The 144179-nt window shown below is 36.6% G+C and overlaps 6 protein-coding genes and 1 pseudogene across 7 annotated transcripts in view; 3 read left to right on the top strand and 4 right to left on the bottom strand.

Moving 5' to 3' along the window:
* The window catches only part of LOC129275061 (carbonyl reductase [NADPH] 1-like), a 6520-nt gene extending 4674 nt beyond the window's left edge, over window positions 1-1846 (top strand). For both annotated transcript variants that reach the window (XM_054911837.2, XM_064108748.1), the window contains exons 5-6: window positions 188-332; window positions 885-1846. In XM_054911837.2, coding sequence (XP_054767812.2) covers window positions 188-332; window positions 885-1094 — 355 coding nt within the window. In that variant the 3' untranslated portion in view covers window positions 1095-1846. The remainder of the gene's footprint in view (window positions 1-187; window positions 333-884) is intronic.
* Window positions 1847-17129: 15283 nt separating this feature from the next.
* On the top strand, window positions 17130-28349 carry LOC129274565 (carbonyl reductase [NADPH] 1-like). Its single transcript, XM_054911353.2, has 6 exons — window positions 17130-17261; window positions 20676-20942; window positions 21712-21818; window positions 22849-22974; window positions 23332-23476; window positions 24073-28349. Exons 1-6 carry the CDS (start codon window positions 17241-17243, stop codon window positions 24280-24282), a joined length of 876 nt encoding a protein of 291 aa, XP_054767328.2. The 5' UTR covers window positions 17130-17240; the 3' UTR covers window positions 24283-28349.
* Window positions 28350-33446: 5097 nt separating this feature from the next.
* Window positions 33447-36821, top strand: LOC129274569 (protein dimmed-like). Its single transcript, XM_054911357.2, has 3 exons — window positions 33447-34589; window positions 35436-35653; window positions 36224-36821. Exons 1-3 carry the CDS (start codon window positions 33986-33988, stop codon window positions 36362-36364), a joined length of 963 nt encoding a protein of 320 aa, XP_054767332.2. The 5' UTR covers window positions 33447-33985; the 3' UTR covers window positions 36365-36821.
* Window positions 36822-38902: 2081 nt separating this feature from the next.
* LOC129274085 (unconventional myosin-Id-like) lies at window positions 38903-100239 on the bottom strand. The gene is made up of 20 exons (XM_064108951.1): window positions 100145-100239; window positions 88091-88299; window positions 81036-81129; window positions 74290-74455; window positions 61379-61528; window positions 57744-57866; window positions 57172-57381; window positions 56404-56546; window positions 55670-55895; window positions 55011-55141; window positions 53873-54002; window positions 52980-53057; window positions 51472-51638; window positions 49723-49930; window positions 49023-49246; window positions 48405-48549; window positions 47127-47228; window positions 45681-45797; window positions 45143-45291; window positions 38903-43273 (listed from the first exon to the last, which is right to left on the bottom strand). The coding sequence occupies exons 1-20, from the start codon at window positions 100237-100239 to the stop codon at window positions 43111-43113; spliced, it is 3030 nt and encodes a 1009-aa protein (XP_063965021.1). The 3' UTR covers window positions 38903-43110.
* Window positions 100240-102589: 2350 nt separating this feature from the next.
* On the bottom strand, window positions 102590-111716 carry LOC129274570 (uncharacterized). The gene is made up of 8 exons (XM_064108552.1): window positions 111460-111716; window positions 109867-109936; window positions 108588-109053; window positions 106798-106914; window positions 106369-106431; window positions 105624-105773; window positions 104499-104630; window positions 102590-103702 (listed from the first exon to the last, which is right to left on the bottom strand). Exons 3-8 carry the CDS (start codon window positions 108960-108962, stop codon window positions 103523-103525), a joined length of 1017 nt encoding a protein of 338 aa, XP_063964622.1. The 5' UTR covers window positions 108963-109053; window positions 109867-109936; window positions 111460-111716; the 3' UTR covers window positions 102590-103522.
* Window positions 111717-120079: 8363 nt separating this feature from the next.
* On the bottom strand, window positions 120080-121369 carry LOC129274088 (beta-1,3-galactosyltransferase 5-like; annotated as a pseudogene).
* A 4356-nt stretch (window positions 121370-125725) lies between these two features.
* LOC129274087 (G-protein coupled receptor 54-like) lies at window positions 125726-130446 on the bottom strand. The gene is made up of 2 exons (XM_064108804.1): window positions 130314-130446; window positions 125726-126823 (listed from the first exon to the last, which is right to left on the bottom strand). The coding sequence occupies exons 1-2, from the start codon at window positions 130411-130413 to the stop codon at window positions 126195-126197; spliced, it is 729 nt and encodes a 242-aa protein (XP_063964874.1). The 5' UTR covers window positions 130414-130446; the 3' UTR covers window positions 125726-126194.
* Window positions 130447-144179: the final 13733 nt, after the last annotated feature.

The raw sequence follows: 144179 nt of genomic DNA on the forward strand, positions 1-144179 counted from the left end.
AACAAGCTTTTTTTTAATTGTTCTAAAAAATGCATCTGCATTTATTGTAACTATTTATCATATTTCAGAATAAGTTATATGTTTTGCATTTGCTTTATTTTTGGAAACTAAAATAGAATAATAAATGAATGCAAAAAGAGAGCGATTATCTTCAAATCCCCCCTCCTCTTCTTCTTGCTTTTGTCAGGGCTACCAAGATTGGAGACCATGTCCAGAAGGGTTGGCCAGATTGGGCCTATGGGCCCAGTAAACTTGGAGTAGTAGCCCTCACCAAAATACAGGGTGAAAATGTTAGCAAGGATTCAAGCAAAAAGGATGTTCTCATTAACTGTGTAAGTACCTGTGCACTTTTAGAGCTGATTATAATAATGATATTGCAGCAAAACTGCAGATTATATTTATTGATGAAAAGCATACTATTTGCAGTTAATTTATTTGCAGCAAAATAAGGCATGTGCCCTTGGCCTTAGAATTGGCCTCAGGCAATCTCATATTGTATTGTTGTGTTCCTCAAGGCCAGCTTTGAAGTCAATTATGTGGCCTTGGTCCTATCCGTGGTCCTGGATGTCTATTCCTTGGCCTTGGCCTCAGGGTGTGTTCGTGGAGTCTGGGCAGGGGTGAGGCCAGGAAACGTTGCAGAAATGAGAATGAAATCTGAATCCTAGGCCCCAGAGACCATAGGTTTGTGGCATGGGTAATTCAGTCCCTGGCCTTGTCTTTGGCTGCAGGCAGTCTGGCCTCAGCCTTGGCCTATATTTTCTAGTCTTCTACCTAACACTGATATCTTTGTTTTTAAACGTTGGAAGTTTAGAGCCGATCATTGAAAATGGAAAGTATCCACTATGTTTCCTATTTCATATCAATTTCTACTTCTGTTTTAACAGTGCTGCCCTGGCTACGTTGCTACCGGCATGACGACACATCACACAGGTGAAAACGCAAAGCATAGGCTCACTCCGGATCAGGGGGCAGATACCCCGGTCTACCTGTCCCTCCTACCAGCCGGCACCACCGACATTCAAGGAAAGTTTCTGTATAAGAGAGAGATTAAAGATTTCTTCACAGTTGATATCAGACCAATTACATATATGTAATTTGTTAATTCAGTGTCACATTTACGATCCAACTACTCTTTTGACAATAGAAGAACTCATATGATTTGAAAACTGTAATACAACCTTTATTCTTTATTGTCTTATAAAATCTTGATTTTAATATGTTTAATTGTAACTTTGATGAGACTGATAATTATGAACACTGTGATGCCAAAGATGATGATGATGATAATGAGGATGTTGGTGATGATGATGATGGTGGTAGTGATGATGATGGTGGTGGTAGTGATGATGATGATGTTGAGGAGAAGGAGGAGGATGATGATGATGACAATGATGATGGTGACGATTATGATGATTATGATTTGCCCTATAATCTCTGTCTTTCATATAAATAATTTTTGTATAAATGTATATGTAGTAATTCTGGTAGAAAATGATAATTGTTCTTTGATGAGCACAAAGATCAGGGCATTTTGCCTATAAACGGGTATTCTGCTTTTAAACAGGTATTTTTTTTACAAGGGATAATGAATATTTGCCCATCTCTGTTAATCAGTTTCAGGAAACACCTTTGTTTTTGGTTAGTTATTATTCTCTCATTTGCTGTATTATGTACTTTGTCAGAACTTTGTATAACTCATATCGATTGATTTTAATGCGGATACTTTCAAAGACTATTTTTTCACTTCAACTGGCTGATTTTTTTCTTGATACTTTTTATTAGCATTGAAGAAAATACTTAAATAGTTTTCTGACAGAGAGAAATAAAATACTAATTTATATCAGCATTTACCGTGTGGATTATGCAATGTGTTTCCGGGGGTGGATCCAGGATTTTCAAAGGGGGGGGGGGGGACGTGTTTTGGAGGAAAATTTTGACAAGCAAAAAATTAATACAAAAATAAATACAATAACAAAGGTTTTTAACCAAAAATTAAGGATATTTCATACCTGAAAAAAATTGACAAGCAAAAAAAAAAGGGTCTTCACTTTCAAAAGAGGAGGCACACCTCTGTTTTAATGGCATTTTTACATTACAAATTTTAATTTTGCTTCTCAAAGGGGGGGGGGGAGGCACGGACTGTCTGTGCCCATCCCCCCCCCCCCCCCCGGATCCGCCAATGTGTGTTTCTTATTTTATGAATGGAATTACAAAATACAGGAAAAATATTGAAATGTCTAAATCAATTTAAAAAAAAGATTATGCTGGAGAGCATGAAAATAAGAGGAAGAACCAGAAGACAGGAGGAGAGAGAGACAGAGAGGGACAATGGGAAGGAGAAGAAGAAGAAAAGAAAGAAGGCGGAAATGGAGATGAAAATGAGCAAGAGGATGATATATATATAATATATATTTATATATATAGATAGATATATATATATGATATATATATATATGGAGGGAGAGAGAGACCAGCAAAAAGTTAAGAGTGATAAGGGGGTGAGAGAGAGAGACAGGGGGAGGGGGAGGGACGGGGATTCAATTCAAACCAAAAGCTGACAAGTATACACTTTATTTGAAAAAAAAAATGATGCAGCAAGAATAATTTTTCAATTCAATTCAATTTATTTTCATTCTTCAACATAATACAAATAATTACATGATAAATCAATTCAATTCAAATAAAAGCATGAACAAAATTCAACATTGAATAAATAATATACATATTCAATAAGTGATTCAAATATATTTAAATCAATATAATCAATATAATTAAATATAATTAAATCAATATAATCATATATCATGAGAAGAATGGAGGGGTCCACTGAAAAGCAAAGCTTGTAAAATGTGAACCCCTCAAAAAGTTAGGATAGAAAAAATATTGAAATATATGTAAAGGAATACATGAAGATAACGAAAGGGGCAAACAAATCTTATATACAGGATTGTGAAATTCAGAGACAAAAGACAATAACACAACACAACACAGGACGGTACATGAGGGTGGACAATAGTGCGATGACAACTGCCTAGAATATAGAAAGAAAAATAGAGATAGGGAGAGGGATGCAAAGCTAATCTGCTGCATATATATTATGTCTACACATACATACACATGTACATTTATATACACACATATATATATATATATACATACATATACACACGCACCCATACACACACACATACATACGGACATGCACACATACACATATACAATATAAAAAGTAGAATATAATGTATAGACAAGCTATAACTTTTGTATGTCTAATTGGAAAAAATATGTCATGTTCTGTATAAACATAGATAATAGACTGGCAATAAGGCAAAATTTTAATTTAGAATAATAAACATAATTCATTAAGACTTTAGGAGCATAAGTTTTAGTTTGTTTTTAAAGGACAGTAAAGAACGGGCGTCTTTAATCTCATCGTCAAGGGAATTCCAAAATCTTGGACCTGTATATAAGTAAGTATTTTGTGCTAGAAGCGTTCTGAGAAGAGGTAAGTGATATTCATTTGACTGCCTGGTGGGATAGTTATGGAGGGATTGGTTTCGGGGAAACATGGAATCAAATATGCGTGGCAACGAATTATTTTTATATTTAAACATGAATTGACCTAATTGAAACAAATATAAATTTTTTATTTTCATGATTTTATGTTTCAGAAACAATGGATCTGTATGAGAACGAAATGGTGCATTACATATAATTCGGAGTTTTTTCTTTTGTAAAATTAATATTTTGTCCAATAAAGAATTGTGGGTATTACCCCAAGCTAATATTCCATAATTAAGGTAAGGTAAAATCAAAGAGGAGTATAACATGAGTAATGTGACGGAAGGAAAAGAGTGTTTTAACTTATTAATTACACCAATATTACGAGATAATATTTTGCTCACATTAAGAACGTGGGGTTTCCAAGAAAGTTTATTATCAACTATAATTCCTAAAAATTTAATTTGGGAAACACATTGTAAAGGTGTATCATCAAAGATGATGTCAGAAGGTAAAGATTCAATAGAATTACTAAATATCATATATTTGGTTTTGTTTAAATTAAGAGATAGTTTATTGGCACGTATCCATTGAGTCAAATTTAGCAATTCCAAATTCATAATCTGAACTAGGGTGTGAGGGTTTTTGTGAGCAAAAAATACATTGGAATCATCTGCAAAAAGAATAAACGAAAGAATGTCAGATGATCTGTGAAAATCGTTAATGTAAATAATGAATAAAAGAGGCCCTAATATACTACCTTGTGGGACACCACAATTAATGTCATGTTGATCAGAGATGTGATTATTTAAATAAACATATTGTTTTCTTTCTTTAAGGTAATTCCTGAACCACTCCAAGGCAATTCCACGTATTCCATAATGATAAAGTTTGTAAAGTAAAATGTCATGGTTAATAGTGTCGAATGCCTTGGAGAAGTCCAGGAATATACCAATTAGATGCGAATGATCATCCAAAGAATGGGCTACTTTATGCACAAAATTTAAAAGAGCGTGGATAGTGCTATGTTTTTGTCTAAAACCAAATTGAAAGTTAGTAAATATATCATTGACTTTAAGAAATTTAGTTGTTCTAATAAAAATTAATCTTTCTAAAATTTTAGAAAGAGAAGAGAGTAAAGATATAGGACGGTAATTACCAGCATCAAGCTCGTCTCCCTTTTTAAATAAGGGAATAACTTTCGCAATTTTCATTTGCTTAGGAAAAATACCACTTAAAATAGATTTATTTAATATATGTGTCAAGGGCTCAACAATAGACGAAATGGTACCTTTTAATATAAAATTACTTATGTCATCATGACCAGCACTGTGTTTATTATTTAAGGAGGAAACAATATCGGTCACTTCATAAATAGTAGTCGGATAGAAGAAAATGGAATTGGCATTAGGTTGTCCCAAGAATTTAGAAAAATGCTTATTAGATTGTGGATTTTTTTTGTGCCAGATTTTCCCCTATGGTAGAAAAGTATGAATTTAAAACATTGGCGATTTCTGTGGGATCTTCAATATTCCGATTATTAAATCTTATTTTAGTAATATTTGATTTCTTTTTTGAAATATTCAGGGCTTGCTTAATAACTTTCCATGTGTTTTTCATGTCATGTTTATATTGTTCTAATTGAATTGAGTAATATTTCTTTTTTTCTGCACGCAAGATTTTTATTAATGTATTTTTATAAGAAGTATACTTAATTTTTGAATGTTCATTCTTTTTTATTTTGAATTTATAGTACAGTCGGTTTTTTTTTATTAATTGAGCGCAAGAGGGAGTTAGAAATCCATGGAAGTCTGGGCGATGTTTTATAATTAACTCGATTATCATTCTTTTTAGGAATATGATCATCTAGATGTTTTTTAAATATACTTAAAAAATTGCCTAAGGATAGATCGACATCGTCAGTGTTATAAACACTAGACCAATCAACTCTATCTAAACTGACACCAAGACTAGCTAAGTTTTCTGGGGTGGCCCTACGTCTTGCTGGTAAGGGATATATTTTATTTAAGGAACAATTAAGATTAAAAAATGACATAATTGGATAATGATCAGTAATATCAGAAAGGACTATTAAGGATTCTGGGGGTGGTAATGAGTTACACAGAATATTGTCAAGGAGAGTGGCTGAGTGATTGCTAACACGCGTAGGTTTAGAAATTAATGGCAAGAACGAGGCTGAGTAGAGTGTTTCAAGAAAGTCATGTGAGAAATTGTTACTAGCATGTTTTAATAGATCGATATTAAAATCGCCCATTACAAATACATCTTTGTTAATAAAATTAACATTACTCAGAATAGATGTTATAAATTGAAAGAAATCATAATTATTTGAGTTTGGGGGTCTATAAATAATTCCAACTATTATATTTTTGCTATGAGGAATAGAAATTTCAACAAATAATGACTCAATAAATTCATTCATAAAATTAAGTTCGTTTAGGGCAGTGAATTCAAAATTATTGGAAAGATAAAGTGCTACGCCCCCACCCGACTTTTTTGATCTGTTATTAACAATTAAATCATATCCATTTAATGCATAAGGTAAATTTGTGTCAGTTGTAAGCCAAGTTTCGGTCAAGCCAATAACTGAAAAAGAATGTTTATTATGGTTGTCTAAAAGAATCTGAAGGTCTTCAAAATGTTTACTTATGCTTCTGATATTCATATGCAGTAAGGAAAATGAGTTTTTAGAAAAAAATTTTGTTACTTCTTTTAATTGTAATTGGGTTATATATTTCGAGGAGGGAATTGGAAGTGAACATTGATTAGAATCATTGGCATAATTTAACTCCTCAGATGATAGATTAAAGTTATCTGCAAAATTATTATCATATGAGGCTGAAGAGGTAATAAAGTCACTGGATTCTCTATCAGATGAATCATTATCATAAAATTTGAAAGATGAGTTATTTGTATCAGCCATTTAAAAATTTTCAAAGAAGAAGGGAAAGTGGAATAAAATATATAATTAAAAAGGTAGATGGACATACATGTATATCGTGTTTGTGGTGGTGATAATTGGTGACACGGGCCCCAGGTATCTGTAGACCATTTGTATCCTGACTGTTTCCGAAATGACAGGCCAATATTTTCAAATTAGAAATAAAAATCCAATTTTTAATCAAGTCAAAAACTAATCACATCCTCAACCCTAATCGTTGAAAAGGTTAATGCATCGATTTGACCATGCAACACTTTTTTTCCCAAGTTGACTCGTATTTTATTTATTTTTGTGATTAATTCATTGAACAGTTTGGTTTTAAACCATAACTCTTTTGGACATTGATTGTTTTTATATATAGTTAATTGATCTGATTCATAAATCATGCCTCAGTCCTTCACATGTGAAACCCTGACACAAGTCATGCATAAATACACCCCAATCCCTCTCCCCGTCCCTTATTCCCCTGAAAACCCACGCCACGCCCACACAGGGCGCCGCCCACTTTTACTTTCTCACGGAGATTATGGTAAGCACCTTGGATAAGCTCCTTATGGTAATTGATCTAAGATTATTGTTATTTCAAAATATTATATCGCACATGAAAAGCAGAAGAGTAACAAGTTTGAAATATTTAATGCACATTTGGAAAAGGAGCTATCCAATTTTATGGACAAATTAAATGAAAAAGATGCTTTTCTTGCAATGTATATTTGCAATTTTTGAGGTATTTTAGCGTACCATACATGCTACGGGAGTGTTTTGATTTGGTAGGCACTTATGATCCAAGTTTGAAAGGAGACTCGTAAAATGACGTCACTCTCGCCGATGAATATTCATTAGATCGTGGTCGTGCGTGTTCAATACACACTGCGTGCAGGCATGCAGATAGTTATATGCGAGGAACTTTGGCTCCAGAGACAAGTTGTCAAATAACGTGTGTGTGTGTGCGTGTGTGTATCATCGGCTGGTAGTATTCCATGCTGTCTAAGACTTCAAACGCGTCGGAGAGAGTGCATGGCAATTCGGTAAAACGAAGTTTCCGATATAAAGAGATAATAAAATAACACTATGTACAGTACGTTGAGAGGCAAATGTCAGATCAGGGGAGGCAGGAGTACAATCAGGTTTTTTTTAAAGGGAAGAATAGTGTAGAATAAAAGGTATTATATATATTATAGCCAAATGATCTAGGTGAGGGAAGTGAACAATGATGTTTTAAAAAAAAGAATGAATATACCTTAATTACCTGAATATTATGGTGAAGCCAATTTAAAAGGAGGTGAGACAAGTTTCAATGGAGGTTTTAAAACATAATAAACTGTATTATGGTGAAGCCAATTTAAAAGGAGGTGAGGCAAGTTTTAATGGAGGTTTTTAAAAAGAATAAACTGTATTATGGTGAAGCCAATTTAAAAGGAGGTGAGGCAAGTTTCAATGGAGGTTTTTAAAAAGAATAAACTGTATTATATGGTGAAGCCAATTTAAAAGGAGGTGAGGCAAGTTTCAATTGAGGTTTTTAAAAAGAATAAACTGTACTACAAATTTAAAAGGAGGTGAGGCAAGTTTCAATGGAGGTTTTTAAAAAAGAATAAACTGTACTACAAATTATGGTGAAGCCAATTCAAAAGGAGGTGAGGCAAGTTTCAATGGAGGTTTTAAAAAAAGAATAAACTGTACTACAAATTATGGTGAAGCCAATTTAAAAGGAGGTGAGGCAAGTTTCAATGGAGGTTTTTAAAAAGAATAAGATCTGTACTACAAATTATGGTGAAGCCAATTTAAAAGGAGGTGAGGCAAGTTTCAATGGAGGTTTTAAAAAAAAACTGTACTACAAATTTAAAAGGAGGTGAGGCAAGTTTCAATGGAGGTTTATAAATAGAATAAACTGTACTACAAATTATGGTGAAGCCAATTTAAAAGGAGGTGAGGCAAGTTTCAATGGAGGTTTTTAAAAAGAATAAACTGTATTACAAGTTATGGTGAAGGCAATTTAAAAGGAGGCGAGGCAAGTTTCAATGGAGGTTTTTAAAAAGAATAAGATCTGTACTACAAATTATGGTGATCGAAGCCAATTTAAAAGGAGGTGAGGCAAGTTTCAATGGAGGTTTTAAAAAAAAACTGTACTACAAATTTAAAAGGAGGTGAGGCAAGTTTCAATGGAGGTTTATAAATAGAATAAACTGTACTACAATTGGTGAAGCCAATTTAAAAGGAGGTGAGGCAAGTTTCAATGGAGGTTTTTAAAAAGAATAAACTGTATTACAAGTTATGGTGAAGGCAATTTAAAAGGAGGCGAGGCAAGTTTCAATGGAGGTTTTTAAAAGAATAAACTGTACCACAAATTATGGTGAAGCCAATTTAAAAGGTGGTGAGGCAAGTCCGTTTTTAAAAAGAATAAACTATACTACAAATTATGGTGAAGCCATTTTAAAAGGAGGTGAGGCAAGTTTTAATGGAGATTTTTAAAAAGAATAAACTGTACTACAAATTTGAAAGGAGGTGAAGCAAGTTTCAATTGAGGTTTTTAAAAAGAATAAACTGTACTACAAATTTGAAAGGAGGTGAGGCAAGTTTCAATGGAGGTTTTTAAAAAGAATAAACTGTACTACAAATTTAAAAGGAGGCGAGGCAAGTTTCAATGGAGGTTTTTAAAAAGAATAAACTGTACCACAAATTATGGTGAAGCCAATTTAAAAGGAGGTGAGGCAAGTTTTAATGGAGGTTTTTTAAAAGAATAAGATCTGTACTACAAATTATGGTGAAGCCAATTTAAAAGGAGGTGAGGCAAGTTTCAATGGAGGTTTAAAAAAAAAATAAACTGTACTACAAATTTAAAAGGAGGCAAGGCAAGTTTTAATGGAGGTTTTCAAAAAGAATAAACTGTCCTACAAATTATGGTGAAGCCAACTTGAGAGGTGAGGCAAGTGTAAAGTGATGTTTTAATAAGAATGGATATTCAAATTCAATTCAATTCAAATTTATTTTTCATTCTTCAACATAATATAAATAAGTACAAGATAAATTGATTCAATTTAAACAAAAGCATTAACAAGATTCAACATTGAATAACATTATGTTGAAGCAAACTTGAAAGGAGGTGAGGCAAGTGTACAACGATGTTTTAACGAAAAAGGTATTGTAAAGCCAACTTGAGAGGAGGTGAGGCAAGTGTAAAATGATGTTTTAACAAAGAATGAATATTATGGTGAAGCCAACTTGAGAGGAGGTGAGGCAATTCTACAATGATTTTTTTTAAAGAATGATAAGTGTAGAATATAATTCGAATGATGAAGCCAACTTGAGAGGAGGTGCATGAGGCAAGTCTACAATGAGGTTTCTAAAAACAATGAATAGTGAAGAAATAGATTGCAATTGCTTTTAATAATCCACAAAATTGTGTAGTTATTTATTTCATGCAAATTGCTATAAATTGATTATGCTCATTTGTGCATAATTAGTATACTATACCTATTCCTCTAACTCCCTAAATAAAGCTCCAAATGTTCTAATTTTTGGTTTAGAAACTCTTTGTGGTCTTCTTTGATAATGTATTTCTTGGGTTTTTTTACCTTTGTATTGCATTGTTTGTTTTCAACGATGCTGGGACTCTCGTAACAGCATAAAATAAATCAGTTTAGTTCAACAAAACTAAAAACAATTAGGCATTTATGAATTTTGGTTGAAAACGCATATTCAATTGACGTGGTACACAAATATCACAATTTTGAGCCATTTTTGTCTGATATGCACTTACAAATTGTTTGGTAATTTTCAGAACCCAGTACCCGGGCTTCGCAAAACTGGTCTCAAAACATGCAAAAGACTTTTTTTAATCGCAGAGCTGAGAGCCCCCCCCCCCCCCCGGCGTAAATAGGTTAAGTATGCATTAATTTTGAACTTTTCCATTCCCCAAATATGTAATATCCCCTCCCCAAAAATGCAATTATCACTGAAATGGAATATACCTAATATATTTTTCAATAAGCCAGGTTATGCAAAATAATCATGTCATCCTTTGTCAACAAGAAATCTGTACATGTCCTCTGGAAAAAAATAATACCTCGGCCGCCTATTAAATTCTAAGTTTTGATTTTGTAAGTATTTTACTTAGCAATTTGGCTGGCTTAACAAAATGCTTAAACTTGTATGCAGATCAGATCTCAGAATTTACCTTATCCAAATTGAAGTAAATACTAATACCCATTGTGATGTTATAAATTTTGAGCCAAATAGTGCCAAATGTGTGAATGTATTTCTGTGCGTATCATTTTTGTATATGTAGACTTAAGTCTAGTAGATGGCTGACTTACATTTAAGCAAAATATTTAGCACAAAAAAAATGCAATTGAATACCAAATATGGATAAGTATTTTACTTTTGCAAAATACTGAGTAAAATATACTTAAAATTGTGGCTTTAAGAGTAGCATTGAATACCGGCCCTGTTCCTCATCATCATTATCATCCCACTACCACACCAGTTTCTGCAGCATAAACTTTAACTTTCATAGGTTGAGTCCATTTCAAAGCCAACACTCTCACTTTAACTTTCTTTTTTCTCTTATAACATGACGTCCACACACTGCCAATCACATCATTACAACACCAACTGTCAGAGGACAACAGAACTGCAGTTACCATAGCATTTTACCCCCAAAACACCACTCAATTTTGAATTGATCCAAATGAAATATGACTGTGTTGCACAAAGAAAAGCTATGTAGTCATAGTAGATTTTATTGACTTGTACATTTATAAGGCTATACATATATTTTGAGTAATTGTTGTGTTGTCTTCAGTGATAGTTGGTACCCACTGTGCTTATGGCCAACTTTGGTAAAGGCATACATTGAATAAACTTTTATGTACTGAAAATTATGACAGAATATATTCTAAAAAAATAACATTACAAATGCATGACAGGTAATACAACATATTTCAACATGAACTATTTGCCAACATGACAATAAATACTAACCTTTAAAAAATAATAGAAGCTGGTGTTGGATGGAAAAGAATATCTATGTCATACAGCTTGAAAGACATTACATATGTATGCACTTAATGGTATCTACATGATCATTAAGTTCTTCTACACAGCTTGATATAATGTTGATTTATCCAGTTTGGCAAGTATACTGTTGTGGTTGAGGCAAGGTTAATGGTTTTTCTGAATACTGAACCCCATTTTGTGTAACAAAATGAAATCTATCAGAGTTACATGACAAAGTACAATAGAAGAAAATACCAACAGCTAGGCAAGCTTTTTTACATAAATATTTTTTTCATATAATCTTTGATATTTTTTCTCAACAAAACAAAATGTGGCCAGCTACCCAAATATCAACAATAAGTTGCCAGGGAAGGTTCGTAGAAAATAACCAAAATAGTAATACAGTTTTCTAAACGCATATTTAGAATATTGGTTTATCCGAAAAAGTTTTTTTTTCTTCATACTGTCAAAATGTGAGGTTGTAAAAGTTGAAGACAAAATACAAGACTTTGATATCCGTGTTTTGCTCACTGCTAAGTAGTTGAACTATATTACATATTACATACATACACATCGCATGCTTAAGTGAACCCCAAATCTTGTTCTCTTATTTGTTGAAGCTCTCACCAAACTTCTTCTGCATTCAATCAATACTATATAGCGAGGGATATTATTGATCAATATAAACAAGATCAATCATTTTACAGCTTAGGATGTGATTGTTCAAGATCAATGAGAATCAATGAGAAAATAAATGTATTTATTGTTGGTATTGGGGTGGCTGGACACATATAGCAATATATTCTCGCTGTTAGAAAAAACAAGTGACAATTACATTAGTTAATAGCAAGTATTATAAAACCAGGACATGATCATGGAAAGCAACTGCAGTTTGAGTATATAAAAATATACGCTATAATACAGTTTAAAATACGTTTATTTTCAGTACTGGCAGGACTAGGATCATGATAAAAGATACTAAAAGTTGGCAAGTACTGTGTGATAACGGCATGCATTCTGATCAAGTTTTTGCACAAACATCTACAAAGACTGTTGAGTGGGCAGCAAAAATGGTCGCAAATTATGTTAACAAGTGGAATGCCTCTGGCGGTCTCACCTGCATCACGCGATTCAATATAGCAGCAGTGCTGACTTTGAAAACTACTATAACTCGCGCAAGATGTTCAGTGATACTTGGTTACTCTTATGTCCACGTTTTATGAACTAGACCAATACACTTACAGAGATATAATGGTAATTCAACAAATACCCCCAAGGTGACCAAAGTTCATTGACCTTACATGACCTTTGACCTTGATCATGTGACCTGAAACTCGCACAGGATGTTCAGTGATACTTGATTACTCTTATGTCAAAGTTTCACGAGTCTGATCCATAAACTTTCAAAGTAATGATGGTAATTCAACATATACCCCCATTATGGCCAAAGTTCATTGACCTTTGACCTTGGTCATGTGACCTACAATGCGCACAGGATGTTCAGTGATACTTGATTACTATTATGTCCAAGTTTCATGAATCAGATCCATAAACTTTCAAAGTTATGATGGTAATTCAACAGATACCCCCAATTCGGCCAAAGTTCATTGACCCTAAATGACCTTTGACCTTGGTCATGTGATGTGAAACTCATGCAGGATGTTCAGTGATACTTGATTAACCTTATGTCCAAGTTTCATGAACTAGGTCCATATATTTTCTAAGTTATGATGACATTTCAAAAACTTAACCTTAGGTTAAGATTTTGATGTTGATTCCCCCAACATGGTCTAAGTTCATTGACCCTAAATGACCTTTGACCTTAGTCATGTGACATGAAACTCAGGCAGGATGTTCAGTAATACTTGATTAACCTTATGGCCAAGTTTCATGAACTAGGTCCATATACTTTCTAAGTTATGCTGTCATTTCAAAAACTTAACCTTCGGTTAAGATTTGGTGTTGACGCCGCCGCCGCCGTCGCCGCCGCCGTCGCCGTCGGAAAAGCGGCGCCTATAGTCTCACTCTGCTATGCAGGTGAGACAAAAATGATATGAGACATTCTAAAAATACTGAATAAAACACAAAGGTCATATAATCTTGCATCAAATAGTTATCAAAGAAATTGATCAGTCTCAATGCCGATTAATGCTAACAAACAATGTATCATTATTTACACAGGTGATTCTTCCATGATTTAACATTAGCAAAGTATCGTAGAAACCCTAAGTTGAATGGATACAATTAGCCGTTGATGTTTTATGACTAACTAGATGGATTCTCAACTACATGCAGTCAAATTTATGGCACTGCCTATGCTAGACCAAGAATATATTATATATTTACATTTTTAACATGACCTTGCTGACAATAGAAATTTGACTAAAAATCTTTACTCACCCAAGAGGTAATTTTCAAATTGATCCTTTCAAAGAATTCAGGAGATAAAAAAGTTATCAGTCAGAGTGCAGGTCCCTATGCTAATGAGCAAATTGGCCAGATTCATCCTAATCCTCTCGTGGCTTGTGTTTTGGTCTTCATCAAGCTCATTAAATATGCAAAACCTATGTACTCACAAATATCAGTTGGATGAAAGAATATGCTTTTTGAGGACATGACTGTTATACCATGCACTTTGACCTCATGGGCTATAACATTTCACCAGTCATATGCACAGATAAGCCATATTGGAAGTAGAACCCTCGATGATTCTATACGACATGGGAATTGCTAGGAGATATTTTGGGTATACATGTATATTGATGTCTGTGACCTATGAACTTGAACTACTTCTATTTACTGAGATTATCTGCCTTAAATGTGCATTCACGAACCAAGCTTGAATTTCATCCTATTGACAACTGTACACTTAATGTGAAAATGAACTATTTGAATTTATATAACGATTGCATATCTGTAATCTTGCAATATAATCAGATCCTTACCTAAACTTTGAATTTGAAGTTGATCCCACACATGATTCTTTACTGAGTTACGGCAAGAACAGGATATATTATGTATTTGATGAGTCATTGACTTTTAACCCCAAAATCTGATCAGTTTATTATTTTTAAAAACCTCCATTGAAACTTGCCTCACCTCCTTTTAAATTGGCTTCACCATAATTTGTACTACAGTTTATTATTTTTAAAAACCTCCATTAAAACTTGCCTCACCTCCTTTTAAATTGGCTTCATCATAATTGTACTACAGTTTATTCTTTTTAAAAACCTCCATTGAAACTTGCCTCACTTCCTTTTAAATAATTGGCTTCACCGAAATACAGTTTATTCTTTTTAAAAACCTCCATTGAAACTTGCATCACCTCCTTTTAAATTGGCTTCACCATAATTTGTAGTACAGTTTATTCTTTTTAAAAACCTCCATTGAAACTTGCCTCACCTCCTTTTAAATTTGTAGTACAGTTTATTCTTTTTAAAAACCTCCATTGAAACTTGCCTCACCTCCTTTTAAATTGGCTTCACCATAATACAGTTTATTCTTTTTAAAAACCTCCATTGAAACTTGCCTCACCTCCTTTTATTTTGAATTGGCTTCACCATAATTTGTAATACAGTTTATTCTTTTTAAAAACTTCCATTGAAACTTGCCTCACCTCCTTTTAAATTGGCTTCACCATATAATACAGTTTATTCTTTTTAAAAACCTCCATTAAAACTTGCCTCACCTCCTTTTAAATTGGCTTCACCATAATTTGTAGTACAGTTTATTCTTTTTAAAAACCTCTATTAAAACTTGCGTCGCCTCCTTTTAAATTTGTAGTACAGTTTATTCTTTTTTAAAAACCTCCATTGAAACTTGCCTCACCTCCTTTTATTTTAAATTGGCTTCACCATAATTTGTAATACAGCTAGTTTATTCTTTTTAAAAACCTCCATTGAAACTTGCCTCACCTCCTTTTAAATTGGCTTCACCATAATTTGTAGTACAGTTTATTCTTTTTAAAAACCTTCATTAAAACTTGCCTCACCTCCTTTTAAAATTGTAGTACAGTTTATTCTTTTTAAAAACCTCCATTGAAACTTGCCTCACCCCCTTTTATTTTGAATTGGCTTCACCATAATTTGTAATACAGTTTATTCTTTTTAAAAACTTCCATTGAAACTTGCCTCACCTCCTTTTAAATTGGCTTCACCATAATACAGTTTATTCTTTTTAAAAACCTCCATTGAAACTTGCCTCACCTCTTTTTAAATTGGCTTCACCACAATTCTTAGTACAGTTTATTCTTTTTAAAAACCTCCATTAAATCTTGCCTCACCTCCTTTTAAATTGGCTTCACCATAATTCTTTTTAAAAACCTCTATTAAAACTTGCGTCGCCTCCTTTTAAATTTGTAGTACAGTTTATTCTTTTTTAAAAACCTCCATTGAAACTTGCCTCACGTCCTTTTAAATTGGCTTCACCCTATACAGTTTATTCTTTTTAAAAACCTCCATTGAAACTTGCCTCACGTCCTTTTAAATTGGCTTCACCCTATACAGTTTATTCTTTTTAAAAACCTCCATTGAAACTTGCCTCACCTCCTTTTAAATTGGCTTCACCATAATACAGTTTATTCTTTTTAAAAACCTCCATTGAAACTTGCCTCACCTCCTTTTAAATTAGCTTCACCACACTTCTTAGTACAGTTTATTCTTTTTAAAAACCTCCATTGAAACTTGCCTCACCTCCTTTTGAATTGGCTTCACCATAATTTGTAGTACAGTTTATTCTTTTTGAAAACCTCCATTGAAACTTGCCTTGCCTCCTTTTAAATTTGTAGTACAGTTTATTAAAAAAAAAAACCTCCATTGAAACTTGCCTCACCTCCTTTTAAATTGGCTTCACCATAATTTGTAGTACAGATCTTATTCTTTTTAAAAACCTCCATTGAAACTTGATCACCTCCTTTTAAATTGGCTTCACCATAATTTGTAGTACACTTTATTCTTTTTTTAAAACCTCCATTGAAACTTGCCTCACCTCCTTTTGAATTGGCTTCACCATAATTTGTAGTACAGTTTATTCTTTTTTAAAAACCTCCATTGAAACTTGCCTCGCCTCCTTTTAAATTTGTAGTACAGTTTATTCTTTTTAAAAACCTCAATTGAAACTTGCCTCACCTCCTTTTAAATTGGCTTCACCATAATTTGTAGTACGTACAGTTTATTCTGTTTTAAAACCTCCATTGAAACTTGTCTCACCTCCTTTTAAATTGGCTTCACCATAATATTCAGGTAATTAAGGTATATTCATTCTTTTTTTTAAAACATCATTGTTCACTTCCCTCACCTAGATCATTTGGCTATAATATATATAATACCTTTTATTCTACACTATTCTTCCCTTTAAAAAAAACCTGATTGTACTCCTGCCTCCCCTGATCTGACATTTGCCTCTCAACGTACTGTACATAGTGTTATATATCGGAAACTTCGTTTTACCGAATTGCCATGCACTCTCTCCGACGCGTCTTAGCTAGACAGCATGGAATACTACCAGCCGATGGTACACACACGCACACACACACACGTTATTTGACAACTTGTCTCTGGAGCCAAAGTTCCTCGCATATAACTATCTGCATGCCTGCACGCAGTGTGTATTGAACACGCACGACCACGATCTAATGAATATTCATCGGCGAGAGTGACGTCATTTTACGAGTCTCCTTTCAAACTTGGATCATAAGTGCCTACCTTTTGATTTCGATTTGTGATTTTGTGCACCGTCATCGTGGGCCGCGCCGATCGAGACTGGCCTGTGTTAACTGAACAAAATGTCTCCAAAAGTAGCTGTTGTAAGTAAACTTGTTATTGTATGATATCGTGTGATGCCGAATTTGAATTGTTAAGGTTTATTATGCGAGGCGATTAATATTACAAACCTCACTAAAACTTAAGTTTAGTAAAAACCACTCACACGTATTGCGAGGTTAGTATTAGTATAATATTAATATAACCTCGCACCACGAACCGCGTTTGGCAATGGATTTCTAACTAGTGGGTCTCGCGTGCTGGGATCTCACTTCTTGGGTCCACAACACACGACTTCTATGGCTTGATTTTTCTGTGCGCGGCAACATGTAATGAACCCTTGGGTGAGTAAAACCTACCTCGGGCGAAGTTCGTGCAGGCTCCTCATCTAACGTTAGACAGCTGGCAGCCGTCTGTTTCGAGGAGTTTTTTTATTTTTTTTATTTTTTTTTATTTCTCCTCGTACACAGACGGCTCGCTATCGTGCAGCCACCATTAGGGGACTTGCAATACAAAATCCCCCCGTCGGGGCTCTTCAATTTTTGTCTTTAATGAATCCATTACGTCTTACCCCCGTTTGGGAACGGACCGCAGTTCGGATTGCAAACTGCGGTATTTCACCCCATTTTGCGTTTGAAAATCTAAAACATCATTTCCAAGCCCTGGGGGTCGTTTCATAAAGCTGTTCGTAAGTTAAGAGCGACTTTAACAACGACTGGTGATCATCGCCAATTGTACCATTTACCGCAAGACATGATCACCAGTCGCTCTTAACTTACGAACAGCTTTATGAAACACCCGCCTGATCAACCCCGCTTGGCCAGGTAATCCCCACAGGCCAGATTATGAGCGTTGAGCCAAGGACGAAATGATAACAACAGCTGTGCTATTAGTATTACGTAAGTCTTCTCTGCCTGTAGAAGGACCTTCGGAATTAAATTATTGTATTCGATATTTAATCACGTTTTCAAAGGCATATTGTATTCAGAAATTCAATGCTAGCCCATTTTCAATTTCGAACAAAGAAAATCAACCTCGAAATAAGGAAAGTAAGTGAATAAAAAATGGCGACATGTTTTCCCGGACCGCATTCGGGCTGTTGTGTTATCTTCGGACCGAGGTCAAGAAACAGGTGTTTTGATACTTAAATTGCATGCCTGGGGCAGTAGGGTTTTCGTACTTGGAGAAGAGGGGTATAGTGTTATCAAACGGAGCTCTTTCGTCATGCAAACTTTTGAAAATTAATGCGACCGAAATGCAAATTACTAATACTAATTTAATTAGTATTGGGTCATTCCATCTGGATTCACCCAGTGGTTGCACCCGACCGTCTCAGAATTCGTTGTAAATTGGTACACATAAAATTCACCATGGCCCACGCACAAAACAAAAAAATTAGTCCAATTGGTCCGTCGGTTCTCGCGCTACGGCCCGCCCTTTTCTCCTTGTTTTGACAAAAATGGGCGTGACCCTCAACTTTCAATGGCCACTGCGTCGTAACGTGTTGACCAATTTTCATGAAACAGGTACCATTTATTAGAAAATTCAGAGAGGAATCCAAAACATGCATCAAATAATGTATTGGAGCGATTTATAAGGTCATGATCTTTGACCTTTACTTTGACCTTGAGTTTGACCCCCGGACAAATAATTTTTAAACTTGATTTTCGTGTATGTTAATCATTTGTATGATATTGACAAAATATGTTAAAACCAATGATGATATTTAATGTCTTCACCTTTTAAAACTCTTCCAAAGATACAATGAAATTTCACTCTACTCCTACATACTGATATTCATGTTAGTAAAGTGATAACCATTTACATGATTTCTTCCAATCTTAAGTTACAGTATGCATGCACATGAAAAGAAATTAAGCTCATCAGTTCACAAATGAAACATTAAACATTTATGCTCATGAATAGGTATCTGTTTAGGCAATTTGATGTTCAGCAATATATGTCATATATATACATATATATATATATATATTCTTGTTAGTAAATAGGCATATACTCAACAACTTGATGATAAAAGTAAACACTTTACTAACAAGAATATATATATATATATATGTATATATATGACATATATTGCTGAACATCAAATTGCCTAAACAGATACCTATTCATGAGCATAAATGTTTAATGTTTCATTTGTGAACTGATGATCGAGCTTAATTTCTTTTCATGTGCATGCATACTGTAACTTAAGATTGGAAGAAATCATGTAAATGGTTAACACTTTACTAACATGAATATCAGTATGTAGGACTAGAGTGAAATTTCATGGTATCTTTGGAAGAGTTTTAAAAGGTGAAGAAATAAAATATCATCATTGATTTTAACATATTTTGTCAATATCATACTAATAATTAACATACATGAAAATCAAGTTAAAAAATTATTTGTCCGGGGGTCAAACTCAAGGTCAAAGTAAAGGTCAAAGGTCACGACCTTATAAATTGCTCCAATACATTATTTGATGCATGTTTTGGATTCCTCTCTGAATTTCCTAATAAATGGTACCTGTTTCATGAAAATTGGTCAACACGTTACGACGCAGTGGCCATTGAAAGTTGAGGGTCACGCCCATTTTTGTCAAAACAAGGAGAAAAGGGTGGGCCGTAGCGCGAGAACCGACGGACCAATTGGACTAATTTTTTTTGTTTTGTGCATGGGCCATGATGAATTTTATGTGTACCAATTTACAAGGAATTCCGAGAGGGTCGGGTGCAAAATTGCACATTCATTGGGTGAATTGGCATGGAATGACCCTATTCCCTCTTGGCATTGATTGCCAAAAAACGGGGAAAAAATCAAGTTAAAAGGAACAAAAACAGTGACTTACCTCGGCTGTCGCGCAACTTCACTCTCCTGTTTTATCCGAACTTAAGTGCATAAACATATGGCCATTGAGTCCCCTGTACAGATCGCGCTAGAACTTCGGTCTCTGTATTATTTTGGTGAGTGAAGCCAACGGAGTTCAGCTGAACAACCAATATAACAGAGACCGAAGCTTTTGGTCTAGCTCCACTCCACTTCACTGCCGCTACACTAGGTGGAGCGTAGTGTAGCGGTAGTGAAGTGGCCGGAGTGAAGCCTGCACGGACTTCGCCCGAGGTAAGTAAAACTATGGATCCTACTAGTAGGATCCATGGTAAAACTAATTTAAGTAATTAAGTGAATATTTACACAGTATTGCAAATTGCAATCAATCGAAACATATGCCCATTTGGGAATGTAACCTATTGTGGTTTTTAAACCATTTTAACTCATTTTTTAAAATCATGAATATGCAAGATAATGTAAATTTGTAAGGTAGGTATAAATTAAGACTCTATTTTCTGTTTTACTTGTGTTTATTTTATTAAACAAGCTTTGTAAATCATTAGGTTTAATTTCAATCAGTAGATCTAGAATTTATTGTGTTTTTTGTTTTTCCATTCTGGCAACAGGTAACTGGAAGCAACTCTGGAGTTGGCCTTGCCATTGTCCGAGCTTTCTGCAAGAATTTTGGTGAGAATGGAGCTGTTTATTTGACGGCTAGGAACGAGGAGCGAGGGATGCAGGCCGTAGAAGTCTTGAAGAAGGAAAGTCTTAATCCTAGATTCCATCTTCTTGATGTGGATGATGTTTGCAGTATGGAGAAGCTTCGAGATGATATCAAAACTAAACACGGTGGTGTGGACATCCTGGTCAACAATGCAGGAATCGCCTATAAGGTTTGTATCTGGGAGCCATGACTGTACACATGATTGGTGAAATGTTCTTGTGCTAAATGAATTAGTCCTAAATAATTCCTCTGCAATGAAAAGCAGGCCTTGGCCACCAGCCATTCATAGATATGTTTGTAAGTAACTAACAGCTTTAGGATTTAGGAAACCATTACGCTTTTCACACTGCATTTCCTTAACCCCATATGCCCCGGACTATCCTTAACCCCATAGGCCTACTATCTTTTTTTTGTTTCACACTGTCTCTCTTAACCCCATACTATTTTCTTAGCCGGGGTTAATGCCTTGAACCTGGAATATCGCACAGCTCATGAATATTGATGATTTTGCCACACAGAGCGTAATTAACGTGCAATTTTGACTTCAGTGATTGGCTAATGCTTAGCTTCACTTTTCCTTAGCCTGCTTTAATTTCACACTGCATCTCCTAGCAACGCAATTGTGGTGATAGCACGGCAAAAACTCTGCATTTTTGCAGGGCCAGATAGTACTGTACTATTTACTGTGCTAGCCCACTTTGCTAAAATGTAGTGTGAAACCGAAGTGGGCTTGATACTTGATGGAGTAATCCCTTTGGCAGCTCATACAGGAAGCTATACAGGGATGATGAATAAAGTGGCTAAGCTTAACCCCGTGAGGGGGGGGGGGTCTTAGAACCACCAATTTCCAGGGGTTAAGGAAAATATGTGCAGTGTGAAAAGCATAATTGTGTGTCATATATCTAAACAGTTTTTATCTTGTCCGTTACTTTGTGCAGGATGATAAACCTATGGCGGAGCAAGCTGTTGGGTCTATCAAAACCAACTACCATGGTGTCCTTTTGATGACTAATACATTCCTCCCTATCATCAGAGATGGTGGAAGGTAAGATTAGAACAATTTTTATTTATTTATTTAAAACGGTTTAATTCAACAAGGGTGTCTATAGCGGCTGAAAAGCCGAATTGCATTACCCTTTACAATCATTTACATAAAAAATACAATCAATATCAAACAAAGAACAACTGAATTTACACAAACTCTACATCTTAAATACACTTATATCACGATATAAATTAAATTAAATTCCTCTTGAGATTCAGTTCAGTTTAAAAAGAGCCCACTTTGGTTATAAGAATGCTTTCTTGCTATGATTTATTATGAGACAACATTCTTTCTTAGTGTGAATGATATACATTAAGTCTGTGTACTGTTTTGGGGGACTAGATTTACTTTTTGATTTTGAAGATTTTTTTTGGGATAAAGATGTGTTGAATTGCAATATTACTTTTCATTTCATGGTGTTTTATCAGTTGTTTGCAAAATTAAAGTAGGAATAAGACTTCAGATGGTTATTTAATTTTAACTCACAGACGGAAAGTAAATCAAACTTCCCTCTATAGGCTTGTAAATTGGAATCATCCTATTCTCAGTGGTGTTTATCCACTTGGTCTATAAGCAGATGGTCTAATTATTTGATTGTCTCACACCATTATGGTTAAACCCACTTGGTCTACTCTCAATTTGGTTTGATTACCATTTGTTCTAATACTTGGTTTGTTATTGTAATGCTATCTAATATCCAGATAATCTCTTTTGCACTTTTTTTACTATTGTTTTATACTTTGTCAAATTAAATTTGGTTCATCAATCTAATCATATGGAATATAGGATATTACATGTGTAGATGAAATGGGTTTTAATAGCATAATTGGAAATTAGAGAAAATGGTAAATTATGGGATAAATAGGAATGAGACCAAATGGTCAGTAGGTGATGTGGTTATAGATGAACTAGGATTAGACTATGTGAAAAGCGACAAAAACTTGTACACAAAGTGGAAGTAGACCTAGTGGCAATTTCTCCTTTCTGTTCGGACCATCAGGTTAACAGTTTTTTTGCACGTTTTTTTTAGGATTGTCCACCTAGCCAGCTTGGTTGCTGCCAGGACCTTCTACAACATCAGCGAAGAACTCCAACAGCGCTTTCGTGACGTTTCGACCGAAGAGGGCGTGACAGGCCTCATGAATGAATTCATTGAGTGAGTAGGCAATTATTGCATTTATGTTATTAGTTGATTTTTAGGGTTCCCGTGAGGGTATTTTACAATGGCATTCTGTTGCAGCTGTCATTCGGGAAGTGCATTCTTTGGTTGATAATTCGGAAATGGGTCTAAGACAAGAACATATGCATATTTGCATAATGTTTTTTTCAGCACTTCAATACACAAGTCCCCTGTCAGGACATTTAGGCTTCAAGTGCAGACCACATTCCTCAAGCTGAAGGATTTGCACATCAAACTACCATGGTAGTATGTCTTCTAAATTCAAACACTTCTGTCATGCACAAAAAACATTTAAAATAGTGTTTGTATTTTCATTAAATTTTTTTTTTGCAGGGCAATGAAAGAGGGAGAGCCATGGACGAAGGGCTGGCTGGATTTTTCTTACGGAACCAGCAAACTTGGAGTGGTGGCCCTCACCAAGGTGCAGGGTGAGATGGTGAGGAAGGATGCAAGCAAGAAAGATGTTCTCATCAATTGTGTAAGTAGCTCTTGCTCTGTGAATGAAATGTGACTAAGGTAGCTTAGTCTGCAGGCACAGACCCTGATCAAAATTTTCATCTTCACATAAGACTGGCCCAAACACAACTTGCTGTTGAGGGACCTTCTGCACACAAAATCAGTGGTAAGGACGTAGGCTGCATATTCAGACCACTTTCTTCCAGCGATGAAGGGTTTGCAGTTCTACCTTAAAGGCACCTTATCAACAGTTTGTTCAACACCTCTTAGCAGGTGTCAGAATTCTGCTATGAATTATCATTTCAGAGCAGCCTTTCCCCATGTACCCCCCCATCGTATTTTTCTGTGATAAAATGTAAAGATAAGTAGTAAAAATAATTCTTGCATGAACGCCAAGGCTCTGACTTGTGCCGAAACTGCAGCTAGTATGTGTCCTGCTTCATAATACTTTGGTCGTAATTGGTCGTACAGTATACATTGAGGGGAAATCCTGTATGTGTATGGTCATTTATCCTGGATAATTAGATATTTTTTCCCCTGTTCTGGGGAATGTTTTATGATCATTGTCAATATCATCACAACATAATCTTTTTCCTTTGTGTCTTATTCTTTTGACAGTGTTGTCCTGGCTACGTAGTGACAAACATGACAGCTGACCACACCGGTGACGATGCCAATAGTAGGATCACCCCAGACCAGGGGGCAGACACTCCTGTCTACCTGTCCCTCCTCCCGGCCGGGACCGCAGACATCCAGGGTAGGTTTGTTTCCAAGAGAACTGTCAAGAATTTCTTTGAGGATGACATCAGACCAGTCACATTCAACTAATCCGTTTTTGTTGCCTCCTTATTCTACTAGGTCTTTCTCAAAAATGTTTGTTATATCTATTAGATAGACAACTTAGATAGTGTTATACATGTAAAGACATTTTTGCAGCATATGATGCAGGCCCAATTGTGTTACTTTGTAAATTTGGAATATTCTGTTTGGTATATTTAGCTTGAAAGTGACACTGTCAACTTTTAAAACATCACACATACACTGGCTGAAAGTGACCGAGTTAAGATACTGAAAACATGCTCAGTTCTTTGAAATGAAAGAAAAGTCTTATAAAAAGGGCTGACTTTGCAAAATCTAACATTTCTAAGTAACATTTACTTCTTGCTTTTTGGTGTGAATTTAAGTAAAATCTTACAGGAAGTCTGGTTAAAAACTCTCTGAAAATCAGCAGGGGAGTAGACACGGATTCACCCATGTTCCAAATGTTGGTTTTAGAATCATCATAATTTGTGCCACTCAAAAACTTGCATAGTTGTGGTTTCATCAACTCAGAACTCCTACGTCACAATTAGAGTACTGGTATACTTATATTTTGATCAACCGCACATATTTACTTTTTATAGCTTAATGAATTTTGGATAGTGCAATATACAGGGTAGGCCTATATTGAAGTTTGTAGACTCAGATTACGCATAACTGGCCTGTATTACAGAAATGAACAAAATTTTGTAACTGTTGTTTGATATTAGGTATCCATGCAATTAATATATTATACTACATCATATTTTATTTTATTATCCTAATATCCTCACAAAGGATTTAGATTTTTTATATTGAAATATGCCTTATACATAAATATTTTCATCTTTTAGTTAAGAGTTAATCTGCTCAATATTTTTGGTGTTATCATCAGGGGTGTGAGAGTTCAGATTTTTATCTGATTTCAGATTTTTTTCGTTTTGATTTTCAGCTTATTTTTGGCTCTCCTCTGTACAAAAAGTATGGGAGCTCTTTCTATTTCAGAATTTTTCTACAAGTTTCAGCTTTTTTCAGATCTTTTTATTTGGGACCACTCACACCCCTGTATCATGGAACCTTTTTTAATAATTAATGAAATGCAATATACTTATCATTGCTGAAATACAGTAGAGAGAGAGTTTGGCTGACCCGGTTTCTATGGATTACCAATATGGTGCATAATGATTAGCTAGGCAAGCCCAATTCAAAAGGAAATTGCGCCATGTTGGTAACCCATTGAAACCGGGTTGGCCGAACTCTTTATATTAAAAAGGGGAATCCAGCCTTGGTCATAAAATGTTGTGTTGGAAAGGAGAAAAATAAATATAACAGAATGGTGAAAGTTTGAAAGAAATCGGACAAGCAATACGAAAGTTACAGGTGCTTTAAAATTGAGATCCCTAATACTATGTAGATTTCAAATTGGCAACTGGGTAAGTAAATTATGACAAGGGGCAAGGACAACTTTCCCATAGGCCATGTACTTTATTATCAGGGATTTGTGGTTTTCTCCTAAGTAACCATTCCCCTGGGACCGTAATCTAAATATAACCCAAGTAATATATTGTTTTATATCCTCATAAAAGAAAAATATAATTTGAAGTAAAACTTTTTGAAAAAAATGACATTTTAGCCATTTTATGTATTTGAGTACATGGATGAGTAGTCCTTGCCTTACATCACTATGACATCACATATGTGGCCAATTTGAAGTCTCCATGGGTATAGTGATTACCTATATTTACAACTTTTAAAAACTCAAAACTGTCTTATTGTTTGTCCGATATTGTTCAAACTTTCACCTATCAACTTGTGTGATTTTTCTTTGTCCTCTACCAACAAGTTTTTCTTTGGGTTGGATTCCCCTTTAATGGCTCTGCTGAAATAACAATCATTGCGCCCTCTCTTGACTAGATAATAGTAAAAAATGTAAGAATAAGATTATATTTTTATCTAGTTCAATTTGAGATGTCTGGAATTGTCATATTTTTTTCAATATGAGATAGTTGCTCTAAAAAGTATACTACCTTTTTATGGGGACAAATTACATAAATAACCAGTTCTGATATACTTTGATTGAGTAGCAAGATTAGGTTAATTGACTCAATATAATCAAATCATTGAGTGTGATAGATCAATGATTGCTGAGAATACCATCAACTCAGATCATACAATCAGGGTATGCATGCTGAATGCATATTTTAAAAAGAGTGCCAATTTCCACTGTTCCAATAAGCGCACATTTTGACCGGTACCTCTGGGACTGCTGAAAGCACCCATTAGCCACTGGAAAGGTGCTTTTGTTGTTAGGCAAAAAAAATATTTTAAAAAGGTGGTCACATGATGAGATCTGGCCAATCAGATGATTAGGATCCATACCACCATTTCATGATATATTATAAAGCGAATCATGCTTGATTATTTTTTTGGCAAAGCTATCGCCCCATTGAGATTAAAGGTGTGCAATATACCCATGCTGTAGTGTAAATAATAACTTGTTCCGTTTATATTTTGTGTGAGTCTATAGTTTTTACTTCATCTCTCGTATTTGTCAATTGTTATTCACTTATGTATTGCTAAGTTGTTAAAGATAAATTCCAGTTTTGGTAACGATCTCAAAATGACTTTTTACAGAATCTAATATAATGACCACCCAAGTGTCTGTTTGTATGAATAAAAAATATGTGCCAAAGGATTCTGGAAGAAATTGTGTAATTGCTGAGAAATAAGCAAAATAAGCGCGAATTCGGTCACTTCCGTCGGGTCTTTATTCCAGTAATAATAATACACTGTCCCACGTGTGCCTATCTGTGTTGGTGATCTTCAGTGTGAACATTTTTCAGCGTAGATTTCAAGATTTCACAAAGTTCAGTTTATGTAACTGTACCAGATCTAGATCCTCGATGATATACTGACAATTAAGCCTGGTTTTACAGACTTTCTCATGAAATCAGTGTTTACTGCAACTACTGGCATTTCTCTTTAAGTTGAGGTAGTCATTCAAACTGAAGTTGTAAAGTGCTGCATGTGTAAAATACATGACCAAAATGATAATTTGTGTTTCTGTATAAATGTTACAACAACTTGCCATGGTAGAAAATATGCCATGAACTCAACTATGCAATACTTACGTTTTTAATAATTCTAGATACCTCTACTTGTATTCCGCATGAACTGCCTTCATAGAAGCTGGTAATATTTTTAGCTTCATTATAGGTTTTATATTTTGAAATTAGCTGAGTTTTACTAAAGGGAGATACGACCTTGGTGTTTGACTACATGTAGTCCTGTTGTGTTTTTGCATTCACATTACAATAATACTACTTATTATAGCGCCTATTATTTTATCAGAAGTTTCTAAAGCGCACTTCATTGATGCAGTATAATAACCCTCACTAGGTTATTCTCACATAAGACTCCACTATTCCTGTTTTTACAGTCATATCCTAAAAGCAAGTTTTATTCCACTTTTGGTGACCAGTTTGAAGTGAATTTTTACTGGGTCCAGCTAAAAAAAAAATTGTTTTTTTAAAGATCAAGATGATTATGAATCTAATGTTGGTGCAAGGTCTACAAGTCAAAAACTGAAGCAAAAAGAAATTAGATTTTTGATGATCCTAGATGAACCAAAATAGATATTATTTTCAGGCTATACATAGTTATTAGTGACATACACATGCTGTCCTATTAAAGTCATGTTACCTTTGTGAGGATCCGATTATGAATGATATCGTAAATTTGATAGTTATACACCATTGAATATATCTGCTCAATTATCGATTCTCTTTCTGATATATAAAAGTTAAATGATAAATATGTTAATTCTGTAATTTCTAGATCTATGAATTTGTGATCATCATAAATATGAAAGCAATATTTGACAATAAAAGTCAAGTAATATAAGTCCATTAAGTTGGTTTAAACCAGCATCTTGTTAAAGCTAGAATGTACTTTTAAGTATATTCACAAATAGATTAATATATTTTTTTAATATTTGTATAAAATTTATATTATGAAACACAAGCAATGTACCAGTAGTTTGTTACGGAGAGTGCTTGCACCTGAGAATAAATTAGTCCATAGTACTGTCAATGTGATGGATTGGTGTGTGTTTTACACTTTAATGACTATGATTTTTTGGGGGGAGGTATCAGTTTTGGTAACTGATTGATTGATTAATTTATTGATAGATTGATATTTTAATTGCATATTCATTGCCAGCCGATTTGATTCATGTATTGATCGATTGATTGATGGATGGTTGTTGGGTAAGTTGACTGATAAGTTGTTTGATTGATTGATTGATTTATTTATTGTTTGATTTATGTATTTATTGTTTGGTTGATTGATCGATTATTTATTCATTTATTTATTTGTTTATTTATTTATTTATTCACTTATAGTTTCATTAATTTATTAACTGATTGATTGTTTGGTTGATTGATTGATGATTGATCGATGATTGATTGATGATTGATTGTTATTTTTATTGATTGATCAATAGAATTATTGACTAATAGAATGATTGACTAATAGAATGATTGACTAATTGATTGATTGACTATTTGGTCGATTGACTGATTGATTGTTTTTTCGTTTATTGATTGATTATTTGATTGATTGATTGAATGATTAAGTGATTGCTTGATGGATGGTCGATTGGTTTATAGTTGTTTGATTTGTTAATTGATAAACTAATTGATCACCTAATGTTTGGTCGCTTGATAAGTTGTTTATTTTTGTTTTACTCATTTTAACATCGATTGATTGAATTTTGGAATTGCTGAATTGGTTTATTGATTGAACGAATGTGGCGATTGGTGTATTGGAAGATGAGATATAAGAGGGATTTGAAAATTAATTGATTATTTGATTCGTGTACAAAATAATTGATGGTCTGATGGGTGGATGGGTTGAATAAGAAAAAAAATATTGAAAAGTTGATTTGTCAATTTTGATTAAATTTGTTGTTCATGATTTTAAGGTTATGAATCTTCCGCATCTAATATAATGGAAATGTGTGTTAATAGAGGGTTCGGATCCGTATTAAAAAATGACACTTTTTTATAAAAATGTGCAAGGAGTTCACGAATTTGATAAAAAATATATATTTGGGGACCAAAATTGCTCCCCTTTCCCGAATTGATGGATGTTTACCTTTATACGTTGCTTAGCATGTTTAAATGGAAACACAATCCTTTAAAAAACGTTCCTTTTAGAAAAAAAAATGGTTTAACAAAAAATTCAAATTTATGATTTTCCTTTATTCTAAGGCTATGACTTTAATGAATGCCTTTTTCAGTTCAGACAGGAAATCTGCCCCAATTCGGTGTTTAAAGATGGTTCGGAGCAGTCTAAATTAATATAATTTTCACAATTTGCTACTTTCGAATCAAAGTGGCAAGTGGATAGCTCACGATTGTAGTAAAAATATCATATTTTCAAAATGTTTTTTCTTTTGTTTTTATTTGATTCGTATTAATGTTTTCTTTTCTAAGATTGTGGATATATCCGCCCATGTGGGGGCGTTAAGGGGTGGTTTAAATAAGTTTTAATGTTAAAACAATCGCCAATTATGGCCTATGAAATAAGGGGTTACATGGAACTCACAATTATAGTACAAATATCAAGTTTATTGCTTTTCCTGGTTTTTCATCCGGTGTGCCTAATTAAGTGTTACGATGGATTTAGGGACAGTTTAGTAGGTTCAATTTTGAGAATTCACAAATGACAAGAGTTAATTAATGATTAATGTTCTTCATTTGATTCCAATTAATGACTGTTCTTCATGATTCCAATGACTACTTTCTCATTTAGAATGGTTGCCACCAACCCCCATTTGAAGTTTAGAGAGGTCTTGGAGCAGTCTATATAACATAAAAAATGACACTTGGGCCAAGAAATGTTAGAGTTCGCTACTTGTTTACCCCCCTTTTTTGTTTATAAAATCGTAATTGTTCTATAATAATACGTTTTTAAAAAGATTTGACAAGCGATGTTGTTGTTAAAGAGTAAAGTATGATCAAAAGTCATGCTTAAGAACCTCAATAGTAGGTCTAACCCCAGCGATGGGCTGCTTTTTTGTTTCAAATCCATTAACTTTTCGCACGTAAACGTTGCTAACCGTCTATTTGTATTAGCCCTTCACGGCGCGCGAAGGGGGCGGGGAAAACAATTGTAAGATTATTCTTCAGAGGGGGTGTGTTTACTTTAAGTCTAGAGTGTTGTCCCTGATTTATGAAAAGGAAATGAAATGAAAGTTCATTTCTTTTATTAAGATTATCTCGTTCTGTACAAAGTTCTTAACAAGCACCTGATGTTGATTGCATTGGTGGCAACAAGTGCGTATCGAAAACACCTTTGTAAAATCCCAATAATCACAAAATAATACAATGAATGAAAACAAAATATTACTCGGGGATGGTGCTACAAGTGGGGGGGGGGGGCAGAAAATGATTAGCCCTATGATTTTTTTGTTCAAATTGCAAAAAAAGGGAAAAGAAACAAGAGCAATGAAAAAAAATAAAGAAAGAAGCGTTACCGATGTTACAATAGTATACAGAAGAAAATGGCGTCATTGAGCAAATGCATACAACCAAATAATGATTCCCTGATTTGCCAAAAATAGTTACATCAAATGACATCAACATGTTTCGTTACTATTGAACACAGTGTTTTGTGAATCAAAGTATGAAGCTCTGATCGCAGGAGTTTTTTGACAAAAGAAAAAAATACATTCAACATAAATTATGTTGACCAAACCACGAATGAAAATAAGCATTGTCATTTTACAAAAGAAACATTTTGGAAACATTTTTTCGGAAACATTTTATCCCCAATTTCTCTTAGAACTCAATAAGTTTCATGGAAAACAGTTGAGATTTAACCATGAATAAATGGAATTAATGTGATAACAGAATTATAGTATTAGCTTTCCTTTAATTCTAAAAATAAATCTGTCATCTGCTATCATTGTAATCATAGGATAATTAAAAAACGGCAATGCGTCTATAATGAGAATTTTCTACAGAAAAAAAAGTTAGAGTGTCCGTTTGATTAGCTAATTGCGTAAAGCCAATTGAACAAAATAAAGGAGAAAGTTATTGAGATAACTCTTAAGGCCACAAAAAAAGAGGTTAATTTGTGATAGAATGAATCAACTAGAAAAAAAGTAATTTCGTGCCTCGTCGTCCTCCATCGTAAGGAACTGAGTAACTGACGAATAAAAATCCCGCCAAATGTTAGCAAAGTCATCGGGAGCAAGTCCGAATTGCAACATAAAGCAAAAAGGAAGGAATTAAACAATGCTGATTGTTTACAGAACGTGCTAATATTGACAAGGAAGGTATAAGGATTATAGGTATGCACCAAGTAAATTTATTCTCGCGATACCACAATCTGGAATTGTTTTTTGAGGAATGGGAGAGACAAAGCTCGCGTGGATGAAGCAATTAGCACGAGTGTGTAACAGGTGGGTGGTTGGTCGCGTGTCAGATAGGACGAGAGCGAGTGAGAGAAAGTGAAGAAAATGAGGGGGGGGGGGTAAGGGGAGGGATTATGCTGGGGGAGGGAGGGCGGGGGAGGGGTTGAGGAGAAACAGTGATGTATGTGAGCCCTTTTTTCTATTAAAAAAATATTATTATCATTATCTATTCATTTGTTATATTATTAATTTAGATTTTCTGGGGTTGGATGGGGTGGGGGGGGGGGGGTTAAAACCCTACACAAGACCCAACCGCGTCACCCCAAACAAAGAAACTGAAAAACAATATACACAGGAGAAATGAGATGGTGTCTCTCGGAGAACAGAATAGGATTAATTTACAAAACAAAATTATGAAATATCGGGTAAAGGGCCCATATGGCTGAGATTTATCATTTTTTTCTTTTAACAAAAATTAAATTTGGCATCAGTATGCTCACACTCGACTCATCGGTCGAGTAAATATATTATAAAAAGAAAGAAATGGAAAATATGGGACAAGACATGAAGATACAGGGACGCAGAGAGCGAGAAAAAAAAAAGATTTGGGGGATTTTAAGAAGAAGAAGTAGAAGAAGAAGAAGGAGAAGAAGGAGAGGAGAAGAAGAAGGAGAAGAATAAGAAGAAGAAAAGGAGGAGAAGAGGAAGAAGAAAAGGAAGAAGAAGAACAAGAACAAGAACAAGAAGGAGAAGGAGAAGAAGAAGGAGAAGAACAAAAAGAACAAGAACAAGAAGAAGAATAAGAAGAACAAGAAAAAGAAGAACAAGAAGACGAAAAGGAAAAAAGAGGAGAAGACAGAGGAGAAGAAGAAGACGGAGAAGAAGAAGATGATGATGAAAAAAGAGACGAAGACGAAAAAATTAAGACACTACAGAATACTAACAGAAGAAAATCAAAAAGAAGAAGAATATAAATGAGAATATCTACTTTAATAAACTGATTTATAAAGAGGATGAGTTGAATATTTTCCACGACACCCCAACTTTGAACTGTTTAAAAGAAGAAAAAAAAATGTCTCCGTTGGAAGACGTGTGTGTTTACGTGTGTTTGGATGCAATGAAAAGCAGGGAAGGATTAAAAAGAAAAGTTAGAATAGGCGCTAAAAGGGTGTCTCTTACTTATCTTTACAAATACCAGAACTACTTCAATATCTAAAGGGTACTCCAGTTGAAGCATTTAAGTGGCAATCGTTTAAATAAAAATGACCAGCTTTTAAACGCCAATGGCCACGCGAGTCAAGTGTTTAAGCTCTGTCAATCCACTTGTTGGGCAAACAACAAAAGTGAGAGTATTTTCCGATCAAATATACTAATGTAGACCAACCTCTTGGCTTTACACCCAAGAATTTCCTTAATTATACAATGTATCAATATAATGTGGAAGGCGTTTATTGGGGGAAGGGTACTCGGTGATATTCTGATGTCCAGGAACTTTTGTATTGATCTTTTGAGAAAAAAAATTGCAGTCCCTCAAAAATATGGTTTATATTTCATTCTGAACAAAATGCAGTTTAAATTTTGTCACACAATTAGTGTAATGTTGTGTGCTGTTGGATCCCATGTCTCGGAACGTTAAATTTGTTTACCACAAGGAGAAACACCGCAAAAAATTGCCTGGCAGCTAGACTATATTTTGGTTGAAAGGGCGTGGCCAAAAGTGTTCTCTTTTTCATTCAGAGACTTTAAAAAGCGAAAGTTACTATCAAATTTTGAAATGACTAAAAGTTTGTGATCTCTAAAAGGACAACCTTGTTTTATGGACATCAATCGCATTTAAGCCCTTTTTTCGTCGTCTATGTTTAACCATTGGGGTTCATTAAAGTTGCCTTAAATATCAGGAGCCTTCATTCTTATCAACTTGATCGGATGTGTTCCACTTTCATGACTGTGGACACCTTTAGTATTGAGGGAAAATAAAGGATTCTAAAATTAAAAAATAATTGTCTGGAATTCAGTCTTCTTGTTTTTCACAACTGTAGCTACTGTTCGTCATAACTTATACCATTCACAATCTGAAGTGAGAAAGCGACCTAATATTCTAATTTCTCTTCAATTTATTACCAATGATGCTTGCCATTTCTAGAAATATTTTAGTCGCTGTTGTGTTTTGAGAAGTCAAGTGCGAAACGCATTTTTTCCTTCGTTTTTTTGTGATTGAAGTGGTGACTCTGATAAAACATAAAAGTTCACCTTTAAATGAAATGAAACTGTGAATGAAAATATATATAAACATATATTTTAGCTGATACCATGCAAGAACACATCATGGAAAATACTTTCAGCTCTTTGACAATGGATACAATATCCTCAGGCGATAGCAATGATAGCAGCTTCGCATCACCATCGACATCGCCACCTACATACGCCGAGCTCACACCCGCGGTCAATTACGGTTACGACCACTGCATTATCAATTACGATCACGACAAAGTTGTCGACACCATCACGTGCAATAACGGCAACATAGCATACGACGGCGGTATCGGTCATTATCAATATGATGACGTTCCACTGAGCACCACGCACCTTCTCGACATCCTATCGACGGCGGACGTCGACGATGACGGCGATATCAGAACTGACAACGGCGAGGAGATCGACGAGGGCAGCGAACTGGCGGCATATCTCTTTCAGAACTCGGAATGGGTAACGAATAACCCGACTTTAAATAATCCAAATAATCACAACAATCACCAGTATTGTACGACATTGAATGACACACCACAATTTCAGAGTTGTTGCCAGAATGGTCCATCAGGCTATTCGTCGTTCAGTAACGGCTACTCTCATTCGGACACCCAGACCTTGCCAAATGTTCCGTATTTCGGACATAACGACAATCAATATCCACAAGGTGAGTTCTAAATTGATTAAATATGTATGACTATCATTGGAAAGGATGGGTGTCCATCCTGTTGTATAGTATTTCATTTGAGATATTACAGAAATATACATGTATTAATATAAAAATCGGACTTGGCACTGCTTACATCGATTCTTTTAAGGGGGATCATCCATAATTTTAGAGGGTATAATAGGGTACATCTTCTATGTTGACCAAACCTTTGAACAGAAACACATGTCAAAGTTTCTAATCTTTGACAAAAAGACATTCAACAACTTAAAGGTGCCTCTCCTTACAAAAAGGAGGGGGCGGGGGCGGGGATGTCGACCCTGCCGTGGATTTTTTTTCAAGAGAGATTTTATAGAAAAAGATAATATTTTAAAGTGATATTTTCTCTCAAACATCCAGGTCGGTTTTACAGATGGGGGGGGGGGGGGCTGTGATTGTGTGTTCTGTCAAATGAAAAATATATGTATAATTCAATTGAGAAAAAAAGAGTAAGCATAACGGCGTATTGCCTTCTATTAAAATATTATCTTGGCAACGCACTTCAATATTTTTTCTTTGTTAGGGGAACCATCCCTCAGTCCTTGTATCTTCTATAGAGATCTTAACGTTCAAACAGAAATATAAGATTAATTGCCGATACACTATTGAACATGAATGGCCAGCTATTTTTCATCTTATGTCACGTTTACATAAACATAAGCCTACTTCGTCAACGAAAATTTGGTCCCTACAACGATAATAAGTTGAGATTTTAAACACGTGTCTTATTTATTCTTTCGTCATTTATATTTTCAGCAATCTAGTGAAAGTATTTTCCCCGAATTTTATGTATTCTTTATTTTGCAGTTTCCACCGAAACGAACGGAACGTATCCAAATCAGGCTCAGTCAAACAGCGAGCACCATCCACCTTTTCAAACACACATACTGCCGAAAACCAGAGGAAAGACAACCACGAAACCTCGACGTCGCGTCGTCACCGTCGCTCAGCGGAAAGCCGCCAACGTCCGAGAAAGACGGCGGATGTTTGGTCTTAACGACGCTTTTGATAAGCTACGTAAAGAGGTGAGGTGACAAAGTCTCTATGTTGCCTTAGCATGTGGCGGCGAAGAATGATAATTATATTACGTGGTTGGGATGGAGACTCAAATTTTTACCCCAAAATTATTTGAAAAAAAAAAATCCTTGCATTATATTTTCAAGATTATAGGATATGGGTCCGATGTGCGGACACCGTGAAGCAGGAAAAAGCATTATCTTTTGCTATGGATTTTCTAAAAACTCGTACATTAAACAGCAAAGATAAATGTAAATATTTGTGCTTTGTGATATTTTATTAAATGTATGAAATATGGATCACAATGTTAATGTAATTGACACCTTGTCTGGAAAAAAACCCGTTCGGACAATACAACAACCGGGTAACTTTTTTCATTGAACGTTACTCTTATTGACTGCCAAGTAATTGAGAGAGTATATGAGTAATACCAGTCTTTTCAAACTTTCATACAGCCCCAATCACCACATTTTTTGTCTTTTGAGATGTAGGCCCTGGTTAATGTACATGTATTAAAGTGATATTTGGTAATAAATTCAATTCAATTAAATAATTTATTTCTTTACCACCGATTCCAGGTGCCGAAGTTCAAACACGAGAAGCGACTGTCTCGAATCGAGACGCTACGACTGGCTATTCTCTACATCGGGTTCCTCGACGACATCGTCACAGGAAAGAGCGTCAACCATGAAAGCGAAGTTGACAATGTCAGTGGTTAATTTGTGGTGATTAAGAGGGGGGGGGGGGGTGGTATCAAGATACACTATACAAAGTGTCAACTTTGTCTGCTGAAGCAAAATGAAAATTTCTTTACCGATGATAGAAAAAAACAACAGCGAGGTTTAACCTTAAAACTGTTTTGTGAATCCATCTTTCATCATGTATAGGTAAGGAGATCCAGGAATTACCAAGGGGGAGGTGTGACCTTAAAACTGTGTGGGTGTGTGCCTTTTTTTGCTTCAAGTCCCTTGAATATGAATTGATGTCATCGGTCCCCTGGATTCTTACCTATCGGTTCAATGTAATGTGATTATTGGTCTTTCTGTTATTGTATTCAGTATTGTCAGGAATCTGATTGTAATTTTTTACATAGATTACATTTTTGCTCACTGCTTGTGTCTTTAAGATATATGTTTCAGTATTAAATCATGACAGATAAATTATTAAAAGAAACTGAAATTTATTGCATTTACCTTTTAACTGATTGACGAGAGTATTAACGCAAAAACATTGAGTCGTGTGGGAGGAGTATGCATATGCAGCGTTTGTCATTTCAACAAAACATACAAAAATGCCCCCCCCCAAAAAAAAAAAAAATGAACATTTGTTGTCTGTTTCCTGATCTGAAAACTTTTTCAATTTTATTGGCACTTTTACTATGGTAACCATTGGACAAAACGTCAGACAATCCCTTTTAACAAAACGCTCTATAGTAAGAGAGGAAGAGGGAGAAGAAGGGAAGAAAGAAAAGTGGTAAGAGAGCAAGGGAGAGAAGCGGAGTGTCAACATTTTTTTCTCTTTGAGAAGGGGGCAAATTCCATTTAAAGGTTCGTCTATTTTCAAGATCATGTAAAAAGTTGCAAAGCTCTTAAATTATCAAGGCTTGAGCAGTTCATCAAGTGATGCCAACAAGGAGAAAAGAGGGGTCGGAGATACAAAGAGTTTTAATATTTCATGAAAATTGCTGAATATTAAATGTTTATTTTATCTTTCTCTTTGTCCCACTTTCTGTCTTTGATCCAGATGTCTTCCTTCTCTTTTTTTACCACTACAATCGTCTTATAAAATCTCACCACACTCTCTTTATCTGTCTGTCTCTCTCCTTCCCCTCCCCCCTTTTCATAAATTGCTCACCGCTTATCCTCCTGTCTCTTAAAGGCAACTTTTTCATAATCTTTGTGCTGTCGACTCTCTCCATCCTCTCATTTCTTAACAGAAACTCCCAATGAATTTAAAATTATTCATTTTATTCATTATAAAATCAAGAGATCAACAGGCATACATAAAATCTTGTTGAAGTTTGAATCTGATCAAAAAGAATCAGAATATCAGAATATATAATTACGAGTACTGTGTAGCTAATAAAAATGCGTAGTTATATATATATATTTATTAATTTTACAATAAAACTAATTGTGTACATCTATAACAAAATAGGCTATCATGTTAATCCAATATATTCATCTAAAATCTACAATAAAAGTTTTGATAACCTTATCAACATGCAAGTTTATCAAAGATAATAATTGACCAGCAATATAAGTCATTTTCATAAAATTACTATGAATGATAAATGAATTCTAGTATTTGATTAATTAATCTCATTGATTACTTCTTTAAAATATTGAAATAAATCCTTTTATTCATCACCTTTTTAAAGAGCACAAAGAATCTAAGTAACCAAGAGGTCCTAGTTTTTAAAATGAAGACACATTTATGCCTTATGATCATATATCAACCATTACAGTGACTCTCAAAGAGGGTGTTTAGCAGTAAGTCCTCTGGGTTCTTTCTTACAAGCGTACATCACTTTAAAGTAAGGTAAAGCAAACAAATATAACATTTACATAACCATATTTTCACAAACTACAAAAAACTATTTGCACTGTTTAGTACTACTGCGAATGATACATTTGACACACTTTTTTGTGAGCTACAACTCAGGTTACACAATACAAAGCTAAGATAAAAGGTTTATAAATTAATACAGAAAAGTTGAGTAGGGGTTTTGCATCATTGGCAAGAAAAATCGTAAAGCTAAGGAATTGCTAGGAAAAAACTTTGACCAACACTTAGCGTTTCAGTAATAGTGAGTTAATAAACTATTTGGATGGCCAAATGGTTGTCCTTATAAAGAGATATAGACAGTAGCGTACCCAGGATTTTTTTAAGGGGGGGGGGGGGGGTTCAAATGAATGAAATGTTGACAACCCCCCCCCCAAAAAAAAAGGTCTTTGCCACCAATTTTAGTTCGTTTCCTACCCCCAAAAAAAGTGACAAGCAAGCAACAACAACAAAAATTCTTCACCACAAATTTTACGGAATTTCGTACCTCAAAAAAAAAAAAATCTTTTTTTTTTTTTTTGGGGGGGGGGGTTTGGTTTGAACCCCTGTAACCCCCCAGCGTATGCTACTGGATGAAGACTTTCGATAGGATTACAGAGCAAATCTGATAATCAATTGCAATTACTGTACGGGTTCTCTCCCACTGAGCCACAATGCCTAGTGATGTTGATTTTCTATAGCTGAGAGCGGGTGGATCAATCGCAACTCTTTGTAACAAAGGCCCCAGTGATATTACCTGTATACCAAAAATCATCTTGACCTCGACTCGGCTGGACGACTCAGTCAATGATACGACGTCAGTAAACAGAAATATTTCTAGCATTGGCCATCTACCAAAAGATTAACCATCAATTTAAACATTACACATCCCTATCTCTAAATAACCTCCATAATAAAAAAAACATATAAGTAGTCTAAAACTTTTCAGAGAAATTTGACAACAGAATAGCATGTATTAATTGTATTATTAGTGGAATCATACCTGTACCCATTAGGCTGTGCAAACCACTGCACAAATTTCACATATAAACTTTTGTTTGACACGCTCAATACTGGCCCAAAGTATTGTATATAAACTCAAAAGAGAGGCTAGGAAGAGAGGTAATGCTAACATGATGACTACCCAATTCTGTATTTCCCATAGAATTTGTACATGGACTATCTAGCTCCAGTAGCAATGGCTTAACTGCAGTATTATGGACCATGCAAAGAAAAAAAAAATTGTACCACAGAATATGTATGATTTCGGTTTTCTTATTAGTCTTGGAATAATTTGAGTACATGTATCACAATGTTTATGTCAGAAATGAACGCAAAAACCACTATATATAAAATGAAAACTTAGATATAAAAAGAAACTCACAGAGAGATGAAAATAAATAGATTCAGGGTAGATAAGAAGCACAAAATATAATTGTACAATAAATTTGAAACTATCGTTGCATGCAGAAATATCATGCCAAACTCAATGTATGTAAAGTCTGCAACTTCACACACAATTCAGATATTTTCAAAAGAGCTTGGTCTATAAACTTATGATGATACCAGATGATACAAGTTACATATATGTAAGTAAAATTCAAAGGTAACAATTTGAACAAACATTATCTTTCATTTTAGGCTCCAGGGCCCCGTCTTACAAAGAGTAACATTTGATCCGACCGATCTCAAATATATGGAAATCCATCATTGTCAATTTTTTTCTTTAGGAAATTTGTTCAATGTCGATTGAAAACAAAGAGAAGCAGAGCTGCCAAGTTGTATTTTGCATTTTCAGTATTCTTATCCCCCCAAATCAGTATTTTGACCAAAAAAAATCAGTATTTTTACCGTGTGAGATAAATATTTTGTATTTTTCCCCAAAAAAGTGTATTTCATAATAAAATGCTTGGCGCACTCGCCCATCACGGCGCTCAAGCTGCATGCAAGCTAAATGTGCACTGCTCTTGCAGATAAAAACAAAAAAAAAACATTGAAACCTGTGTATATCTCAACCTGGTTTTTACAAAATAATTGAAAAAAAAACAAGTTACCTGAAATTACATTGATCTAATAACCATATTTGTGTACGTTTTATGAAATAGAGACATATAGAGATGATTTTTCTCAATAAATTTCGATTTTTTTTTTTTTTTTTTTTTTTTTAAATACAAAAAACGTATTTTTAAAAGAAAAAACGTACTAAATACGGAAAAATCGTACTACTTGGCAGCTCTGGAGAAGCATATTGATTTGTCAAGAAAGCAGTGAATGTATGAATATACGTCATTTCTAGAAAACATTTTGAACAAACGTGTATGTTAGATGTTGATATTGCTGGCTTTCCATAGTTGCGATTGATCGGATCAATCGCAACTCTTTGTAAGACGGGACTCTGGTCAAAAGTCAAAGCAGTGTCTTTCCAACAGGCAACCCGCAAGCGGCCTTTCATCACCAATCCTCACATTGCATCATAGACAAAATGATGAGGAATGCAAGAAAGCCGCTATGAAAAGACGCATAGTGCCTTTATTGCAGTTTTCCTGTCAGAAGACGTCACAGATTTTGACAAGATGCCTTTAATAATTTAGCACACATTGAAGAAAGAATATTCTATAATCATAACATTTCAAAATAAAATCTCTTTTATCCTATTACAATGCAAGGTTCCAAAATTGAAGAAAGACTAGTATAATTAGCAAAAAAATAGACACCAAATGCATTAATTAGTTTTAAAAAATTAATTAGTTTTACAACATATCACATGAATGATTTGCATAGACAATTAGGTATAGTTTGTTGGTCCAAACACATCAATTTGTGCAATGATTGAAATTTGATTGGAAATGTATGTGTATTTCGCTGAACGTGCATACATGTACATCATTCATAGCATATGAAATGACAAAATTAAGCAAGGTGTTCAACTGTTTTCACATGCATGTAATGTGATTGGGGGAGAAATAGCAAAAGAAAATGTACTTGTAATTACTGTGGTAGATATCATTGACACGTGTATTGCACTTCATAAGCTTTACTAACTCTACATGCAGAAGGCAGTCGTTAATTTTCAACGTTGATTAAAAGACAAATAGAACAAATCATAGGGAGCACTTGTAAGAATTACACGCACAAGGTAATTCTGGTACAGTCCCAACATGCCCAAGGCGTAGCCAAGGGCGTCTCGACTGTTTCAGTGTTAACAAATGTGTGAAGTTATTCTAATGCTCTAGCACAATGATGTGTATAAAACTAATGTTCTAAAAGATAGCGATGAAGATCCTTCATATTTGATAAGCCTTACAAATATGATCACAGTCATAAGGACTAGCCAATTTTAATAGCCATTGCAAAATTCTCCTGTTAGCTACAAAATTCTTATCAAATAGAATCCCTCAGTTACATGTATACATAATCCTTGTACAGTCACCAATCTTTACTAACACACAGGTTTTTGGAATGTCTGTTTAAGTACATCTTATTCATAAATAATTCCATGTCCATGGTATATGAAAGAGTTGTTTTCATGTCCAAATATGGAAAAAAAATATTATCATCTTTTATGTACAATGTAAAGACACACCTCTCAGTTGCTTCAACGGAACACTATTATCAATATTCCGCTTAATATACTGGAACAAGTTATTAAAGAACTTTTTCATATTAAATCATTGCATGATTACATATACACACTCCATACCCTGAGGAGCATTCCAACAAGAGTTTCAAACTAAAATGCTAATTAAAATACATTAGCTTTTGCATCCTACCAAGTACCCACCAGGGTGGAGAGTGTCAGCGGACGTTAGGCCATGGTGGGACTCGAACACATGACCCTCTGATTACAACGCAAGAGTCAGAACCACTACACCATGGTGCTTCCAAAATTGATAAGGCATGGAGTAGTAAAAGATTCACATAGCTACCATTCAACTGAATGATATGATATATTAAGAAAAAAAAATAGAAACACATGTAAATGTATTAATTCATCCCTTATTGGGAAGTTAATTCTACAAATTGATTACAATGAGAGCAAAAAAAAAATAGAGAGTTAAAAATAACTCTAGGTTGTTCCAAGGGAGTAGGCCAACAGGGCAATGCTTCGTTGAATGCTACATTGATCCAGTAAAACGGCAATGTTTCGTTGCAGAATCAGTTTTCATCTTTCATTTCATAACAGATTCATTTGGTTGCATTTCCTTATACACAAGCTTGGCTGCATAACGCACTAGATACTAAAAGGCCATCAGGATTTCAGAATAAAAGCCCTGCACTTTGAAGATGGTTTGGGCCACAAAATAGACCAGGGAATAGGTTTCATGGAATATTTCATCAATGACATTCACCGACTTGCTTGTTACCAGCCAATCAGATGCAAGGATTCGCAGTAGCTTATATCATTTGTCCAAGAAAAAAACGCTTCATGGAAAGCTTTGTCAATGACTTTCACTAACTAATTTGTTATCAGCCAATAAGCTGCAAAGATGCGCAGTAGCTTATAATATCTCTCTGTGAAAGTCACTGGCAAAACCTACTCAGAAAACGCCGCCAGCTCATAGTGTACAAAAAGTGTTTGACGATTCTCCAAAGACTGCTCACACCTAACATGTACCCAAACAGTAGTCAGAACTCTGGAAAGAGATTCATCTGATGGGTAAGACTCAAATAAAACAAATTTTCATCTTTTCACGATCAAATTGGTTTTGACCTTGGTCAGCTTTCGCCTGCTTGTTTCTGCAGGCTGCTTCAGACTAGCGCTGACTTGCCGTAGATAGGGTAGCATCGGTATTGCGGCAGTCGGAGAGTAGTCAGAACTGTTTTATGGGATTACTTTTCGGACAAGTTGGTAAGCTTTGGGGCAGGTTACCTGGGCTGGATCAGTATGACAAAGCCTTAAAGGTCTAGGTCAGCAGTACTCTCAGCTCTCAATGCTGGGCCATTGTAGGATGAAGTCATGATGATCTCTTTGGAAGACTGGTTCATCAACACCAGTCGGTTGGACGCGGATCTTCCGCTGCTTCTTTCCCAGCTGGCACTGCAGGTTGTTGCTGACGATGGTCCGGATCTCTCGTTTACGAGTGCTGGAAAGGGAGGTTATGGAAAGAATGGAAGACATAGACTATTATTAACCGTATCATACATCTGAGCAGGGCAACTTTAATATATTATTGCTTGCTTAAGACTGGGATCGAATGGTCGGTCAATAAGTTTCCAATTGTTTATCCACGGACCCAATTTATTGCCCGCTCACGAAAGTCAATGAGAAAATGCGTGAAAATGTAGCGGGCAATAAGGCAGAGCTAACATACATTTATTCTACGCGTCTGTATATGCGTCCTATTGAACCGCGCAATGCTACACGTCATAATGTTTTTCAAGTTGAGACAACGCTGGATACTGCCAAGGCCAGGGATGCGTCATTTCAATTAAGTCACAATGGTAAAGTTCAAAGGCCCAGTATGACAAAAAGGGTTCCCATTTTTTTAATTTAAAATATGTAAATTTTCATGATTTTTGCTCTAGATGTCTGATTTGGACAATAATAAGAATATTGACCGGCTTTTCTTTTAGGGAACATGAAATATATTTGACTTGAAATATTGCACTTAAAATATATTGCCCTCGTCTAACAACACGGGCCAATATGAGTCTATTTTGGGCAATATATTTTATGTTCCACTCAGGCCATTCAATATTACATAATTATCAGGGATGGATCAAGGATTTACCCCAGGAGAGGGAGCAAATATTTCTGACAAGCAAGCTCCCCCCCCGCAAAAAAAAAATCCTCACAGAGAGGGGGTGAGGGCAAGTAATCCCCCCCCCTGATATGCCCCAGATTGTTTAAAGCCAACAAATCTGTCTTATATGGTTAATACATGTAAATTCACTTGATCTAATCACAGTTGGTCTTTCCAGAATTTCAATACTGATACTGTCAGAAGAATAATTTTTATTTCTTACCGTATCAGCGGTAACATGCCATTATCTCCTCCCACAATTTGTCCGGGCTTTGTTTTATAGAATTGGGGTTGTGGTTTCAATTGGGTATTATGTCAGGCTTAGGATTAGGTTTAGGGTAGGGTATAGTGTTTAATCCAGGGTTAAAGTTAGTAATTCGAGTAGTGTGTGGAATCTATAGCTGAGCAATTGTCGCTGGAGCAAATAAATGTCATGGAACCATTTTAGCATCTCTCTCAAACAGGGCAATTCCTTCAAGTATCTACCTGCACAGTTTGATCCCCTATTATGTAGGACCTTTCTGAATTGATTGATATATGTTTTCTAGTTCATTTGAAAGGTTGTAATGGTCTCAAATTAAATAGACTTGACAGGTGCACGAGGGAAGGAAGAAAGGATGAAATTGAAGTTGGACCTACAAATAGTTTGATTATTTCATGGGATTGTCCTACAATGAATTTTACTGTGTGAGAGTAACGAACAAAATTTTGACATTTTTAGTTCACTCACCAAAATCTGATACATGGATTTACAGTTTACCGGACCTTAGTTTTCTGGGCTTTTTGGAATAGTTTAGGGGCAAATCAGACCTAAGCCTCAATGTTTCTATGGACTTGCTCCTTCATACTTAAATGATTTAGTCACTGTGTATAAGCCAACACATAATTTACGTTCACAAAGCATGAATTTATTAGTCGTACCTCAAATATCAACAAAATCTTATGGCGAACGTTCATTTGCTCATGCAGCCCCTGTTTTATGGAACAAACTCCCAAAATCCCTGAAAAAGATTGATTCAGTCAATAAATTCAAAACAGGTCTTAAAACATACTTATTTAAATTGTACCTAGCTTCAACAAAATGAACTCATCAACACTTCTCTTCCTCTCCTTTGTTTTCTCAAGCACATTGAGACTATTTGTTATGTGTTGTGCGCTATACAAAAACTGACCATTATTATTATTATTATTATTTTTCCCTGTACTCACCCCACCCACGTATCTTCCAGGATTCCAACAAGCTCAGGCACTCGGTTCTCTCTGGCATCATTGGTAAGGCACACGACGATGTCATTGTCACCTGATAGATGGACTATGATCAGCTGATCTCTACCGGGGGTCACGCTCACACCCGTTACCTTGAGCGAAATGAAGAATTACGAAAACATACAGCAAAACATTCTTAAAACAAAGGAAGAATAATTACTTCATTTCTTAAAAAAAAATGGTTTTAAAAGTTGTCAACTTTTAATCGTCTTCTTGATTTTCATTGGCATATTGTATTACACAATTCCTACATGTAGTAGTATGTCTACTGTAATTTCAATGATTTTATGTACATAACCATTTATCTCTTTATGTGCCTTGTTGCACATCAGCCCACGCTGAAATAGGTTTACCTTTACCACCACCACCACCATCACCACCACCACTAGCACCACACCCCCTACTCACACTCTTCAAGAATAACTTAATTTTTTAAAAAATATAATCATCAATTTAGGTACGACAAAGCTATATTTTGTACCTCTGAAACTGGAGTTCCTGGTCTCATGAGTTTAAAGTTCTTCTTGGGATCCAGTTTGTAGATGAACTGATCGGTGACGACGAGCGCCCTCTCTGCAAACTTATTATGCTTGTTAACCTATGTTACCAAAGTCAAGAATATAAGACAATAATACAACGAGAGTCCAATCACAAAATAATCTTTTAACCAGGATATGCAGATTAATATGGTATAACAAGAAATTTTAATCAATTCATGTGTTCCATTATAAATTTACATACACCAACAACATTCATTATCACATACTTTTCCTGGTGGGTATTTCATAAAGCTGTTCGTAAATTATGAGATATTTTTCTAATGACTGTTGACCCTTTATTGGGAACTATATAGAAGCCAATGGAAATAAGGGCCCCGTCTCACAAAGAGTTATGATTGATCTATTCAATCTCAATTGTATGGAAATCCATCCATACCATCATTTCATTCCACAGGAAATTTGCATAATCTCCTTAGTAAACAAAGAGAATCACACTGAATCTTCAAGAGAATGAGTGCATGAATAAACATCGTATCTGGAAAATATTTTGAAAAAATTAGCATTTTAGATGTTGACGTTGCTGACCGTCCATAGTTGTGATTGATTGGATCAATCGCAACTCTTTGTAAGACGGGGCACTGGTGTGTATTATTTACCACAAGAAAGGATCACCGGTCATTCGTGAAGTCACTTGTAACTTACAAACAGCTTTACGAAGCACCCACCAGGTTTATATTCACTTGATCTACAAGTAGTTGTTGTTGTTTTAGCTTATACGGCGTGTATCATTCAGTAGTCTACTTCTCAGATAGTCTTATAGCCGTAAGCTCTTATTCTGAACTCTGGGTCCCGTAACACAAAGGTTAGCGATTAATCGTACGCTTGATTTTCACGATTGATGGAACATTGTAGTCAATGGAATCAATCATAGAAAATGTTCTACGATCATTGCTAAGCTTTGTGTTATGGGCTCCTGGTTTAATTAAACTATAGATAGCCAATTGTGACATCTATAAATAAGTACAAGTTTAATTTGTCAGCGCATTTGGCACTCAAATAACTCATAACTGGGAATAAATACTGAGATGATTCTCTCCAGCATTAAAACATGAGGAAAGGACTAATTAATTACAGGTAGGAAAAATATAGAGTTAATAATTTCATTTTTTTAATTTTTGGCTTCCCATAATATTGTAACAGAGTTAAATTGGATTTGAGAATACAGAGCAAATGCCCACATGGTCCAATGTCCACTTTGCCAATCCCTTTGAACGTTGCCAAAAGAAAAAATAATCACAAAATAACAACTCAAGGGCTTGAGCATGCCTCACATATCGGTAGAATGCACCCGACTGAAGAAATAAATCCTTCCAAGTAATGACCACCACAAATTGAATTTATGTATATGATCTTGGGAATATAAATACCTTGAGTATTCTTGATGAGAAGAGAACATTGTTGAACCTGTCTTTGGTTTTGAGTTGTCCTATCATCGCTACATATACAGATGATTGGAAATTCTCATCCATCTGGGAAAGATTAAATGAGAAATAAAATTCAAAACATTCTTATCTCAAATTTAACAGTTTATAATTATCTCAAGTACTGCTAATTCAGTCTTAGTTACAATCATTTGCAGGTCTGTCAGGAATGCCGAGAGCTGTAATAGCCAAGTGAACAGTTATCAATCAACATTAATCATTTTACTGTCTTTGCTATTACTTTCTTGTTATTTTGCTTATTTAATTTTCTCTTATAAATTGAAAACTGCATACAGAATTATACAAGGTATTGTTTACTTAACAAGTATTCTCTTTTATTATTACTGTTATTACTATTGATATAATCATTTCAGTGATTTCAATTTTTTACTTCTCTTTAACCCTAAAATGGCCGGGGGGGGGGGGGGGGGGTTGAATCAACCCCCCCCTCAACATTTTCTGCGATCATTCCGCCGTGCGAAATTTTTTGACCGCGCCACTCGCAGAGTTTATACTTTTAAGTCTCGCGCATCTTTTGAGACCAAATTTACGACGCCCGGGTACGCGGTTCCGAAATTACGCAACATTTTGTAAGTGCATGTCAGACCAAAAATTGTTCAAAAAACGTGATTTTGTGTACAAAGTCAATGCAAATCGAGCTTTCTCATCTTATTCATAAAGATATGATTATTTTTACTTTAAACAGATGAAAGCAATTGATTTTAGCATAATTATGCTTCAAAAAGGTTGTGCAATAAATCTGGTGAAAAAAACAAAGAAAAACAAAAGGTTGAAAAACAAGGAAATACATAAGAAATTCATAAAACAATAAAATACATAAGAAATTGATTTCCAAACCGAAGTTTTTTTCAATTGCCATTGTTAAAAATGCTACAAAGAATATTTTAACCAAAAATTAGCATTCTAGGAGCTTTATTTAGTGAATTAGAGCAAAAAGTATGATTTATGCATAAATTAGCATAATTAATTCATATAAAATAAAATCTCATTATTTTGGAAAATTTTACCATACAGCCTTGTAGATTACATCGCACACTACCAGCGTGCAAATTTTTGCGGCGCTAGCGCGATCGGCGGCCGAGATCTCAGGGGGGTTGAATCAACCCCCCCCCCCCCCCGGCCACAGAACAGCCAAAAAAGCCCGGCCTAGTTAGGGTTGAACCCCCTCCCCCCAAACCCAGAAAACCCAAAATACAAACTTACAGAGGAGAGATAATCTCCCTTCCACCTCCTTTGGTGACCCCAGTTTGACCTTCGACCTGCCAAGGCCGACTGTGCAGCTGACTTTAACCTGACCTCCGGCCATTCTTCTCTGGGGATGTTCCTTAGGATCTGAGCAGCTATCCATCTAATCAATCACAACAAACATATGCTACAAAATGAATGATGATACATTTGCAAGTGTTCATACATGTACAGTGTAGGTGTTCATTTGATGTATTGGTGCTGTATACATAAAAAGTTGAATATTATGATTTTTATTCATTTTGGAAGAACAGTTGATACACGAATAGCAATTCCACCTTTCCAGAGCACTATCAAATCTTGATTCACATTCTTAAAAGGAAAAAGATTAAAACCTTTTATTTGATATATCATATAATAAATGAAAAAAAATAATGAGGGACATCACTGACTCGCCCATTTGCTTACCCAATGTGTTCTGCAATTAATTTTAAGAAAAATCTTCATAAATGTCATAAATTTCTTATCACATCTGATTTCAATAAAATTGTTAGTAAAGGTTGTGCTTGTTGGATTTTTCTTGTTTTATTCAAATTCAACTTTTGGTGGGGGAGGACTAGGCGTTTGATGACTTGCCTCCTATGTGACTTCTGTAGCAACTTGGAAAGGGGTCTCATCCACCTGTGGGGCTCTGGCCATTCCAGACTCCTCCCATAATCCCTCTTCTGCTTGACCCGACCAAACGTAGCCTTGACCTTGTTCATGTAGGACCTCCTGACGTAGCGCTTGTAAGCACTCATGATCAGGTAGATGGCTCGCATCTTCTTGACTCGCCACCTGGCTAGGGTGCCTCTCCAAAGCTTTCAGGAAAAAGTAAGATGACAATAATATTAAACATAGAGGTCCAACCTCGTATAATGTACGTTTGAAACCCCTAACATCTTAACCCCCCCCCCAAAAAAAAAAAAAAAACAAGTGAAAGCATCTGTTCTTGGATTCTTCACGAGCTGGACCAAAATTGGTGGATTGCATTTGACATTTTTTTGGAACTAAGAAAGAAATCTAAATGCAACTATTTTTCTTTGTTTAAAAACAAATAGGACCATATTCTGAAGTACAGTAGGCTACAGCCTTACTCTGTGCTAAAATGATGGGAAGCTGAAAATGTCAAAAATTAATTTAGTTATTATAAGACAATTATGAATAATTTGTGAAAAAAAAACTGTACCAAGATTTGTGTCACATATGGCTACATGTATCTATAGTTAGCCATTACTTTGGACCAGAATTCAAATGAAACCTGAGCTCAGAAAACAGGCCATAATGGCTGGAATACCTTCTGCAGGAATGTGGCTAGAGCTGGAAGTAACCTGGTCCTGGCCTCCTCGAGCTGGACTATAGTCCTTGGGGTTCTGATGAAAATCTTTGTCTTGCCGTACTTGACATCATGGTCCAGCTGGAGTTCATTGACCAGGGTCTCGACCCCGAGCTTGTCATCTCCCCCTCGGAAGTTAGGCCAGGTGTAGCCTGATAACATCTTATACCTATAAAAGCCAATGAAGATGAGAAAATAATTTTTCAAAAAAACTGAGGTCTTATAAAATCTTACATGGCACAAAAATGGTCTATAGGATCCTCCCCATCAAAGGGATAGTTTCACTTTGTGAGCAGCTGATTGAATAATTCTCAAACTAAGACGAATCATATGTATGAGTGCTTGTATTTGTCCTAAAAAACGCTGAAACAGACCAAAATACAGGATGAAAAACTTTAATTCAGACACAAGTAGCTATTGATTAGGCTGATTTTGATAAACATGCATGCCCAGTTTTCTCAAATTCAAAAAGAATAGTGAGAATATGTATGGTCACATGATGCTATTTAAACCAATCAGTGCACAGGATTTAATTCATGTAGAATATAATATTCCATAAATTTCTCCAAGGGTCAATTAAGATCGAGTAGTTATTAAATATTCCATGACAATGAAATGTACATTTCTATCATCCCCTATATCAATCTTGTCTCAAAGCCATCCCCCCCACATTCCCATTTTAAGCCAAGCTGCAAAATGATAATAAGAGTGAAAAAAGGTGTTTGTTTACAGGGGTTTATTTTCAATATGTCTTATGCCAATTGTCCAATTGCCAACTCGTCTACTTTCATTTGGTCTTCCATTTCATCTATGACCATTTTGGCTTATAACCAGTTGGTCCACTAGCCAGTCCATATACCATTTGGTCTAATTGGACCAAGTGTTAATTGTGGAAAATGAATGAAAATAAAATGGATATTAGACAAAAAGTTGATGGACAGAATGGCATTAGACAAAATGAAGGTAGACCATGTGGTGAAAGGAAGAGTTGGCAGTAGACGAATTGGCAATACACCGTTTACAGGTATACCTGTGGCAGAGTATATTCATTGGCATCACCTCAAACTCATTATTTCCTGTTTTTATGATCATTGCTTTATCTATTCTCCCCTCCCATCTCCTCTGATAAAACAATTTCCACAGCTTTCATCATTGCCAACAACAAATATATATTTCTTCGCAGAAATGAGATTACACCTCTCCATAGTCGTAAACAATATAATTTTATAATTGTTCATGTATTGAGAATTGATCTTTTTAGTTAATATAGTTCTCTGACAAATAAGATGTACATGTGTACTCATCAATGTCTTGACAAACCCCTTTCACTTCCAAAGGGATGTTTTGTATAATCATTTTTATGAAGAAAAGAGTTTTTACATCCATAGATTTCCATAGTTGAGATTGACCAGGGCCCTTACAAAGAGTTACGAAATCACAACTATGGAAAGCCAGCCATGTCAACATCTAAAATACATGTTTGTTCAAAATATTTTGTAGATTTATTGGTTTCTTGACAATTCAGTATGCTTCTCTTTGTTTTCAAAGGACATTGTGAAAATTTCCTATTCAAAGAAAGAATTTTGACATTGTTGGATTTCCATATAGTTTACAATGTAGGTTGATCGGATCAATCGTAACTCCTTGTAAGATAGGGCCCAGATCAATCACAACTGTGTAGGACAGGCTCTGGTATATCGGTTCACCAACCTGAGAAGAAATCGTTGGTAGTGCTGTCTGGAAGCGAAGCCTGCCCTCCTCACACGGACGTTCTCCAACAGTCCCAGATACCTGACTTGATGTAGACACCGTACATCCTCAAAGAGTAGGGGTGATTTCTCCTCGTTGGGTTTGATGCACCTCACGTAGTATGGCTCCTATAACATCATGGAGAAAGACAATTCAATTCAATTCAAAATTTATTTCCATCAATCAATCATAAAAATACAGGTATATACAAATAAGATAAAAACATGGGATTGGGAGCCCCTGGCAGTGTTCATTTAAAAAACTTGTGGGTGGGGCACCACCATGATACAATTAAATACAAATAAATATAAGACATACATAAAGAGTGAACAACAAATAACATTGAAATACAATTAAAAACAGAGAGAAAAAGAAACAATGGCCTAATGTAGGGGAAATAAACAAACAAGCTAGAAGTAATAATTTTAAATCATAGTGACCTACAGTGTGCTATTGGCAGGAGATTTTATACTGAGAGAAAAAATTAACTTTCAGAAGTTTTTAAAACTTATTTAGAGTTTTACTTTGTTTAATATCATTATTCAAATCATTCCACAGACATTTTATTTATTAGCCAACTGTGTATCCAGAGGCATCAAATCCCCCATTTTCGGAAAGAGATTTCCTGATTTGGGTCCATTTTCACAAAATGTCCTGCTCTCCAGTTTGAGTTTGAGTTTCTCTCACTCTTTTTGTATTTCCCTTCCTTTTCTCCTGATCCCGGCAAATAAGAATCTGTATCATTGTATTTTACTTCATTTATTTTTCTTGAAGGCCCTGTCAGACCGTTCCGTGCAAGCCTTACGGGTGAGTTGCGGGTAACTATTTTTGCTATCCGCAGGTTGGCCGCATTGATGGTATCACGCACGTAACTCACACGCAGAAGCGCATGCAAGTCTGATTTGCACGCAGAAAAGTTTTGAACATGCTCAAAACATTTTTGCGGGTGAGTTGCGGGCAATCGCCCACAAGGCTTGCATGGAACATTGTGACAAGGCCTTAAGGCTTAAATAGAGAACTGATGTAACCTTAAAGTGGACTCTAGCTACGAGGAATTTTGTGTGTTTTGTTATGATGTGGTCTATGTTTTCACTCGGTGAAATTGATAACAGTGAACTCTTCAAATCGTCTCTCAAAACTCACTTATTTCAGCAGATGTGTAGTAATCAGCTTAATTGGATGATCCTGCGCGTATGAATGCTTTTTAACAGAAATATGGCACAAGACAAATGCTGTGGATCATCATCAACGTCTATGTGCACATTGAGCCAGTCTCCCATTTGCTAGGGGGCCTCAGTGGGAGAATCTCCGATGGACTGTTGGGAGTCTGGACTAATCAAGCATTTTACAATTTAAATTATATTACCCAGCAATAGAAAAAAAAAAGATGAGAGAGGAAGCCAACTCAAACTTGCCCCCCTCCCTAACCTGCCCCACTGGTCAACTGATAACGGTAATCACTCACTCACCTTTGAGGCCAGGTTTTTAACTAGTTCTATCATGGAGTTCTTGAAGACTGTACCAGCGGTGGGCGGTCGCTTCGTTACCTACACAAAACAATGAATATAACACCTTTCAACATGATATGAAGTATGGAGATGTATTGGGGAGTACAAAGAAAATGAGGGAGAGAGGGAAATATATTGAGATTGAAAAAAGATGTGATGAGATAAGGAAAGAAAATAATTGGAAGAGAAGGGAAGGGAAGGAAAGGGAAGAGGCTAGAAAAGAAGAAAGTTTGGTTGTTACACAACATTCATAACAGACCAACTGCCTGCTAGTAATTGTCACTTGCTCCGTCTAAGTTTATTTTATTAGACCATCACATGGTGTGCATGGATAAAGTAGTACAAATATCAAAATTTACAGGCGATTCCAAGCTATTGAGAGTCTCCCTGTAGGAATAAAAAAAAATCAATTCCAAATTGGAGTAATAAACTCAAACCAATCTTGCATATTCTGTAATGTAAACTTGATTTGGACTTTAGTCATGAAGCACAAAGCTTACATTAATGCAGACTTTTGATTAGTATTTTTTTATGTAATCCTAATGGTACTGTAAGCCTATGTGTATATTATTTTGTAAACCCGATGTGAAAGGAATTTCCTACAAAGGACCATAAATATATTCAATTCAGTTCAATTTAATTCAAGTCACATTATTCTGGACCTCAAATACGATAACTTTACTTTATCTAACTTTCCTACCTAATGCAGAATGCAATTTGTTATAAAACTGGGTGGTAGTCATGTCACAGAGTGTGGTGGGATTGAGATTTGTTTTGCATTCTATTCAAATTATTTCACATTTAAAATGAGTATGATTATCTTGTATGAAGTATTGAGGATTAATCAAACTTACTGCAGTGACTTTCTGCTGACCTTCAGGCCACATTGATGAGATTGTTGCGTTCTGACTGGAGAAGAGAAGACGTTTGAAATCCTGGAAGAGGGTGTCCTTGTTCTTGTCCATGAAACCAGTCACATCATATCTGCACAGGGTGAGAAAGACAATACAAGGCCCAGTTTACACAAAATAAAAGATACACGTTACTTTCACGGGACTGAGGGTAAATTGCCACTTGGTCTACCACCACTCGGCCCATGTCCCGTTTTGACTCATTCAAGATGGTCTAATCCTAGTGCTTCTACAACAAACTAATCCGACTTAGTCTTAAATCTTATTGCCCTCCCCTGCACACATTCACGATGCACCCACCTCTGACACTTTCAAGAAGAGACTGAACATGCATCTCTTTCAGACACAGCAGCGATAGCTATGCTTATAATTTGTCTTCTTTTGTCATTCTGTAGACAATTTGTTTGTTTATGTGTTATGTGTTTCTATTTAAATGAATAATTGTAAATAATGCAATATTTTATAATGTATTGGTACTTATTTTCATGTAATTTTATATTTCATTTTGTATAATAGCACTTTGAAACGTTTGTCTAATTTCCATTTTGGGCTGTACTGATTTTGTCGAAAATCCACTGGGTCTAAACGCCACTTTGAAACTTTTATAATTAAATGGACTGCTCAAATTCTTATCAAAGTGTGAAAAATGAAATTTGACGATCTGTGCATTTAGATTAAAAGACAGTTCACCTACGTGAGTACTAGACCATGCAAGGGATAGACCAAACGGTAATTGGTATTAGAGGTGTTGTAGCTCAGTGGATAAGTCTCAGGACTTTGAATCACAAAGTCCGGGGTTCAAATCCCACCGCAGCACTCGCATCCTTTGGCAAGGCGTTTATCTACATTTGCCACTCTTCACCCAGGTGTTGTAAATGGGTACCCGGTAGGAAGGAATTCCTTGAATGCTCGAGCGTTCGATCAGGATAGCAGTGCCAAAGCCGGGGTAATAGTATGCAGCGCTTAGAAACGTTTGTATTAAGCGCTATATAAAGGTTGCATATTATCATTATTATTAGACTACAGTACCTAACAAGTAGGACAATCAGCTTGAAGAACAAGAGAATATGAACAGACTTACGTGACATCACCAGCATAGTGCTTGATCATGAAGTTCTTCCCGTGTTCAAGGCTCTTCTCTCCTGGCTGGAGAGCTCTACTTGTGAAGTGAGGATGGGAGGAGAGTTTCTTGTTCATAGCATCCAAAAAGATCTAACAAGGAAGAACAAATATGATAAGGAAAAGAGAGAAATACTGTACATGTACATGAGTAATCTGTACACACGACGATGCCAGCGGGGGGAAGGGGGGAAAGAGAGAACTACGCTCCTATGATTTTTCAACTAGTAAAAAGAGGGGACGAATGGGGAGGGGGGAAAAGTGAAAAAAACAGAAAATGGGAGGATAAAACGAGTGGGAAAAGGGGGAGAAAAAGGAGTGAGAAAAGAAGAAAAAGGGAAAAAAAGAGGAAACAAGGACAAAAAGGAAGGAAGAAAGAAGAGTAGTAAAGCAGAAGCCTAGTTGCATAACTCTTTACTACCCCTATTATGCAACTAAAACAATGATGTTAGGTGTTCTTATCCCCTTCCCATAAAAAAACCCTGGTTCCACCCCAGACTGCATATATACAACACTGAATCTTAATCAGCATAAAAGTAAAGAAAAAATCTTCAAAATCCTGATGGTTTCTTAATGGACAGGACACATAAACTTTAACTGCACACAACCATGGAAACTCACGGCATCGGTGATCTTCCCAACGTTCAAGCAGGCCTCGTCGAGGATCGCAATGACCCCCTTGTGTTGCTCCTCCACCAGGTCACAGATGATGCAGTTGTTGAAGTACTCCACCTTGGTCCACTCGATGCCTTCCCGTTGGTACTCCTCCTGCTCCTGTTTGAGGACGAGCTCTATGAAGAGCTGCTGGAGCTTCTCATTGCAGTAGTTGATGCAGAACTGCTCAAAGCTACACGGACGGACAGAAAGAAGCACAAAAATAATGACTGCAATCTTAATGTCATGGGCGATTCCTATTACATACGCCTAACCATCTACGGTCTGAATTCACAAATGAGATAAAAATACATGTAGGAAGGGGGGGATAAGTCCAAGGAATTTATGCAGATTTTGTGTACACAATTGTGCTGAATTCAGTACATAAACTGAGAAAAGTTTAATAAATGCACGCTTTTGGTTCAATTGCAAGACAGTGCTGGTAATGCTGGCAGCTTTACCTTTATAGGCATACTTTGCCACATAACCTCAATCCCTCAATCACTTTACTAATTTGTCTTGTCTTGTTGCCCCCCCCCCCTCCCCGAAATTAATGTTTACCTGAACCTGACTTCTGAAATTATCTTCATTCCGAACACATGATAAACACAACTTGGATCTCCTACCGTTTGAAAATGAAATGAAAAAAAATAAAATAAAGAGATTATCCAGAAAAGTCTTAATGATGTCAAGTGTCTAACCTGTTGTCATCAAATATCTCAAAGCCGTAGATATCCAGCACACCGATGACTGTCTCCTTGCCATGATCCTTCACTGTTCCTCTGACCTGGATGGCATTGTTCACCTTACCCACGATCCATGTGAAGAGGCGTTCATATATTGCCTGGAAAAATAATAGTAATAATAAATAAACTTTTTTTGTGGATGGTTGTGCAAATAAGCTGTTCATGGTAACTTTACTATTCGATGGTAACTGAATAGCCAATCAAAATAAAGAATTCCGGAGAAGTAATCACCAGATGGTAAATGTTTTACCACTATTTACATTATGATGATGATATAGGCGGGGGCGGAGTGACGTCACATTCGCTTAACGATGACAGCACTGACCTTACTGCAATGATAACAAAGTATAAGAAACACAATGAAATAATGTCAGAAACAGCACTGAAAATTTCAGAAAGATTTATAACTTCCAGATAACGAAATGGGTAAACTCCATTACATGTATCACGATGTTCAGCACAAAGTATGAATGCGCTGTTTGTGTATTATTCATAGTAGGCATACCAAAACAAAGCGCTGCTGTACGTGTCGCTAAGTGCATTGTTTTCGTCGGCCGGTCAGTTGCTAGGGCTCGAGATTGAAACATGCCTAGATGTTTGCCCCCGCCTATTACCCGGTAGACAATCTAACAACTGCCGGTAGGCCAATCTCCAAAATAACACCATCAATAATAGGAAATGACCAATCATCCAAGAAGAAAAAATAAATCCTTTGATGTTTACCTTGGCAAAAGCATCCCTTCCGTGGTAGGCCTGATCCTTGGTGTGACCTTTGTGCACGACCTCATTTGACCCTGCAGCAACGACCCGGAAGCATAACGCAGTGGTGAGGTCATCTTTGCTGACCTTGAGCAGGGTCGCGAGCGTCTTGATGGCGTCTTTGTTTTGGACCTTGGAACCTTCATCTTTGTCGGGCTCGAACTGGACCTCACCCTATTCAATAAAATACAGAACACTAATTGCCTATATTCATAAAGGAATGAGTATTAAAATAATTATGCCACTACAAATTTCTAAATTTAATATTCAAATCTATAATTAAAAAAATATCATATATGGATAAAACATGACCAAAAACGATAACACAATTTGATTTCAGAAAGTTGTCAAATTTTTTTAACAGTGATTTTGCTGTTTTCATTATGTTGCCAATTTAGTGAGGGTTGTGATTTTCCTTTCATCTCTTTTTAAAATAAAAATCATGGTGCGATTGTTAGCATTCAGGATAAGAAAAGTAAAAGCATCTAAAAAAAAATATGGTATCTCTGATGAATAAATTTACTACACTAACTAACCAGATGCATAATGGCTGCCACCATTGTCCAGACAGTCTTTTGCTCTTCGGGGGTGAAGCTAAGATCCCTCATTGCTTCTTGAGCCGCCTTGTAGTCCCTCCTATCATGTCCTGCTTGTGAACCCTAAGATGAAAGAATTGATTAATTTATTCATATTAATTATATTCATTTTTACAATATATTGCATTAATCCGTCATTTTGATTCATCCATTTTATAATAGACATTTTTTTTTCAAGCAATCCGTTTATGATGACAACCCTTCTCTTGCCTTTTGTGAATGTTATGATAATTTGGCAAGAAATCATTTTGGTTTGGAATTTTATTTTATGTACATGTACATTTAATCTATGATATCTATAAAAAAACAATCCCAATTTTTGTTTGTTTTGGTATGAACAAAAATATTATATAAATGCAGGAGAAAATAATGAAATAGAATAAAACAAACATTCCAGCAACATTCAAAGGTACATGTATAATACATTAAAACATTTTATAATACACAGTAAAATTGTTTAGGGACCCTGAAGTAGCATGAACTTGTAGAGCTAGGGTTCCCGACATGTATTCTAGATAAATTTTATTACTAGTATGAGACTTTGATTACAATGGCACAATAATAATACCAACAGCAGGTATCAGATGAGCACTGGCAGATTTCAACTTTATCCACTTATTATTTTGCACTTTTTCAAATGAAAATTTAGTTCATAAACAGTTCATCTATCAAGACTACTGAATAATGATGATAATAAAAATAGTAAGTTTTTACAGTACATGTAGCTTTTATATAGCACATAACACATATGATATGATATGCACATTTATGCGAGGTGCATATCAGAAAAAATGAGTACATATCTATAGCCTTGCTAAAAATATTTAGACAAATGGTACATGTAAATAGGCTAAATGGAAATTAAAACATATGGTGGGAGGTAACCTTAGGTAGTTGTGGACAAGAGTAGACAAAGCTGGTGCAGAAATTTACTTTTGATTCTACCTACAGACTATTGGGCTAGTATTAAAGAAAATAGCAATGTTTAACATATGTTTGGAAAGAAAGGTCACTCCTACATGTATTCCTATAAAGCCTTTTTAAACTGAACTTTTTAGAGTGTAAACTCTTTCGTTGCACAGATCAATTCAAATGTTATACGAAAAGAGAAGCACTAAAAGCAATGAGAAACACTGACAAGTCATGACACATAAATAAAATGAACCCTCTGGAAATGGTTACAGTGCAATGAAAGAGGAAGACAAAATGGCAGCAACTATATTGCTATCTAAAGAAGATTTCATAAATAAGCCAATGAAATCGATTCAATTACAATCTACACTTTCTTCTGCGGGTGTTTGATGGATGGAGCTGTGATATACATGAACGAATGACTTTGTGATTAAGTTTATCATTGAATTTAGGAATGATTTTATCAATGACTTTAAGATTGACTCTATGATTGAATCTACAATTGACTTTATAATTGCAAATGACTATGCTTTGCAAATGACTCCAATAAGCAGGACCTTATGAGTGACTTTGTGACTTGAAAATGGAAAGCCAAAATGGTTGCTCAATCATAACAGCTTACAACCCCCAAACTACAGCTAGTACAGTAGCAATACAGAAGTACAGTAGTCTACAAATGTAGACCCACATCTGCAGTGTGTGTATCACAGCTGATTCAAGGAGGTTTCAAGGGCCTAATTACAACTGGCAGGCAAAAGATATTCATTCGAGCCAACCCATAGCTCAATTTTTTAAATTGATATTGCTGATTGACAAAAATGAATATGATTGACAATCTAACACTGATTCTAGGGAGGGTACCTACTGAACTTCCTTTTTCCAAATTGGAAAGATATATCACAACTTTGGAACTATTTTTTTTACTGGTGGAAGAATTAGGGCCATTTTACTCTCTCAAGTGATGAATTTGATCCTGTCAGGTGTAGTCTTCATAAATGCCGATTTATTTTTAAAATGAGCCGGTTGAGGTACCCTTTTCTGCTCAGATATGGAATGTCCGACATATATCCTGTCCACTGTACTGGTATTAAACCCTCGAATTTCCTCCTATTTTTTATGATTTCTTTTTAAAGTGCCACTTTAACACACGAGTCTAAGGGAAATGAATTAGGCCTGCAATACCAGGAGTCTGCATAGCAGACTAGGTCTACTGTGGCTGCAAATATTCCTAAATGATGGCCAAGATTTTTTAGTCTTAAAAAGAACAAAGAGCAAAGTGGTAGAAATTGAAAGTCAGACATAAATTTGAAATAAAAAAGTGAAATGTACTAAAAAGCAATTGAATTTTAATATGCATGTTTGAAACTTGTATTTTGCTTCATTTTTGGGATAGATCACTATTACAACAATCAAGAAGTACAATTTTAACTTGGACACAGAAAGCAGAAAGACTAATTTTGTTTAAGAATGAATGAATTCAAATTGTAACATACTATAGCCTCTGGTAGCCCCTTCTGTTGTAATACAACATAATAGAGAAACAAAGAGAGTATTATAGTATAACGTGGTACTTGATGTTAATAATGAGTATCAGACACAAATACAATATGATTTCATATGACATCATAAATAAAACATAATGGGGAAGGAGACATTGTATGACATTCAATATAGGTTAAGTTTGTGTACAAGATTGGTTTAGTCAGGGCATTCTTCATATAGGCATTTGCGATGAAGTCAATTTAAAATATTTGAAGGAAGGAGAAAGAAGGATGGAGGGAGAAGGAAAAAGGAATAGAAAATGGAAGAATTATGAAAAAAGAAAGATGGAAGATGGAAAAATATGGAGGAAGAAGGATAAAAGAAAGATAGAGGAAGATAGGAGGCAGAGGAAAGAGGGAATAAAGAAGAAGGAAGGATGGAGGAAGAAAGAAGGAGAAAACAAACATGGAAGGCAATGGAGATAGAAGATGCAAGAAGGATGACTAAAGAAGGATGAAGGAAGACGGATGAAGGAAGAAGAAAGCAAGAGGATATAGTAGAACAGCACAAGAAGAAGAAGATGAATAAATACTGTCTGGAATAACATAATTCAATTAGATCAATTGGAAAACTAATGAGTTTAGATTACAACTTGGGTGGGTTTCACAAACAGAAATCGTCTGACTAAATGTTATGCTTTATCTAACGCATATTGATGATGCAATAACTGCAGGTCCTCTGAGCGTAATCTGATTAATGTGCTATAATGTTTTAAAGTTGGTGGGGTGTTAAACCTCTCATCTCAAAATAAGTTCTTGAGGACAACCAACAAAAAGCTCTATTTTAGAATTATGCCATATGTTGCAACAACCTCCCTTTGCCTACAAATACATGTAGTTCTCTGCAGGAATAAAAGAGGTCTGATCGAAGGCAACATGACTGCCACCAATTCTACAATATTAAAAAAAAGAAGCTTTTTCTAAATGATCCTCACAACATTTAAATTTTGAGAACAGTTATTGAGATTTTACCAGCCCACAAAATATATACATGTACCACACACAACTCAGAATTTAAGTTCTTTTTTAAATTTTAGTCAGACTTTTGTGAAACATTCTCCATGTTAATTTATAGAGTTTATGTAGGTTTAGGGTTATGGTCAAAGCATCAAATTGACTCACTGTTGCGCCATTTCCCTGATTGATGTAGAAGAAGGCTTTAGGATCCCTCTTCAGCTTGAATTCCTTCAGCATCTGTTCTGTGCATCCTACTAGAAGCTGGTAGAAAGAATGAAAGTTCCTCTCTCCTTTCTGCTGGTGTATAACTCTTGACTGGAGAGAGAGAAGGATAGAAAGGGAGACAGGGAAAGAGACAGAGTAAAAGAAAGAGAAGTAGCAGGAAGAGAGAGAGACGGAGGTAAGGATGTACATGTAGAGGGGTAGTGAGAGAGAGAAAAAAAATTCAGAGGCAATTATTGTGAGGAGCATTGACATTTATATGATATGTGCATAATATTGGATTTATGCACGTATCCACCTTGTTAGGAGCTCAAGGGGCTCGTACATGTATTACCCTGGCTAAGCTAGTCTACCTCTTCTGGTGCTCACAGCTTTTTGAGGAATTACTTCCTGCTGGTACCCATTTACCTAACCTGGGTTGATAGCAGGAAAATGTGGGTAAATTTCTTGCTGAAGGAAAACACACCATGGCTGGGAATCGAACCCACGTCCCACAGATTGAAAGACAAAAGTCGTAACCACTAGACCATGACGCTCACACATTTTAACATATAATTCATACAGCAGAAACAATAGGCTGGGGCTGTTTACATTTAAGTCCCTGGAAAATTCATACCCTTTCCTCTCAATGGTTCATAATAGGAGTAAAGATTAAACAGGTGCAGGGGGGGGGGCAGAATACCCCTCCCTGTATTTTCCATATATCATATTCTATACAAAAAGGAGTAAAGATTAAACATGTACGGGGGGCAGGATATCCCTCCCTTATGTTCAAATAATATCATATTCAATACAAAATGCTCTAAACAAACAGCTAGGTGCAGGGGTGGGCAGGAACAGACGCAAAACAGTGACTGTTCCCCTGATAATAAAATCATAATTAGAAATATACTGGTACTAGTCTCATATGTACACTCACATCCTGTAGATAAAAAAATAATAATAACATGATGAAACTAACACCAGAAGAAGAGAGGGAGAAATAGAGAGAGAGAGAATAGTTGGAAGATTAACCTAGGACTCATGGCCCTGTTCGTAATATACTGCTGGTTGGGATACATTTAGTGAAGAAAATAAAAGTTGGAAAGTGACGATCACAGCTATGATATCCCTTTGAAGATATTTCAATTTTTCAATTCAAATTACATTTACATCATTATTTGATATATTTATAATGAAAAGTTCCATATACTGTACACTTCCTGATTGTGATTTTGTTCAAAAATCTGTTCTGTAATTGCTTCTAAGAAACTAAATAACTAAACTTTAATAAACAGCAATTTTGGAATGGAAAGTTTCAATTTTCAATAAACCTTCCTGGTTCTCTCACTTCTTCCTTCTCGGTAATTGTTTTTAATAGATCATGGGCCCATTGCATAAAACTTGATATAAAAACAAATTCAAAGGTTAAGTTTAAAGGTATTGATATTAATTATTCAATTTGATTGGCCGATTTGTGCATTTGTTATCATACAAGTCTTTAAACTCTTTATGAAACGGACCCCAAATAAAAATGATACCAACTGTTGCCTACAGGATCCAGGTCTCTTTACAAAGTCTATGGGATACAAAATCCATACAGTAATTCAAGGGGTTTCACTATTCAAGGTGTCAGTACATACAACACATTATAAAAAGTTTAACAACCCTCCCTCCAAAAATAATAATTTAATTTTGAATAAGCCATTAAACAACAGCTGCATTTGCCAATAACAGAAAAAGGTATGACTAACATCAACAGGTTGGCAAGAATTCTGACAGAGTTTAAGTTTTTATACTTTTTTTAAACCCTAGATACATGGTTTTCAAAACCATTTCATAAAATATCAACATCTTTCAAAGCACAACAATGAAATGCTATTAAAAAGGGTGCATTTTGATTGTAATAACCATGGACAGTAGGTCCGTGTACTAACCAAGGATATTTCCCTTTGCATCGATTGGGTACTACCAAAAATGCTGATACATGTAAATATTAAGACTTGTTGCTACAAATTTACTTCAGGATCTGTGTCATGTTTGCCTATTAATGCATATTCTAAATGTGCAGTGAATCAATCAAGGTTGAAAAATCATGTGCATGAAAATGTGTGCATCATTCTGGATACAACCAATTCACATTAAGGAAGTATATTTCGTGGGAAATAAATTTCCTACAATATAGCATGCATGCAGAGCAAAAGTGTTTCATCCATCCATGTCGAAGTGGAACAGGCAGGAAATTCCCATGGCCTATAAAAACAGCAGTACCTGTATCACTATCAAATTCAAAGACAAATCAGTGCGTTTTGTGAAAGGCCGCTCAAACCTGGTACTCGGCAGGTGTATTCAGGCGGCCTCGATCAGCAGAATTTCCGTGAAATTATGAGAACTTGTCCAGGCTAAAAAATCCTGCTACATTTGCCGCATTCATGGAAGCAGAACCCTTTCGGGGTAAATGCTCGAAGTTATGAGCATGAACACTATGATCTGACGGCAGGCAAGGTGTGCTATTCAAAATCCCTAGCTCAGGGGAGCGTTCCATGGAAGGACTTGTCGGATGTACTATCTGACAAGTCCCATTTTATCCGACAGTTACCATAGTAACAGTGCTTCTCAGCCAATCAAAATCATGAAAAGTTGTCAGATCCGACAACTTGTCGGACAAAAATGTTGATGAAATACTCCCCAGAAGCCCTTACAGTGCTCAAACCTGACTAATCGTTGGGTTGAGAAAGTTCTTCTAATTTGCTTTAACACTGCCAAAATACCTGCAACCTCAGAATATCTCTGCAAAATCTTTTGTGATTTGGGCATTACCTACCATCTAGCGGGTATTTTCTTTTGGGGTGTTATTTTGCTCTCACAAAGACAAAAATACCTGGTATTTTCTGATTGGGGCAGATCATGGCAATTTCCTGATTGGAGAATACCTGGACCTCACAAACTTTGGGGTGGTCTGAACACGCCTGGCATTTACAGGCATAGAGACGTACAAAGTATAAATCAATTTTAAAGATCAAAGTTTTTGTTCCATTAATAACAACAAAAAAAAAAATCCCACAGAATCTCACCCCAAAGTGAAAACTATATTGTTTTATGTATAATTTACTTGCAGAATGAAAGGAGTATTGTTCATTGCTGATCACACTAACTGTCATCAGGGGTGTAAGTGGTCACAAATAAAAAGATCTGAAAAAGCTGAAACTTGTAAAAAAAGTCTGAAATAGAAAGAGCTCCCATACTTTTTGTACAGAGGAAAGCCAAAAATAAGCTAAAATTAAGCTGAAAATCAAAACGAAAAAAAATCTGAAATCAGATAAAAATCTTAACTCTCACACCCCTGTGTCATATCAACAAAATACAAATGTCGAGATTTATGCAGAAAATCATTGGAAATATCCTTTCTTCATATAGGACCCAATGTGTTGCATCCCCCCCCCCCCCCCCCCGAGATGTAGCCCCAAAAACTTCATGGAGTATCAGACAACTACCGCAGCTTTACCAGGAAATTCAATGTCACCTCTTCCAAATTAAGTTACTGAAAAAATATGACATAATAGCATATTAATGGCATGAACCTTCCTTTAAAAAAGGAAGTCACGCAATACCTAATATGGTCTTATCTGCAGTCATAAAACATGATCAGGATATTCCTAGACTTTTAAACCAATGATGCATATGATTCAACAAATTATTTTTATGCACAGTTGCAGATTGCTATAGGTATAGATGAGTAAAGTTCATCAGCGATCACAACTGATAGCGTTTTGATACACTGTGCAATCTACTGAAGATGTTTGGACCAGTTCTGTCCTCACTCCAAATCCTCCCAAAATGGCAAAAATCTCTTTTCAGTTCTCCTTTTTCAGATCAAATTAAACTCGGCTGGAGAGAACAATACCACAAAGTGTTCACAGTGTGTTCAAATTTTATAGTGTATATTCATAGAGACTCATGGTCTAGGCGCGGATCCAGGGGGGCACAGGGGGCACGTGCCCCCCTTTTGAGTTAAAATTTATAATGTAAGAATGCCATTAAAACCGAGGTTTGCCCCCTGTTTTGAAATTGAAGACCTTCTTTTCTTTTCTTTTTTGGGCTTGTCAAATTTTTTGGGTACGAAATATCCTTTGTGGTTGAAAACCCTTTTTTTTTTGCTAGTCAAAACTTTCCTCCGAAAAATTTGCCCCCCCCCTTTGATTTCTCAACACTGCACACAAAATGTGAGACGCTGTACTCTCTCTAGAAGAGAATGTCCAGACAAAGGAAATCTGATCCTTTTCATGTTTCATCACACCCTCTGCAATGTGAACAGGGTTTCGGATAGCTTGTGCTCAAAACAGGACATCATTGAGTTTAAACAGGAAAGCGGGCTGAAATTAGACAGATAAAAGAGGAGACCAATGCCACTCCAATTTCCTTGTTGGAGGCGGTTACCTACATATATAACCCACGATGCCATGAGGTTCATAGGGAACATTTTACTTTAAAAAAACATGAGAATCAGATTTTCTTTTATCCCTTTCACAATACGGAAGAAATTAAACATGCATTTGACATATATATGACAAAGGAAAGTAAGAGATAAAGTGCCATAAATAGCACAATTGGAGTATAAAGTGTACAACACATCTGAGTTTCAACATGTAAAAGGGCCCTTCTTCATTTTCCCCTGTATGATAATTGATTTATACAGAAATTACAGACACAGAGACACTTCAATGAAAACGACACCAGATAAATTACTACCTGTAAGCTTCTATTTTGGTTTATCTGCATAAGACTGTGTGTTTAGGACTTCAGGATATAATGTGCTGTAATAATGTATTTTTTTCTCAAAACAATGGAATAATGCATTTTTAGTTCCTGATGATCTGCTGATGAAGTATCAAAGAGTTCTTTGGTATGAAAAAAAAAAAATTGTGAAAAAGTGTCTGAACCCCCCCCCCCCCCCCATTGAGGAAAAACAACAATGTCATACATGTATCGAAAATATGTCACATCTCCTTGGTCATACAATGTATGCCCTCATGGGGGCAATCACCTACTGTTATCATAGTTATTGGGGGCACTTGCTCATTTGGGGCACCCACTAAAATATATATATCAAAGACATGAATAATCAACATTCCATCACAAGGAATAGTGTTTCGGTGTGATGATGGCCTGGTGATAAGTTTCCGTGGGGCTCCTCAAAAGAGGCCATGAATTTCCATCTTTAGAACACTTGACTGGAAAGCGACCCCCTCCCCAACCCCCTCCTGTAGAGATGAGTGCCAGTCCAATTTCCTTTCAGAGGCACTCTCATACAGTTACGCCACTAGCAATACTTAACAGTTAAGGAAGGAGCTAGAATCAGTAACCGTTAAATTTGTCAATTTGGAAATGAGGGCATATTTGGAAAATCTTTTATTTATAGCTGAAGCTTATTACCTGAAAAATTACACCCAGTAGTCATGTAATGTGAATGTTTGTTTGTGAAATTCCCTTTGAAAGACAGAATATTAGAGCCCTTTATGTAAACAACTTTTAGAAAGATCTCCCTCAAAGGACAGTGTGTTATCATTTTTGTTGTTTAACCTCTCACTGCTCCAAAGGAAGGGGGGGGGGGACTCCTAGATGTATGAAGGAAAAATAAATTTCCATCATCTTCTAATTCTTGATTGTTTGGAACCCTGTTTTTTTAGAAGAAATTTATTAAAATTCAACAAGGAAATTTTCAAAACTCTATTACACTTCCATTTTGCTGTGATATGAGAAAATATCCACAATTGTCTGATTAGATTTAATCTATTAAAGTTTAATGCATATTGTTGTAAAAACAAAACTAATCGTCCATGTAACACTAATCTACAACTTTCGTTCATTTCCATTCAGGGAAACACTTCCTGGAAAAGCTCGTAAATTTTTTTAACATTACATATTATTTTGCCACTTCATGGTCAAACTACTAATAATCAAATACTCAGTTGGGCCATTTCATATCATTCCTTTTTGGAAATTAGCCTCTTACTCAAACTGGTAATACACCACATGGTTAAAAATGAAACCTGTGGGAAATTCTATAAATAATAGTGGTAATTAGACCTTCTGATTATAAGGGATAAATACCAATTAATGCAACAGGCAATATTGATTGGATCGGAGAGTCATTACAACAGAGATAAGTTATAGTGTGAATGCATCTTCCAAAGTGCACTTTATATCTAGCCATTCACCAAACGACTTCCTATTTTTCCACCTGAACATGTATACTACATCAGCTCTGAACAGGGCTCTACAATATGAATGCACATTACAAATTTCATATAGTATAGGGCAATTCCACAGGTTGGTGGACATGAGCTCAATGTGTCTTTGTACATATAGCCCATCTGAACCGTAACGTGAGTAACCACTTTATCTGCACCCCTAGTAAAAACCATGTGTTCTTTATTTTTTGAATTATATACAAATTTGTCTCCCTTATATACTTCTTTGAAATGGATATAATCAACTTTCATAAAAGCCTTGCATGAGGACACTTTTCACTTATGTCCACTTTTCATTTTATGCATGTCCAAATCATGTAACATGAGTAACCAACACATTTCAAAGATTTGCCAGGAGCATAATGAAATTTCCCAAGTTTTGTTTTCATACAAAGGATAGTCAGACTGTGTACTATGTTGTGATAAAGAGATGTTTAGTTCAGGACTATCAATAATAATGGAGTTACAGCTCCAAGTATGAGTCAAGGTGTCTCCAAATGTAACGTGAGTAACCGTGGAATAGCCCTATAGATTAATCTAATATAGACTTTCTATTTTTCTAACCCAATAGTACATCAGGCCTGAACACGGCTCAGTGCAAATGCACCTTCTACATGTATACTGCATTCCAGATTTCGCCATTCATAGACTTTCTAGTATTCTACCTGAGCACGTGTTTACTCATCAGTTCTGAATGGGGCTTTACAAGTGTGAATGCATCTTCTAAATCGCATTAAAGATCTCCATGTAGCCTTCCATCAGACTACCTATTTTGCTACCTGAACATGACTTTAGTACATCAGATCTGAATGGGGGCTTTTGAGTGTAAACACCCCTTTTGTGGTCTACATGTAGATGCAATGAAGCATGAAATATCAGTATTGATAGCTCATCCCACAAGTCCCACAGGTCTTTACATGCCTCATTAATTCACTGTCCTATTGATATTAATATGTTGCAATAGAAGTGAAATATGCTTTTAGCATAATGGGTTTATCATCTAATAATATCGCAATTAATAAAAGTCATTGGACTTGTAATGCAGTTTGGTATGTAGTGGCCTTGTATGACAACACCTTGGTCGCTTGTGATTGTTTGATGTAATAATATTTAGGGATATGAAAAGAGTATTCATAATGGATCAAAAGGAAGATGACATACATGTATAAATAGAGAAGCGGTCTCAATTTGGTGGATTCATGGTGCACCATCTGTTGGTAGCAGCAGACAGGCCGAAATTCGCAACGCCTCACAGGAAAAAGTCGACATCTGTTGCCCATGCTAGTACTAAACTGCATGCCTGCATGCGGTTATTCAGCACTGGCTGGCGCGACTAGCTCGACCGAATATGCCAGGAGGTGGGAGAGAAATGTGCCCGCATATTTCTGCACGAAATTTAGACCGTTTTTGGTGCATTCTTGCCATTATGTGGTTTTCAATTTTGAAGCATCACAGTCACATTACAGTAAACTAGCACGATGTCGACCGCAAAGTTAAGACAATTGGCTCGTTCGCTGCAGCCGATAGATGGTGCACCATATTGTGAATCCACTGAATTTATTTGATCGCATCACACCAGCTGATTATAAAAAAAAGTTGTCTCCAAAACAGGTGCACTATCATTATAGAGCAGTATTCAATCAGTAGTAAGCTGGTTGCAACTGATATTTCAAATTATTTATATATATAACTAGAATATAAGTAGAATAACAGTTTCTCCAAGATGACCATTTTATCTGGTCATACATGTAATTGGTTTGAGATTGAATGGAAAAGGGAATATTCAACCCTGTCCAGTCAGTTTACACTTATTCAAAATTGTGTGATAATAACAACAACAAAAATGAAATTACAACAGCTATACATGCATCTGTGCAACTTCAAATTTCAACTGCACTTTCCCCCCATTTAGACATTTGGCTGGCATCACATGTAGGCTAATTAACTTATTAGCTAATTGACAGTCTCTGGTGGATCAAGATTGATACCCCACATTAGCGGTGATAAGAAACCAAGATTAGTTCAATCTTTCTCTTAATTAATTATGTCCTCTGCTTACAAGCAATGTACTTCAGTCTGGCTGTATTTCAAATTTGACATTGTTCAAGCGATATTTCCATTTCACTATTGGATTGTATGTGAGACTATTAAAAGTGATAATTAATGGATATTTTGAGTGTATCAAATGACAATCATAGAATAAAAATGTAACTGTCTATAGATATACAATTGATAGCCTTTTCACTGAGTTCATTGAATGGCCGATGGACATATAATTATTTTCTTGGGGTGGAGCGGGGGGGGGGGGGGGGGTAGAAGGGTTGAAATTACAGAAAGAACCTTTGGGAGGACTGATTTACATCCAGACACTATACATTCATAAACAAATATCAAATTAAACACAATATTAATTGAATGATGTACATGTATATAAAATCTTAAGTGGTGAGTTTCTTTATCACTTAAGGAACCACCCATACAATACAACCAGTTTTCATTTTCTTGTGAAAAGAATCTGAGGAATCGATACCATAAAAGAAAACAGCCACTTGATACATCCAATATTAAAACAAAACAAAATATAAGTCAAATTTTGCTTTGTATCACAAGTTATCCCAACTAACTGGATCTGGATATGCCTTAGTGATTACCATGGCAACTGCATGTTTGCATTTAACAATGTAATCAAAGGTGGGACAACTTTAATATTACAATGTTGATAAGCTGTACAAGGTAATAATACTTTGCGATGTGACAGCCACTGTTCAAGTGGCACTTGTCTAATGTGAATTGCTGATTAGTTTGAAAAATGATTTCCTTTGAGAGAAAAGAAAGCATAAAGAGCACAATCACTTGATGATTAATAAAGGGCTTGGTGAAGATAGCAATTAATCTGTGTGATGATGTGAATGACTGAGGTATGATAAAGGGAGGAGGAAGAGGAAAAGGGGTGTATAAAGAGCTAGTACTAGTATACTGGAGGAGAGGGAAGAGGGGGGGGTGATGGTGTGAATTGGAGGAGGGGGAGAGGAGAAGAGGGGGGCGGCAAGGGAGGGGGAAGACAAGGATAAAGGAGGAAAAAAGGAGGGAAGAAAGAGGGGATTTGAAGTGGAAAGGATTAATAGAAAGAGGAATGGGGTAAAGAAGAATGAAAGGATTTCGAAAAAGAAACATGAAGAGGTTAAATGATGGTGAGGAGTGGGAAGAACAGGGGATGAGAGAGAGGGGAAAGGAAGAGGGGTATGAAAATTACGAGGTGGGGGAGAACATTGGAGAAAATAGGAGGAATAGGAGAAGGAAGACAAGGGAAGGAAGACGAAGGGTGGAAGAAGGGGTGAGGAGGAAGAGGGAAGGCCGGAAGAATGGGCGGAATAAGAGGGGAAAGAGGAAGATAAGGGAGAGAAGCCAGGTGAGAAGAGGAGGGGAAAGAACAGAGAGAATAGAAAGAAAGTAGGAGAGGATCACATGGCATTGGGGGGAGAAAAAGGGAGGAAGAGGGATTTGAGAAACAGAAGAGAGAAAAAAAAAGTGAAGGGGGGGTGGGTGAAAGTGGGCAGAAGGATTGAAAGGGGGAGGGTAAGAAAATGAAAAAAAATGTGGAGCAGGAGAAAGAGAAAAGAAGGAAATATAGCAGCAAGAGGGGGAACTGAGGAAGAAGAGGAAGGCGGGATGGAGCAACAGATTGAGAGTAAAACAAAAAAAAATGAGGAAGAAGAGGAAGGAGGGATGGAGCAACAGATTGAGAGTAAAACAAAAAGAAGAGGGCATAGTCTCCTTCTTATCATCCATGTACATGTACCTTCATAAATCATGAACTGTATTATCTTTCTTTAAATTTATTCTACAGAAAATACACATATGTATGGTAGGGGGTCCTAAAGCTACGCGCCACTAGTTGCGCATGCAATTTCAATGGCAAAATGCCCACTCGAGCTGTGTGTATGTGGAACAGGGGCTGCAAAGTGACAAATGATCCCTATTCAATTTTTCTACAGAGGCTGCAATAAAACACTAGGTGCAGAGAAAACCAGCAAATGTTTGGAATTTTGGAGTCATATTCACTTTAATTTCATATTTTCCAATAACAATACGAACATATTTTAGAAAATGAGGTGTGACCTCAGGAAATACTATTTCTTTGCATGATAAATCGAGTGCGTAACTTCAGGACCCCTTCTACATCGGGCGGCGAAATCAAGAGGTGTTCGGAAAACACGGCGGGATTTTTGTATTAGTGAGTTTTATGATATATTCTTCTTGGTTAAGGATCTTTAGAATATTCACCACAAATTAATGAAAGATAATTTGTTCAAATATTTAACTTGGCATAGTTTTTATCGTTTCGGAACAAAGTGCATAGCTTTAGATCCCCACATCATACATTATTCATCGTAAACACTTATTATTGAACTGCAGAATAGTCATGGTCAAGGCTATCATCATCAGAAATTCCAATGCATGCTAAAAATAAACTGCAGATCCTAATAATGGAAACTACAGTGTATGATGCACATGTTATGTACTTTGGAAGAGAATGGTGTTTTGATTGATAGTGCTCTATCACTAATTTATGATATAACAAAGCTGTTATGTTTAGGCTTTGAACGGAAGCAGACATGACAATGACCAAAGATCAAGTTCATTCTCAGCTCAGAGAGACTGATCACGTAAATGTAGATTCCAGCAATTAGCAATGTTGACTCAGTCTGTATTCAGTCTGCTCTGAAACTACATACCCATACCAGACATGAACCACGCCCAAATGCATATTTGACATCTCACCTCAAGTTTGAGAAAATAAAAAGTGTTTTTGATTTATTTTCACTTTATGATTCATTTCTAATTTGTAAAACTAAAAAAAAAAATATTCAGAACGATATCTTTCTTTCCATTTCTTCCTTTACTCTCCCCCCTTTCACCTCTCTCTCTCTTCATTTTTGGGAGAGAGGTGAGGGGCAGTCCCCCTTCCCAAGCTATAGCTCTGTAATCAACAAATTAATAACTTGACAGTTTTGCTGAGAGATCATGTCTAGTGCACAGATGAATGAAGTATGTAAACTGTAAGGAACTACATTGAAAATACAAATTTTGGACCTGACCGTTTCAACTATCAGAGCATTTCACGAGAATTCATCAAAGGTTGAACATCTTTTAATGATATAATTTCTAGATATCATAGAGAAAATTTGACAGCTAACAATTTAGCCAATTCTATCTTTCCACAAATTACTGTCCGCCATGTGAACTTGGCAGTCTATCTCCCAAGTTGGTTGTCATTTGACACTCATTCTGTGAGATCAACGGCAGCTATTAGCACTTAAATCCCAATTATCCCCATCTGTCACTTGTGATATATATCACTTTCCAACCAAGGGATCCAATGGATTAACGACAATGCTCCAATATCAGATCACCTAGGCTACACAGCCTCTTCATGTGGAGTTGTTTTATCAGTGATTTATTAACTACACGTTGAAGGTTCAAAGTTCAGCATTCCCAAGATGTGATGCTAGTGGTGGTGGATTTAGTCATATCTCAAAATATGTCTTTTATTTGTTTGAACAGTGAGCTGAAAGCCTGCTTCAGGTGTGGCTTAGATGATGTGGAACATATGGTTTCATTTGCCGCAAAATTGGTTTCCTATTATAGTATTAAGGGCTGAGAAAGGGACTTACACAGAGAAATTGTGACATTATGTTTAATATGAAAGCCATTTTGAAATGTATGTCATTATTCAGAATTTATTTTTAAACTAACTGTGTAAAATTTGTACAATATTAGTTTCTCATACTAATATAATCCATGAGGACAAATTCATGAACTTTACAAAAAGTAGTGTGTGTTATTCACTTCTTTTGTGCACTCGGGCTAAAATAATTCCTAGAAAACTGTACGCCCTTTATGTCTGTAGTTCATATACCAGCAATTGTTTCAGAGGTTGAAATGTAAACCAAAGAATTGTTTTGGGGTTACAGGTGATCTGCAAAAAAAAATGTAGACTCTATTTGCTACATGTATATTTCCTCAGCTTCAGATAAGAAAGATAGCTATTTGAGATTGCCAACATGTACAGTATATAGAAAAAATACACATCATTCCTCTCATCAGCATTACTTAATATCCATAATTATTTCCTTCCTATTGTTATCATTAAAGCTCAAGCGCGTCCATGTGTAAACAATTATTTTACACTTGTCACAAGTTGTGTATCAATCAGATAAGACTTTTGACACCTGAAGAGACCATCCTTGAATGTCAATTTCCGAGAAACATTAAAACTAGCTGTTTAAAAATTAAACAGTGCTGTTTAGTCTTTTAACAGTATAAACAACCATGCTTGATATATTGAAGACTACAAATCAAAAATCGCAACTTTTTAAAAAGATTTTTAACGCTTGTGTAAATATGTTAATAAACAACAACTGAAGTTCATAAAGTGAAAAAAAATATTGTATAAAACTCTGAACATTTTACTGTTCAAAACTTGAACCTCAAAACCACCGCATCATAACTTTTTTGTAGTTGGGGAGGGATTCATGACAGATAGTGCCTGCATCAAATAGTGTCCACTTTGATAATGTAAAATGGGGGAAATTCCCCCAATCCCCATAACAAGATATTTACCTTTTCAAGAAGATAGTTGTTAATGTGCCCACCAATAGGATCTCCTTTGAAGTCAAAGTTGATATCCATGTACTTGCCAAAGCGGCTTGAGTTGTCGTTCCTGTTTGTCTTGGCATTCCCGAATGCTTCCAGGAGAGCATTGGATTGGATCAAGATGTTTTTCACTCTAAAAAATTGTAATAAAATTAAAAATAAAAATTATTGTATGACACTGTTTTTTTAATTTAAAGTGTTTTAAAACGTAATATTCAAGTTTAAATGCATTATGAAAGTTTTTATTGCATCGACCCTGTAACTCTGTGACGAAACAAAACTCAACAACAGGGGAGTGTTTTATGAAATAAATTGTATTGATTTTCACTGAGACATATGCTCTGAGCCAATGAGATGCAAAGATTCCAGTAGCTTTTTAACAACAATCAGTGATAATCACTGAATGTTTGCTCCATGAAATGCCCTGATGGGTGATTTCAAGTACGCTGTTGACCTTTTGGTGTTGGTGTTAGGTCAATTTTTACACGATTATAAGTACACCAAACATAACGTGAAGATGGTCCCGAAAAGTCACTCGCTAGTTGTTGAGGTGTCAATGATGTGATCTGGATCAGTATTACAATATGAGGCTGTTCTCACTACGTTCCTAAAACTAGTTTACTGGAAACTAGTTTAACGCGTAGTGAGAACGGTCAAAGCGGTCTTGGAAGCGATCTTCCAAACCAGTTTGGAAAACCACCTCGCAATGTAGTTTTCAAGATCGCTTTGCCTCGTTAAACTGGTTTTAGCGTAAGTGAGGATACAACCGTTCTTCGGGAAGCGATCTTCGCACATTCTGAGCGCGCTACTCCACACGACAGGTGTAGAATGCCTATGCTGCGGTTTTGAATTTCGCGCGAAACGTGTCACCCCACTGAGAGCGTTTCCACAGCAACAAGAGCGCTTTATGCGAAGTGATTTTGAAAACCACTTTCGTGTGATCAAGTGGGAATGCTAGCAAAGCGATCTTCCAAAGTGGTTTCCTGAATCGGTTTCCAGTAAACTAGTTTTAGAAAGCGTAATGAGAACGGCCTCTATCTGAATAAGTTTTGGAGCTACATGTAGGGGAAGCAATCCAAATTTCAAAACCAACACCAAGGCCAACACCGGACTTAAAAATGCCCCCAATGTGTCTGAGCCTACATGCAGGATGCATAATTATCGGTAGTACCATTCATCAAACTGAACAGGGATGCCAGTCAGTTTTACTCACTGTGCCCGAAAAGAATATCGAACCTGAAAAAAAGCATGAAATAGGACGTTGTCAAAGACTAAAATCAGACAAAGGCCTGAAGAATCATGGCGTCTCTGCCTATACAGTAGGGCCTGAAGAATAGGGGCCTACATGTATGTATGGCGACAATTGCTCCTGCGACATTTGCTCCGGCAGAGCTGCCAAGTTGTATTTTGCATTTTCAGTATTCTTATCCCCCAAAATCAGTATTTTGACAAAAAATCAGTATTTTTACCGTGTGAGATAAATATGCAGACCTGCCAACCTCTGGGAATGAAAAACTGTATTCTGTGATAAAAAAACTGTATTTTTCCCAAAAAAAGTGTATTTCATAATAAAACGCTTGGCGCACTCGCTCATCGCGGCGCTCAAGCTGCATGCAAGCTAAAATGCGCACTGGTCTTGCAGATGAAAAAAAAAAAACATTAAAACATGTGTATATCTTCACCCCGGTTTTAACAAAATGATTGAAAAAAAAACAAGTTACCTGAAATTACATTGATCTAATAACCATATTTGTGTACGTTTTATGAAATAGAGACATAGAGATTATTTTTCTCAATAAATTACGATTTTTACAAAAAACGTATTTTTCAAAGAAAAAACGTACTGCCGTATTTTGGTTGCAAAAGCGTACTAAATACGGCTAAAACGTACTGGTTGGCAGGTCTGCTCCGGTCTTAATATCTCAGAGGGCATAAGGTTTATAGAGTAAGGATTGTAAAACTAAAAGAGTTTTTGGTTCAGAATAATGCAAAGATAAAGATTAGGGTTTATAGTTTTGGAGGTTAATAGGTTTATTGATGGGCTTAACATGCAGATTTTGTATCGGAGCAATTGTCGCCGGAGCAAATGTCATGGAACCCTATACACTGAGGCTGTTAGAAAGGAATCAGAATAGGGTCTTTCCAGGCAGCTGGTCATTATGGCCTACATGTATCTACAGAACCTAAAAAAGCCTGAAATGGAGATTCGTTGGGACTGAAATCAAATAATGACCCAAAGACTGGTATCTCTACCAACATGTAGGCCTACATGTTTAAATAGGGGAAAAACTTTGGGGCCAATGTTAAAACTGCGAAGCTGCAAAAAGAAGCACAATAAACGGTTTTCTTATGTTTCAAATATAAAGAAGAACACTCCAGGGATAAAATGAAAGAAAACAAGACAATGTATAATTGGAAATAAAATACCAATATACTTGAAGAGGAAAATAATTCAGCTTCACATTGTCTATTATTCATAATAAACAACAAAAATAATAACTACCTCACAACCATATTCAAGGAACCAATACTTAAAATTTTCAGAGATGTTATTTTGTTTTAGAAATTTCCTCTTGAGGAGGTTTCAATTTCATGAACAAAACAGTTCCACTGGTAATTAAATTATACTTTGATCTTTTCTAAACTTGCGGCTTCATAGTTTTGATATAAACAATATTGAAATATAAGATATATTGTGCTTTGATATTCATTATCTACATGTACAGTAAATGTACATTGCATGCTGAAAATATAGGATTAATTTCCATTCTTCCCTTGACAATGAGTACATTTTAAGAGGTTCCGAAGAAATAATGAAGTGCAACAAGTTGGCATAATATGTAGAGACAGTCATTTTCCGTTTAAAAAAACGGCCTTTTCCGTTTCTGAAAATCTGTAATTCCGTTTCAACTTGATCTAAAAATGGAAATTCCGTTTTGTCACTGAAAATGTACACAGCAAAAAACCTGAATTCCGTTTTGCAAAGGTGAATTCCATGAATTTTACATGAAAAGTGTAAGAACCAAACAGAATTTCCGTTTTATTTACCGGTAAAACAGAAAATCACTGTCCCTAATTATATGGCAAACACCTAGAGAAAATCAGATATGCGATTTTCCTTCAAGTTACACCTTCAAATAAAGAGTTTCCATAGCAACATGAGCAATCCTGCTTGCTGGAGACAGGGCTATGAAATGGTTAAAGATGTCTTCCTTAGATGATTTTTCATCTACAAAGCAAAGCAATCCAAAAAGACCAGAATCCAGAGGCGGTCTTCAGCATTTTTCGATTCAGAGATCACTCCCTGGATCGCTTTGACCATTCACATTCACAGTCGCAGTTGCTCTGGACTGATCCCCACTGAATCTATTCCAGGATTCATCCAGAAAAATGACTGGGAATGGGATCGAAGAAAGATATGGGGATCGAACTTATCTCTCTACCTCTGCTTGTCGTTAGTAACTGCAGCGATTGGATCACTATGGTTGTTTTCAGAGATCACTCCCTGGATCACTTTGACCATTCACATTCACAGTCGCAGTTGCTCTGGACTGATCCCCACTGAATCTATTCCAGGATTCATCTAGAAAAATGACTGGGAATGGGGTCGAAGAAAGATATGGGGATCGAACTTATCTCTCTACCTCTGCTTGTCGTTAGTGACTGCAGCGATTGGATCACTATGGTTGTTTTCAAAGATCACTCCCTGGATCACTTTGACCATTCACATTCACAGTTGCAGTTGCTCTGGACTGATCCCCACTGAATCTATTCCAGGATTCATCCAGAAAAATGACTGGGAATGGGGTCGAAGAAAGATATGGGGATCGAACTTATCTCTCTACCTCTGTTTGTCGTTAGTGACTGCAGCGATTGGATCACTATGGTTGTTTTCAGAGATCACTCCCTGGATCGCTTTGACCATTCACATTCAGTCGCAGTTGCTCTGGACTGATCCCCACTGAATCTATTCCAGGATTCATCCAGAAAAATGACTGGGAATGGGGCCGAAGAAAGATATGGGGATCGAACTTATCTCTCTACCTCTGCTTGTTGTTAGTGACTGCAGCGATTGGATCACTATGGTTGTTTTCAGAGATCACTTCCTGGATCGCTTTGACCATTCACATTCACAGTCGCAGTTGCTCTGGACTGATCCCCACTGAATCTATTCCAGGATTCATCCAGAAAAATGACTGGGAATGGGATCGAAGAAAGATATGGGGATCGAACTTATCTCTCTACCTCTGCTTGTCGTTAGTGACTGCAGCGATTGGATCACTATGGTTGTTTTCAGAGATCACTCCCTGGATCACTTTGACCATTCACATTCACAGTCGCAGTTGCTCTGGACTGATCCCCACTGAATCTATTCCAGGATTCATCTAGAAAAATGACTGGGAATGGGGTCGAAGAAAGATATGGGGATCGAACTTATCTCTCTACCTCTGCTTGTCGTTAGTGACTGCAGCGATTGGATCACTATGGTTGTTTTCAAAGATCACTCCCTGGATCACTTTGACCATTCACATTCACAGTTGCAGTTGCTCTGGACTGATCCCCACTGAATCTATTCCAGGATTCATCCAGAAAAATGACTGGGAATGGGGTCGAAGAAAGATATGGGGATCGAACTTATCTCTCTACCTCTGTTTGTCGTTAGTGACTGCAGCGATTGGATCACTATGGTTGTTTTCAGAGATCACTCCCTGGATCGCTTTGACCATTCACATTCAGTCGCAGTTGCTCTGGACTGATCCCCACTGAATCTATTCCAGGATTCATCCAGAAAAATGACTGGGAATGGGGCCGAGGAAAGATATGGGGATCGAACTTATCTCTCTACCTCTGCTTGTTGTTAGTGACTGCAGCGATTGGATCACTATGGTTGTTTTCAGAGATCACTTCCTGGATCGCTTTGACCATTCACATTCACAGTCGCAGTTGCTCCGGACTGATCCCCACTGAATCTATTCCAGGATTCATCCAGAAAAATGACTGGGAATGGGATCGAAGAAAGATATGGGGATTGAACTTATCTCTCTACCTCTGCTTGTCGATAGTGACTGCAGTGATTGGATCACTATGGTAGTTCAGAGCTACTCTGTACTGGTCCAAATTGATTCATACCGTTTCCAGTAATTCATGTTTTTTTTTCTGCACCAGGCCCGCACTAAAACAGTCCGAGCCACAAGCGTTCAGTAACTTCACAGCAGAGCGCCGCTACTTTCATGATCATCCAATCAAATACTCGGGCATATAATGGATGGCGCTGCTAATAGCAGTGTCAAAATAGCACCAGTCTGGCATGGGCTACTGTAGAACGCAGCATTCATATGTACTCAACATTTTACGACTTTGCCCGGAGCTGGTCTGGACCAGCAAGTTTAAACGGTATCAGAGAGGATTTGTCCAGAAAAGTGACCGTAAATGGGGTCTAAGATTATAGAGATGGTACATGTAGATATCAACCCTACGGTCCTACCTCTCTACTTCTGCTTGACTCACATTTCTGACTATTGCAACTGGATTGCTGTGACCATTCACAGTCGCACTGACTGGACTGCCCAAATAAATAAAATCAGGAGGAAGATGATTTATTATTAATAATATGCAACATTTATATAGCGCTTAAAGGAGAATGAAACTCTTGGAGCAAGTTAGCTTTTGTGAAAGCAGAAAAATCCAAGAATAAGATCAACAAAAGTTTGAGTAAAATAGGACTAGCAATAGAAGAGTTATGAGCATTTGAACGTCGAGATCACTAATGCTATGGAGATCCTCTCATTGGCAATTCGACCAAGATCTATGATGTCACAGATGAACAACTCTCCCCTTTTGGACACTGAAAATATACCCCAAAACATCTCTTTTTGCTCATTCTAATCATATGACAAACGATTCATCATAGAGAGAACACCTCACCTTGTGATAGACGAGCTATAAAAGTGAGAATATAAGTGAAATACATGTAAGTACTAAAGTAATGAGGGAGTTGTACGTGTGTGACATCACAGATCTTGGTCGCATTGCCAATGGGAGGATCTACATGGCATTAGTGATCTCAATATTCAAATGCTCATAACTTTCTTATTATTCATTCAATCTTCCTCAAACTTTCAACAATAAGTTTCTTTGATTTTTCTCTTTGATATGGATTCAGCTGGTTTCAAGGGTTTCATTCTCCTTTAAATAATACAAATGTTTAAAGCGCTGCATACCATTACCCCGGCTTTAGCACGGCTACCTTGATCGGGCGCGCGAGCATTCAAGGAATTCCTTCCTACTGGGTACCCATTTACTACACCTGGGTGGAGAGTGGCAAATGTAGATTAAAAAAACGCCTTGCCAAAGGATGCGAGAGCTGCGGTGGGATTTGAAACCCGGACCTTGAACTTTGAATCCTATGGTTCAAAGTCTGGAGACTTATCCACTGAGCCACAACACCTCTATGATTTGTCAAGGAACTAAACTGTGAACAGGGTCTAAGAAAAATTGATAGAGATCAAGCCTATGATCTCTCTACCTCTGCTTGTCATCCCACAATGGTGACTGCAGCGATTGGATCACTATGGCCGTTCACAGAACTTTGCTCTGGACTGGTCCCCAAATGGATCGATTCCACTTCCAGGAGGATTTGTCCAGGCAGAAAAGTGACTGTGAATGTACATGAAGTCTAAGAATGGTAAAAGGATGATATAGAACAGACCTACCTTTCTACCTCTGCTTGTTGACTCACATTTGTGACTGCTGCAATGTATCTCATAATGATCTTGGAGGCTTCTGTCTTCCCTGAGCCACTCTCACCTATATTAGAAAATAAAGGAATAAACAAAAATAACTACTAAAACTCCCAAAGTAAATTGTAACTTTGCCTTAATATCCAGCATTGTCAAATTTATGGGCCTCCTACATGAAGTAGGTCCACAACAAATAACTTTAACAATTCAAACTCTTGTAAATTCATGAATAGTAAAAGTGGCATTTTTATCAGATGTTTCTATACAGTTTTGACATACATGTATTTACATGCTTAAAACTAAGTCCTAGGTTACATGGCTGACGTCTTAATACAAATAATTAAATGTTCACCGTCCTAGGTTACATGGCTGACGTCTTAATAATTATAAACCTACACTGTAAATGACGAGAAATTTCTGCTCACTTCGTCACTCTTTGAATAAACTATCTTAAATTCTACCAAATAGAGTGTTTGATTTTTATGTTCAGTAAAGTGTGAACTTTATAAATATTTCCATCTAACTTCATCATTTCCATAACTTGCTGCGAGTAGGCCTATTAGGTCTGGGGGCTTTTCATAAAGCTGTTCGTAAGTTAAGAGCGACTTTAAGAACGACTGGTGAACCTTTCTTATGCGCTAAACCATCGCCAATTGTGTATACCATTTACCACAAGAAATTCTGAATCTTTAATGACCTCATTTGATCTAATTGGGAAAGGTGGGTTTGACCAGTTTTCTTTGATACTGAGGCATTTCTTAGTTGAACCTGGAGTACATAAAAAAAGATTTCTATTTAAAACAGCTCTCTATTCTTTAGTCTAATGCCTGCATCATCCCATTTCCACTTTGCCTAATATCATTTTGCACTTTGCCAAAATAAAATTTTGTTCAACAGTTCATCTCATTTCTATTCATATAGGCCTAGACTACAGTCGGCTAGTGGAGGTGGCTATTAGATGAAACATGATTTATCTCGATTGGACTGTAACACTGAACTATTCAAACAAGGTGGTTTCAAACCGCCTCGATCATGAGAATCCCCGTTAAATTACGATAACCTTTTTAGGCTAAAAAATACCTATTAATTATTCCTGCATTCACACCGTCCCGAAACATACCCTACGGAATAAGTTCCTGAAGTTACGTGCATGCGCATTATGGTCTGATAAGCAAGCAAGGCGCGAGATTCAAAATCACTAGCTTAGCAGCCACCCAAGGCGCCCACGCCCAACTACACATTAGGCTAAAAGATCCCGTAATTGCTTTCACATTGCCAAAATACCTGCGACCTTGGAAAAATCCCAGCAAAAGTTCTCGAAATTTTGACAAGTACCTACTATTTAGGGGGTATTTTCTTTCGGGAAGATTACGCATAATTTCCTTTCACTTTGCCAATATTACCTGGTATTTTCTGATCGGGGTAAATTTTCCGATCAGAAAATACCTGGAACTGACGAACTTCGAGGCGGTCTGAAACCACCTACAGACATCTTTAGTGTAATTGCCTAGATCATCTCATTTCCACTTTGCCTATAAATTAAATATAATTTTGCACTTTGTAAAAAGAAATTCAGGATAATTAATCTCAATTCTATTCATATAGACTACATGGAGCTGGTTTATCTAGCACCGCCAGATGAAATGTGAAAGAACTGGAAATTAGATCATCCCCCTACATAAAAAAAAATTATAAAAAGAATTGCAGCAAATGGCAATTAGACCATTACATAGATTAGACCATGTGGGAGGAGTCCAATTGGAAAGTAGACAAAAGTAGGTATGATGGTGGGCCCCAAGTCTGCGCACCTAACAATTTGAGTTAAGATTTCACATGAATTTCTTCTTATTTCACAAAATCTTTCAGTTAATAAGGTTCCTTATATTATCATGAGTAAGTGTACCAAATTTCTCATTGAAAAATGAAAGAAAATATAGGATTTTCGTGAAAAAACCTCGGGCAGTCATTTTCAGATTGAAAAAAAAAATGGTACCCCATGTCTGCGCACTCATTCACTTTGCACACGATTCGGGGATTTTGATGAGAAAGGCTGCATTTTGAGGCCGTCACATGAAATGCCGAAATTTCATTATTTTTCCACCATTTTGAGTCAGATTTTTTAATGAATACCTGTCTATGTATTGCATGTGTAAAGTCTGTGTTCGTTGCGTATCTTCTTTTACTAGAATCGCGCAAATACGCGTGTGCGCAGACAAGGGGGACTGCGCAGACTTGGGGGAACTTGCCATACAGTACACCAAGCGGCATTTCTACCATGGTGTTACCATGGATCCTACACCATGCTCTAGCATGTATTCCTGTCTCATTTCCTGTAGCCTTGGCCCTTCTTCCCTTGTCAAATCAAGAAGGCATTGGTCAAATTCAGTGGGTCAATCAATATTGGATTGAGGCAGACTAATTGTGGAAGAAGTGCTTTTAATATTCAAACAATGCTTTTCATCTACAATAGCCTACAGGGGAATGCAATCGTCTGATTTTTTTTATTCATCTATCTATCCATCCACCCAACCTCCCATCCATCCATCCACCCGTCCGTCCGTCCGTCCGTCCATCCATCCATCAATCCATCCATCCACCCGTCCGTCCATCCATCCATTCACCCGTCCGTCCATCCATCCATCCATCCATCCATCCATCCATCCATCCATCCATCCATCCATCCATAAATCCATCCATCCATCCATCCATCCATCCATCCATCCATCCATCCATCCATCCATCCATCCATCCATCCATCCATCCATCCATCCATCCATCCATCCATCCATCCATCCATCCACCCACCCACCCATCCATCACCCACCCACCCACCCACCCATCCATCCATCACCCACCCATCCATCCATCCACCCATCCATTCATCCATCCATCCATCCAATCATTCCTCCATTCACCAACCTATCCATTCCTACTGTTATCAAACACTGTGGTAGAACAGTGTAATGAAACTGCATATCAATCATTTTTAGTTTAAAAAAAAATATTTCAAACAAAAAATTTAGAATTGTATATAAATATATATATGTAGGCCTAAATATACAGTACATTGTGCAGCATTATCAAATACTGACTTTGCACGTAAACCGGATAGTGAACCCTGTCTCGTTGATTTAATTGGCTTCCAAAATTAATACTACATCATTTAGTTTACAGTCAGAAGCCCTGCTTTCAATTGTGATGAGCATTTGCAAAAATTATGAAACGTTTCAGTCAAATTTTGCTTCTGCCCATCACAACTGAGCCAGAGAAATTATACAGTGTAGGCATACATGTAGTAAATGACAGCATCGATGTGTAGGCCAAGCTAACCTTTTCATTATTTTGAAGGTCATAAATTGTACATGTAGTGTTTTCTACATTCTAAAAGGTTCAACAACTCGAAGTCAAACTGAATTAAAACCAATGAATAATTTTGAACAAAAATAAAGAACAGTCAATCATGTCTCTGCCATTGCCAGAATACATGTATAAGTTCTAAAAATTTTCAAAAACTTTGATAATCTCTTCAAACCAGTACTTCCATTGAAGATTATGTCTGATTATTTATCTATTTGACAGAACTATTTTGAAATTGAGCCCAGTACCTCTAGGTGCAAATATGCTTAAATTCAGAGAAATACAGCACTGGAACTAAATTTAAACTTAAAAACCTGCAAAAGTCATAATCACAATTGTGTTTAATATATTAGTAAAAAGATTATCATAATATATTCTGTTATTCTTTTTTAATGTAATGTTTATTGACGGTGCCAATCCAAAGGAGTCTGGGAATCCACAGACTAATACCCTTTTGGGTGGATTTCCATACAAATTTGTCCTTGATTGGGACTAATAAAAACTATTTGTCCTTGATTCTTACCTGCTCCTCATTCACACTACCATTTTTTTTAAATGCATAATAGAATATATTTATATTACCAGTAGCTGGACATCTACAATGTACATGTATTGCAGGGGCCAGGGAACCAGGGGGGGGGGGAGCTGGGGGCTGAACCCCCCCTCCACCTTTTTTCCAAAATCGTATACAAAAATGTAAACATGACCATCTGATTGTGACTTTTTGCATGGTTAGCCCCCCCCCCCCCCCACTTTCAAAACTGTTCCCTGTTCCGTGTAATAAGAATCATCTGGTGATCAGCTTCATTTCATATTTGGCGCTATATTGATTTAAAATTGGCCAAACACCAACACCAAAAGGTCAACACTGAACTTGAAATTTCTCAATGAAAGGGAGGGGCTCATTATGCGCAAGCTTTCATGATGTCCATTTGACAACACATAAACATACAAGTACATTCTGAATTTCAAGGATTTAGAATAAACCCTGATCGGCCGTGAATAGGGACTAGCCGAATATCATATTTAGATTTAAACTCTGTGGATTTAATAAATGTAAAGCTAGAATGTTTACATAATATTGACTGGCCTTGAGGGGAACATCAAATATGTCGCCCGCAACAGAATCATATTGGCCCGAGTATTTAGAGTCGAGGGCAATATGGTTCTTTTATTAAAGGGCAACATATTTGATGTTTCCCGAAAGAGCCAGTCATTATTATTATTACCTGAGGCTGTATAATTTTCAAGCTATTATTTGGAACAATTGTTTGCTTATCACTACTTCTGATTTCAGGTTATCCACGAACTTAGCGAAGTAGCCCTTAATAAGCAATTGTGACGTAAATTGTTACTTTGCAGTCGCGCATCATGCATGAAGCGCACATACACTTAACACGTAGAAATCTACAATGCGTTGGTTCATAAACTGGTTCCAGACAGATTTTTCGAATACTGAAATTATCGATCAAAATCGGCTCCTACTGTGCAAGCGCGTTAGCAGAAATATGGCCAATATTGCCTTCTAGTGTTTTGTACAGGATTCCTATGGGCAAAGCCTGGGGAGGACAACATGGCAAATGTTTTATACCTCGTTGGTCTCAGATTGAACGTAGCGAGCGAAATATGATATTTATTTATCTACTAAAATGCCTTGTATAGGTAATAATTGAATATAAATCTATTCTAGACTTAAAAGCTATTCTTTAAGATTAGAAATAAATCCAATATTACGCTGGTCCCTATTACCACATTTATATTGTTTATGTGCGTAGATTCAAAGGTAAATACTAGCGTAAATGTCCATTTTTAGTGGCTGACACTAAAAGTGACAGTAACATGAATTTATTCTCCATGCCGATAATCCCTAGTGTATAATATATTTCCCCTAGTGTGGATGGGGTCTAATAAAGCCTATTTGTCCTTGATTCTGTCTAATTTGATCAATACCGACACCAGCCTACGAAACAAACAGGTGCAGTGATGCACACATGACATTGCTGATTAATACCGGTGGTCATGGATAAAAATGTGAGAGTTTATTCAATACGTTATTGATATTTATAGAACCTGCTAATTATTTTGACCAACTCAGTCTTATGAAGTGCCTTCTTTGTGACTATGTGGATTCTGATATTATTTAAACCTATTATTTAAAATTAGTTTTTGCTATTTTCAAAACAAAAAATAAAGAATGTTTTATTTCAATTCTAAAGCCATGTTTTAATACTTGAAAATTTTATTCAAGGGACAAGCCTATATGCATCAAACATTTTTTTAAATACAATGCTTTGTGCCAACATGGATGGTGTATTTTTATCAGCAAATCTAACACTTAATATTTTGCATACATGTTGAATAAAAAATAAACCCAACAAAGTCATTCCGTTAAAAAGTATTATATCTAAGTGTAACCAAAGTTTAATATTGTTTGTACATTGTAATACACTGTTGAAAATAAAGAAAGAAATGAAACTATGAAGTCTGTATCAGTGAGTAAAGTCTGACATTTCTGGAAATCAGAGATACATGTAAGAATTCCATGAATCATTAACCTACATACATGTACATGTTTATGGGTATCAAATATTCTGTATGATATCAAGAGGTTGATAATGACTGTGTAAAGTCCAAAATATTAATAATCCATCCAGGCAGCATATGAATAATTGCCCATCGATGACAAGACACAGGTGTGTAATATTTACACCCATGATGGGTGTGTTCATTGTTGATTTTCAAATTTAAACAGCAACATGAATCATGATTGGAAACGTAAAACATGGATATATAATGACAAAGTGTGTGTCCAATGTCCCCCATTCCCGGTCATACAATGTATTTCAGATCGCGATTCAGAGGAAAATTTAATAAAAGCCGAAAAAAGGTATGTTTGGAAACGCGATCAGCTCTGATTTTGCGACCTTCAGCATCGAGAATGTGACACTGAACATGATCAAGTTTTGAAAAGTCTTTATATTTTCTCTTGCACTGGTGGAAGCCTACACAAGCATGTGTTGCTCCATGTACGCCCTAGGCACAACGGAGCTGTGTGGTCCAATCAGAGATACTATTAAAGCGCTGTATCATACATGTATGCTTGTCTGGGTTAGGCAGAATAGTTGGCCAGTGCAAACACGAAAAAGTATAGTACAGAGTTTACTAAGGATAGTATGTAGGGTTAATGATAGTCCGGGGTTTAGAAACCATCATGAGAAAAGGGTATTTGGTTACAATGTACGACAGAAGTGTTTAATATAGCATTCATCTTTTTAATATTGCACTCAGTGTGGCAAACAGGTAGAGTTCTGAAGGTGCAAATTCTAATAGTGGTTCAGAGCAGGACACCAATGTTCCACCTTAAATTCTTCCTACATGTAAATGTACATATGAAAAGAATTTTAAAACTTAAAAGCTCACAAATTGAACACTCCCCAATGGCCCAAAACCTATATTTCTGCATCAGTGCTTTATCTATGTTTTTTTCTAATATTTCAAAATTTGATAAATTTTTGGTTGTTGATTTATTCTCAATTTTAAAATTTTCGCCCAAAGAATGGATGGTCAAAACTCAAATATAATTTTGTTATCTTTTTGTTTTTCAATATAATATCTGTGGTTTCAATTTATTATTTTTAATAAAATAATGAATACTGTACAATTTACAATACCTGATATAACAATACATGTGTCCCTGGCTCTCCTTTTCATTGACTTGTACGCAGCGTCTGCAATGGCAAATATATGAGGGGGCCGTTCGTAGATCTCCCGCCCTCTGTAGTCATTAACCTGCTCATCTCCGTAAATGTTGACAGTTCTGTATGGGTTGATGGATACCACTACTTCTCCGATGTATGTGTAGATGCGCCCCTTTTGGAATCTGAGATGGAGGAAGATGAGGAAGTGAAAAAGAGAGATTAGAATACTCTGTTCTACATCATAAAGAAATCTATTCGCTTTCCAATAGACCTTGGATGTTAATGTTGACAGAATATTTCCAAGATTTTTCTTGATTGTTTCATTCTGTATGTGTTCATATTGTTTTTTTCAATGGAAATTGTAGGTGACTTTAAAAGTTAAAAAAAAAATTGCATTGTAACTCAAATAAAACTTCATTATCCTGTACAGTGCACTGATTTACGTCAATCACATGTACGTGATTCAAATGGAACATATTCATCAACATTCAGTTTTGATAATCTAAAACAAAAGGATAATCAAAACATTCGTATAATTTGATTGGTGCAATGGCAAATGATATTCTTCACCATGACAAGGATGGATTACAAAATCTTTGTCGCCAATAGGAACAATTCATAGTGCATGATAAATGAATTAACCAATGCCAACTTCAATTCACTTCTCACTGATACCATTTTCTGACAACCAACATATTAAAAACAAAGCTCATTATTGACAATAGGGAAACGTGGGAAAACACCACTGCTAAAGAACATAGCACTGATGCATACATGTAAACTATAAAGTTCATCACACACACGGTAGATGAGTTTGAAATTAATTTCTATATTGGATTTCTTCGTCCAGATAATAATTTATATGTACATGTACGCTTCCCTGCCACCATAAATTGATGGGATCGGCCACAAACCTTTGTAGGTCAGTCACTGCACTGTACATGCGTATCCTTTTCCTCATTTTTGATCTAGAGTGTTTTATGTACGATACAATATGAAACGGGTGAATTGCAAAGAAATTCTTGCCACGGTGCCACATGCAACTACATGTACTTGAAACGAAAAGCATACATGTACAGTTTATTTTACATTGATCGATGACAAGGGATAGTCCTACAAGCATTGTTGAAATATTAAAGTAATAAAGAAAATTACTCATTGTACTGTACATGTACCAAAGAATTACTGATGTCATTGATGATACATGAATTACAAACGCAACAAAATTTATTAAAACTACACTTGTAAAGCTCTGCCACATCCTTTTAACAGAACTTTGCGTTTTTCTCTTTCGTACTTGACCAACTGAAGACAAAAATTCAAACCAAAAAAAAATCAAGGGCCTACATGTATATCTATATTTATCATGTACTACTTTGGCACTCATGATGATACAAAATACTCAATAATATGCTGTTTACCAAGAAACTAAACATTTTATTTCAAGTTTCATTCAAAAATACATGTAGCTTCCTGAATTAAAGTGAAGACTCTTTTTAGTGCACTAAGACCTCATACATATGTACAAGGCCGATCAAAATACATTCCCTTTGTGGCATAAAAATAATGAATACATGTTGTAACCTTTACGGAAAAATTAGAAAATTGGAAAGCAGATTGAATATATTTAAAGGTTTATACAGAATTTTTGAAAGGAATAAGTTGGTTGAGGGATTTCTGTGTTTTGTATGTCACAGCAGGTAAATGGGGGAAACCCCCTTCCAGCTGAATGACTCACAGTACAGTTTTGGGGAACCCCCTGCTGGACCAAGTCATGGAAGTCTCCACAATAGTGAACTCTGTAGTCTATTTTTTCAGACCTCATCAATGCAATGCTTCTCCTTTTTATCCTCTCCGTTCTCCTTCTTCTCCTCTTTTTTTTCTTCTCCCCCTCCCATACTCCTCCTACTTCTCCTTCATCTTCTTCTCCTCCTCGTCCTCCTCCTTTTTATCTTCTTCTTCTCTTTATTAGTCTTACTCCTCCTCTTCTCCTTCTTGTTTTCCTTGATTTCCTTCTCTTGTTTGCCCCTTCGATTATGGAAAATATGTTTCTTCCATTTATTTCCAGCAGGCATCATCTTCTCAGGACTACCTCTTCAATTTGATTTTCAACTATCAAATTCTCATATTGCTCAAAGTTTTGTATAAAAAGCTAGGTCTATATATACACTGTACCATTTAGGTTTGAATCCGAGCATTTTCTCGAATTTGAGGAACATAATACTGTATGTGCAGGGATCAATTGTAAATAGAGTAAAATTTGAAGTGGAAAGGTACAAGGCAGTCAAGACTACATGTACATGTATGTCCATGAACCTCTCCAGCACAATTCATTATGCCTCCTCCATTAATTCATAACAATACATATAGCCACAAAAGGAACAATTATCACAAAAGGTGACATAAATAAATTCACATACATGTACGTGTCGGAAGAAAAGGGAAATAACATCACCACTCTAATATATTGATCAAGATGAGTCAGTGGCTTTCAAAAGGAAGTGATTTAAAAAAAAAAGACAAAGAAAGAGTCAAGTACTGTACAATATTAATGTGTTATTATATAGTGTATAATGCATTCCAACAACTTGGAGAGAATCAATCTATCACGAAAGAGTGAACATAATTCGTTGAAAAGCATTTTTTATTATAAAGGAAAAGCTTGAATGATATTCTCAAGAAGGCCAGTTACAACTGACCAAAATGCCAAAATCCTTTGTACAATTACATGTATGGCTTTATGGCAGAAAGACTGATAACTTATAATACAGTGTACGTGTTTATAATATTTAGATTTAAATACCGAAGTGTGATGTCATCATTTTTTTTAAACATTATTGATACCATATTTTGGTTGAACATGATGAACATGATGTACTGTACATGTACATGTATGACCTCATACATGTATAATTAAATTAGCCCCATTGAAGTCAATGTTTAATTTTTAAATGGGGTGTTGCAATAAACTTGCATTCAATTGTGTTAATTGGGCAAAATGAATGAACTTGAAGAGACAAACTGGCTCAGGGACGAAGTAGCCATAGACAAACTGGTGATTAGATATGGTGATGATTTGACCAAATGGTTGTTAGACGATATGTTAATGGACAGAATGGCAATAGACTGATGAAGGTACATGTACATGTACCTGTACACCGCATGATGAGTGGACGAGTTGGTAATAGTTAACCCATTATCATTACGCTTTCTAAAACTAGTTTACTGGAAAATGTTTCAGGAAACCAGTGTGGAAGATCGCTTTGCTAGCGTTCCCATTTGATCACCCGAAAGTGGTTTTATTTAAGATCACTTCACATATAAAAGCAATCTTCTTGCTATGGGAACACTCTCAGTGGGGTGACACATTTCGCACAATCTTCAAAACCGCATCGTAGGCATTCTACGCGCTCAAAATGTGCGAAGATCGCTTCCCGAAGAACGGCTGTGTCCTCACGCTGCAACCAGTTTAACGAAGCAAAGCGATCTTGAAAACTACATCGCGAGGTGGTTTTATGAACCGGTTCGGAAGATCGCTTCCAAGATCGCTTTGACCGTTCTCATTACAAGTTAAACTAGTTTCCAGTATTAAAACTAGTTTTAGGAAGGTAGTGAGAACGGTGTCTTAGACGAATTGTCAATTGACCCCTGTACATGTACATACTTTTGATTGGTTGGAATCAAGATGCATTCTATTTTTGGAGTTGCATTTGATTGCAACCCTAAACAGGCCCCTTTCACACAAGCTTGTCAAGTAGTCTTCTGTGCAAACCCTTCACTTGAGTTAATAAGGGGTCTGAATGCACAGCCTATTATAATGACTTGTGTCCCAAAGGTCCTCTTGAAACAGCAAGTTTTACTTGCACATGTATGTGCTATATTAGTCTGTGTGTGAAGACCTGCATGTACATGTACTTGTTGACCAAAGTTTCAATCAGGGTCTGTGCCTGCAGACTATGTGTTATTCATGGTCTTAAACTCCCAACTTTTATTAGTTACAATGTAGCTCAAACTAATTTTCACTGCTGTTGACTTTCCATTGCCTATTTAATCACACAGAATTGGGTCATAAAACACCCTCAACTTGAAACTTAGTACTACAATTCGTATACCACACTAGTTTTTAATTACAATTATGGAGAAGAAAAACCTTCCCAAGAAGCGAGGCCAATTGGAAACAGAAAGAGAAAGTCTTGCCTTGCTTTTAATAAAATCAACTTCCTATTAAATCTATGAAAAAAAGAGATATCCAGCCTGGTAAATCTGTAAAATTTGTATAACAAATAACTTGATTATAAGTTTAAAAGGATACATGTACAATGTTTTTATACACTGTGACTATAATATAATTTGACTGAGTGTATCTGACAGGCACAATTCTAGCACGAATGAGCACCCACTTTTTTTAGGGTTCAAATAATACTGGCTGAGATCAAGCCAATACATGTACTCAGACAATAATTTGCATTTTACGTTTATCTATTAAAAGCAATCATGAATCCACTATGTACACACTAACTTCACAGGACCACAAAACATTATTTACTTTTGTCTTTGCCGTGCAATAAATGTCAATTTGATGAAAGCTCGCTTGCGTTTAACGCTTAACAACCTGGGCGGCCCTGTACATACATGTACATGTATGTGAAGCTTTAAAATTGGTCATGGGGCTGATTTTTTATGTTTGATCAGAACACACAAGAAAGGTTCACCAGTCGTTCTTAAAGTCGCTCTTAACATTATACGAAGAGCTTTATGAAATGGCCACCCCCCCCACGTGGGTGTTTCATATTAAAAGCTGTTCGTATAAAGTTAAGAACGATTTTAAGAACGACTGGTGATCCTTTCTCTTGGTAAATGGTATGCACCAAAAATACTCATTGGCGATGGTTAACCCTATAAAATGGGCTGGGCTATTTCTAAGCCTAAGACTGGGGAGGGGGGGGGATGTTCAGCCCCCCCCTTATGATCTCGGCCGTCGATCGCGCAATCGCGACGAAAATTGGCACGTGCATTACCCATGGCATTATCTACAAAACTATAATATCAAATTCCTCGAAAAATCTCATTGCTAATTAATTATGCTAATTTATGCGTAAAATCATACGCTTGCTCTAATTAATAAAATTATGCCCCTAAAATGCTAATTTTTGTTTCACATACTCTAGATAGGCATCTAATCAAATTTATTTTTCAAAAATTCCAATATCACATTTATTTTCCTATGTATTCTATTGTTTTCCATATTTCTTATGTATTTCTCTGTTTTTTTACTTTTTGTTTTTTATTGCTTTTTCAATGGAAATCGTCGGAGACATTATTTTGACCATAAATAAGATAAAATTAATTGATTTTAAGCAATAAAAGGACAAATAATGACACATTTTATGAATTTTGGCTAAAAACACTATTTGCATATTGGATTTGTACACAAATTCACGTTTTTGAGTAATTTTGGGTCTGCATGCACTTATGAAATGTTGCGTAATTTCGGAACCGCGTACCCGGGGTCACAATTTTGGTCTTAAAAGTTGCGCGAAACTTGAAAGTAACAAGTCAACGAGCAACGCGGTCAAAAATTATCGAGCGGTGGATTTATCAAGAAAAATGTCGAGGAGGGGGGCTGAATCAGCCCCCCAGTCTTCTTAGGGTTAAGCGCGGAAGAAAGGTTCACTGGTCAGTTGTTCTTATAAAGTCGCTCTACAGCTTTATGAAAAGGCCCCCAGTGCAATCATGTCTTCCCTTTACACTAATTTGGCTAACTTTTTTAATCAAATGTACATTATAACCAAGAGGAACAGATCAATCTCAGAAAGACTGCAAATTACTCTTTTTCAAATAAACAACAGTAGGAAGATACATGTAGTCAGAGGTCCGATTGCTCCCTGAATTTAATTGATAAATTCAAGCAAAATAATACCCCCAAGCCATGCAATTCATTGATGATCAAACAGTACATGTACGGTATTTAATACTCAAAATCGTTTTTGGAGGTTTCATATGGATTTAGTTTTGTGCAATTCATCCTTTCATTTCCTTCCGGAGTTGAAGTATTTCCTGCTTGCACTCCTATCTCTCAAAAAAATTAAGGTTTACATTACAAAGCACTTTTATTTCATGAATTCAAAACCATTCTTAAAGGACAAGTCCACCCCAACAAAAAGTTGATTTGAATAAAAAGAGAAAAATCCAACAAGCATAACACTGAAAATTTCATCAAAATCGGATGTAAAATAGGAAAGTTATGACATTTTAAAGTTTCGCTTAATTTCACAAAACAGTTACATAAAGGACCGGTTGGTATGGAAATGAGGGAACTGATGACATCACTCACTCACTATTTCTTTTGTTTCATTATGAAATATGATAATTTTTTCCTCACTGTCCTGTGAAACAAAGTTTTATTTCTCCCTGAACATGTTGAATTACCCTTGCTTAACAAATATGGTTCAGTCAAGTTGGTCCTTATTGTAAAATCTGCAAAAATTGAAATAATGTATAATTCGAACAATAAAAAACAAAATAAATAGTGAGGGACATCATCGATTCTCTCATTTGCATGTGACTGAATTGTGCATATTAAACTATTTTGTGAAAAATAAGCGAAACTTTAAAATGTCATAATTTTCTTATTTTACGTCCGATTTTGATGAAATTTTCAGCAAATGTTATTCTTGTCTGATTTTTTTCTATTGTTTCAAATCAACATTTTCTGAGGTGGACTTTACCTTTAATACATCTCATAGGAAAGAGGATTATTCAACTGTATACATGCACAGGTTGTGCTGTCACTCCTTTCCCACCAAAAATCTTTTGGCTGAGCATAATATACTAGCGGGCCAAAATGATTTTTGACCAGCAAAAAATTGATTTGAAAGCATTTTTGGTAAAAGTCAAAATTTTGGCTGGGAAAGGTATTGAGTTGTCGACAAAAATCCAAGATCTTACATGCCTGGATGCTTGCATGGTTGTGCTCTGTTTTTGGCAGGCCCAAATTTTAATTGTGAAAGATAAATTTTGGCCAGTCAATATTTTTAATAATCTGAATTGGAAATGGGATGCCCTATTTTTTCAAAACACCAAAATTAGGAAATGCACAGCATTGAAGGATATCCTGTTTTTATGAAACTCCTGACCTTGGCTGGTAGTGGTAGTGCTGCCTACATTTTAAGCCAACACTGTAGTATGTTCATAGTACATGGACCTAGGTCCATGGTTAGTATGAAGGTCTACAGTTTATACTGTACTCTATTTTGCGACTTTAGCTTGAAAAGATTTTGGTCCATCAAAATATACCTGACACAAAACTGAACTACCAAGATTTGGTTCAGCAAGGAGCCCCTCAGTCATTGTGAAGTTTTGAGCCTGATTAATAACACCCATAAAAATTGCTCACACAGCCGCACAGTGTACGTACATCTACATGTAGGCCTACATTGTATATGCTTTGGCCTGCTGCACTGTGTGACATTGATGTCAATCTCGGCAAGTAATATTTTAGCTTCGGACCTAAACCACCAAAATTTTGTCAATTGTGAGCCTAAAATGTTTTGCTGGCCGAAATACTTCAAAATTCTGGCTGGCCAAAAGCCTTTAATACATGTATATATAGGCCCTACTTGTAGATCTACTGAGATTATAAAAAATAATGTTTTTATTTAAATGTCTGCACAATGAACCATAAATGTACGCAGGTCTATTAAAGTAGTAAGTTTGAGGTATAGACCCAAACAAAACGATCAGGGCCTAACGCCTATTAAAGGGATTTACACACGTCAAATATATATTGCTGCAGGCCTACACATGCGTGACCAAGGAATTTCCAAACACCCCCTAAACGAGTTTTTCTCTGTGTGCAAAATAACCCCCTAAACAAGTTTTTCGCAGGCTTTATTTTATACACATTATGGCCCCTAAACAAGTTGTCGCCAAAATATGACCTCAGGGAAAAAGCTTGGGAAAAAAAAACATACCCTAAACACGTTTGGCTAGTCTTTAATAAAAAAGCTTTGGGGAAAAAACATACCCTAATATATGTTTGACCCCGTGATTGTCCATTGACCAGTCTTTCAAAACCACCCTTTTTCTTGAAAATCAGTGTTTTTGATACCCTTAATGAGTCCACGTGCGGACCGCATCCAAAACTGAAAAAAAAACCTTTAAACGCGTTTTTGGGGTCACGCGTGTGTACAGCAATAAATTTGTCTGCCCCCCCCCCTGGGATTACATTCACTTCACTATTTGAAAATGTATAACATGTAACACTACATTGCATGCACATTGTTTATTTTATAATAATGACCTTTTATATCATCAAACAACATTCAGATTCCATAAAATAGTTTTCAGTAGGCTGTTCGCCTGAAACAATGAACTTTGAATGGACTTTACTTTTCATATACATCAGTGTGCTACATATTGCACTTTAATACCCAATTGCCCTGGGCAAGTGTTTTGAAGTAAAGACCAAAACTACTTGCCGAATTGGGCAAACAAAATTCTCACAGTGGAATGACCAAAATTAGGGTCGATGATATGATATTGACCCTAATTTTGGTCATGGCAGGCAAGATAAAACCACTTTGGAAAAAGAAATGCAATAACAAGGTAGATCAGTTCATGTCAAAAGAGAGAAAAGGGTCAATGGTTTATAAAACCGCAAAAATTTCTTATAAGAGGTAAAACTTTTTTTTCAAGGATTTTTTCGGGCAAGTGAAATAGATTTTTGGGCAAGTACATGTATATTCCAACTATTAAAAAGTTTACTTGCCTGACTGGGCAAGTGCTTCTTAAAAGTTATGTAGCACCCTGTACATGTAATCACTATTCGCAATCATCATGATGCACATATTTGCATATTAACCTTTAATATATTTGAAGCATGAATGTTGGTGTCTGAATATAAGCCTACTGATTTTGGAATCATTCCATTCATGCAGTCCATCTCCATTCAATGAAAGTCCATTACCTTGATTGAAAACCTAAAAGTGGTAGAAAGAATAATGGAATCATGGGATCATGAAATTTACCCATTTCTGCTATTATCATCCAATTCATGAAATTGCTTTTGATTCACAATTCATTGTATCCTCTTGATTTCAAGCATAACAAGCCTGTGGCAATCTTCTGAATGGATGACATGGAAATGATGGAATCATGACTCAATTAGAAAATGATGTGAATTCAGAAGCATGACTGAAGAATTTTGGGTAATCATTAGTCTGCAGGCACAGACCCTGATTGATGGGGGGGGGGGCAGAAAACCAGCCTTCTTCCATTACTCTCCCTTTCTTTCTCCATCTCTGTATTTGTTTTTTCCCTATACATTACAAAAAAATGCGGTACTCTACAAGGTACATGTACATTGACATAATATTGATTACAAATTTACAACAAGCACATCACATAGCCATAAAAAATGTTACTTGTACAAAACAAATAATGTATGACAAATCTCCTCAAAACAATATTCATAAATTGGGTTGTGACTTGTGGGAAAAAGTAAGGTGTATCAAAATGACTAATCAATAATTTTGCTTAAATTGTAGAAATGTTTGATAGGGAATGATTTCGAAGAGCAAAAGAAAACTGGGTTGGATGAGGAAGAAGTGGAAGAGGAGAAACAGAAAAATCAGAAGGAAAAAAAAGAACAAAGGTGGGGCAAAAAAGACAAAGACAGTTTATGTGTACACCAAACAAGGATACAAGGAAGATGATGACAATTATTTTATGTAGCGATTGCCGGTTTTTATGAACTCATGACCCCAACAGCATGAAATGGCATGACTCATTTCAGAAAGTTTGTCAATTCTCACAAATTTATTGGACTGCTCCCAGCTCCCACAGCATCATAACTTATAAAATCACACCAAAATAGTAATTTCTCTTTGCACCGCCCAAACTGAAAGCCAAGAATACACACTGGGTGTGACTCATGTACATGTATACAATGAAGTCATTCCTGAAGAATGCAGTAAGTGGTCTTCATACTTTCTCTTGAGGGTTGAACCCAGCTGTGACTGAGGGGCTTGTTTATTGTCTGGGCGGTCATGGAGAAGCTAGCTTCCTATCCTATTAAATTAGGCAATGTTCAGACAGGCGATGTTCAGTCTGGAGACACTATTTTTCTTCAAAGTTACATTATTGACTTCTTGAACAATGAGATTGCTGGTTCTGAAGTTTATAAAATTGAAAAAAGTTGTCTGGAGATTTTTGTTAGAAAAAATTTCCTCATTTCACTAAATTTCTTTTTGTAAGTGAGATTTGAGGGGGGGTGTAGGGGAGGGGGAGAGGGTAGGAGAGGGGAAGGATGAGGGTAGGGGTGAGGAAGGAAGGAGGGGAGGGGCAGGAGGGAAGAGAGGAGGGGGTGGAGGAATATGGGCCTATGGAGGAATGAAGGAATATGGAAGGGGGAGGGGGTGGAAGCTATTAAAGGCAGGGGGGGGTGCAGGAGGAATCGTGCCCTTACTAAATATTGACTTTGGACACATACACTAGTATGTACATGCAGATTGTAAAGAGAGAGATCCCAATTTCCATTGACATGTAGGGGTTACATCAGAGGTGGGTTACATACATGTACAACCTGTCACAAGTATTATGCATCATGGTATAACACACTCCCTCAATACAAACATAGCTCGAGCGACTTCCTTTTCTAATTGTAGAAGTCAAATCGACCATGCCATCGCCCTTTTGAGGAGGAAGAAAGACTGCACATGTAGGCCCATACAGGGTCACAAGTTAAACTCTCCTTCAGCTCACTCTTCCTCAGCAATTACCTACGTATGTATAGATTAGGGCTAATTCATACAATGTTGTTGTACAAAAATATGTAATTGTAATATTGTAATATTGTAATATGTAAAACCTGTAATTGATGCAGGCTGAGATGGATTTGATGATTTTGATTTTGGATACAAGATTGTATGGGATGATTTTGCTTGCTAATTTAGAGAGACAAACAATATCATGACATTACATTGGTGAACAAAATGTGGATGGGTTATACCTTGGTCACATTTGCTCTACGGCGGCCGTATGGCGAGTCGAAAACAGCTGTTTTATTTATTAATTTTAATTTAAACCACCTATATGTCATGTATGTAGTTGAACAAAAAAAAAATTTAAACGGCTGTTTTCGACTCGCCGTACAGCCGCCGTAGAGCAAATGTGACCAAGGTATAAGAACACAATTTTCTTCTTTTATAGATTTAATCATACAAGTATGGATCCACAATGATTGAGATCAATAACCTTAAAAGCAATAATCAAAATCTCTGTAGACAGAAATACATGTACATGTAACTATCTGTACATAAAGAGGAATTATTTCACCAAAGCTTGATATTGTTTTCATTGCTCTCCATTGAAAAAGTCAGTTATATGTTGGTATTTCTACAAATATTATATACTGAATGACCCGACGTAACCTGAGAATACTTGGTATCTAGTTGAAAAAGGAACGACACGAACGCTACAAAAGAAATGTTAATAAAACTTCCAAGAAACACTGAACTTCTAAGTTCTGAAGAAACCTCTGTCCCATGATATGATTTGATACAATGCACCAGCAAAATCCCTGTCTTCCATCCCAGCCCCCCCCCCCTCCTAGCTCCCTCCTGCACATACTTTTTGTGGAGAAAATGGAGATCGGATCTGACTATGTTTGCTAGAAAAATGGAACAACATTCAACAAAAAAGGTCATCATCATTTTCAGTTTCACTCGCCCAGATTTGGCCTTGTTAAAAAAAGAGAGATCTGAAGAAAAAAACCAACACACACACTCTGTATGTTTATTGTCTATCAAGTTTCCCTTTCACTTGTTTTAGCTATTTACATTAAAATATTAAAAAAACGTGCATAGCCTCGACATTAGCCATAGGCATCAACATTCGACAGATTCAGAGCTGGACCAGGCAAACGACCAAGCGATGCCCCGCCCCTACCCGGTAGCTGGTAGCCGATCATCCGACGTCGTTGATTAATGTCTCCAGACCTGGTATATAAATTTGATTAAAACTTACCGCATTTTCAAATTCGCCATGAAAGCATCTTCGGTAATTTCATCCAGGAGAACAAAATCTCCTTTCCCAAATTGAGCGCTCTCCTGATGAGCCATAATGATAAAGTTCCAACTTTTATTCCAGCTGTAGTTTTATCAAGTGGTTCCTCGTTCCTTTGGTGAAAACTCCTTGCATTGGATTTGTAATGCCACTGTGCTATACCGGTATATCGATCGCGTACAACTGTACTATACTAGCGCTGGCGCTGCTGCGATGCGGCTGATGCATGCATGACATGTGCATGCTATGCTCAGTCACAATCATTGCGAGTCGACCAACTGCTGTTTTTTTTTCCTGGGAAAACCCCTACTCATTCGGTAACATGAGGTCATGGGTTTTGCTTGGTCCCCGCCCTCGGCCCCCACTTTCGGCCAAGAGCCCTTCCTCCACACCGCTTCGAGCCCTTCCTCCAAACCGCTTCGAGCCTTGCCCTTTGGTTCCTGTTATATTTCACTGAAGTTGACCATTTTGACTTTTTAATTTTGTTCAAATTGCCTTTTAACGCCTTTGGATACTGAATTGAGTCCAAAACGAATTGAGGAGGGCCGGGGGTGGTAGAATTTTTGGGGTAGGCATATACTCCGCGTTAAAAAATAGCTAGGGATTAAAAAGTAAAAAACGACAAGAACGCTGGAATTTTTAAACAAAATCTGATTTTAAAAAACACACAATTTTTTGTATATTGAATTTTAAAGTTATATGCACGCCTCCCATCCTCCTCCCCAGGCCACCTCCCCTTCCCGAACTCCTCCTTCTTTTCTTGTTCTTCTTTTTCTTGTTCTTCTTCCTCTTCTTCCCCTTCTTCTTCGTCTTTTTCTTCCTTGTCTTACAGTGGCGGATCTACGAGACCGAGGGGGGGGGGGGGTAAGGGGGCTTTAAGCCCCCCCTTGCGTTGCCAAGTACAAAGTTATCTATCTATTACTAGTAAAAGGAAACAATGAAAAATATCTTCAGAGGGGAGAAAGGAGAAAAACAATTAAAGGGGAAGTTTACCTTTACGAAAATTGTTGTAAAAATACTAGAAAAAATAATAAAAACATGTATAGGTGAATGTTTAAGGAAAATCCATAAAAGCTTTAGTTTTTTTTTTTATGTACGAGCAGTTGCTCCAGGGGTTGCCCCATACGTTATGTAATATAAAATGCATATATTTCAATTAGGCCTCATTGAATGGTTCATGATATCTAAAGTTATTTGTCCTTGAGGAATGCCTGTGGAATGCCTTATCTGTCGATATACTGGAGGTGTAAATGAAAAATAATAATTTCATTTTTTTACTACACGAAATGAAAAAAAAAAAAAAAAGCTGTATCAACTTTTAGCGTTTTTCTGTAAATCAATGTTTTATTTCAATTCATCACTTTCCCTTATCCACTGCTATTTTGTTCTGATATTATGATAGTGCTATCACCTAAGATTAATTAAATCATGTTTTATAAAAATCTAGCATTCAATATCAATGAGTGATAATTTTTAACATTTTATTTTTCCATGGATTTACCTCCTTTTGAAATAAACTCTTAGTCGAATGTCCATTTTCTCAAATTTAAACATGTTTTATATTGGAAATTGAACACGAAACACATAAATATCGCTAGCGAAGTACATTTTACATATTTTCTAATGTTTATCCATTAAAAACTTTAAAAAAAGAAAAACAAATACTTTTCATCTTTTCTAAGGACGCTGATACACCGATGTTTTATTCCGAAAGCAGCTAAAAAATATTCATGAAATAGTAAAATTCTATTATTTTCATTAAAATTTGCACTGATGGTGTGAACTTGTCTCCGCATCATGTACCTAACAATTTGAATGCATAACTTTATGTAAAGTATAGTAAAATTAACCAATTTTTAATTATTATATAGTGGATTTAGCTCACTTTGGAATAAAACTCAAATTTGAAATTTATTTTTACTATCATTCCCCAGATATTTTCAAATACGATTTGATTCCCACGTCTATATATGATACATACATTTTTAGAAGAAAAAAAAATCAATTTTGGTCAAAAGTGGATTTAGCCCCTTTAAGAATTAAGCTCGTCACAATCATGACAATGGGGAAGTTGCTCGCATACAGTATGACGTCGCAAATAAAAAAAAATACAACTTTAATAACTTTTTAATCTTTGATGGATTTTCCTCAAACCTTCACCATTTTAAAAATATTATTTTTACCATAAACCTTTTGTCAGGTTGAACTTCCCTTTTAAAGACGAAATCAGAGGGGGAATCAAATGAAATACCCGTATAACCCCCTATCCCCCGATCCAAATATACATGTATGAGGCATTCTCACAATGAGGTTTATCTCGCCTTATTATAAAGCAAAATATTATCCCCGTCACTTACCGGTATTTTTAAGCTAAATTAAAAAGCAACACAACAGAAAAGAAACTGCTTAAAGTAATAGAAAACCGCTTTTATTTCAAATAACATTACCAACGAGTTTGGTATCATAATAATAAACAAGAAAGAAATCTCAAGAATCATTGCATAGTACATACTTTTATGTTATTTTTTCCATCCCCGACATAATTATCTCCGGGTAATTGGAAATGATTCAAAACAATAATCCATGATATCAAAATAAATTAACGAAATTTGTTGTCGGTCCCTGAATTAGGCCAACACAACAATAAAAGAGCCACACTGCAAAACTCCGATGTTGATTTAACACCAGCCCGGAATCTATATAATTTATGTAACACAATAGCCTTGAAACAACACCAGTTTGGAATCAAACCGATGCTGTTTTGGTACTAATTGGTGTTGTATAAACACCTATTTGGTTGTTAGACCAAAACGAAACTGGTGCTGTTTAACACTTCTCTGGTGTGGATGATTCCGGGCTGGTGTTAAATCAACATATTTTTTGCAGTGCAGAAACAGCCTTGACGTGATAATCGCGGCATCTCTATCCACGGATATACTGCAATGATAGCAATAAAATATTTATATTGTTTTCAAAGTATTGAAGTTCATGCACTCTATCAGACATCTTAATCGACATTGGAATACGATATCGGCAACATAGTCAAAAAGGCAAAAATGAATTGATGATCACTGCTGGTGCCGTCTTGGCTATAATTCCACTTAATTTCTCTGTATTCTCAAGCTAGAAAAAAAAGCCACATAAATTTCCTGTTCTGGTGCCATTGAACTCCCAGTGGACTTTCTTATATAATTGTCCATAGCAGGTTTTTAACTAAAACAACCAATTTAAATTTATCACCCCCAATCATTCCATCCAAGGTATTGCAACTTTACCAGTTTGCCGAGCAATGCCTGCATCATTATCATGTTCAAGAATTTGAAGCGTCTTGCAAATCGTTTAGCATGTTTGAGTTGTTGAGAGACTGACAAGAGCTGGCGCACTCAGACTTCGTTGATGCATATTGCTTGAGTTATTATTTACGAGCGAATCCGCCCGATCCTCGAAATAGTCGACAGTCCTTTCGTCTTGCGCTGCGAGCCTTTTGTAAGACATAGGCCTACTGGTCCTTGAGATGAGCTGAGGTCGAAAAAAAAAAGAATAACATAAATTATTTTAAAATTCGTCCAATTACAATTTCTAAAGATAGTGATATTACTGAATGAGAGCAAACATGGACAAGTGTGATTTGTCATACTCTTTTTCATGGCCGTAGGCATATTGTTTTTTTTTTTTTTGGGGGGGGGATTGGGGGGCAATTAGGCGCATCAAAAATTTTGAAGAAACTCTAACGCGAGAGAGGGAAGCGATCTGGATTGTCATGGGGATGCTTTTGTATCTTTCAAGTGAAATTAAAAGAGTTCGTGCACACCTTTGGTGAATTTTGTGAACTTTTCAGTAAAAAATGCAGGGGGGGGGGCGACGTGTGGCAATGCTTTTGTTGCACTTTCCAGTTCGTTTATTCTACTGTCTAAAGTAAAAAAACAAGTATTTTTTTTCTTGCAGTGTAACAACAAAAACACGATTCTTCCCCAAAATCGGCACAATGTCTTGTGCTTGTCCTGGTATATGATTGCATCTTTGAAAGGGCATGGGCAAGCGCAACTAGTTGGAACTGGTCTGAAGATAGTGGCTTGTTTTTGGTTGAGATTCTTAAGAAAAGATTTAACATATTTAACAGATTCAACAACTTTTTGCGTAATTATCTTTTTCATATTCAAAGGATACACAAGATATAAATATTTCATGTATGTATACATGCATATTGGTAATAATATCATTGTGTGAGAAGTGAGGTTTAAAGTCAATGGCGACAATAGTCAAATATGACTAATTGCCACTCAAACCAACATAAAAATGGACAACAATCAATTACCTGTTGTCTATCAGAGGGCGTCCTTGCACATCCGGTTTTTACGATGACGCAGATGAGAAGAGAAGAACCTGAAGCAATCAACTCGATTACGAAGAGGAAGACGATCACGACATTAATGAGGACACGATAAACCTGACATCGAAAAAGAAAGGAATAAAGGATATACCTCACAAGGGGAAATCTTTAAGACAAAGTGATATTATCAGAGGAGATTCGACAAAATTTGGAATAGATAAACATATACAACATTAAATAAAATAATGAATGAATAAATAGATTCATTTCCATTTCCATATGCTCTACATTATACTCCTTTTCTTTAAAATGTAAATCCTATAGTATTTGTAGCTGACTTATATTACTTTGTATTAACATGTTTGAGTTAAAATGAAATAAATAATTGAACTCAATTGAATTAATTGAATTAATAAACAAATAAATATTAAATAACATATAAAACAAATAAAAAATAAAGAAGAAATAAAGATAAAAATAAAAATAGATAAATGAATAAAATTATAAAATATAGATAAATGAATAAGAAAGAAAGATAATAAATCAATAAATTTATGAATAAATCAATAGATAATACATGAAATAAATAACAATAACAAATAAATTCAGAGGTCAACTTGAGAACATCCACAACAGATCAAGATTTGACTATCATTGAGGGTTGAATTTAACCCTCTCTGTAAATGCTGTCCTCAGCATGGTGAACACAATCATCGGTACAGTCACATTAGCGAAGGCGACTCCAAACTGATATATGTTATATCATTGGCAATAACGTAACAGCATTTGTCGGTCTGGAGTGGGTCTCTCCCACTAGCGTACCTACGGGGGGCACTCTGCCCCCCCTGACGAGTCACAACCAATGCAAAAGACGTATCTTTGCCCCACCTGACGAACTTGAAGACCTTTTTTTTTTTTTTTTTTTTTTTTTTTTTTTTTGCTTGTCAATTTTTTTCTGGTACGGAATCCTTTATATGTGATCGAAGACATTTTTTTTTTTTTTTTTTTTTTGCTTGTCAATTTTTTTGGCGGACGGTTTTGCCCCCCCCCTGTGGAAAATCCTAGGTACGCCACTGGTCTCTCCGGTGTGGCTGGATCTTGAATTCTTACCGACTGTCGACACTCGGATGACAAGATGGCTGGAGACGGTCTACAATCGGAATCAAGCTGCCCGTCTCGAAAGATGAAGAATGTGAAGACCATGCACAAGCCACACGAAAGCAATGTCGACAGTGTCGACAAGACGATCAATCTTTGAATCTGGAGGTCATCAGAGAGGGAAGAGAGACATACACACAATTTATCATATAATCTTGCCAATACATGTATTAGAAAATTGTTATAATCGATTGGAAAGAACAAAAACCAATATAAGGCTTACATCGACAGTATTTGAATCAACCAAAGTGACGATGGCAACATAATTATTTTATGAATATACAATACAAAATGAGGTGATAAAATTAATGATGTAAAATTCATCATCGTCATGATAATACTGAAGCACTGCAATTATGATAAGGGACATATTGTACTTGGCCTATACATGACACCTCCCCGGAGGGCGGGGCTTCATTAGGGGCGGCGAGGGGGGGGGGGGGGTCAATATCAATAAGATGTACGGTTCATCTAAGATATTGTTATTGGTCATACTTAAATTCCTAAATTCTTAGGAGATTCGAGAAACGCAAGAGCTAATTAATAACATGAATGATCTCATTCATTGATTAAAATGAAAATGAACCATGGAAAAGAAAAATAAATCAACAAATTTATTAAGATATGAACATAATAATATATGTAAATGAAGAATAAGATCAATAAATAAACAAATTAAGGACCTGAAAATACTTACGAGAGAACTACTTCGCAATCTTATGGAAGTCGATAACCCTGTGAAACTTGTTGGTAAGAAGACCTGTCACAGAAAAAGATAAAGAAAACTGAGACGAAATTTTAAGCAATACTCTTATATGAAAAAAAAGATGAACATTACAACAAATTGCATTTTCTTCACGCCTATCTCTGGATATGAATGAAACAGAAACACACCCCCATATACTAGAAGGAATGATCATCTGATTTTTTTTTCATGGTCAGCCCCCCCCCCCCCCTCCTTCACCATGTCCGCACACTTTTCTTTTGGCTCAGCATCCCAGCCCTACTTTTAGAACCCCTGAATAGGATAAAAAGAACGGCGCTTAGCGCTTAAAAAATAGGTTAAAGAGACAAATCCTAAGCGTCAAAAAATCAAAATACGTATTGAGATATATCAGTTACTTACAAATATTGGACTCCAGATGGTTAGGACAAGATACGACATGTAGCTCTTAGCGACCGCCCCGAGAATGCCCATGATGATGAGGAGAACAGAACACAGCGCATGAAGGAGGGAGATATTCTTTGAAAGGTAGAAAAGTGGAAGAAAATCATGATTAATCATCAATGTCACATAATAATTTTTCATGACAATTGTTATTCGCGTCGGAATCGTATAGTCACCAACATTTTATCCGTCATCATTATCATATTCATATCCATCATCATCATAAACATCATCAGCAGCATCATCATCATCATCATCATCATCATCATCACCACCACCACCACCACCACCACCACTACCACCATCACAACCCCCACCACAACCACAACCACAAAAATAATCATCATTGACATCATGATACTCATCATGCTAATCATTATCGTTATTATCATCAATCAACATCAACATCACCACCACCACCACCACCACTACCACCACTACCACCACCACCTCCACCACCACCACAACCACCACCACCACGATGACTGCCACCGTTACCATCACCGCCAAAACCACATCAAGACCAGTATACCACTGGCGGATCCGGGGAGGGACCTCAAAAGGCTGACCCCTTTTCTAACATGTTCAAGGAAAAAAAATGAAAACGGAAAGAAGTGGCTATGATGGCTATTTTTCTTATTCCGCGTCGTGGGCTAGGTAGTGAAAGCTAAGTCTCCCCTGTAAACGTCAACAAGCACGAGTTTGATGCAAGGCAACAACTCAACATAATAACAATTTTTTGTCCATGTTCATCGAAATTGTCAAACACATATTTATTTAAACAGTAGTTAATTTGATTCCATGCACCCTTGGTTGCTCATGCCATACAAACACAATATTCCGGTATTTTAATTTCTTCACTATTTTGTTGACTTTTAACAACCGCCAGACTATAAAATATTCGGAAATATTTAGAAAATTTGTATTCTTTTTTTTTTTAATAATTCGCCTGTTTCGACCCCTTGGCGCAAAAACTGCAAAAAAAAAAAGAAAGATAAAGTTAATCAGTGTGCCGGAAATGGAAACATTATATTATTTTCCTTTATAACGGCAATCTTCTCTTAGCTCCTTGGCATATGCTCTTGGTATAATCTTGCTGTACCGGTTTTTCAAAAGGGATATTGAAGGAGTTTGCAAAAATGTCTTCCTTTTCCGTTGGTAAATAACAGTGAGATGCTCTGCAGGTAAATTTTGCTGAATGTATTTGGAAGTCTTCTTCTTATCTTGTTATCTTTAATTTTAGCAATAAATCGAATGAACTACTGTATATATTTATACGTACACTCGACTGTATGCTATGTGGATCTAACAGAACCTCCTCACAAAGCAATAACAAATTCACACTAAACAGGGGGGGGGGGGGTCAAACTGTATGGCCCGTATTCTCTCGGGTTTGAATTAAACCCTGGTTTAAAGTTGTGGTTTAACTATGGAGAGCCGATTGGGGCACAACTCCCTAACAGTACACATCCAATTTATTGACTCATATGACACCCAAACTGTCTGGGAATGATAACGGAAGTATTTTGAAGTATTTTTCTTCATTATGAAAGCAAAAGGAAACAAAATAGTAAAAGTAAGAAATATACAATATAAACAGAATGTTAGAATTTTTGGTTCCCCATAATTTCAGCACAGGCTTAGACCGTGGTCTAATTTAAACCTGACTTCAGAATACGGCCTATGTCGTTCGAAAAAGAACACACACACGCACACACACACACACACACGTACGCACATCATCTTACCTTTATCACGATGCCGATGTTTGTGGTCGCAGCGACTCTCGATGACCACGATCTCCACGAAGACGTCGACACGCTGAAACTATGGACAAACATTTGTCTTTCACCGTCATTAGCCCTCGACATAACACCAAAACCATTTGTTTTACAATCATCTGGACGTGGGAATTCGCCCAGTCTATCTGTAACATCCATACTGCTACCATCATCGTCCTCCTCATTGTCGATATCGTTTCCGCCATTCTCTACTTTTAACGTTCTTTTATTACGTCCCAAGTCGTTTTCGTTGTCGATTTCATTGACGAGGTCACTCTCGTCGTCTGCCTGTGGTGGCTCCGTTGCTTGGTGTTCCTCTATTGTGAAATCCGCCTCTGCCATTGCAGTTTTTTGTAGCCTTATTGTGCCAATAACCAATTGATTATGAACGTCAGTATGATGTCAGTTCAGTATGGCGCTTCCGAAATCCTGACTGCATGCAGTAAAACAACATGAAAGTTATTATTCTTTTGATGTTAAGACAGATCGGTATAAAACTAGTACTTTTACCATTGTAAGTATACGGTATATAGCAGTTTCTTGTTGGCTTTCTCGTAGACAGTCAAACAACGCGTTCTTTTGAAATAAAAAAAAGTCAAACAATATTTTGAATGCATGGTTCACGCAGAATTAAAAGATTATTGTGACTCTTTCTCTTTCCTCCCGAATAATATAATTGCCTGCAAAGTGCAAAGTGTGCACGGAAATTATTTTCTATGACTGCTCCGCTTATTGATATAACCATGGTCTACTGATTTTGTATCGAAACGATGAGCGTCGTTTGAAGGGCATCTCGCCTGCACGATGATTTTAAACAAAAGATGAATTTTTGTGCTTTTGTCTTATAGATTAAATGACGGTATTTCCTCCGCTCCGATGATTAACTCATCATCTGAATATACAGTATATCAACAAAGGTAGTGGAATGAGAATGTGCTAAATTCCTGGTCTATGTTGTTCTAAATTTAGCGTACATACAGAATAATAACAAGGAAAATGCTGAAAAAAAGAAACATATTTTTTAGTTGTATTTCAGAGCCATCGACTACTCACTATGCTTTCATACTAACTGTATTGACCTCTAATTATTAATTCAGTCACGATCTTTCTTTCATTAATTCAAACATTTCGTTTAATCCTTAACATACTTTTCTGTTTAAGTTGTAGCAAGGCAAGTTGAAACAAGTGGATAATCATAATCGGAACAAAAAATAAGGATATTTGCAAAACAAAATAGCAGACTCACAGTAATTGGCATTGGTTTCCATATTCCAGGTTGCTGAATTTAATTCTGACGATACAGGTACTGGAGGAAGCTGTAAAAACAAAACTAGAATATGTTTGTGGAAGGTCATGGGTGCACGGTAATGTTTACTGAATACTTATCTCTCGACAATTGTTTTCAAAGTGAGTCATAATGATTATCTAGTTTTCAGAGCTATTTTTATTATTACATTATCAACTTATTAAGAATCTGGGATATATCTTCAAACACATTTGGATTATTCCAATGGTCACAAAATGAATATGTTACAAATACAATTAAATAGGAACTCAGTTGAACATAGAACAAGTTTTCAAAATGTAAAGAAAAAAAAAGCTGCGGAAAAGGGGAGGGGGGGGGGGGGCAATTCAACAATTTTGAATCCAGCAAAGTGTGGCCTGTTATCCAGATCAGCAGTCATAAGGTATAGTAGCCTCTTGTCGAGGCCCTGGCGGCTGCTTCCCGAGCGAAGCGAGGGATTTCCTAATTTGCGAAGCGAATTAGGCCTGGCGCTCTGCTTCGCTCTCTCCCTTGCTTCGCAAGCAGCCGACAGGGACTCGACAAGAGGCTAAAGGTATAGAGGATGAGAGGACATAGGCGGCGGAAGCGGGGTGGGGGGGGGGGTCCTGTTCCCCCTAAATTTGAGGAGGGGGGGGGGGACGGACCCCCTAAAATTTATGTTGAACACCTTTTTTTTTTTGCTTGTCCAATTTTGTACCTGTGTCTATCCCAAAATTTCTGGTGGACCCCCCTAACTTTTTTAGCTTCCGCCGCCAATGTGAGAGGACATTATCTCGATGCTTATTCAGGGCACACTTTATTCTCTAAAATGTATTAGACATTACTCATTACTCTTGTCAATGCATGATAGGCGGATTGCCCATCAATACACGAGAGTAGGCCTATTTAAATAGTTATTGAAATTATCCAATTTTTTTATTTTGCTGAACCTTATAGAGATCATAATCGTCAGGGTTTGCTGCGCTTCCACCAATATGATTTCACCACCATGGTCGTACACTGCAAAAACACCGGTGTTAATTTGACACCAGCCTGGTATTTATATCGGTCCACATCAGAGAGGTGTTGAAACAACACCAGTTTGGCATTAGGCTCACACCAAATAAGCAACACCAATTAGTGTCAAACCAATATCGGTTTGATTCTTAACTGGTGTTGTTTCAACGCTCCTCTATATGGTGTGGACCGATATACATGATATAGATACCAGGCGGTGTTAAATCAACATCAATGCCTTTGCAGTGTATGCAGCGGGGGAGGCATGGGCAGTTGCCCTAGAAATTTTGAAAACTTACATTTTTTTACTGAAAATTATCACAAAATTCACCGAGTGTACACGAAATCCCCAACAAATGCTGTGAAGCACCCCAATGAGAAGCTCGGTCTGTTCGCTCCCTCGCTTTTGAGTTTGTTCGAATTTAATTTGCGTTCCCCAAACCCCGGAAAAATATCCACATACGGTTATGACCGCCATCCATCACATCACTTGAACATACAGTCCATTTCTATAAGCTTCACATTATATTAATCAAACAAGCAGACAAGATTTCTTACCTATTTTTTTTCCAGGTCACCAATTCCGATCTCGAAGAATTATTTGAGAAGAGCCCTCAAAAATAAAGGTACTTTCCTCTGTAAATCTGAGCACGGGGATTGACGGGAGTGGTTATTCATGTTCTGCACAAAACTCCCGAGACTAGGTTTTGCTGAGAATGAGTTTCTTTTGTAATTAGCGCAATAAAACTTTTATTTCAAATGTTCATTGATTAAACTTGCCCTCCATCGATTGGTAGGTGTATTCTATATAGGCATAATTGACTTGATGGCTTTTATTTAAGTTCGCAAGCAAGCGAGACCTGACTTGCGGTCCGAATTTTGGCTCTTTTTAGGAAATTCCGTATTCTATTGTTATGCAGTGATGATGTCATCAGAAGTCTATTTCTAGTGCGATCGCGTGTTTGCACGGTGCTTCAGGATCAGAATGGAAGTTGCGGACCATTAAATTTTGTTTGGTATGTGGTATGTCCCTGCAACGTTTAGTTGGCATTAATATGCAGAGGCTCAGTGCTATGTGTTTAGTCGAGTGACGAAAGGTCCCGTATTCGAACTCGAACCGATACGACAGGCCACGGTGGGTTCTTCCTCTATTCTGATTTTCTCAGCGGTTGGTTAAAATAAACAAATCATAGGCCTAAATAAGAAAAATCTAATCATTAAAACATCACAGAAATGGTGACACCTCAACCAGTTACAACCTAAGTAACATTTTAACGCTACAGAAATAAAAAGAAACACAAAACACCACCTACTCCCCGTAGGCTTGAACATGTTTAAGAGGAGAGATAAAAACACTCTTTATATCACTGCAGTGTCTGCAGCGCAGATAATCGTGTTTATCTGAGCTCATATTGGCCGAATCCTTTTTAAAGGGATACTCCGGGCTGAAAAAAGTCATATCTAAATAAATAGAGTAAAATTCACAGAACAAAATGCTGAAAACTTCATTAAAATCGGATAACAAATAATAAACGAAGTTATTGAAATTTATAGTTTAGCAATATTTTTTTTAAACAGTTATATGCACGTGATCATGATTATTCATTAGGTGGGCTGATGATGTCACATCCCCACTTTCCTTTTTCTAATGTTATTACATATCATAATATTGTTTCATTTTTTCATACACGTGTAAATGATGTGTCTCCATTATAATGAAATAAGTTCCAGCAATAAATAACCAAAGCACTTAATCAGTTGTCAATCCAATTATTTTAGTTCTTGGTAGAAAATGTTTGAAGACCTAATTTCATATAATAAAATACAAAAGAAAAAGTGGGGATATGACATCATCAGTTTGCTCATTGAATATTCATGAAGACATGCCAAGAACTATTTCACCGGAATAATGCAAGTCTTTAAAATTCAATAACTTTGTTATTTGTTATCCGATTTTGATCAAATTTTTTGCATTTTGCTTTGTGATTTTTACTCCATTTATTGAGATGTGAATATCTTCAGCCTGGAGTATCCCTTTAAGAAAACGCCAGTTTACACCGGGACCGAATCAGCTGCGAATCCATCACAGTAAACGTATTCGGGTTGTTTCGGGAGTATTATATAATATGTTCTCCCTCCGCGAATGCGAGAAAATTCAGGAAGAATTCGGGAACATTCGAATCCACCGAAACCATCCGAATTAGGCCGGATTCGTCAAGAATCGGTCCGAATTTATACGGGGGAATTCGGACCGATTCTGCCCGAATTGCCCTGATTAGGATGGATTCGGCGGTTTCGGAACCTATTCGTTTCTGATCCTGGGAGACGAATGGGTCCGGAATAGATCCCGATTTAGCGCAGAATCGCCAAGAATTGACCCGAATCAATTTTGGCCATCCCGAAAAAAAAACGAATGCCACCCGCATAGTGGCAAGAATCGAGCCAAACGTGCCCCAAATCGAAGCAAAATGTGAGCCAATTGCCGTCCGATTACAGCCGAATGACGGACCGAATGTTGACCCGAATCGGAACGAATATGGCCAAATGAGCCGTGCTCAGACTATAGTACGAATGGGTCCGAATCTGCCCAGAAGACACCGAATGCCTCCCGTAATCCAACCTAATATCATCCGAATGAAATTTGTGGTTGTCACATTCGGGAGTATATTGGAGGGTAATCGGCTGGTTTTTAGCATTTCAGCCAAATTCCTCCACGAATGTTCCCGAATCCCTACCAAATTTTCTCGCATTCGCGGGTGGAGAACAGAATACTCCCGAAACCACCAGAATACGAGTATTCGGATGGATTCGCAGCTGATTCGGTTCCGATGTATCACTAGCTTTATATAGAAGAACTTGTAGTTGAGCTGTGAAGAAATGGAAAATAGTAATACAAATGTTAATAACTGCTTATTTTAATTGCAAGGAAAAAGACCAAGACCTCTTGGTTGCCTTGAAGAGAGTGTTAACAACGGCGTTAACTATTTGCATTCTGTGTGACTGATAGGCACATAGCAAAAACTGCGGTGTTAACCGGTGTACATAGAGGACCACACCAGTGATTTTACACCGGTGTTAAATTGACAGTGTTAGTTTAGCACCTATAGGTGTTATTGCAACACATTTGGTTGTTACATGTACACTCTTTGGTGTTATATTTAATCTCTAGGGTGTAATTTTAACACCAGAGGGTGTGGTCCTCTATTAACACCCACTAGTGTCAGTTTTAACACCACAGTTTTTACAGTGCATTACGATTGTCGGAGCTTTTCCTTCTTTTATCAAATGTAAATACTCCATAATTCGGAAGGATTTGTATTTACGTTTGGGATATGTAGGCAAGTACACGATCCGTTACCCTTTGAAACGAAAATTCCCACATTTCCGCACGAAATGAGTTTTTTGTTGCCTCTTTTATATTTCAGTCATGTAATAATTTTGAGGAAAAGATGTGGATGGTTATTTAATTTATTATATTTTTACTTTATTCATGCTTTCTTTATAAAAAGCAGGGTAATCCCATTCAAGCCGAAGGCCTGCTTTACAAGGGAGCCCTGCTATCAATCACAATTCGAACATTATACAATAACAATTATAACATACACGATTAAAATACACAATACAAAAATAATATATATACATAAACAAATAACAATGAGGGGGGGGGGGGTAAGGCCTATTCCTACAAAAACAGTAGGAAAATTAATCAGCTTGCTTGGAATTTACGGACGTTTCGTTTAAAAATAGGAAGTGAAACAGAGCACTTAATGGGTACTGGTAATGAGTTAAATAGTTGCTGGGTTATGTTTAGTATATATGTATGTATGTATAGTATATAGTTGCTGGGTTATATATAGAGGGGAAAAAGTATACTGGTATATTTTTTTATCAAATTGATCTCATTTCCTTTCAAAAGCGATTACTATACCATTTGCAAGGTCAAATTGTTAGGAAACATTTTTGTTTATGTTTTCAAGGAATAATGATGGATCATGTTTCGATTAGCAAAGGATGCACGCGTCCCTCACTTTCTGTCCAAATTTACACCCAGCAGCGTGTGTGAAGGGAAACCCATTTTCCACAGTGAACTTAATCTCAGATAAAGATTATAACATAAAAACAAACATTGCATGTGAATGATAACAGGGGCGGATCCAGGATTTCACCGATAAAAATTTGTGAAGCAAAAAAAAACATTAAAAAAATATGGAAAAAATAAAACAAAAAGGTCCTCGCTAATCTAAACACGACATATTGCCATTAAATATATTTTTTTGTGACTTACAAGGGGGGGGGGTACACTTGTGTAAGAAAGGCATATTTACATTATAAATTTTGATTATGGCTCTCCAAAGGGGGGGGGGGGGGGCACGGGCCAGATGTCCCCCCTCAATCCCCCACTGAATGATACATATTTGATATCAATCTGCTAAGTCTTTGAGCATAATTATATGACTTATTTGATTGTACCCATCCCGGCGAAGTGCATACTGCCATCTCATGACATGCAGTTGAAAGTCGCTAAGGAGGTATCACGGGCCTAAAGGCCTGGTCACACCGCCCGAGCGTTGTTGGAGCGGACGTGGAGCGGTAGGGAGAGAGGGTCGAATTTCGACAACGCTCGTCACCGCTCACAAAATTGGGGAAAAAATCGAAATCATGGGCGTTGCCTTAGCGGTGCACCGCTGAAGCCAGCGTAGCTTTAGCGTTGGTTTAACGATGGCGAGCGTTGGTTTAGCGGTGACTCGAGCGTTGATAGAGCGGAGTTCTGCGCATGCGGGCGTCGCATAGTGGGCCTGAATGAGTTGAAAGTGCGCCAAAATTATTTTCCGTGTTATATTTTTACTTTAACATGTAGATTAAGGGTAATTTTGGGCGTAGAATCGACTGAACATAATTTAAAGCCCTTATGACGTCACTTTGATACCAAATTTTGATTGGCTGCTTAAAACCTATCTGTGAAAAGAAAAATTACGCCAAACAATGTGAAGTATATAAACTTTGTGTTATGTGTTACTTTAAGATTGATCAGAGTGAATGTTGGTTTATGCTTCTCACATGCCTAAAAAGTGTGTATGAGATCCTGAAAAAAATTTTATGGCATCAAATTGATCATTAGATTAAAAAAAATACTTTAAAATCTGAAAAATATTAACCTGCAGCTTGATTCCAAATGAGCTCCTTATTCATTTCTCCCCGTATTTATAGCCAAATAGGTTCATCACCGCAATGGATCGCTACTTTAACGCCCAGCACCATTCCAGCAATCCCGTGTCCGCTCGGAAAACGCTTACAACCGCTCCACCAAAGTTTGTGAACAGTTTAATCACCGGCCGGGCAATGCTGGCGAAGCAGCAGTAGTCCAGCGTTCAAGATTTCTGCGTTGGCCTAGCGGACCCAAGCGTTCACGAACTTTCGTCTAGCGGTGCCAAACTTTTACTGGGCGTTGTTAGAGCGGTAGTCAACTTTGCTGGAGCGGAAAATTGCCCGCTCCTCACCGCTCGCAATATTTTGAGCATCTCAAAACTTTCAGAGCGGTAGGAGGGACCATCAGCGGTGGCCGAGCGTATTCGGCGTTGCCTTAACGGAGGCCAACTTTGGTTAAACGGTGGTGAACGGTAGCGAGCGGGGATGATTTTTTTCTGTCCGCTCCACGACCGCTCCAACAACGCTCGGGCGGTGTGACCAGGCCTTAAAACATTTCCCATTGACTCATGTGTTAAAGTGGCACTTAGAAAAAAATCATAAAAAATAAGGATGAAATTCGAGGGTTGAATGTTTACTACCAGCTGATAGGATATGTCTGACATTTAATATCTGACCAGAAAAGGGTACCTCGACCTGCTCATGTTAAAAATAAATCGGCATTTATGAAGACTTCACTTGACAGGATCAAATTTATCACTTAAAATAGTAAAATGGTCCTACTTCTTCCGCCAGTAAAAAATAGTTCCAAATTCGTGATATATCTTCCCAATTTTTTGGAAAAAGGAGGTTCAGTAGTTACCCTCCCTAGAATTAGTGTTAGATTGTCAATCATATTCATTCCTTTATGTCAATCAGCAATATCATATAAGAAAATTGAGAATGGGTTGGCTCGAATGAATATCTATGGCCTGCCAGTTGTAATTAGGCCCGGGTAACCAGTTAACAGATTTATGGACTAATATCGTCTCAATAGTACATAATCTTGGTATGTATCTCATTATTCCTTGTCATCATCATCATCATCATCATCATCATCATCATCACCATCACCACCACCACCACCACCCCAACCACCACCATCACCAACACCACCACCACCACCACCGCCACCACCAACTTCATCATCATAATTTCCAGCACCACCACCACCGCAACAAGCGTCGCCATCATCACCACCATGATCATGATCATCATTATCATTATCATCATCATCATCATCACATTATTGCCATAACCACCACCATCACCACCACCACCACCACTACCACCACCATCATCATAATTGTCAGTACCACCATCGTCGTCATAATCATCACCATCATCAAATGTCGTCATCATCATCATCATTATCACTATAATTCTCATCACCACCATTATTAGCTACATCAACAGCATCATCATCATACCTATACCACCACCGCCATCTTCATCACTGCTTGTTATCACTATTATAAATCACAAAAACAGGTATCGACAAGTTTTTTTTATTGTGTATCAAGAAATAGAGAATTTATACAAGTCATTCTCCATGATTTTCAATATCATTCATTATGGTATATATTTATTTATATATAAGCCTATCTATTTATATATTTCCATCCATTTGACAGACATACGATCATGGATTTAGCAGAACATTTCACAGTACTATTCACTAGATTCACGATAAGTAAAATGATATTCTCAATATTTTGTATAACCAGAATACAAAATTGGCTATGAAGAACTAAAGACTAAGACCGAACCAAAATGGGGGGGGGGGGGGGGGGGCTGATTCCAAAGAGTAGACGCGATGATTGGCCGGGGACATGTGCTTTTAAACAATGGGACTTATGTTTATACATTAGAAATCAGAACATTATTCGCATTGATTTAATCATTCTTCTGGGTGTTTGTCCCAATATATTCATTGTTATGCTCCTTTATCGAGTGGAGGTAGGGTCTGGAAACAATGTTTGATTATTAAACTGTTATTAGAAAAAATGCCCCCGTTTCTTCAAAATTCGAGAAATCTTCTCTTTACGCCCAGCGCACACCATGCAATCCGATGAATAAATTGCATTTTGCCTATAAATATTTAAGTTTCAAGAAGTGAAATTATATTTGAAGTTCGGCCTAAGTATATAGGAATAATACTATCATAATTTCACTTTGCGGCAAGCCCTGTGGTCGGAGTATAAATGTCAAATTGACTTCAAGTCGCAGCCGATGATGTCATTACGATTTGGAATTGAATTTGCCTTTATTCCTACAAGGAGGCCCCAACTTGACTGAATTTAGATTTCAGTTAGTCCTACCACTATAATTCTGAACGCTGATCGCTAAGATTTTATTGGTTGGAACGTTCATATCAAATGGTTCTGGATCACAAAGGATCGCATAGTGTGCGCTGAGCTTAAGGATTGATTTGTCAGACATGAATAGTAACAACTTAATGAAACAACTGATCGTTATTCTTCAATTGTCAGACTTTGGTGAAAATCTAGACAATACAAGACCAGTTCATATAGCAAATCAGGTTATACAAACAAATTTTGATAACAATTTTAAGTGTTTTTGAAAATCAAAGTCATATACTCGATAAAGCATTTACGTCGGCTTAGAAGTAGAAGTTCCAGGTATTTACAATCTTCACAATCAATAGCTGTTATGACTCTCATGATCAGGGGCCGCGGAACGATTTTGTAAGGATTGGGACTAGGGGGGGGGGGGGAGCTGAGCAGGTGTTTTTGTTCACGTTTACTAAAAAAATTGTGGGGTCCAAGCCCCCGCGGTCCCTAATAATTTAGGCGATTAATTCTTTAGATCAAACTCATAAACTAGGTCCAAGTCGATTCATTTTAAATCCACCATGCGGACTTAGAATTATTAATTAAAGAGTCCTCGTTTTCAAGAAAGGGGGGGGGGGGGTGCACTAGTGTTATAAAGGCATATTTATATCACACATTTTGATTGTGCCTCTCAAGAGGGGAGGGGGGGGGGAGGGGCGGCTGTGCCCCCCTGGATCCGCCAGTGGCTATGATAATAAGGGGTTTTCGCATAGCGACGAACGGATGATTCTGGAACAGAGATAATTCATTGTCAAATGCCCTTCATGACAAAGACCAACTAAGTAGTCTTTGTCGGAAATGATTAACCAAAACAGCAGTGTCGTCATAAAGCGACAAACGACTTAAAATGTAATTTGCGTCAGCTCCGAATCTTCCTTCCCGGTTCACCAATTTTCGACAAGGACCACTTTGTCGTTCATTGTCATGATTGAGATTACGAGCATTTTCAATAGATTCTCAACCTTCCAGAAAGCGTCTGCGCAAACTCGAAAATATTTTGTCGCTTGGCTATTGCCCAGATGGTGTTGAGTAAATTAATATGTCATGCATCTGTGATTTTGTCTGAAGGAGAGCATCAATAGACATCTCTACTTTGATCGATGAACTGGGTTAGTCCTACAGCATCGGTGGAGTAAAACAAAGTAAAGTAATGCAAAGTAAAGTAAAGTAAAGTAGGGTCGTCGCGTCGGTTGTATGCTAAATATTGTACCATGGTGTCAACATTATACGAATAAATGGCTTTGAAAGACACTTAAAAATAAACATGTCCAGGTTATTCAAAGAAGTTGAATAATCACATTTCCATGCGAGTGTTTTAAATATGGATCAGCTTGCGTTCTCACAAATGAAAAGAAGCAATTCCTGTATTTCAGTTTGTGAGATTATTGATATAATTATGTATACCTGCTATCACTTTATATAACCCTTTTGTTTCCTTCTCTTGCAGTCGATCTGGAAAATGTGATACGTTAAGAAAACGAAATGAAATTGTAATGAGGCTATTAAAACCAACATATACAATATACAGAACCTCCATGGACCAATCTTATCTGGATTGGAATTCTTCAAAATGCAAATAAGAAAATCATGCACAAGTTATAATGAAGACACCGAAAGTAAATCCAAACATGAAAAATATAACCAAAGCCATTCGATATCCTTTGTCAGTGAAGACCTCTTCAGACTGATCATCAGTTAATTAACACAGTGGTCCGGTGGTCAATATTCTTATTCTCATCCTAGATATGGCCTATCTTCCACACCCAAATCATTTCGGTAACGTTCAAGTTTGTTATAAAGATGTACGAATTCACGTCTTCCACTCGAGCTTCATAGTTCTTCCCTCGGAATCCATAAAGTTCAGAGTTCTCAATGTTGCGAAGTTGAACTCCAGCCTTTTGCAAGCACATCCCAGCAAACACATCTTCCCACTTAAACTAGGCAGTTGTAAGTGCGAATGCGTAGACCTCCCGAACTACATCTAAAGACAAGACATAAGCTAGTCCATTCAGGTATTTTGGAAAGGTATGAAGATGATATTCCTCTTTAGATAGGTAGAATTTAGATCCTTCGCGCCGCTGCGGCTTTGCATTGACCCAGACCTTCCCGGCGGCTACGCCGGTCAATGGTGAATATGTTAGAAACTTGTCATAAAAGCGTTTTTGGTTCATCATGGCGTCATCGTCGATTTTCACGGTAAATTTAGCATGGTTGCAGTAGTTGGTGACCCATTTTAAACCCATGACCGTCTTTAAGGTCAGGTTTAAGTAGCTATCAAGGAAACCCTCCTGGATAATGTCTCGATGCTGACTGGCCTCTAGGTCAATTTTACGTTGCTGAGTTTCATTTGACGTGGCCCCAAGAAGGAACACAGTGTACATCAGCCCCCTTTCACCACAAAAACCCCAGTTGCTTGAATTACCGTAAGTTTCTCGAATCGCCTTCCGTCTGCTGAAATGGTGGGTTGCTGTCTGGGAATAGAAAAAACGCAAGGACCTTCTTTCTCTTCCCTTCATCCGTAAAGCAAGTGTGTGATGGGTTATGTAAATATCTGTAGTCGTGCCCATATCTTAGCCCCTTCAAATCACCACTCTTTAATCGGCTAAGATTGGTCTTTACATCTGGCAGGGCAACGGCATCATCAGGAGTGTAATTCTTAGGTCTAACAAAAGAGTGACTGTTCTTTTTGTTAGCCACCCGGTTGCCAGCATGACCATTCATTAATTCCCGATCCACGGGAAGATGGATGTTCCTAGCCATTGATAATAAAGGTTTTACCTTTGTTCGGTCAATCTGATGAAAATGCAAGTGAAAACCGATAAAAAGAACTGGACATAGCATGATCAGGAACCTCGCGGATATTAGCATGAGCCTTCGGATGGCATAGTGGAACCATTTGGATGTCAGCCGCGCAAGATGTCTTCCAGAAAAAAAAAAAAAAAAAAAATTATCACAGTTATACTAAAACTTGTCAGGAGTAGAGCCAAAGCTACGTTTTTTTTTGCGTGATCTGTTAGTTGATATAAAGTAATTAGCATCATTCACATTGTATATGTTCCTTTCCAAGTGCGCAAATTCCAGATGTTGATTTTTTTATATAAATTTAATTGAAATCGATATTAATTTAATGTAGTGATTGATTCCAGTTGCACATATGGCGATTCATCTTCGATCTGAATTGAGGGGGGGGGGATCTACATAACGAATTTTGCAACCCAAAACATGAGAAAAGCCACCCAACATGGTATGAACACGGACATTTCAAATTTGGTACTACAAGTGGTGTAAAAATTCAAATTTAATCATTGATAGGCTTACCGCTCCAAAGCGTTTTCTCATCTAAAATGAATTGTACAATACCCAACCGAGGATTACGTAAACATAATTCCAAAGCAAAATACATAGTCTAAAATATTACTGGAACTGAAGAAACATTTAGCGTTTGTTTAGTAGGGAAACTACTTCTAGCCTGTCACCCATTAATGGTCCGTATGTGGCGATTTCCGGCGAATAGTGCTGAAAAGACATTTTTTTTACAGAAGACGTCGACGCTTTTATGGACGCGAATGAGTAGTAGGTTATTTGAAGAGTGCCTTTCACTCCCAGGATTATGATGATTTACAATTGGTGTCTACAAATTGAAATCTGGTGCTGTTTAAACACTCTATTTGAGCACATGATATATGGAGACAGACGACACCAGACGGCGTTAGAGTAACTTTGTTACAATTCTCGTAATTATGAATTACGAATGAATGAATGAATTATGAATTACATTATTCACATCTGCATCATAGCCGTGCTAACAAAAGGTTATATTGAGCAAAATGATAGCAGAGAACATCAACCGTGATCATGAAATTATACAGAAAATAATAAATCCTACATCAAAAGAAATGGGACTTCAGGTGCTTCTTTAAAGTACGGATACTGAGGATTTCACGATGACCTTTCGGTATGTTGCTCCAAACATTGGGTGCTTCTATTCCTCATATTCTAAAGTGTTTGTTGATCAAGGTGAAGTGATAATCTAGGTTTGACTAATTTGGTCTTATCATCTGATGATCGGAGAATGCGTGCGTCTGGGGGTGTAGCGTGATAGAGTGTTATTGAAATGTGAAATAAGCTGAAATGGGACGAATTGGCATTAGACCAATTGAAAATAAACCACATTATTCAAGTTATTTGCCAGCAAGTTAATTCGATTATTTCAGTCCCACCTGTCGCGTCTATGAACTTCTACTTGCATTTCATAATGATGTTTATTAACTATGCCATTTCTACCAGACGAGGTTCTCGTGAATAGGGAAAGGATAAAGAAAATATTGTAATTATTTTTTTTTCAACTGGGAACATGTTTTCAGCATCCAATGCAGTAACGTAGAGACCTAAAAACATAGATACCTAAAAAAAATAATAGGGTCACAAGGACACCAAACGTAACAATGTTCTCGCCTACATACCACGTATGCAAGATGGGGTGCTTTTTGTTGGAGATTTTATGTTGACAACGTAAAGAGGATTCAGGGACGAAGTATTACATCGTCAAATTGAAAAGGAACGCCAAACGATTCTTTGTCGAAAGAGGACGCAGCATCCTCGTCCTAGAGGACGAGACACTTGCAACTTCTCGTCCGCTCTGAATTTAGGACGGTTCATATATTAAGTGTCTCACTGAGCAAAAACAAAGTTATTTCAGTTGGGATTTTGATTCCGCTGCTGATTGGCTGCTAGATGTCCAACTGATTACCCGGTTCGGTTCGGACCTTTGATAGAAGTGATTTCTACCTTTTTGAAAAAAAAAGTTAGATTAAGTATGTAGTATCGAGGACTTCGTTAGTATTGACAGTGGTGCTGCAGCGGTCTTCGTTGTCAGTATCCGTATTACGGTGGCTATCATACCTAGTGTGTGTTTCATAAGAGCGACTTTACGACCAACTGATGAACCTTTCTTGAGGTAAATAATATACACCAGATTTGTAAAGGTATTGATGTAGCTCATAAGAAAGGGTCCCCAGTCGTTCGTAAAGTCGCTCGTAGTTTATGAAAGATCCACCTGTAAGGGTGGTTACATGAGTGCCATGTCCTTAAATGTTATCCCTCATGCTCACTTCCTCCTTAGCATTGTACATTGTACAGTTGTAGTATATCAAAGCTGTCGTAGAGTAGCATGCAGTATAGTAGTATTAGAATAAGTTAGTAGTTGTAGTATCCCGGTGTAGTAGTAGACAGGGTGTTGATCAGTAGTCACCCGTAAAAGTCGGAACGGTTCTAGTGGGAATAACAAAGTGAGGGAACTAGCAGTAGCAGTAGTCATGGTAGAAGTGTCAGATTTTCAGATTGACCAAACCTAGGAAGAACTAGTAAACATTCAATGGAGGGTATATGTGGTGATGTTTAATGACAACGGTTATGCCCCTCCCATCCTTGCATCTGACTGGCCGAAAACCAAGGTGGCAAGACCTTTCATGAAATTTTCACATATTCTTGATAAACTTTTAAGCTACCGTCTCATCAAAGAAACCGATTAAATACCAACTGATCATATGCCATGGGAAATAACATGCTTTGATCAATCTGGAGTCGGTTTTCTCGAACATTGTAGTATTATGGCAATTCCATAAAAATATGTACGTCCGACCCCCTATATGTGGGACATTCATGAATTTTTTGTCTCTGATTTCTTGTTCTTTTGACAGTCTGTAATGTTCTCAAAGGACCATGACTTGGTCAGTTTATGAAGTGACGTAAGACTTGAAAATAAACATGGGGGTCGGACGTACAAAAAGGTTGATCATTTTATGGAATTGCCCATTAGGTAAACCTTCTTCAATACATATATAAAAAGACAGATTATGATTCGTGGAATATCAATGAGGTAATTCCAGTTTGATTCATCTCCCATATAAGTATTTTCAACTGTTACATGCTTGGCAAATCCAAGCATTCTCAAGGTCTCCAGCGTCGCTCACTATCTTTCCAGGTGTTGGTGATGTCTTCGTCAAGGTTCAAGTCATCATCGTCTTCGCAGTATTAAGCGTCACGGCCGTTAGGACACTGTCTGGGCCAGAAGGAATAGTTAATACAAGTAAAAGAAGATAATGAAGTGGAAGGATGAAAGAAAGAAAATAATTGATGGTGAAATACAAAGAGGGGAAGAATAAGAAGAGGGAAGAAATACAAGCGTAGTTTATAGCTTAGTCACGTTCTAAAGCGTGGGTAAAAGAGGTTTTCATCGACGGGTACAATATTGGAATGATCGTAAAACGACATGATGTTCGGTGCAGTATCTGTAGATGTCTGACAAATTTCAGTACAATATCGATGTATTCGGTCAAATTTTAGTGTCCTTTATGTTTTAATATAGTATTAGTATGCTTGGTCATCTAAGTCCAGTATCGTTATGTTGGTGAAATATGGTTGTAGTATCGGTAAGTTCGGTCCAGTGTGGTTGAGTAACAATATTCTCGGCGTCTAGGAAGTGCATCACTAAGTTCGTAGTGCAGTATCGGCATGGTCCATAGTCATGACGGCTTGGTCAATCGTGATTATCATGTTATTTTATTATTTAATCCTTGGTGAAATTTGAAGTACTCTGTCTTTATTCTTGGTCAAAATGTATAAGTGAAGTATCAGTAGCTTTAATCATATTTTGATGAAGTATCAGTAATTCGGTCGGTTTGGTATTCAGTCCGATCAAGATACAGGCCCGTATTCTGAAGTCGGGTTTAACTTAAACTCAGGTTTAAAGTTGTGGTGTAAGTATGGACAGCCAATTGTTACATAATCATTAACAGTAGGGATATCATACTTTCAGCTCATTCAGCTCTCAAATCATTCATAATTGTGTAGGAAGTATACATAGATGATTGTCTTCACCATCGATGAATCAGGAAAGAGCACAGTAAACATAAGAAACATACAACTTAATAAGAATTTTGATACTTTTGGCTTCCCATACTTAAACCACAACTTTAAACCTGAGTTTAAGTTAAACCCGACTTCAGAATACGGGCCACAGTGTTTTAACATTATGTTCATTCGGTTTCCAGCTTGGTATTTGGGATTTGTTTGTCCGATTAAACTTCAGTTTATAGTCACTATCATGACTATAGTGAGTGTGTTTCCTTGGTCAGAATAAAAGGTTCAGTATCCTAATCGTATAGACATGTGTATCGGGCGTATCAGATCGGTCACTGACGTAACAATCATATCTGATTAATGCTCATCCTTACCCCCCCATAAAGACAAATACACCTAACAAGGACTTTCTGAACACTATGTAGTAATGTTATAATGGTATATTAGAAAATAATGTATTCTTATGAACTGTACTGAAACGTTTGATGAATTTTATGCCTGACAATTTTTGAAATAGAAAAAGACTATTTTTTCCATTTCCATAGGTTTGATCGTAAACACACTTTTTGCGTAGAAATTTATCTGGTATTTTTATATGATATCCAATCGCACCTTTCATTAAAAATCATTATAAACTCAAAATTTGAAATGACTGAATAACATTTAAAATTACCAAGAAAGTAATGCAAGCTTTTAGGTGTCACTCATTTAAGTAATTTTGAAAAGAGCATGCATCATTGTAAGCTGTATTAGATTACCATAAGCGGTACACAATGTTATCTATGTGAACATGAATGTGATAATTAACACGGTATTGCATCAATAATATTAAACACAAACGTTTTTTAATAATATATATATAACTTAATTGTTCATGGTATATCCGATGAAATGTTATACTGCTTCTCTTTGCGTTACATTTGAAGTAATCAGACTATGCCTTTGCTCATCGTGTATTTCGTCATGTTTACCAATGTTCTCTAAAATAAGGGCGTCTGTGTGTGAACGCTTTCTGCTTGACAACGCAGGAAACGCTTTCCTCACACGTTCCCTAAAGCGTCCTCCGACGAAGGCGTACACGAAAGGATTCACGCAGGAATTTGCGTACGCCATGCAGTAAGCAGTCGTCTGCATTGCCAGCGTGAGTTCGTTTTGAGGGAAGTCCTCGTCGAGTCGCTGCCACAGGTTGATGACGTGTAGCGGCAACCAGCAAACGGCGAACGCTATGATGACGGCGAGAACCATGCGAGTGATGCGTCGTTTTTGGTTTAAGAAGCGCGTCTGTGCGCTTGATCGCGTCTCCTCACAAGGTTGTATCTGTTTCCAAAGACGGGTTAGCACGATGGTGTAGCACACACTGATAATGCTTAGCGGAATGGCGTACACAAGAAGGAATGTGTAGATAGCGTATCCGGGGAACATCATCTTGTTCGGCCACACCTCCTTGCAACGCGTGACTTCGCCGTTCGTGTTCTGGACAGCGTCGAAATACACCGCGACCGGAATGGCCAGCAACGCTGAACCTGTGAATGAGAACGTGAGAAGAATCGTGTGTAATTTCATTTAATGCTGTACTAAGTTCACAACGTAACGATAATTTAATTGATCTGATGTCAAACGGGGGAAAAGGCACAGCCTAAGTGAATGCCGACATAAACAGGGTAAATGTATATCGAAAACAAGCCTAAACCTGACGCAGTTCTATCGGTGTCACAACAGTGGAACAGGCAATAAATCCCATTTATTTAATCTAGAGATGGTGAGAAAGTATTATAAAAGGGAATATCGTGCACACGCACTAGACTTCACTTTTTATAAAGAATACAACTGATAATGCCTGTGTTGAATTTGCAATTCTTCGTCATTGGGACCATTGTCTGAACCGTTTGGATCCTCTAAATTTCATAGCTAAAACTGTATGTTTTTTTTTTATTTCTCTAAGATAAATCAACTTTCCACCTTCTAGTCTCAGACATTGGTGAAATATTGTGTAAATTCATGAAAATAATTGGGCGTTGATGCGGGAGCTGGTAGGACAGCACTGGTAATAAAAGGGGGATGGGAGACTCCGAACAGTGCAGTATAGGATACGAGTTACTTCCACTCTTTGTTACATATTCCCACCTAAAAAAAAGTTCTTTTCAATTGATGGAGAGAATGTGATGAGATAGAAAAGCATGAAGAGAGAGAGAGAGAGAGAGAGAGAGATGGGGCGTTCTTTCACCCTTTTCATCAATAAGCACCTATACCTCATATAATTTTTGTCGAAAACAAAACACTGGGGAACGAGCGAGCCTCGACGGTAAAACGAGAGCGTTGGCCAAGTCATCGACACCTTGAGGAGATTAACCGCCCGACGGTTGAGGAAGTAGCATTTCAGGCTATTGATTACCCGTCAAGTCTCTTCCGCCTAGCCCGTCGGTACACGAACCCGGTCAGTCCAGGATCGATTTCACCTGACTTCAAGAAGCCAATCGATTTGCTCTCCATTTTGTAACGGCAAAATGAGATTTTGAGTGAAACCGGGTCAGGAACGAATAATTCACAGGCGCAAACTCTTTGCAATCGTAATAGTAAAGATCGGTTCTGACCGATGCCTACCCCGCCTACATCCACTTCAACTTTTCTTCAAAAAGCTTATTATGCAACAAACCTGTCTGCAGAGTTTTTTTGTACGTAATTTTTTGTGTTTTACCAGATTATAGCTCAAATTAAGTAAATCCAAACCCCCCTGTCAGCTATTGGAAGCATTAAACTATCTTGAAATGTCGATAGATTTCACCAATAGTTGAATGATAAATATCAGAGTGGCAAGTATGCAGTTCAACTTAATACGCCTGATTTGTAAATCCTTTTGTGTGATTGACAATTTTCTGGTAATTTGGTTCTCCTGACTTCAGTTTTGTAAAAGGTATTTAAGCTGACTAGACTACAATTCCTTACCGAATTCTGACTCGGAGGAAAGTAGTATTCATCTGTAACTCAAGGATGCTGGCTTCTCATGTTTCGCAGGCTAAACATGCAATACATAACTGATCCTTGCAAAAAAAGCATACGCGTGCACGTATGTTTATTGAACAATCAGCATCCACTCTATAAACTTCCACAAATAGATTGCGGTGTTATACGAATGGCTTGTCACCTGCTTCTATGCTAAAGCCGTAGTCCAAAACACACCGTACATGAAAGTTAGTGCATTAATGTAAGCAAACTTAGGGATCTAATTAGGGTGAGTGACGAGTCAGCACATATTTGTGAACACGCAGACACGACGTAACAGATATAGTGCACGAAAAACTTTTCTTGCGTTCTGGAAGCAGTCACTTTGGATTCACCCTTTGTGTAGAACTTGCCGTCGACTTAAGCCAATTAATGCTCAACGAGTCAGTAAGAACACCGTAAGTGAGCAGGACGTTTAAGTACGGTCCCTAGATTTGAACGATAACTTGGTAATTGCATGGAGATCGTACTTGCAAGCACATTGCAAGTGCGCACAAGTCACTTACCAAGTGCGTAACGTACGCTGAATGGAACTGTGCGAGAGACATGCGTTGTCGTAGTCTTATTCTGCCACCCCCACTCCCTCCTAACATTCAAAATAAAAGTGAAATTGTGGCTATGGAAGCTTAAAACTGCCCCCAGATGTTCATATAATCATCTCGTCATGTCTACATATCTGAGGGAAAATGATAAGATGACGAGATCTCGGATCTCGCCATGTCTACATTCCGTGTAAGAGATGATCAGATGACAAGATCTTGGATCTCGTCATGTCTACATCTTGTAGAAAAGATGATCAGATGGCAAGATCTCGGATCTCGTCATGTCTACATCCTGTGGGAGAGATGATCTTGGATCCGAGATCTTGCCATCTGATCATCTCTTCTAAAAGATGTAGACATGACGAGATCCAAGATCTTGCCATCTGATCACCTCTTCTCAAAGATGTAGACATGACGAGATCACAGATCTTGTCATCTGATCATCGCTCCCACAGGATGTAGACATGACGAAATCCGATATCTTGCCATCTGATCATCTCTTCTATAAGATGTAGACATTACGAGATCCAAGATCTTATCATCTGATCATCCCTCACACGGGATGTAGACATGACGAGATCCGAGATCTCGTCATCTTATCCTTTTCCCTAAGAGATGTCATGACGAGATGATTATATGAACATCTGGATGGCACTTTTAAGCTTCCCTATGTGGCAGTCGCGGCCCCCTAATAAACCTATGGACTAAAATAGACCTGTACGGACCGCACGGGCTGCACCGATTGTTAGCGCTGACAATGCACTAACAGAGGCCCTATTACAGCGTGTATAAATGTGGCAGCGATGCCATATGTTACAACAACGCATTACTTACACATCGAAAGAAAGGTTTTGACTTCACAATCCGGAAGATGTGACCGGGCTTACTTTTAGCGCGCTGTTATGCTGACAACGTTTCTGTGCGGCCGGTGTGGTGGCGGATTTGGCGCTAGGCAAATACGGTTCGTTCGGCGGATCGTGTTCCAACTCCGGTGGATTAAGAACCAATTTCTCTTTTATCCGGCAGATATCGTTCTTGCTATCGTTTCTTGATCTGCATACACACCTACCCATTTCCTTCAAAATTATATAGGACCTACCACTTTTATTTATCTTAGGAAAATGAATAAGAAAATCAAATCGCGTCAACCCGGCAGATATGGTTCTGAGTAAAGAACGATATCTGCTATTTAGACCGGCACAGGTGGTTTGTGACCCGGGCTTACGTATGCAGGAAACCTTTATCAGGCGAAAGGCACGGCAAGCTGTTATGTAGACCCGGTCACATTCCACAATTTTTGTAGAACACATTGCCATTGAATATTCAGGTGGTTCGCGTTAATCTGTAAAGAAAGACGAATGGCGTTGCATTACGATTCTTTGGGTGGAAATCAGTGAAAAGAGGTTTCAATCGACGCTCCTTGGAAGGCCCGTGGTCGATTGCTGTCGACCTTTTGGCATGCGATACTTACACGTCCATATGCCTATGCTGACGAGAAGGGCTATCTGCGGTGTTCTGTTACGTAACGACTTCAGAGGATAAACGATTGCTTGGTATCGATCCACACTCATAGCGGTTAAAGTAATACATGTCGCCTGAGCACTGACCTGTTGATTTTAACAACAAAAATAATGAATTATACATAGTATTATGGGCATTTATAACAAGCCGATATCCATCATGAGTAAAGGTAAAGAAAATGAAAGCAAACATATTCAAGAGGGGTAGTTAAATCTAGCAAAAATATTGTTCCAGTGAGTAAAAACGTGACTTTTTAGAACAAAAATCTTGTAATAGGCTTATGATAAATTTTGATTTACTGTGTTTTTAAGAAAATCATAATATTTTACCCTTTACCCTTTCAGCTTCTTTTCTTTCTATTTTTTTTTTCTTGGCCATGAAACGTTTTCGGGTGCGGGGGGGGGGGGGGGGGCTAAGCCCTCATATGTATGCCAGTGGCTTGTCTTAAAAATCTGTGTTTATTTTTATTTCAGAGGTGTCAAGGCTAGAAATTTTACAGAAGTGCTGTGGAGGTTTATTTCATAGGAGCGGACCAGCATATTCAAATTATCACCCCCGGAATTACGAGATTAAAATACATGTATATATATATATATATATATATATATATGTGTGAAGTTATACATGTACAACAGCTTTGGCAACTCTTTTATTTAAATATTGTAAAGAAATGGATGAAGAGAACAATGGTAGGCGTAGCTTAAATCAAGGTTCCCCAGAGCTATCTACCCTTCGGTAGGCGTAGCTTAAATCAAGGTTCCCCAGAGCTATCTACCCTTCGGTAGGCGTAGCTTAAATCAAGGTTCCCCAGAGCTATCTACCCTTCGGTAGGCGTAGCTTAAATCAAGGTTCCCCAGAGCTAGCTTAAATCAAGGTTCCCCAGAGCTATCTACCATTCTTAGGGTAGATAGCTCTGGGGAACCTTGATTTAAGCTTCGCCTACCATTGTTCTCTTCATCCATTTCTTTACAATATATATATATATAGCGAGAAGTAGGCAAACCAGATGGTTTTTAAGAACCATTCTTAGGGTAGATAGCTCTGGGGAACCTTGATTTAAGCTTCGCCTACCATTGTTCTCTTCATCCATTTCTTTACAATATATATATATATAGCGAGAAGTATGCAAACCAGATGGTTTTGAGGAACTTATAAAACTAAGGAAAAAATGGTAGCGGTGGACAAGGTTAGCTCTGTATAGAATGTACATCTAAATAGAGTTGAATGACGTAATATTTTCATTCCACAATAATTATACAGATTGGTTATCGAACATAAATAATGTAAAATAATGAATTCTTTATTATATTTCCAAAATCTTTTTTTTAATGTTCTCAAAGAATTATATAGAAATACATATGGAACTATGAATTTATTTACGACAATCTCCTGTTTGATTAAGAATGTCAAGATTCGTAGCAATTAATGATCAAGAGATGCACACTGTAGACACCATCATTCAACCAGTGCAAGGGGTCCTTGAAGGTACTGGTGAACTCAAAATACTGTACTGTTAAATATCGATATGAATATTAGCATGAAACAAATTATGATATACGAAACTCTTATTCAATAAGGGATGGGAAAAAATATGTGGATACATTTGCATTGCTTTTACTCCAATCATTTTTGACAGCAGGAAATACCCCCCCCCAAAATAAAATCATTGAAAACACTTTCTCCTGTCTTTATCGAAAACACACATCCGTCCGCACACTCTCACACAACTCACGCAAACGTTTGCACGTGGACTCATCAGCAAACATGCTCACACCCACACTTACCACGAATGACACATACACACACCCTCTCCACACGCACTGTACCATCATAATACCCTCACGCTCTTACAGTCTAGTTACAAACACAATACACACATCTTCGCAAACACCTTCACGTACATTCACAACTCCAAACATTCTTATCCTTACACACATAACATCGTCCGCTCCCTCACACTCACCACACACACACACACACACGCACCATTCACACATCCTCAATACCCTTCATACACACTCATAAAAACGCGTTGTACCCTCGCACACAAACCTATGTACCCACGTTGTACCAAACGTCCCCGGTTTGATAGCATTCTGTTTATACTTACATCAATTTTTGCTGGTAATTACCTAAGACAGTAAAGACACCCATGCAGATGCACACCTAGCCCTCTCTGACACGCAGCCACGCACACGCACCCAACACTTGGACACACACCCTGGACTAAACGTTTTAGTACGCTTTATCGCCCCCGAGGGAGAGAACACGCCCAAGAAAAGGAGTTTTTGTGAGTTTGGATGGGTGTATGCGTGCATGTGTGAGGGGATGTGTATTACAGCTTCAGTTATCTTTTTTCTTGCACATGACTGTCTCACTATCTTTTTCAAGCGCTTTTCTCCCGTTCCCTTCCCTGTTTAACCCCCTCCCCCATTTTACCTACGTAATCACACCGTCTAGCCGAAAAAGTATAAGTTTACTTTAAGAGACATTTCTTTGAAAATATCACTAAGATGGTCAGAGAAAGAATCGTATTGATCCCTTTGATCGAACTTTGAGAGCGGGGATTAAAGTGATACGGGCTGGAGATTTAATATCCACTTATTGTGAAGCGAAAATGAGATAAGTAGAACAAGAGACGAAATGTGATCCGTTAATGCTTAAAACATTCACGGAATGCTTGTCTGAGGAGAAATCGTATTTAGATAAAACGAGGACAGGGGCTGGACTAGAATTCACGTTTTGCTAAAATCCATATCAGACACTGAAATACACAGTTTACACATCCCCTAACACTCTCTTTCTCTCCCTGTCTCTCTTTGTCCTTAATGTGTTTCCGATGAATATATGTATATGATTGGCCTGACAGAACAGCCATAAAACAGCTAACTGGGTTGACATATTCATTACATATTACATGAATTTTAGATATTTCTTAGAACACCACGGAACGCCAGAATTTCCGAAACCTTATAAGCATCTTTAAATCTTTTAAGACATGTAGGAACCATAGCGTTCTCGGATTGATTTTTTTTTTCAAGTTTCAAGTTTCAAGTATGGTTTATTCCTCCTCAAGAGATCAGATAAAATACATAATAAATAAAATAGACAATGAATAACAATGTATAAAATAACAATGTACATCAAACAAGTTATAGAAAATGAGGAGGGAAATGGCAAAAAAAGGAAGATACCTTGCGTTAGGCCAACCCATTACAGCAAGGAACTTAAACATAAAATCAATGTTATAGGTTACGCCCCCTCCAAAAATAAAGACCTACAGAGAGAGAGAGAGAGAGAGAGAGAGAGCAAGAAAGAAATCTATGAATAAAATGATATAACATATTTTGTATTTTCTTTTGAAACAGATACCGAGGGGCTAAATTGATTATGAGAAGGAGTTTAATTCCAAATGACTGGTCCTTGATAAACATATGCTGTTTTTGAAGAGAGAAGTATTGTACTGTGGAATATGGATTTTTCAATATAAAAAAAAAATTGATTGAATGAATAATAGAATCAAACCTGATCTAGAATTTTGTTTTCATTGATGAAATTATTGCCCTGGTTGCATTTGTATTATGATTGAATAAGAACTCTACTACGCATACAGCGGACACCTAACAGGATAAGGCTGGAACCTCTTCGGCTGTGGACCTTTCGGTGGTATTACACTAATTTGCATTGAAAAGTCTTTAGATTTAATGTCTCCTTCTTTACCTTCTTCATACATACTTTTCCCCCCTCTCTTCCCCTTTTCCCAATTTCACCAACCTTTCTCTTGTTTCTGACCAATTGGGTTTGGTAATGGATTTGCCTTAGCCCGCCCCTTAGAATATTTTGTGGTCTGAATACGCTGCCTACGATGACGTGCGTACTGATGGCACTGAAAAAAACCCCAAGTTTTATGCATGCTAGTATTGTATAAAACCCACTTGTTGATCAAATTTTGCGTTAGGCCAACCCATTACAGCAAAAAACTTAAACATATAATCAATGTTACAGGTTACGCCCCCTCCAAAAATAAAGACCTACAGAGAGAGAGAGAGAGAGAGAGAGCAAGAAAGAAATCTATGAATAAAATGATAAACATATTTTGTATTTTCTTTTGAAACAGATACCGAGGGGCTAAATTGATTATGAGAAGGAGTTTAATTCCAAATGACTGGTCCTTGATAAACATATGCTGTTTTTGAAGAGAGAAGTATTGTACTGTGGAATATGGATTTTTCAATAAAAAATAATTGATTGAATGAATAATAGAATCAAACCTGATCTAGAATTTTGTTTTCATTGATGAAAGTATTGCCCTGGTTGCATTTGTATTATGATTGAATAAGAACTCTACTACGCATACTGCGGACACCTAACAGGATAAGGCTGGAACCTCTTTGGCTGTGGACCTTTCGGTGGTATTACACTAATTTGCATTGGAAAGTCTTTAGATTTAATGTCTCCTTATTTATCTTCTCCATACATACTTTTCTTCCCTCTCTTCCCCTTCTCTCTCTTTTGCCCACCTTTCATTTCTTTCTGACCAATTGGGTTGGGGTGTTGGATTTGCGTTAGTCCGCTCCTTAAAATTGTTGTGGTCTGAATACGCTGCCTGCAATGACGTGCGTACTGATGGCACTGAAAAAAAAAGTTTTATACATGCTAGATTTGTGTAAAAACCCACTTTTTGATCAAAGGTTCAATCAGGGTCTGTGCCTGCAGACTGGATCACCCCTGTAAGTATGAGTGCAAGTACGACTCCGGTTTTTAAGGTCCAACCGAACAGAAACAAAATTCTGTAAAAACAGGTTTCATGTTGAAATCTATGGGCAGCCAAAAGGGCCAAAATCAACAATCTCAAAAATAAAGAAACTCTCAGAAATAAATGTAGTATCTCAGAAATACATGTAGTCTTTTAGAAATAAATGCACAGTCTTTCTGACTCTCTTAGAAATAAATTATTTTTGTGATAACATACATACCTGCAAAAGCATGCAAATCTGTGATTGTGTTTATTTCCAAGAATTGTTTTAATTCCGCGTAAACTTATGAATCTGCGGTTGTCTTTACCGTGTTTGCTTTTTTTTCTGTAGTTATCTTTATTTCTAGAGTTTTCTCATTTTTTGAAATTGTTTTATTTACGAGATTATCTATTTCTGAACGATGACATTCATTTGTAAAATATACTGCTATTTGAATTACGATGTTTTTTGAATGAGTCTTATATTTCTAAAATCTTATCTATGATTGACAATATTTATTTCTGAGTTGTCTTACTTCTCAATTATATCAATTTCTGGTTCAATACTTTTATTTCTGACTTATATGAAGAGTTTTTTTTTCCAAAAGGAGCTAAATCCATTTTTCTGTAAATCAAGGTTTTTTAATTCACCACTTTCGCTTAGCCACTGCTGTTTTATTTTGATATAGATGATAGTACTACCATCTAAGACTAATTAAATCATGATTTCAAAAATCTAACATTCATTATCAAGAATTTTGGGAATTTTATTTTTCATGGATTTAGCTCTTTTTGGAACAAACCCTAGTGAAATGTCAATTTTTGCCAAATAGACATGTTTGATATTGAAAATTGAGCACGAAACACATAAATATGGCTAGCAGACTACATTTTACATCTTTTCTGATGTTTATCCATTGAAAATTACAAAAAGAAAAAACAAGCGATATTTTGTCATCTTTTCTAAGGACGGTGACTTTTCGATATCTAATTCAAACGGGAGCAAAATCCAAAAATATACATAAAAATTGTAAAATTCTGTTATTTTCAGCAAAATTTGCACTGATAGTGTGAAATTGTATCCACAACATCTAACTAAAAAATTGAATGCATAACTTTATTTAAAATAGGAAAAATAACAACTTTAAATAGCCGCATAGTGGATTTAGCTCCTTTTGGAACAAAACTGTTTTGGATTTAGCTCCTTTTAGAACAAAACTCAAATTTGCAATCAATTTTTACCAACCTTTCCATTTTTTTTTTCAAATGCGAAATGTTGCAGTTGCGTCTAAGATACATATATATATATATTTGTATCAAAAAATCAATATTGGTCAAAAGTGGATTTAGCTCCTTTTTTAATCAAGCTCTTCATATGTCGAGAGTAATTAATTCATTTCTTAATATTATATTTCTGAAATACTGCTTTTATTTCTGAGGAGGTTAATTTATTTCTAAGAAACGGCAATTTTTTTTTCTGAGAGACTCCATTTATTTCTGAAAGACTACATGCATTTATGATCGAGATACTACATTTATTTCTGAGAGATTCTTTATTTTTGAGATTGTTAATTTGGGCCCTTTTGGCTGCCCATAGAAATCTGTCACTGCTTTTTAACTGGAGAGCATTCTCTCAGCCAATCAAACGCAATCAATTTGGTGGTCCGTAACAAGTACTTCGTGAAAATTCAATGATGATCGCTCCGAAGATACCTCCCATAGATATCTTTGGCGTTTAACGATTAAAGGATAGAGCATCGTCGATCTGGCGCTGCACAGCGGCTGCCGGGCCCACGATCAATTGGGCAAAGCAAACTTTCGGAGTATTTCATTTCATGTCTATTTCGAACAATAAATTATGGATTTTCATTTCATCATTTTTTCATGTTTTTTTTCTCGACAAATTCCAAATGAAATATCTAAAACGAATTTCCCAATCATCAGTAATTAGTAGTTCCCTATCTATATCAATATCTTTCCTTCTTATTTTTTTTTCTTTTTTCCCAATTTCTCCTCCTCTCTCTCTCTATCTCTTACTACCTCTCCCCTATCGAACCTGTATACCTGTATAAAAGTACCTTTGATAGAGAGATATTTATCTGTCTATTAAAGTTAGAACCTGCAATGTAACATTTCTTTCTCTAATTTGTCTTGAAGCGCCTTGGCCCTCCAATTTAGGAAAACGCACTGTATTCAATGTATCCTTCTTATGTGTTATTTACTTTCTCCCATTCTTATCCCTCCCACCCTGTCTACTGCTTTTCTGTCTTCCCTCACGCAATAACAACACCCACAGATTAATCTGTGGCATTTGTGGCAGAATCGATACCACACTAACCATACTTTAATCGAATAGAAATTCATCAATGGTGGCAAACGGAGGACTTGGTTGAAATACGTAGAGGGAAGCCAATTGGCTTGATGGGGGGGGGGGGGTGATAAAGATGGGAAGGGAGAGATACATGTAACTGAGTGAATACAAAGATTAAAAAAAGGAATATTGTACCATGGACTAAGGTTCATATCTGTACACATGGGTCATAGCGGTAACTGACCTCTGTTCTTATCCGTTATTTTCTGTTAGACAAGCCTTATTATGTGTTATATAGTCGAATATTTATTTTATCCGACTGTTTTAAGATTATCCAATGCCTGGCCTCTTGGACACGACATTGAAATGACCTCTGGAATCATCTCACATTGGTATCAAACTGACTTTTTTCGTCTTGCAGAGGGGTACCCCAACAAATACTTCCTTGACGAAAAAATGAAAAAAAATAATATATGTAGGCCCTATGTGTGTTGGTGTGTTTGGTTGATAATATTATGTGCGCATATAGGAGAAGACCCTTATCATGTTTATGAGCACAATAAAATCGGGTAAATTTCCAGGTTATGCAAATAATATGCACCGAATCTGTTGGTAAAAGACATAATTAAATTGTGCCCCTATGCTGCATATTCAGTTACATCATCAGAAAGTAATTGCAGAAGTACTTTCAGAAGGCCCAATCGAATCAGATGAATCTTTTGTATATTCCATTTTGTGTGTTCCATATTATCAGAAATTTGAACAGCTGCCATGTCGAAAATAACCTAAAATGCTGCAAAATCCTTTCGGGCATTTTGTTGATCAGTTAATGGTAGTTATCATATCTTGTGTGGGTTTGTGAAACTACTTTAATCGAGCTATATATTATCTTATAACAAAAAATATTGTTTTTCCCGGGGGCTAAAAATTATAAATATTCATTGAGGAGAGGGGAAATTATATCATCACACTCTTCGCTCAAACCCTCCCCGTTCTAGCCGTGGAGCCTAGAAGATATACTCTATATAAATGGAATCGTCTTGATAACCCAAATAATAGTTCAAAGCCTCTTTTGGGAGGGGTGGCGGATAGTGCTTGTGTTACACAATTCGCAATTTTCATTGTAAAAAAAATAAAGATAGCGCGCATTGTAGGGATTTTTTAAAAGTTGCTTTAAGCGGCCATTCATGGAATTTCTGAATATAAGATCGGTCATTCGCATCAAATTTTGCAAAATTATAATAATATATCATACAAATTATATTGAGGAAAAATAGTTACATTACCAGTCCAACCGACGATTAATAATTCCCACTATATTTGTTTTATATCCCTATTTAACTTGTAGACCAATATAGTCCTTGCTGATTTGCAACCAATATAACGTTAGACTAATTCTAACATTGCCGGACCCAGTCCTAACTCGTCTTAGGCATGTCGAGCTAATGCTAGCCAGTCCCTGGGTAGGCTGCGCGCGTCATCTACCCGACTGCAGTTAACGAGAGGTACTCTGCCCTGCGCCGCGGCTGCAGTTGCACGCAGTCTCAAGTCAAGATGATTTTGTTAGCGCGCAGGCTAACTCATTTTTAAGACTATCGTATCGGACTTTGACTCACCTTATTAGTATGCTAATTCACCGTCAATTTAGGTGTCCTGTATGTATGGCTGTCATGGAATTATATTTCCTGCATGATAACCAATTCTACACTGACTTCTAGATTGTCGGTAAATAATTTGAGCGAAATTTGGATTGATTTGGCTCAGGGAGCATGCGCAGTTCTCCCCATGAAAGTATATTGAAAACTATACGGAGCTAGAAGAAAACTATACGGAACTATTTGCAGGGATGTTTTTCCTATTGAAATTATACTTTGTTACAATGATCAAGAATTGATCAATCGTTTATCTAGAATACTCATAAATATTCATATAAAGAGGGATATTAATATACATATACATACACAAACACACACCCTCACCCTCACACACACGCACATATATATGTGTATATATATATATAAATATATATATATATCTAAACTTCGTATTTTTAAACATTTTTAGTATTAGGTGCATGGTACGATCGTCGAATAGCATTATTATCACCTTTTCTTGTAGTTCGCATCCACTTTATGTTTATTGATGCCAGGTAAACATTGTTTGAATCGTGACATCATAACATCCTACGTTAACGCAAAGAAATCAAAATCAATAATGTAAGTATTACAGTCAATTCAATATACAATTTTTTTTCATGTCACCGTCACACTTGCGAAACCGACTCCAGACCGATGAAAGCCAATGAATCACATTCAATGACAAACCACTTGGTCCGTTTTCTTGGTTTGATAGGTGTGACTAGGACGATAACAGCATTACGAACGATTTTCAATTCATGTCCTCTTGTAGTAGGCTGTTGATTTCGTTACGGGTGTATACACAGCCCCCCCCCCCGAATAATGAGAAGCAGTTCGCTTGAAACGAATTTAGAAAAACAAAAATTTTATAAGATATAAAATATAATAATAATTGAAATCAGATATGTGATAATATTATGTTGTAACTGATGAACTGTCAATATCGTCTTAGCATGTCCATAAAAATAGAGTATGTTGAACAAGAAAAGCCGCTTCGACTTCGTTGGAAAAAATCTAGGTCCTGATCAATTTCCCCATAACGATAATTTATGGAACTGGGCGACGGAAGGCGAGAAAATCGCGCTGAACAAGCGAAATGATATCACAAGCCGCTGCCACTATCGTGTAAGGATCGTATCACAGATCGATACTGCCTTTGGAATCCAAGAAATTATTGAATCCTGGCTCGGAATTTTAATGCAGGCTACAGTCACATCAACAAAATTGACTCCAAATCGTCCAATGTTAGCTCGTTGGGAATGACGTATTAGCTTTTGGCAGTCTGGAATCGATTTCGCCGTGTGACTGAAGCCATGGTAACATTATGGTGTAGCATAAATCAATTGAGGTGGTGGGGTTGCATTACGATCAAACAATCTATCCGCCCTTTCACACGGTAAAAAAATCGTGATTATGAATGATGATTCCAGGGGAAAATAAGGCTAATAACGAATATCTAACACGTGTGAAACCAAACTAGAACATGATTAGAATCACGAACGCTAATCACAGTCGCGATTACAATAGCAATCATCATTACAATAATGATTCAAGGTTCACGTGTGAAAAGGCCCTATATGCCATTACCATGTAAGGCGTTGGGGTGGATACGTCGATGGGGTGGGGGAAATGAAATACCTTTACGTTTCAAGCGGATTGCTCCTCATTATTCTTGGATGTGTGCGTGCCAGAGAGGGCTAGGTGTGTATCTGCATGGGTGTCTTAGGTAATCACCAGCAACAATGGATGTTATCGGATGGGTATCGGATATAGACGCAGACATATTGTTCAATATACAGTAATGTCGTTATCGAATAAACTAAATATAGAAACCAGCGTAACTTTGGGCGATCTAAGTTTCCTTCTTGATTTACATGAAGTTGGTGGCCGAGTTTTTATCACCCCTTTACTTGGAAATTCGAAAGCGACAAAGTGCTTTTTTTATATCATTTGATTTATTTCTTAGGCAGTGTATAAAAACAAACCACGAAATATGATTTGTGCGATGTAATTTATATTTTCTATTGTTATCATTATACATTTTTCACACATCGTAACCAGTTACACAAAATAAGAAATATATCTGGCAACACGCTCCACTGTTACGTTTACGATCTACTTTAAATTTTTGGGGTTATTACTATATTTTCACCATTAAATTGCGTCTTTTGTAACCTTTTCGTTCTTTTCACAGCAGAATAGGTTCGAAAAAATTCCGTAATACAAGTGGAGCGCCTCTATGAGTCTCTTTTGCATAACACGTTCTAATATAGTAGCAGTGCTGACTTTGAAAACGATTGGAGAATATTAGTAATCATAAAAAACACCATTCATATGATGATCAAATACTATGTTTATTGACCCTAAATGACATTTGACCGTGATCGTGTGACCGAAGACTTGTGCAAGATGATCAGTGATACTTGATTACCCTTTGGTCTACATTTCATGAACTATATCTATAAACTTTCAAGGTTAGGATGGCAATTTACCAAATACCTCCAACATGGCCAAAGTTCATTGACCTTGGTCATGACGTGACCTGAAACTCACGCAGGATGTTTACTGATGTTTAATTACTCTTACGTCCAAGTTTCATTAAGTAGATCCATATGAGTTATGAAATTAAAAAGAAAATAACCTTGGTTAAGCTTTAGTTTTGATTCCCCCAACATAATCTAAGTTCATTGACCCTAAATGACCTTGGACCTTGGTCATGTAATCTGAAACTTACAAAGGATGTTCAGTGATACTTTATTTATTTATTCATGTATTAAAACATCTTTATACATGATAACATGTTCAGATAAAATACAGTGTTTTTCAACACGGTCCTGTTACATTAAAAAGATCAAACAACAATACAAATGCATACAAACTTAGGTTAAAATACTGGGTATACTTAATTTACAATGAAAGTTGCAAGAAAAATAGAAAGAGCAGGAGGATAGAATCTAAGGATGCAGAGTACAGGAAAAATACATAAAAGAAGTTAGAGAGAGGTGAGATAGAGATAGTGTGGTTCGGTATATGATAGCAGTAGAGAATGAGAGGGAGAGAGAAAGAAAGAGGAAAGAAAGGAGTGCATAAGTGATACTTACTCTTACGTCCAAGTTTCATGAACCAGATCCATAAACTTTCAAAGTTATGATGGAAACCAACAAATAACCCCAATATGGTCTAGGTTCATTGACCCTAAACAATCTTTGACCTAGGTCATGTTACCTCAAACTCTGGCAGAATCACGTTGGCAGAATGTTCAGTAATACTTGATAACCATTATGGCTAAGTTTTGTGAAACAGACCTATTTTTTATTTATTTATTTATTTATTGCTTTTCTTTATTTTATACTGCAGGGTAGGCCTGATCAGTTATGGAAAACTGCTTTCCAAAGGAGCCCTGCAGTTAAACAAATAACTCAACATCATAGCAAATTAATAAAGTAAAAACAGAATACATTATAAACATATAGAGTGAAATCAACAATTACTCATAACTTTCTAAATCAAGATAACATTTCAAAATCTTTACCTTTGCCGTCGGAAAAAACCGGCGCCTATGGTCTCGCTCTGCTATGCAGGCGAGACAAAACCGATTTATTCTTTTAAACAGTGCTTTGTCGCCACTATTTCCATCCTGGACGCTGTTTTAAAGGCAAATAGGTCGTACGAATTACTGAGAGCGACTGGCGAGTGTAAAAAAGGACTTCTGATGATTGGTTGATAATATCTCGTTTCTCTCAGTTTGTAAGAGGTTTTGGCCGGTGTAACTGGAGTGTCACATCCTACGGTCCCAGGTTCGAAACTCTCTCATTTTTTTTTTACAGTTGGTGACATTGGTATTTATTCCTTCAATAAAAACTAGAGCTCTGGTATCAATGTCGTTCATGAAATCAATAAAGGTTTCAGACTGTCGTTGATAATGCGCCCTCTTAAACATGTGGCGTAAGTACTGACAAAAGCCGTAACCCGGACGGAATTATACATATTTATAGAGCAGATTCAAGATTCAATATTCAAGTGTTCTACACTAATTGTAATCACTGCTTTAAAATATCAAACAACATCTGGAAAATAACATTGTTGGCATGTATAACCTATTATTTTACTCTGTTTTTGCCTAAAGAAATGAACATAATATCCTTTACATAATCGTGCACAGGCATTATCTGATTATGGCCAACGTTTGATGTGAGAAATTTATGAAATGAAATCAAACAGTATGAAATGAAATCAAACAGTATAAATTTCAGAAACGTGAATCATTTATATAACAAAGTTGAAGTACTTAATTCGATTTGATTCTGTTCAAGGCTGCTTATGATTGTAGATTCTGTTCAGGAACTCTTGAAATTTCAAGAACACAACAATTCGAGGATGAAAAAAAACGAAAAAAACGAACTAATTGCCAATTTAAGGAGAAAAGAAAATGCGATCAATCACGTCAACACAGGACCGCGAAATTTCTCATCAGTGTGTAATAATATTGAATGCCGCATGCACTAGATACGATAACCCTTAAAAACAGCCACTGAATCTGATTCTATGAGAAAAAAGAAGAAAATAAAGATATAATGTAATATACATATTTATTTTTAGATCAAAAAGTCGTTGCTTACTTTTCATGAACCGACGATTTTATTATGACATAACATTGAAAAGCATCGTCATGTCGACATTTCTTTAAATACGTGTGCGCAAGAGAATGAGTAAAAACGTTTTTTTTTGTGTAAGTGCATTATGGGATTATGTGTGTGTGTGTGAGAGAGAGAGAGAGAGAGAGAGAGAGAGGGAGATAGATAAAAACAACGAGATAAAGAGGGGTATATAAAGGGGGAGAGAGATAATGAGCGAGTAACGACGAATGAAGGAGGAGAAATGAAATCAAATATGGGAAGCTAGATGAAGTAAATATCGTTAAAGATGCCTCCAGCTAGCAAGTTGTTTGTTGATATTTGACGCTCGTGTCTATATAAATAGAATGGCTTGAATATGAGGCTATCGATTTTCATAGAGTTTTGTTGGAACGTTTCCTCGTTTTACGCAAATGGACATGATCCCGTCGTTGTATATAATTTTTTAATATTGATTGATATTAGAAATAATCAAATTATTTAGAAATATGGCTTACTT

This window comes from Lytechinus pictus, chromosome 13 (genome assembly GCF_037042905.1).
Source record: "Lytechinus pictus isolate F3 Inbred chromosome 13, Lp3.0, whole genome shotgun sequence".
Classification (NCBI taxonomy): domain Eukaryota; kingdom Metazoa; phylum Echinodermata; class Echinoidea; order Temnopleuroida; family Toxopneustidae; genus Lytechinus; species Lytechinus pictus.

What these genes read in the sequence shown, in the direction of transcription:
- LOC129274569 (XM_054911357.2), top strand. Translation starts at nt 33,986, where the DNA reads ATGCAAGAACACATCATGGAAAATACTTTCAGCTCTTTGACAATGGAT. An exon ending in CGACAATCAATATCCACAAG is followed by an intron (nt 34,590 to 35,435) that starts GTGAGTTCTAAA and finishes TTTATTTTGCAG; the next exon opens with TTTCCACCGAAACGAACGGA. An exon ending in TTGATAAGCTACGTAAAGAG is followed by an intron (nt 35,654 to 36,223) that starts GTGAGGTGACAA and finishes CACCGATTCCAG; the next exon opens with GTGCCGAAGTTCAAACACGA.
- LOC129274570 (XM_064108552.1), bottom strand. Translation starts at nt 108,962, where the DNA reads ATGGCAGAGGCGGATTTCACAATAGAGGAACACCAAGCAACGGAGCCA. An exon ending in ACATCGGCATCGTGATAAAG is followed by an intron (nt 106,915 to 108,587) that starts GTAAGATGATGT and finishes TACCTTTCAAAG; the next exon opens with AATATCTCCCTCCTTCATGC. An exon ending in CGCCCTCTGATAGACAACAG is followed by an intron (nt 103,703 to 104,498) that starts GTAATTGATTGT and finishes TTTCGACCTCAG; the next exon opens with CTCATCTCAAGGACCAGTAG.
- LOC129274087 (XM_064108804.1), bottom strand. Translation starts at nt 130,413, where the DNA reads ATGAGTGTGGATCGATACCAAGCAATCGTTTATCCTCTGAAGTCGTTA. An exon ending in CAGCATAGGCATATGGACGT is followed by an intron (nt 126,824 to 130,313) that starts GTAAGTATCGCA and finishes TCTCATTCACAG; the next exon opens with GTTCAGCGTTGCTGGCCATT.
- LOC129274565 (XM_054911353.2), top strand. Translation starts at nt 17,241, where the DNA reads ATGTCTCCAAAAGTAGCTGTT. An exon ending in ATCATCAGAGATGGTGGAAG is followed by an intron (nt 21,819 to 22,848) that starts GTAAGATTAGAA and finishes CGTTTTTTTTAG; the next exon opens with GATTGTCCACCTAGCCAGCT. An exon ending in CTCATGAATGAATTCATTGA is followed by an intron (nt 22,975 to 23,331) that starts GTGAGTAGGCAA and finishes TTTTTTTTGCAG; the next exon opens with GGCAATGAAAGAGGGAGAGC.
- LOC129274085 (XM_064108951.1), bottom strand. Translation starts at nt 100,239, where the DNA reads ATGGCTCATCAGGAGAGCGCTCAATTTGGGAAAGGAGATTTTGTTCTC. An exon ending in CAACAAGCAGAGGTAGAAAG is followed by an intron (nt 74,456 to 81,035) that starts GTAGGTCTGTTC and finishes ACAATTTTTTAG; the next exon opens with AGTGAAAAACATCTTGATCC. An exon ending in CTGGAAGATACGTGGGTGGG is followed by an intron (nt 43,274 to 45,142) that starts GTGAGTACAGGG and finishes CTCCCTTTCCAG; the next exon opens with CACTCGTAAACGAGAGATCC.